The sequence below is a fragment of the Anabas testudineus genome, chromosome 4, assembly GCF_900324465.2.
Source record: "Anabas testudineus chromosome 4, fAnaTes1.2, whole genome shotgun sequence".
Taxonomy (NCBI): domain Eukaryota; kingdom Metazoa; phylum Chordata; class Actinopteri; order Anabantiformes; family Anabantidae; genus Anabas; species Anabas testudineus.
Window position 1 is genome coordinate 20,613,636 of NC_046613.1, and position 144,179 is coordinate 20,757,814.

General features: G+C 40.7%; 6 protein-coding genes across 9 annotated transcripts in view; 2 read left to right on the forward strand and 4 right to left on the reverse strand.

Annotated features, from left to right (window-relative positions):
- The first annotated feature begins 453 nt into the window (after nt 1–453).
- On the forward strand, nt 454–36,551 carry syde2 (synapse defective 1, Rho GTPase, homolog 2 (C. elegans)). The gene is made up of 8 exons (XM_026344950.1): nt 454–2,638; nt 9,245–9,549; nt 9,649–10,045; nt 17,937–19,075; nt 22,354–22,480; nt 29,314–29,495; nt 30,386–30,617; nt 33,216–36,551. The coding sequence occupies exons 1-8, from the start codon at nt 649–651 to the stop codon at nt 33,902–33,904; spliced, it is 5,061 nt and encodes a 1,686-aa protein (XP_026200735.1). The 5' UTR covers nt 454–648; the 3' UTR covers nt 33,905–36,551.
- Nucleotides 36,552–43,596: 7,045 nt separating this feature from the next.
- Nucleotides 43,597–60,910, reverse strand: wdr63 (WD repeat domain 63). 2 transcript variants are annotated; one of them, XM_026345993.1, is made up of 23 exons: nt 60,817–60,910; nt 59,870–59,940; nt 59,724–59,762; nt 57,174–57,358; nt 56,536–56,640; nt 56,074–56,208; nt 55,788–55,987; nt 55,457–55,573; nt 54,985–55,181; nt 54,287–54,405; nt 53,486–53,575; nt 53,139–53,219; nt 51,470–51,589; nt 50,330–50,403; nt 49,811–49,955; nt 49,211–49,307; nt 47,327–47,451; nt 46,844–46,904; nt 46,400–46,530; nt 45,990–46,197; nt 45,754–45,845; nt 44,687–44,803; nt 43,597–43,755 (listed from the first exon to the last, which is right to left on the reverse strand). In XM_026345993.1, the coding sequence occupies exons 2-23, from the start codon at nt 59,919–59,921 to the stop codon at nt 43,615–43,617; spliced, it is 2,631 nt and encodes an 876-aa protein (XP_026201778.1). In that variant the 5' UTR covers nt 59,922–59,940; nt 60,817–60,910; the 3' UTR covers nt 43,597–43,614. The 2 variants fall into 2 exon arrangements, with proteins under 2 accessions (XP_026201778.1, XP_026201777.1); XM_026345992.1 differs by having other exon boundaries at nt 56,074–56,232.
- A 110-nt stretch (nt 60,911–61,020) lies between these two features.
- mcoln3b (mucolipin 3b) lies at nt 61,021–67,525 on the forward strand. 3 transcript variants are annotated; one of them, XM_026345955.1, is made up of 14 exons: nt 61,021–61,180; nt 62,323–62,528; nt 62,658–62,825; nt 63,471–63,624; nt 63,715–63,790; nt 63,884–63,980; nt 64,305–64,404; nt 64,574–64,686; nt 65,824–65,973; nt 66,121–66,222; nt 66,422–66,544; nt 66,655–66,861; nt 66,990–67,120; nt 67,283–67,525. In XM_026345955.1, the coding sequence occupies exons 1-14, from the start codon at nt 61,156–61,158 to the stop codon at nt 67,320–67,322; spliced, it is 1,692 nt and encodes a 563-aa protein (XP_026201740.1). In that variant the 5' UTR covers nt 61,021–61,155; the 3' UTR covers nt 67,323–67,525. The 3 variants fall into 3 exon arrangements, with proteins under 3 accessions (XP_026201740.1, XP_026201739.1, XP_026201741.1); XM_026345954.1 differs by lacking the exon at nt 61,021–61,180 and adding an exon at nt 61,204–61,374; XM_026345956.1 differs by lacking the exons at nt 61,021–61,180; nt 65,824–65,973 and adding an exon at nt 61,204–61,374.
- Nucleotides 67,526–68,430: 905 nt separating this feature from the next.
- Nucleotides 68,431–83,321, reverse strand: LOC113152603 (G-protein-signaling modulator 2-like). The gene is made up of 15 exons (XM_026345953.1): nt 83,086–83,321; nt 77,328–77,549; nt 76,816–76,951; nt 76,274–76,413; nt 75,782–75,905; nt 75,433–75,548; nt 73,948–74,103; nt 72,681–72,789; nt 72,279–72,444; nt 71,939–72,039; nt 71,228–71,413; nt 70,240–70,402; nt 69,407–69,592; nt 69,201–69,316; nt 68,431–68,650 (listed from the first exon to the last, which is right to left on the reverse strand). The coding sequence occupies exons 2-15, from the start codon at nt 77,546–77,548 to the stop codon at nt 68,483–68,485; spliced, it is 2,088 nt and encodes a 695-aa protein (XP_026201738.1). The 5' UTR covers nt 77,549; nt 83,086–83,321; the 3' UTR covers nt 68,431–68,482.
- A 1,526-nt stretch (nt 83,322–84,847) lies between these two features.
- Nucleotides 84,848–89,945, reverse strand: si:ch211-262h13.5 (CY domain-containing protein). Its single transcript, XM_026343585.1, has 7 exons — nt 89,642–89,945; nt 88,589–88,699; nt 88,006–88,093; nt 87,632–87,798; nt 87,106–87,213; nt 86,342–86,428; nt 84,848–85,549 (listed from the first exon to the last, which is right to left on the reverse strand). Exons 1-7 carry the CDS (start codon nt 89,861–89,863, stop codon nt 85,055–85,057), a joined length of 1,278 nt encoding a protein of 425 aa, XP_026199370.1. The 5' UTR covers nt 89,864–89,945; the 3' UTR covers nt 84,848–85,054.
- A 33,197-nt stretch (nt 89,946–123,142) lies between these two features.
- LOC113152811 (ephrin type-B receptor 1-like) overlaps nt 123,143–144,179 on the reverse strand; it is a 73,879-nt gene continuing 52,842 nt past the window's right edge. Inside the window, exons 10-20 of the mRNA XM_026346266.1 lie at nt 142,662–142,827; nt 142,177–142,282; nt 141,263–141,324; nt 140,943–141,140; nt 136,462–136,709; nt 134,206–134,273; nt 133,470–133,617; nt 132,119–132,268; nt 127,432–127,628; nt 127,166–127,324; nt 123,143–125,841 (exon numbers count right to left, since the gene is read on the reverse strand). Of these exons, the coding sequence (XP_026202051.1) occupies nt 125,730–125,841; nt 127,166–127,324; nt 127,432–127,628; nt 132,119–132,268; nt 133,470–133,617; nt 134,206–134,273; nt 136,462–136,709; nt 140,943–141,140; nt 141,263–141,324; nt 142,177–142,282; nt 142,662–142,827 (1,614 nt within the window). The 3' untranslated portion in view covers nt 123,143–125,729. The remainder of the gene's footprint in view (nt 125,842–127,165; nt 127,325–127,431; nt 127,629–132,118; nt 132,269–133,469; nt 133,618–134,205; nt 134,274–136,461; nt 136,710–140,942; nt 141,141–141,262; nt 141,325–142,176; nt 142,283–142,661; nt 142,828–144,179) is intronic.

The window sequence follows — 144,179 nt, forward strand, 5'->3', positions numbered from 1 at the left end:
TAATACTTTAATGATTTAATGTGGGCAGAGTTTGATGTGAATAGTGAATATTTCTAACATTGTAAAGACCAAAGATGAACCAAGTAGTCCACAAAATATAATTAGCTGGTTCATTAAAGATGATAAATAGTAGTTTAAGTGTGATATTTGTGTCACTATAAAGTTAAAATGAAATCAATTTCTATTTAGTTTAGATGTTGACTTGTCAACAAATACACTGTCTGCAGCTTTGAACCACAAACAGTATCCTCCTACTTACACAGGTGTTGGACATTCTCTATAACTTAGTTTTAAAGAAGCTTTCCTGCAACTTTCCCTGAATAATCAGTCCCTGAACTTTGAGCCAGGAAAATATGCCAAACATCTGAGCTGCAAACAGGAGAAGAAGGTGAGGAGAAAGAAAGAGGGAGGAGGGCAAAGTGTGGAGTAGAGAGAGAGAGAGAGAGAGGGAGAGGTGGTGCATTTGAGCACAGTGCTCCAGGAGTGAGCGAAGCGACAGACCGGAGGTGACAGCGGAGAATGGAGAGGAGCCCGTCCGCCCGGCGAGCTTTGACCGCGGCGAGCGAGGAGATCCCACTCGGCCTCTTCCTTCTGGAGCCAGCGTGCTGAAAGAAACCGGGAGGAATTAACTGGGGGCAACGGAAAGGAATGGCTGATCCTCTGCGGAGGACTTTACTAGCGAAACTCCGGGGAAAGAAATCCAAGAAAGACGCGACTGTCGGCGGTGGATACGGCTCTGCTGCGGCGGAGGCGAATGGGGGCCGAGAAGGTAAAGAAAAAGTTTTGCAGACGCAGCCTCAGTCCGACGAGGCTCAGCCGGTAGTGTTGCTGTCAAGTCTGGATTGCACGGCAGAGAGAATGAGTACTTATGAGAATTGTGTTGACGGGGCGATGGTGCAGACAGGGGGGGTGATAATAGTCCGGCAGTCCGGGAGACGCGCAGCGCAGTCGGCCGGCGCGCGTTCCCAGGAGCGGAGCAGCGGGGGCAGGGTTCGGGTTAATGACGAACTCCTGGGGGTCTCACTTCACAGAGACGTGCAGTTCGAGGGACGTGCGTGTAGAGAGGCAGACAGGAGCCACCAGGGACCCGGATCCGCAGACAAAACCCGAGCAGCGCACGTCCAGAGGAAGCGCTTCGTGTCTGCGCCGCGGCAGCGCAGCGTCGGCGATTCAATCGGGTTTGGGGACAATTCAAATCACGTTTCACACCGAGCACGGGTAGAGGCCCATACCGGGGTCGATACAGCTTCAGAGTACCGGGTTATTACTGCTGATAGTGAGGGGACAGAGGCCAGAGACCGAGCACAGTCCCGGCACATGGCAGGGACTGTAGTGGCGGTACGTGAACACAACGCCAACTGGAGTTTTGACAACAACGCAACTTCGTGTGTGTCAAAAAACACAGAAGAAAACATCTTAATCAGAAATATCGAAAGCTATGGGCCTGAGTATGCAGGTGGTCTGCAGAGCCCGACGTTTTTCCCCACAGAGTTAGAAATATGCGATATAACCATGGCATCCCTGTGCGCTGCGGAGGGATCTCTCAGATACCCTTTAGACAGCGAAGATGAGGATTATTATGATAATGAAATTCTGCCTTTTTATGAAACTGTTAGAGAGAAAAGTGATGGTGATAGAGCAGAAGGTGCAGAGCTGAGCCAGCCTGCTCATGATAAAGGACAGCTCGATGACAGCAGCAGTGCCCAGGAAACAGACAGGCTTAGGAACCAGCTGAAAGAAGCTTATTACCTACTTATCAATGCTATGAATGATATCAGCCTGGATGTCCAGCAGATTGGTGGTGGTTTAACTGAGCAGCAGGCCACCTCCTCTTGTAGTAGCCACTCCAGGGATAGTCTGTGCTCCAGGCTGTCTGTCAAAAACATGGACAGTGACTCCTGGTCCTCAGGAGGAGACCACAGCCCTCAGCAGGTGTCTGACACCGACTCACTCCTGCTCTGCCTCAGTGGGAACGTTAACTCAGGACTGAAAAGCAGGCTGACTAGTAAGAGTATGTTAAACCTGTCCTTAACCAACATAAGACCCGCATTAACTCGCTCTGCTAGCGACGGAGCCATCAGGTATCTGGATGGGCTCTCGGGCTGTGTTCAGGCCCCTGGAGAACTGGAGAGTCCAGAAATCAGTGGCGATAAAGAGGCTCCAGAGTCTAAAGAGCCACAAGGAGCTGTAGTCAGAGGAGCCGGTGAGCTGTCAGACCACCGAGCCACCAGCAGTGACGAGCTGTTGCGAGATGCTGGAGGTAAAGAGGACTGTGGTGGGCAGCTCAACGGGAGCAGCGGCTCGGTCAACAGCCTCACCGGCTCCTCAGACAGCAATGCTGATGCTCCGGCAACTCAGGGTCACGACAACAAGCGGGAGCTGGTTGGAGTCCGAGTGCACAGGGCTAACAAGGGCCACGGCGTCACTGTAAACAAGATGCAAGAGTGGATGCACAAGGGCCGATTACTGTCGTCAGAGATGAAGCAGCGCATTGAAGGCTCGTCTTTGCCCAGAGGTGGAGGCCAAAGCACACAGGACCGGTCGTGCTCTCAGGCTAACCTCGGAGGAGGAGGGGGTAAATCTGTCAAGGCAAAGTCACCCACAATCAAGGCACCACGACAGCACCAGCAGCAGCCAGGTAGGAAGGCTACACAGAGTGGCCTCAGCTCCTGTGGATCCTCTAAAATCAGAGACCTCTCATCCTTCCTCCTCCCGTCTGATTGTTGTCATCCTCCTCCACTCATAGTAAACTCCGTCTGGTGGCGGTCCACCCTGCACTCCTCCTCTTCTGGATGCAAAGCAAGGGGAATGAGACACCTCAGACCTCCTTGCTTTCCTTTTACGACTCTCTAACCGGTGGCGGGTTCTCTCCTTCACACTAATTTAGGTGCATTTTTAACACTGAATTAATAGCACATCAGGTTGTTGGTTGGATCACTCACAGCGTAGTTCAGTAACAACTAACTCACTCTCCTCTGCTAGCTGCAGCAGTGTTCTTTATGGTGGTGGTGATGGTGGTGGTGGGGTTTGAGTGTGTGTGCGAATGATGTTTGGTTATGTTCAAAATACCAAATGTGTTTCTGATTTTTCCTCCTAAATGTTCAATTTATAACAAGGTGTACAAATATGAAAATATCTGTATCATGAAATCATCCACAGTGACTTTAAATGTGTGACAGACAGGTATAAAGTGGGACGCAAGAAGGTTTAGTAGCTGTTATGGAGCTTTCAGACACTCCTTTAATATGATTTATAGAAATTAATGTTTCATACGAGGCGTACAGTGACTGTAACTCACCGTGTACTCGATACCATCTGTATTCCTACAAAATAAAACACACTTTTTGTTCATATTGACCTGATTTGACTGCAGACCAGGCGGTTGGCCAGTTTAATCATAGGATTGGAAACTGCATGGAAAACTCTGTATCCCTTCCTGTGTTTAGATCAAAAACACTATCACCATCTTTTCTAGTTCTACCGCTCATTTTCCTTCCTTCTGTAGTTTTTTTATTGGCGTTCGGGTCTCGGCGTGTGTGTTTGTGTGTGCCATCATGTGTGCCCACGAGCATGTGTGCTGTTCTGACAGTGTTTTCCAAAGTAAATAGATGATCTGCCATGAGTACAGCCTGTTGTTGACTGTCAGAGTGTTGTGCTGCTAGAAATAGAGTGTGATCTCTGAGGCTGCTGAGCGGAAGGCCTCTGTGTTCGACTTCCAGCCGCTGTTGGCTCAGAATACGTTTTACATCCATTGCTCTTTTAGTAAATATATAGACAGGGCTTTCTTGATATTACTTTCCAAGGCCTGTGTCCCGTCTTGAGTCTCAATTTTTCCCCATTTTGCTTCGCTTTCCTCTCTCTGTCCCCACTGAACCTTTCCAAAGCTGTGGCCAGAGGAATCCAAATCTGTGGTAGTGTGTGTGTGTGTGTGTGTGTGTGTGTGTGTGTGTGTGTGTGTGTGTATTTTGTGTTTAAGCATCTGGGGGTTGGGCTGTCATGTTCCTGTCCTCCCCAGTCGTTTGCTCGGGACAGCTCCATGGTAACTTGCATTTTTAAAAGTCTTTGGTTTGAATGCTTAGGATGCCATTCCTGCCATTTAATTTGTTTGAGTTGTGTCACTTAATTCATCGCTGTGAATGCACAAAATAAACTGATGAAGTATTTATTAAGGTCATTCTCTGGGCCTCACGAAGAGACATTTAAAAAATAAACGCCACAGCTCTTAAAAGTAAACTGCTCATCTTTATCTGTAACTTTTAATTGAGTTTATGGGACTATTGTTGATTTATTCAGATATTTATGAATTCTCACTTTCTATAAATAAGCCTGTTCCTCCCCCTGAGTGCTACGTTAACATTAAAACTCCATGAAGTCATAGGATAAAGTGTTGGTTTAATTAGATAGGGACTAATTTATTTCTGTTCTGACTTGTCCTTTAATTACTGTGTAAAAGAATCATGTTGATTATCATCCAGCGCTTCCTTATGTGTCCGTGTGTGGGTGAGGGATATTGTGTACGAGAGCGTACATGTGCACATCTCCTTTGTGTACATGCATGTTTGTATTTGCAGTTTGAGGATTTATAGTTTTGTTGTGCTGCGGCACAGTGTTGGCGTGCCAGAGTCTTGGCATCATGTTTTGGCCAAACCTGAACTCAGGAGTGCTGTGTCAGTCAAACCTGATGTGGAGAGTGAGCCATGCTCACCACATTACAGGAGATCCGCTCCCTGGAGGCACATGTTCTCTCTTTTTCAGTCCTTTGGTTCAAATTAGGACAACGACCCTCATTCCACATGACAACAAACATGTTCTGACTGTTTTAGAGTTTTAATAGTTAATAGTGGTACATTTACTTAGTTTGTGGTGGAAAGTTAGATGAGATATTAAATATGATGCTAATTAGCTTAGCAGAAGGATTACAAATGCGCTTAAAGGTTGACACACACTTTGGATTATGTTTTAAATGTATAGAAAAACTGGTGTGTGACAGTGTCTGCTGGTCGTCTGGTCCTGGAAAAGAAGTGGTGTTCCCCAAAACCCCCAGAACAAGAAGCTCTTTCACACTTTTTAATCATAATAAAACAAGTAGTTACAGTATAATGTGTTAAACAGGGCAGTTATTTTATTATTATATTATTTTATTATTAGACATAGCCAGGCGAGCTGTTCCCCTGTTTCCAGTCTGTATTTAATGCTAAGCTAACCATGACATGCTCTGGATTTGGTTTACAGTGCATTGCTCAACAGTTTGATGTTATTAATTCCTTCTTTCTCGCTGAATTTAAAGTAGTTAGAAGTTGAGAGTGCAGGTGTAATAAAATCCCCCCCGACTGCTGTTGGGTCATGTCGGCGTTGCGGTGTTTGGTGTCTGCATTGTGCCAAAAACCTTGTTACTGAGCTTTTTTTATACACAAACACATGGCTGATGATGGGGGTTCAATAATTTGTCTTGTCTGGTCTGTCTGCACTTGGACAGATTTATGGAGGATGGCAGCTCTAAACACAGATCAGGTGATGGAGGAGAAACTTGAGTTCATACCAGAATGGTTTATGAGATCTGTGAGTCACATGATGGTGTCTGCACAGAGTGTGGAACCACCAGCAACTTGTTTAGCACTCTGAAATGATGGATTAGCAGGAAAACTAACTGGATTACGAGACGGCAGCATTTTATCACAAGCTGCAGAGCTTTGTTTAAAGGCCTTTCAGTGACGTGTGTTACTTTTTGGACCTAATTGGGTCACACTGTGAGCCCATGCATCCTCTTTTTTTTTTTTTTTTTATTTGTCAGAAACATTCAATCGGGACAGAAGAGTCAGTGAAGAGCTGTAAAAACACTGAAAAGAATTGAAGCCAGTGTACGGGAGGAAGTGGTCTTAGCATTATCAGGCTGCGCTGCCAGGATACCTCGCTGGGGTGCAAGTGTTGACATGTGATGCAACCCTGTACGATCTCAGCTCTGTCCTGGTGTAAAAAGAAAAATCTACATTGAGAATCCAAATTACCATATGAATGAGTGTCAACAGGAATGTATGGCACATAGCAAAAAGATTCCCTCTGAACAGGGGGGGAGGGGGGGTGAGCTGAACCTCTGTATACACAACAAAGTGTTGTCTGTGCAGGAGAAAAGTAGCTGGTGTGTGTTTTGCACTTATCCAAAGAGAAGCCTCTGTGAAGCAAAAGGAATTCAGGAAATAAAAAAAAGCCTATGGGAAAGTGCGTCTGGTGTTTTGTTTTAGGCGAGAGAAAGATTCAGCCACTTAGGAGATTTAGACAGGAATATAATTGGGGTTACTGTCAGGCTCTCAGCTCACAGGTTTGTACCAGCACATCCAGGAAACAAGCTTTTCACTTCATATGTTTGCATTCCTTCTCAGCACCTCAGACAAACCCAGGACACTCCTCCCCGTCCACCTCTCCCTCGTTCCCATGTTCTCTCTCACACACAGACGTGCACCCATGTGTTATGTGCTCTGGCCATCTGTTAGCGTCAGGTCAGTCAGGGGTGTGAGTTCTCCACGGTACTGAATGCATCATCATCCTCGTGCCACCACAGCGCTGTGTGAGAGGCCGGCTGGGGTAGATCTGGGTAGATCTCTTTTGCTCTGTATTGTGTTTACATGCTGGTGAAGGCTATTGCTGGGCTAGGCTGGAAAACTAGTTAGTTATAAGTAGTTATAAATGACAATGACTAGCTTCTGTCTCTTAAAGGTACCAATTTGAAGCTTCAGTATTCTTTGTGCCACAAAGTGCCTAAGAAATGTATTTATTTGACCATTTCAGTAAACCTGACCTATCCTAAAATAAACCCTTCCTAACTTTACGTTGTGCTTTTTAATCCTGCTCAATGTTCTGAACCTGTCAGACCTTCAGGAACCGTGTATGTGTGTGTGTGTGTGTGTGTGTTGGAATGACAGCACGATATCTGACAGCAGTGAAAAGAACTAAAACCTCCCTTGTGGCCTGCAGTTGCTCTGCGAAGGTGTAAGTTCTGCGTAGCAGTGTGACAGCGGCGAGGCTGTAAATCTTGAGCTTGTGGTCTGGAATGCCGCTCATGTCAGAACACGCTTCCTCTTCCAGTTATGAAAGACCCCTTAAACAAGGTGGCACGCTGACAACACCTCCACGCACAACCAACTCACTTTTGTCTCGCATTACCTGGACCCAGTGTTGGCAGCAGGTACTCTAGTTATAGTTTCACCTTTCCCCCAAAAAGGTTATATCAAGCTTGTTTCCACTTTCAGATAGCGTTTCCCTACCTAATTCCTACTGTTTATAGTTTCAAACACAGCGTGTAGGCAGAGCTTGAAGGGTTAGAAGGAACTGCTGGGCCAGGACAGCTGAAAACAAACCACAGCAGATTATTATAGCCTGCCAGCTAAGGGCCTACATATTAACTCATGGGATTGAGTGCAGCTCCAGAAACATACCTTTGTCCTTCTCTCTGCAGTCAGCACATGCTGAAGCTACAGCCCTCTCAGCCCTCAAACATAACATCAACCACTAATCCATGCTAATACAAACGCACTGCAGTGGATTCAGGTCATGCAAACACATTTCTGGCTGGAAACCATCTGTAAATTAAACATAGGAGTAAGAAAGTAATACTTAAAGAAGGATCCCTGGCAGTGGTGGTCTGTTTAAATTCAAATGAAACAGAAGACAGAGGCTGTGATTGATTGTGCTTTTGTCGGCTGCTTCTTATTTTTATCACTGTACAGATTAGGAATGCCTGAAAAAGTGGCCTCTGTTTTAGCCACTGAAAGCTGTTCTATATTCTCATGGGAGTCTTACACAACCAGCTGCAAAGCAGAGGAATGGCATCTCCCGCAGCAGAGTTGATTTCATCCCACTTTATACCATAGTTGTCATAATTCTCTAGTGGAAAAAAGTTAAAATCTTGGTTTGTTGCTGAGAGAGAAAGTGGATAAACTATTGTCAACAGAGTCAACAGTTGCTTTACAAAGCTGCCTTGTAGATCACAGGGAGGCTGAGAGAGGCTGGTCGACTTCCAGGGAACAGTAAATCCCACGGAGCGCTCTGCTCTCACTGTGCCACTTTGAGGCAGCAAGAAGTACCTCAGTTACACATGTGTGTTTTTTTTTTTAAAACACAATTCAGCTTTTCTTGGACTTCAGGAAATTAAACCTCGTTGTGGTTTATTCTAACTCATTCATACTTTTTAATGGCGCAGCCACACATGCTCATACTTGATGCCCTGTGTTAAATTTCGATTTCGTCAAGTGAAAATATTCCCAGCTCTGTAATTTGGTGGATGTAGCCCGGTGTGCATGACAATGCGCTTCCTTGAGGAAAGGAGAAGTTGTGATTATAGCATGTGGAGGGGCTCGTCTGGGAGCTGCTGAGGATCAAAACAGTCTTTTACGCGAAGCTGCTGTACATGTTGGAGCAGGACCCTGGCCTCAGCACCTCATTCTCCCTGACACACACACACACACACACACTGAGGTTGTTTTTCTCTGGCTGCATCTCCTCATCAGCTCTTAAACAAATAAAAGCATGTCAGATGATTTGCAAAATAAAAAAAAAACATTCACAAGCTGTACAGGCTGCTTTATTAAGGGACCACGTCACCATCTTTATTATTTGTTCTTCTTTACAGTGGACCTGACGCCGCCGGCTGTACTTATCTTCAGCTGCTACACATGCACCCTCCCCTCTCTGGTCTATTTTCACAGCTGTAATGCCAGTGGTTTCTCGCTCTTTCTTTCCAAGCTGCTGTGATGGAAGATATGAGCGCTCAATTCCTCCATCTCCCTGTGATCTCTTTTGAATTCAGAGCCCACATATTCCCCAAGCTGACACTCCCCAAATGGGATGTCACTGAGAAGAAAAGGGGTGGTGTGATTGAAAGTTTGACTGTGGTCATAAAAAATATTCGACAGTGGTTCATCCAAAAGTTATAAAACATATCAGAATGAGATGGGACAAAGCAGAGACGTGGCTATTTTTTGGATGAGAGAACTAGAGAGGAAAAACCATAAAAGCTCTACAAGCCTAATAACCTAATGCACTATTTCCACACCTGTGATTTCCTGATACAGATGTTTTCTTCAGCTTGACAGGACATGAATAGTCTGAGCTATAACACCAATTTATGTGGTTAAGTTTAATTATTACTTCGATGATGATGATGATTAGTTGCTTTTTTATGCCAGTCAAATTATTTATAGCATGAAGCTGTAACTCTCACATTGTTTCTTTCTCCACATCACTCCACCAGCTTTCACTGAGAATGTCCAAACTCCCTATGCTAACAGCCGGGAGGTGGGCAAGACCAACGAGTCTTCGTCGTGGAGGCCACCGCTCACCACCATCACTGTCTCCAAGAAGCGCAACTGGCTGCAGCAGAGCGCTCTTGGGAAGAACCAATGCGCCAAGGAGGACGTGCAGGGAATGCTTGGAGCCGAGGAGGAGAGCAACCAGGGCTCCCACCAGGTGCCTCCTCCTCCTCCTAGTCCATCCCCAGACCACCTGAGACCACCAGGTGGAGCGCCTCCACGGCCTGTTCGCCTGCAGCTCCCTCAGGTGGGCTTCAAATCAATTCATTTTCCAGTCTTTCACAGTCATTTGTGTTTCTATATATGGAGGTAACACAGTTTAACTTGAAACCTCTTCTTAATTTAGGTTAACGTTAGTCAGGCCAAGGTGTCTCCTCACTCCCGGAGCGTGGACCCAGCAGAGGAGAACGATGCAGACGATGAAGGAGAGATCTGGTACAACCCAATTCCTGAGGACGAAGAACCGGAGACGTCCCACCGACCCTCTGTTCGGCTGCTGGTTCCACCTCGAGCAGAGCCCCAGAGGAGGCCCAGCAGGGGAGGCGATGTCGTTCACGGTGGCAAATCCCTCGAAAGCAATGGTGGCGCCGGGTCGGAGGCAGTTACTGAAAGCGTTGGTGGTGGTTCAGGCGACGGGAGTCAGGGGAATGCTGTACATTCCACAGAGGCACCACATTTGCACAGACAGATGCTTGCGTGCAAACCTCAGGAGGAGGGGGGGCCTTCCACCAGCAGAGCCACAGGTAAGGCAAAAAAAAAAAAAAGAAATACACCCACACCTTCTGTCATTCTTCCTCTCCTTCCCTTCCTGCTTTTTGTCACCTTCTTCATTCAAGTCTTTCCCTCACATTTCTTTCAACAGATTTTTGGGTTTAACACTAATTATAGCTACTATTGTTGAAAATGTTCTCAATCAATAAATAGACAGACTTTATTATCTGTAAATCATTCCTGGCTTACATTAGCTCTTCTCACAAATATAATACATGCATTTAGCATTTAAAGATGGATGATGATGAATTGGTGATTTCATGGATTTAAAATTTCCTCCAAAACTCTGTAATAAACATAGTTAAAAGAGGTAAAAGCTTGTTTTGTTTCTGCTTTTGTTGGATTGGAGCTGAGAGGAGTTGTGGGTGTCTAATCATATCACTCCATATCAGTGTCCCCTATTAGTTAAGCTCAGACAGACATTAGCCAGGACGAATTCAGATCTGGCATTCCTGAGAAGAAAGAATATCCACTTTCGTACAGATGCACACACAAAAAAAAAACACAAAGCCATGACCTGCAGAGTTTGGGCAACTTTATTGTTAATGAACTGAAGTGCTCTCTCTTCACTTTTTTATTTACTTGTGTGCCAGGAAATTGTTGACAGCTTTGGTCTACAGCGACGACATAATGATGACAGCCAGCACACGGCTGCCTGTCTCTTAATAAGCTCAGTCTGCTTTTTCTAACTTCCGACTTTTTGTTCTCTCTGATGTGGCAACATGGTAGTTTGAACCAATTGGCACATCTCGAGCTGAGCCTATAATTATAACTTTTGACAACACTTTTCTGTGGCACGCAACAGCCATTTCTAGTTGTAGCAGCACAAAGCGAGGCTGAATAGTTTGGGTATGCTTTGGGAAATCTAATAGCTTTAGTGTTCAGAGCAGCAGGAAGAGAAAACTTGAACAAGCTTAGAAATAACTTTTTCTATTCAAGTTTAAACTGCACGTCAGTATCTCCCCAAAACAAATGTGCCCTTGAAAAGGCGACTGATAAACTCGTTGATCCTCATTGACTGACTTGTAACTCCTGGCTCTCTCTGACATCACGTGTGGCTCAGCAAAACTCTCCAACCTGAGAGACTTTCCCTGCAGGATTAGGATTAAACCGCTCCCAAACGAGTCTCAGTGTACTGGCCCGGGAAGGACACTAATCATGGCACTCACAGCTAATTAAATTTAGGCTATTTCTGTCTGCACTCTTTGATAACCTTCAGCTGCATTCTGTAGTCTAGAGGAAATTTGCCAGTGTACATTTTCCAGTGGAGCCAGTTGGAAGCTAGAATGACTTGTTCTGTAGTTTCTTTAAGTAGAAACACTTTTAAAATTTTCACTGAACTATGTTTGATTCATTTTCCACCATCCTGCTCCCACTCAAATATCTGTGCCTCATTTACATCCTGTAATAAGATTCTGCTGAACGGGAGCACTTGATGGCAGATCTGTGATGGTGTGGGTTTACTGGTGCTCCGACTGGCAGCTGAAAATGAGACAAGGGAGCAGCAGTGTTGTTTTTTTTTTTCCCCTCCCTCTCCGGAACTGCCTCCCTCTCAGCTGCCTGTTGACTTTGCAATTGATTCCTGTGGGTTTGGCGACGCCATCCCACACTTCACTGCAACAAAAAAGAGCAATGGGACCCGCTACGTGTCATCATGGAGGAGTCACTAATTACTGATGGTTTGTGTGTGTGTGTTATGGAAGCAGTGGGCACTTTGGCTTTAAATCAAAGGGGATGGCAGACAGGTAGAATTCTGCATCGCTATCTTTCTAGATCTTTAGTTAGAAACCTCCTCTACATCCAGAAATTGCTGTGTGTGTCTCTCTGGGTTTTGTGGTTTGTACTGGCTGCAGAATGACACTGCACTGCTCCACCTCCTCCTCCTCTCTAAACTGGTTGAGAGTGATGGGGGATGGTGGGCAGGAGTGAAAAGGACAACAGCCTGCTGAGGGCCTGGACTGCACTTTGATTTCAGTGCCCCTTCCCTCCACTGCACTGGGTCTGTTTGGGGACATGGATATCAGAGCAAAATTTCAGTGAAATATTGTGTTTATTTCCCAGAGATGTGTCAGATAAATTTGACCTTTTATGAAATGATTTCAGCTAAAATAGCAGATGATCAGTGAACTGTCACTTACTGGCACTCCCTGAGTGCTTTAAAAACAAATTAAGCACATTTTTCTGTCATATAAACACAATTATTACATTTTATATATAATGTATTTTATATACATTTTATAATATTATATATTATATTACGTATTTGCAGTGGTTGGTGGGTTTATTGATTAATATGTTGCTTACATTGCCAGATTGTGGATGCAGGCTCACTGAGTGAAGTATTTATTTGGTCCATAAAGTAAATCAGAGGGAATGACCTGTTACTAATTCTCAATTTTACAAATATACGATATGCTTGTCCACTCTCTTGCCAAGAATTAGAGGATCTGAGACATAAAAGATATATGAAGCAGGAGCTAAGAAGACTGAATAAGTACAGTTTGTTTATGAAGGGTTGACAGGAGAAAGCCTCTTCTGTCCAAAAAGCCACAGGACCTGGGCACCATGAGCTCCTCTACTCTAGACCAGAGTATTTTAGAAGTGAATGAGAGGTCATCTGTCCGACAGCAGAGGCTTGGTTGTAATTGGGTCATGCAACGGGACAATGATCCGAAAAACAAAAGGGATCTAAAAAGCTGCATCTGCCTGCTGGACACTTCCTGTGTGTTTAAAAAAGTCACTGATGAGTACAAATGATGCTTCAGCTTGCAAAAATGGTACCAACCAAATATTTCTAAGCACCCAAATGGCAGAATATGAAAACCTGTACACAACTAAACCTCACTAAATGCATGATTTTGTTGGCAGCAGCATCACTGTCACCACCACAGGATGCTGTATCTCTGCTGCATCTACTGTGTCTATGTAAATCTACCCTCACTCACTAATGAATAATGGCCTTTGATCTAAGCTGTGCCACTATTTTCGTCCCATCTTTTCTGTTTCCGATTCTGAAAATGAGTCTATACACACTCCACTTTGTCCTCAGGGCTAGACTCTGACAAGCTTTTCATTGATTGAGCACGAATAAGAGCATCTGCTGAATTAATGAAGCTGTGCAGATGTAGATGACTCTACGACTATAGTTTTTCTCTGTCCGGCTGGCTGGCTCTTTTTCCCTCACCGGATATGCTGCAGACTCCTCATGTGCTGCCTATTGACTGAGTTTTTGTCCATCTGAATGCTCTGTTTGTATGGAGAATAATGATTGATGGACTTTGGGGGTGGTGAGCTTGGTGTGTTCCCAATCTCTTGTTCCCTTTAGCGCCTGTTTGGAGAATCTGACTTGGCCAGCACTCACAATGTGATCAGAGCTATTTCTGGGGGGTTGTTTTGGTCGTCTCGCCGTTACGGTTACATGAGAGTTCAAGCCTCTGACTTCAAACCTGGAATTTAATCTAGGCTGACGATTACATGGTTGGATCTAGAGGAAGTCAAACCACTTAGAAGAGCAACAATGTGAGAGCAGCACTTCCAAACCAGAGTAGATTCCTTGGTGCTTGATGCAAAGTCCAGAACACATAGTTTTCTCATGGCTCTTTCTCTCTGCACCGTTTTTTTATTTCATTATAATATAGAATAAAGAAAGAAATGCTCTCAACAAAGCCCCACAGTCCTTAATATGTCTGATGAACAACATGATCAGCTGGCTGCATAGTTACTAGATTACAGTTGAATTAATCTCCTCGCTCATTAAATTTATGATCTCTGTTGTGTTAACATTTGACTATTTACTGGCACATGCCGACTAGGAACTGGGGATGCTCTAATTTTCCATTATTGTTGCCTCAGTGTTCATCCTATATGTTTATACACTATCTTGTGTCTTCCTGCATCTTAATGACATCATGAAATGCAATTGTCATTTAAACTGGAAAATGTCCACAGTAAAATCAGATTTGACCAAATCATTCAGTCATCATGCGCTGTAGCTGTCGGTGCTCTGTTGTTTGGGTCGTGGTGGTGCAGAGAGCTCGGTGCAGGCTGTGTAGAGCAGCCACTGTGTTGGTCGAGTTACAGCAGCAGTAGGTGAGTTAAGCTACATGAGGGCCGCTTTGGCAGGGGGCCATGTTGTGCTAGCGAGAAGGCCTGCATGCTTGGATATATTAGCAGGGGTTTTGTAACCATTGTAATGGAACGGCCAGGGCTCCCGCAGCCCCTGAAAGGCCTTCCAGCACTCAATGATTTAGAACCAAAGAAGAGGAAGCAGCACGGAGCTGAGCCTCAGTCACAGAGTGAAGAACCTACAAGTTTCCTATTCACTTTTTTATTTACGCTCCTCTTGTTTGTCAGCACACTCTGGACCTTCCTATTTTTAAATTTAACACACACATTTGGCAGACATGCTTTTACAGACACTCAAGTGAATACAAGTGGTTTTACAGGGGTAATCAGGGACAGCAGATTATTGTCTCCCTCTGAGGCTTATCAGAGTATGCTCACTGTCTGTCTCTTTCTTTCTCACACACAAACACACATTCATGCAGACCAGGCGCCTAACAGCGTTTCATTGGACAGTGTTTCACATTATCCAACTATTATTTACATCTTGGCATTGAAACGACAATTTGGCTCCTTCTAGAAGATCATAGGAACAAATATCAGGCACATTTGATAGTTCGTCCCTCGCACACACACATGCACACACACACACACACACACCCTCCTCCTGCACCTGTCTGGTGCCTGCATTGTGAAAAGACGTTGTCATAAATTCCTGAGCTTTGTTAGGAGGTGTCAGTGGCCAGGTGCCGGAGGAAGTCTTTAGGGTCAGGGAGGACATGTGTGTCTTTATGAATGCATATTTACATGCACTCTCTCTTGGTGTTACAGTAATAGGGTGAGTGCACGTCTGTGTTAAAGCGTTGGGGGTGGACACATTTAGTCAGATCAGGTGTCACCCAGATGAATGCAGACCTTTTGCCCTTTGACCCTGAAACATGGCCCTGGAGGGTTGGGTGTCAAACCATCGCCCCTGAACCTCAACTAGTGAGGTGTCACGTTACTCTGCTGGCTGCTGCCACAAGGCCAAAGGCTACAGAGGACACTGTTGCGCGCGCGTGTGTGTGTGTGTGTGTGTGTGTGTGTGTGTGTGTGTGTGTGTGTGTGTGTGTGTGTAAAGTAATGGTCATTAACAATGCAGCAGTCATTAACTTTGTCAGAGGCTAGAAGCTGTTGCCCCAGTTCATCCTGATGATCAAATAAATGGGATGACAGCAGGACACAGATGGAAGCTGTGTTGATTGTCACTGTTCTGCTCTTGAAGGCAAAATGAGATTATTTGAGGGTTTGAGATGAAGTCCTTTATGTTTTGAGCGTTTACAGTGATGTTGCTCAATAATAATGTGGTTTAAAACGTCATGTAGAGACTTTAATGATGAAGGAACTAAGCACGAGTTCTGCTGTGTTTCATATACTTAGAATTTCACTCCTGAAAACCTCGTTTCAGACGTGACCAGGGCTCCCTGTGTACCTGACCCCTCCCCAGATGTTTTTTGGTGTGTTTGCACCTCCAGGGCCCTCCGCCCATTTTTCTCTCCTCAGTGCGCCTCTGTGTCTATTATTGGCAGGAGGCCGTGACAAGGAAGGGTACTCAGCCAGAGGGGAGAGGAGGCTAAACGTGGTTTGGTGAGGAATGTGGAGAACAGCCGCGTTCATTTGTACATTCACCAACCGGCTTGCCAGCCTTCCACTCGACCATCCAGACCTCTCAGAGCCTGGACAAGGGGTGTCTTTGTCCCCTCTTCTGCTGGCTACACCCTTTCCTGCTCCTGCCCCCCATCTTACCCTTCTCTCCATCCTGTTGCACCTCCTCTGCCTCCCTGTTTTTGCTTGTGGGCCCTCACCCCAGAATAGCACAGCAGGTCCCCTCTGAAAATAGAGCTGGTGAAGTTGGCAGGGTCAAGCTCTTTCCCCCTCTTCTTTCTGCTCTGTGTCTCTCTCTCTGAGTTTTCCTCTCTTACTTACAGAATTGATCTTTTGTTTCAGAGGGTTATTCAGAGAGGATAATTAGCCAGTTTGAACAATAAGTGCATTTTTATTTGAAGAGAAAAATTCAGGTGGGATTAAGACGGTGACGGTGTCCTAGACTTTGTTTCTTGTTTGATATCTAGGCCATGACTAATTCATGCCATTGGATAATGTGGACCCATGCAGCTGGGTATTCCCTTTAAAGTATTAAAACGACAGGTTAGCCACGGAGGCAATCTTATTAAAAAGTGCTGAATGTGGAAAATAGATGTTTTTCTGTTGGAGAGGATCAAATTTCCCGTTGGGCAAATAGCAGGATGCCCATAATTTGACAAATTCCACTTTAATCGGGGCTGGCTCTGTGTCAATACTGTCTCTTCCCTTGCCAGATAGATTTTTTTGAACTTGGAAAATGACTGTAACGGTAGTATCTAGGTCAGTGATGGCGCTTTTAAAAAGTGAGTAGCTTGGACAGATGTTGGTATTGTTTAGAAAATGTGCAAAATGTAATTTATGTTTTCTCAAAATGAGACAACATGTGCAGTGACAGTGTGCAAAGTGCACCTGTGCATCGTTACCTTTTGTCATTATTACATTTAGCACATACTGTACAAACCAATAAAGTGCACAAAATAACATCCAGACAAAAAAAGTACACGGTCATAGTCTGTGCTTGTGAAAATAGGAACATTTAGCCAATAAAGACACAGCAAATTTCCTTATGCAATGATGGAGACAGAGCTAAACGGACATCATGAAGTGATAATACAGCTGTGTTGGAAAGTATAAGACCTGACGATGACGATTCATTAAAATTTAAAAGCTGTAAACATAAATATTCAGACCTTTAGCAGAAATTACAGCTCAGAATCTTCTTGGCACTGAGAAGCTTGTACTCCTTCCAGGTTTTCCTATCTCTGCAATGTTACCATTGGGCTCTTAGCCACCTCCCTGACCAGTGTTATCGGTGGTGTTGGTGGCTGCATGTGGCTGCATGGTCAACTCCAGGAAGAGTGCGAGTGGCCCAGATTGAGGCCACTGTGCTCCTGGGAACACTCTGAGCTTTAGAAATGGTTTTATACCTTTGTCCCACTTTGTGCCTCACCACAAAATGTTATTGTGGGGATCTACTGAGATTTCTTGGACTTCATTTTGTCCTGACTCGCATTGTGCTTTGTAAGACTTTATATACATAAAAATACTTTAAAAAATGTTTTCCATTCAAAAATACGTTACATAAAAATGAAGGGATTTTTATTTAATGCTTTCTGACGTGGGAGTATGTTTGCATCAATTAATGTTTAAATTCTATACAATTAACAGAAATTGGCACGTTGGCTAAACAACTTGTCAAAAACAACATGGTTAAAACTTAAAGCTACAGTTTGGTCCTGTAGACTAAATAATGGTTGTTGGTCCTGCATAGAAATCTAGACCCTGAAATTTCATTTTGTTGACATTTCGTTAGGTGGGAGCTGCCTACAGTGCTAGCTCAGCCTGAAGCAGCTGGTGTCTCTGTGTTTTTCCTGGAGCTGCAGCTACTGACAGTGCACAATGACAATGTTCCTGCTGTTTGCTTGGATGTTTATGTAAACCATGGCCTGCAGAATTTATCTTTGCTAGTGGATTACTGGGTTGCATGTAAATCTAATGAGGGCTTGATCATGTGCCATGGAGGTGTAGAGGTATGCCTCATACACACTTTTAGTCTTCTCTCTCCTGTCTGTCTTCACCAGCATGTTCCATCAAGTGTCAACCAAAGAAACAAAATTCAACATCCATCAGACTCTCTGTTTAATCAGTTTCTCTCTTGCCCTGTTATTTCTTCTGTAGATGGTGCTGACTTGCCCAATGTCGCTGGCTTCTCCCCTCCCTCCAGCCCAAACCCAGGCAAGAAAAGCAGCTCCATCAACTGGTCCTTCCCAGACAAGATCAAGTCCCCACGCACTGTCAGGAAGATCTCCATGAAGATGAAGAAGCTTCCGGAGCTTAGTCGAAAACTCAGTGTTAAGGGGACGCCGAGCGGCAGTAACAGCAACGGTAACGGAAACAGCCAACTGGAGCCAAGAGCACATTCTCCTCGGACCAATGGGAACGGGTCCGAGTCTGTCCTCCAAACTTCAGGACCTCCTAGATTAGCAGCATCTGGAGGCGGGCAGGCGAGTCGCAACGTGATTTCCCGCTACCACCTGGACAGCAGCGTGTCCACACAGCACAGCTTCAGCAAGAAGAAAAGTAACTGCAGCTCGAAATCTGCCAGTAAAGGTGGCTACCTCAGTGATGGTGACTCACCGGAGCTCGTGGCCAAATCTGGGAAGCATGGCGCTGCAGAGGGGAAGGGAGGGAAAGGCAAGGAGATGGAAGGAGGTGGCAGCTCTAAAGTCAATGGCTCAGAGCTGGACATTGATGCTTTCCGCCATTACAGCTTCACAGAGCAGCCCAAGTGCAGCCAGTACATCTCCGGACTGATGAACCTGCACTTCTATGGTGCTGAGGACCTTAAACCTCCACGCATTGACTCTCGAGACGTATACTGTGCCATCCAAGTGGACTCGGTTAATAAAGCACGAACCGCTCTCCTCACCTGTCGAACTACCTTCCTAGACATGGACCACACCTTCAACATTGAGCTGGAGAACGCCCAGCACCTGAAGCTGGTGGTGTTCAGCTGGGAGCCCACGCCAAGGCGCAACCGCGTGTGCTGCCACGGCACGGTGGTCCTGCCTGCGCTCTTCCGGGTGACGCGCTCCCACCAGCTGGCGGTGAAGCTGGAGCCGCGGGGCCTGATTTATGTCAAGCTGAGCCTGATGGAGCAGTGGCAGAACTCGCTGGACGGCGGGCCAGATGGAGACAGAGAGCCCCAGGTGTTTGGTGTGGAAGCTTGGAAGGTGGTAGAGAGGGAGAACACGGGGCTGATGGTGCCACTGCTTATAAGCAAGTGCATTAATGAGATTGAGAAGAGAGGCTGCCAGGTGAGTCTGGGAAAACATGTCCTGCAGATTAAGTCAAACTAGTGAAAATGTTTTGTTTCTGTCTTTCTGACTCTTTAATGTCAGAAATGGGGGCGAATGTCCATGACAATTCAAAAACACCATGATGTTCAGCTCACTTACTAATAGTAATAGTAATAGTTCTGATTACCTTCCTGTAGAATTTCTGATACTGTGTTATAATAATCATTTTAGATGGGAATTCAGTAAAAGAAGGCTGCTAGGATTTAATTATATAGTGAACTTTTGTATAAGACTGAAAGCATAAGAAGAGAAATAATCCCACATCCAGAGCATCCTTTTAGCCCCATATGCCCTGTGATGAGTGCCTGACCTGCAGCCAGTAATAACGCTGGATGAGTGGCATGCACAGAATGGATACAGGAGATGTTCCACATTCCTCCTGAGGCGACCAGCTCTTTTATTCCAAGCGGAGAAAGAGGCAGAGTTAAGGGACCGGTGCGGCGGTGATGATGAGGGAGTGGATCGTGTGACCGTCTCTTGTTTGTCCCCCCTCCACATCGCATGATCAGCTCTTTGAAGCCTTGAGAGAGGGAGAGGGAGGCAGCGGCGTTTCTCCTAATTAGATCTGAGACAGTGGCAGTAAAAGTGTCTGGCCACTGACTGATCACTCTTTGGCAGGGGGAGGCATGCCAGGGGCGGCGGGTGCCTGGGGCCAATAGGCAAACATTAAGCCTCTCTGAGGAGCTTTTGTCCGTCAAACCGTACCCCACCCTGGACCACTGTCAGGGAACCAGCTACATTGTTTTCACCTGTCAGTTAATTATTTAGTCAATTAGCTGAGTGTCATTCACCTGACTGACTTAACTTAAGAGTCTTTATTCGCTCCGGTGTCCTCTGTTTATGTGATTCACGCTGCTTTGTCGTAACATACAGTGATTCCTATCTGTTTCTGTCTCCTCGTCTGCCTCTTGTTTGCTCCTGTATCTCCACCTGTCTGTCTGTTGCACTCAGTCTGACGCTGTGTGTCTTGTGTCATTCTTCGAGTCGCCCGTTTTGCTGCCTTCTTTCATTACACAGATGTAGAGTAGACTTTGCTGAGGGTATCAGTCTGAGATCAAGTGTAAGTGCTCCCCCAGGTTGAAAGCAGACAGGGGTTAGGACGTGTTGACACCAGATCTCCGAGGAATTTGTGGGTTGTGTCACTAAAGCACGCATGGCGAGACGTGTAGCAGTGTGCCTTTACAAATCATTATGTGGATCTTTGATGGAGAATCTTTTTCAGAGTCTCTAAAAAGTGTCCTGAGGGCTTCGCTGAGCTTTTAAGACGCTTGATGATTGTGGGTGTTTTGAAAAGGCTGCAGATAACGTCTCTGTCAGAAATGGAGTTATGCATGTGAGCACTCTGTCCCCATTAAAAAGACGTCTCTTTTTAAAGCTGCATGTTATTCCTGTAACGTCCATTCTCCCACACATGACAGAAAAACATGAAGTCATGTTGTGAGCAGCTGAACGGGCGTCGCTCCTCTCAGGGGAGACTTGGTGGTGGTGTTTTTTTTTATTTCTGATTAATCTGATGATAATTTTCTCATTAAGTCATGTTTGGCACATTAAAAATAACAAATGATTAATTGATTATTAAAAACAACCGAAGGTGTTATTTTCCTGTTGATCAGGAAACGTATTCACCTGATCTAATTTTGTTAATATTCAGTCAGTTTCCTTCATCTGTCGGTTTATTTTTTTTCTGATACACAAGTGGTCAATCATTTACTGCCCTCTCACAGACTACATCAATAATAAACTAATAATAAATTACTTTTTTAACTGTTGGTTGGATAAAATGAGACATTTAGAAGAACTAAAGAAGAATTTTACAACATTTTCTGATATTTTTTTAGACCAAACATTTACCTGATTAATCAATAAACTAACCAGGATGTTTTGTTTTTAAATGGTATTGTTACATAGTTGTGTCATTATGTTTGGTTTTTCTTTGTATGTACACGTTTGGGTCCTTGAATTATGTCAGAAAGGTGAGTGACGCCTGGAGGAAGTAAATAACTTGGTAGACTGACTTTGGTTGAACACTTAAGAGCATTAGTGCAGTCAAATGCACATTTCTTTCTTCTCTTTATTCTTCTCTGATGTTTCTATAAAGTTGTTAAGCTGATCCCAGACAAAAAAAAAAAAAAAAAAAAAAGCCCTGATCCCGTCGTTGGTCACCCAGCATCCACATTCCTGTTGAGGGAACCCGTTTCGTTTTGTTTAGTGGTTACTGTGTCTTACTCTGCATATAGACCTTGGCTGGTGCTGCTTGTTGTGTTGCCCAGCAGCCACGGTGCATAAGTGCAAGCCCTCCTTTTGCTAACAGCTGTTCTCCGCCTGCACTCGAGTTCTCCTCAAAAGAGGGCGACTCTTTTTTTTTTTTTTTTTTTTTTTTCTGAATGGACTTGTTGTTCATTGTGCCCAGTGACTTCTGTTTACTCTCACACAAAGCCAAATCCCTGCCTAATCTGTCCTCCTCTCTCTCCCTCTCGTGAGGCTTTGAAAACACTGCTCGACTCGACGGGGAGAGCTCACAAATACTCGCTCTGGTGGGATGGGGAGATATTGTAGTGTTACTGCACTGGAGTCCGGAAAGACTAGAAGTGTGTGTGTGTGTGTGTGTGTGTGTGTGTGTGTGTGTGACTATACGTGTGTGTTTGTGAGGAACTGGACCCAACCCGCCATTCACAGCCCACTGACTTAACACGTTACCAGGGCAACCACACCAGTTGGTCTGCCATGCCACATACCAGACAGACATATGTAGGAGAAATTATGGTATGTCTGTAGCTGGGCCTAATCCCAACATAACAAGGAGAGCAGTGGTGCAGAGTTTCAGCTATCAGATGTCTCGAGGAAATTGTTAAGTTCCTTCAGGTCACACTCTGGAGGCTTAGGTAAAGAAACATAAATGGTTTATTGCTGAGTCCTTTCATTTTAATGCTGAGTTGTCTGCTGGGTTTGTGGAAAAGCTCAGCGTTGGTCCACTCAGTCATAACAACGGGACAGATTTATGTCACCTCTGACTGAACACAGAGCACGTTTTAAATGTTAAACAGGCCAAGTAATGCAACTGTTCACTTCAGGGACACACTTGTGAAGAAGAAAGAACAAAATCCTCTTCTTATCATGGTCTGACCACTATCTAATGCTGGTTATGTTTAACTATTGTTATCAAACTTTAGATATACTTTATATTAAGCTTCAGCTTTTTGATCTACATGTGTGTGTGTGTGTGTGTGTGTTTCCAGGTGGTGGGTCTCTACCGTCTTTGTGGATCTGCAGCCGTAAAGAAGGAGCTACGCGAGGCGTTTGAGAGAGACAGCCACGCCGTGGAGCTGTGTGAAAACACCTACCCTGACATCAACGTCATCACAGGTAAACTGAGAACATAGCTGAAACACAATAATATAGCACAAGCATCACTATGCAGTGTAGTTAGGAGCGATAACTAGACGACCTTTCCAAAGAGCCCTGGTGTGAGGATATGTGCCTGCAACTAGTACATAATATACTGTAGTACAATGAGCATATTAAACTTTAGGTTCACTCTTGATCATGGTTTGTAGCTTTTCTATGATTTATTATTTTAGATTATTTTCTTGCAAAATTGTTTCTTGAAAAATCCTGATTTTTAAAGTCTTAATTTGATCTGTAATAAATTATGTTGTAAAGCAGAAGAGGAATATAACGAGGAGATGTTTTGTTGAGGGGTTGAGACTCATGAGATGAGTAAATCTTACTATCATAGTATTTACATATTATAGTATAGTAGTTATAAAGCTATTTGTTTTGCTTTACTACGTTTAAAACTCAACTAAAATATAAAGAATACACTAGAAACTAGGTAAATATTTTAAACAAAGACTTGATAAAAGCAAGTAAAATAAGAGGAGGCACGCAGAATTAACTGGCATCAGGGACGGTTATACAATAAAAGTAGGATTTAAGAAGTGATTTAAACAAGTTGTGACTGTTGAGTGACAGAGTTTAAAAGGCAAAGACAGGATAGTACATTTACAGTCACAACAAAACAAATGTCACATCACGCGGACGTAGTCTGGGTTTAATATTGATCCCCGGGGAACATGTCTGAACTGGCGATAGTTGAGCACATGTGTGCGTGTGGGAGTCTGTTTGTAGTAAAAGCATTCCAGCAGTCAACCTACCTGTATAAGCCGGTGCCCGAGGGAAGCGCCCACACACACAAACACACACACTGATCAGACCATGCTGTACATTCAGGTCATTCCTTCTCCCTCAGGTTTGTGGTTGAGACATGCTCTCTACTGTCACTGTCGTGCTCTTTACACAACTCAGTGTTGTAACAGCAGTGTCACTGGAACCAGAAGCAGTATTTCGTCATTTAAATGTCATTCGGATTCTTTGGGAGTTTCTTTCTGCTCTGTTGCTGTGAAAGTAAAAGTGGAAACAGTGACGTCCTCACACGAGTTTCAGCTGTGTGGTTTTATTGAGTAATGATTTGTGCAGTGCCACAGATTCGGGGGGTGGGAGCAAAGATATAGAAAATGACTTGGTCATGATTTTTTTTTTTCTTTCCACAAAAAGAGGAAGACCGTGGAAACCCCTGGGCATTATAGGAGCTGCTGTTGGTTTTGGGAAGAGGCCCCGTATAGGCGTCGTCCTATCATGCCTGCTTTGATCCACATGCATTTTCATGGCAGGGCAAAGAACACAGTTAACAGTTGAGCGGGTTAGAAAAAAAGGGCCAGCACCACAGTGGATTGTTGGTTTTTGCTTGCTGCCTAAATTTGCTCTGCCAAGCGAGTTGCTGTTGCAGATGGGCCCGAGAGAGTGGAAGAGGAGGAGAGGGAGACCGATGAGGGCTTCATGGTCTGTGCATCCATCTGGGAGATAATCTGTAGTTTAGTCTTTAAACGTACTCTCCTGCAACTAACAACAAGTTAATTCACCTCATTTAAATTGTCTTTACAGCTTTTTTCCCCCAAGAAACGCTGTGCAATTAAATCTAATTATTGCCGTGTAAACATTATGCTAATTATTAGATTAACTGTGTGTGTGTGGTGTGAAGTCAGACTGCAGACTAATAAGTGGACAGCAAACGGATGAGCTAAGAGGGCTGACATGTCACACGGGTAATTTTAAAAATGGAGGTAGTGAAAGGGATTATCCAGAGGTCAGAGTTCAATCCAAAGCTTGCACAACATGCTTAGTCCATTGTTTCAAATCACAGTCCTATGTTTCTAATCACAGTCCGGTCAAATGAACCGGAACAGTGTCATCAACACGAACACCAGCTTCAGCCGTTTGCGTTCAGCCGTCACTCAAGCTGCTCATTAATTAACCTGCTGCTTGTACGAGAGGTTTTCATAACCACAGCTGACTCTGGTCGTCGTTTAAAACACATACTTTATTTTTTAATATGTGCTAACAGTTCTTATTTTCACCTACTTATTTATTAAGACAAGCAGAAGAAATATTGCAGAAATTCTAAACTTCCATCCTGTGGAAAAGCAAACTGGATTTTTGAAGGTTCGCAGGTTGAGCTTGTTCCCAAGCGTCAGCTCAAGACTAGCTTTCCCCCCGCTCCAGTCCTTAACCTACATCAGTAGTACAAGTCAGAGTGTTTTCAGTGGTTATAACAGGCTGCTCTATATGAGGAATGAATCACTGAAGCAGTCACGACGTCAGCCTGTTTTTCTGTTGTGTTTGTGTTTGTGGGCTCAGCGAGAGCAGCAGCCACAGCAGAATATAATGAAGTCTAAAACCAGTTGATTTTAGAATTCACACGTCCTGTTTGGACAAAACAAATGCAAATTAAAGCTCTGTGAAAAAGTTTGGTTTCAGAGGGCAGTTAAGTGACTTTGAATAATAATTAAGCCCACAGATTAACCTGTTTGGCCTTTGTGTGGAGACAAAGCTCCTGAAGTGATCCAGTGACGGGAACTACATCAGGAACCAGTGTGATCTGAGGGCCCAGTACAGTTATGGATGCTAGATTGTGGTCTTTACTTTGCCTTGACTGACACGTCTTTTCCATAGCCTACTTCCCTACTTTACCCCCCACCCTCAGCAATACTCCAGTGAAGACATGGAAAGTCATTAACAAGTGCCCCCTTTGTTGGCGGACAAACACAGATGGTATTTGGCTCACGCATGGGGGATTAGCTGAACCCTGGGCCGGTCAGGGAAGCAGGCAACCAATTTACAAAGAGCCCCAGGCATGTGTGGGTGTCCGAATATTTCTTAACAACTGTGTTTCTGGAGTCAGAGACGGGTGTCAGACATATTACTGCTGAGATCCCATGAGAGCATTGCTGTCTGCAGAGTTAGCACTCTGGTTTGCTCATTTAACTTTTTCTGACGCTACAGACTGTCAAAGCAGCCACGGTGCCATGGTTTACGTGCCACCAGCCGAGGCAGCGACACACACATCTCCTCTGGCCCCCCTGGTGCTGTGGGGGCGTGCGGGACAGCAGGGAGGGGGCAGGACGGAGAACAAACCCCTGTTTGTTCTCCAAGCAAGGCGTTGACTGCAGCACTGACAAGAGGAATGACCTTCCGTTTTGTTTGAACAAGAGGTCAAAGGTAGAGCTGTGCCCCAGTGCATTGTGTGTCTTGTAGTGGTTGGTGGCACATTTGAAACGTTTAAATAGTCTGAATTGATTAGTAAAAATATTTACATGTAAATACGTTAAGCTGCTGTCATCTGCAGGTTTTACTGCGCATGTTGAAGCTTTGTTTCAGGGGATTGTTTGTCGCTCTCTCGGTGTTTTTCAGTCGTGCAGGCGGAAATACACCGGATGTATCGTTCAGCCAAACACCAACAGTTTAAATGTGACAGGACAGACACTCGGCGTGTGCTCGTTGTCGACTTGGCTGTGAAAGAAAGTAAAGCAACTCCAGAGGAAGCACACCTGTTTACCCCAGAGCCTGTGACCTTGTGTTTATGTGTGTGTGTGTGTGTGTGTGTGTGTGTGTGTGTGTGTGTTCATATTTCACTGAACTTTTGTGTGTTTATGTGGATCATGCACCAACGGCAGCTGAGGCACAAAAGAAAACAGCAGCGCTGACTCATAGGAGGCTAATGATTTACCTGAATGGCTGTATTCTCCCCACATCAGACAAACACGGGCACATGTGCACATGCACGTACACAACGTGAAGCTGAGTGGTGTGCTTTTAAAATGATGGGGATAGAAAGAGCCCAAACATGCGTGTGTTTTCTTAAAGTGCATGAAGCTTGTTTTGTTTTATGGAGCGATACCGACGTGAAACAGGCGTGCTGTTGTTGTGTCTACATGATCTGCCTCATACGTAGCACAGGGAAGGTCACAGGGTCTACCGTGCCTGAGTTTCCATTTTAAAGGAAAGAAATAATAAACAAAGTGCTACCTCACTGAATTTCTCGCTCAACAAAAAAAGCTTTACTTTGCAGAGATAAGGACAAATACACATGGCTCATGTTTGCTCCCAGGCAGCCTGTTTTCCTTCGATGGAACAAACAGATTATTATTATCTCGCTACAGATTGACAACGAGAAGCCGTGCAATCTGTTTTGAAAATCAGCGTGTCTACGGAAGCGTCAAGGCAGAGTGAATGTGTCTTGTGTTTCTGTGCCCTTATCACATTTTGCTCATACCCGATTTCATATCAACCCAATGAAGATGAAAGATAACGGGAGCACTCAAGAATGTGAATCAGAACTAAAAACAAAATGGAAACAAGCTGCCACAGATCAGCTCTTCTGGCTCACGGGGCACATGTTTAATTGCATCAGCATTTTATGAGGTTTTAAGTACATGTGCGCCTGAAGCTGTGTTAAAGTCTGACTGGAGCTGTCACCGTGTTGGACTAGCTGTGATGGGAGAGCTGTCACAAGTGTGCATGTTTGGGTACGTGTGTTTGTGTGCACGTTCCTATGTTGGTGTCAGGATGTGTTGAATCTTAACTTCAGAGGAAAAAGTTGTGGAAAAGCTTCAAAGTCAAGAAAACAGTGCTGCTGGTTTTTGTTTTTAGGATGGTTCCTGTCACAAACTAAGCACGAATTATCATTTATCAAATTTACTTTTTGCTGTTTTTGTTATTTCAGCACAGAACAAACACCCAAATACAGTTAGAAATCTGCCCGGTAACTGAAGCGTTATTCATTTAAATAATTACAATTGATAATTGCAGACCGATTTGCCTGGTGGCATCTGTCAGTGTGTTGCTGCTCGTGCCTCTTGTAGAGTAACGCACCTTATCTACTGGATATTACCTCCCTGGTTTAATTCTATGTTACTGTTGTTGCTCAATATGCTGCTTGGATTTATTCTGATGCTTTTGGATGAGTTTTACTCTACTGCTGTGGCACCTGAATTTCACCCGTAGGGGATCAATAAGCTTACTATAAAATTACCTTCACTTATTGCATTAAAACATTTAATTATGACAGAACGCTTCAGTGCATTTTCACTGAGATTCATTTGGATCGATAACATCACTTTTGCTAGCGTCAGTCTCTTTACGTTAGCAGCTGATGGATCACAGTCCCAGTTAGGAAAGACTGAAGGCGTTAATCCTCAGGCCTCCGTAAAGAGCAGACTTGCTTGAGATTAAAAAGTGAGTGTGTTAAGTGGCGTCCGTTCTCATTAATGGGCCTAAGGGGATGTTGGTGGATTAACGGTGAATCTTATTGTAGTTTGCTGTAAATAGAAGGCGAGTGGAAAAAAGGGCGTGTGAGCAGGAATCCTGTGATGGAGAAGTGATAAAGTGGGAGTAACTATGTACGAGCTACACACACTGAAGGTATTTTGTCACTACTTTGAGAAAGTGATGCAAAGTGATTGTTCTGCTGAACAGTTCCCTAATACACTGTTCTTCCAAAAAAAAAAAAACCTGGATTAAGCAGATAGGTAAGAGCCTCCCACTGGATCATTTCTGCATGGGTGATTATGTTTCAGCTGCCAACAAGGTATTTAACCCAAACTGATGCAGTGAGTAGCTTCTTATCTCCACACTCAGAAGATAGCTCATGTTTAGTATGCAGCAATCTATGATATCTCACATTTTGGTGTGTCCACTCTGTAAAGTTGTCAACATCATGGACAGGAAATCTTAAATCCAGTGCACGTTTGAACCCTAACTACAGATAAGATGAATGACTGAAGTTGTCGAACATCAGCATCTGCAGCAGCAGCAGCATAATAACTCTTGTTGAAGATGTAATGTGTCTGCACTGTTCCCAGGCGAGCTTGCTTATAAGATGCTGTCCAAGTATCAGCAGCGGCATTGCAGAACAATGCTGGACACACAGAGTGGTGTAGATAAAGTAGATGAATTCAGTGTGGGTGTCTTTATATCTGTTTAGTAAAACATTTCACGTCTCTTTGCAGCAGCACGACCCAAGTTACTGGCTCACAGGTGTAAAGATATGCAGCTAATTCTCTGTTGTAGATTTGACGTCAAGTGTGTCGAACATTTTCTGCGTTCGTTCCAGTTTTTATTTCTAAATGACCAACAGCCTGTTGTATATGAGGGTCAAGATCTTTGTACTGTATTTCATGGGAAATATACAATTTATTATCATTGTTAATCTTCATAAACATGTAGTGTTTTCCTTGGATCATAACCAATATTGCTGATTACACAGCCCCCAGTTTTCTCTGAAAACTGATCCAGCTTCATGCAGAGAGAAAAGAGGGCAGACACCCACCACAAAGAGCTGTCACCCTGCCAAGAGCCTTTTTTATTCCCGTATTTATTCTTTTTTTCTCCCCTTTGCCTTTGATGAAAAGACACGCTAGTGATATTTCAGGGGCTTAGTGGAGACAGACAGTGTTGATTTCATGTTTTCCCGTAGCTTTTGTCTGAGCTGCAGGAGGCTGAAGTCACAGGTGTGAACGCGCCGTCACAGACACCAGGCCCTCCGAACACTTTTAGCTGCCTAGTCACGCCCAGCTCCAATCAGGCATCTCGGCAGACGCCACAGGATCACCCGCAGAAACAATGGGACTTCCATTTACTGCCAAGAGAGTGTGCCAGGTTGAGTCGTTTAAGAGAAAGGGCAAATAAAAGCTTTTTTATTTTGCAGTGACAATGCTTGATAAAGATATATTGTTAGTCATTTGTCAGCTATTTAAAAAAGCTGCTGGTTTGGAGAAGTGGTGCCTCAGTTCAAGTGTGGGAAAATACTGCAGAGTGACATCAGTAATGAGCTTCCTTTTGTCTTGTCTCCCTCTCCTCAGGAGTGCTGAAGGACTATCTGCGAGAGCTGCCTTACCCTCTGATCACCAAGCAGCTGTATGAAGCCGTGTTGGAGTCCATGGCCACAAGGCCGCTGCGGATGGGAGCATCGGGGTGTGAGAACGACCAGGCCGACTCGGAGCACACCGTCGGCCTGCTGGAGAACCTGCCAGAGGTGGAGAGGGTGAGGAAGTTCATCAGTGCATCACCTGCTGGAGCTCAGTGATCATCAAGTGGTTGTGAAAGGGATAATTGTGGCATAGATAATGATGGTCATGATGCCACTGTCTAACTACTGTTACGTTCGGTTCTTACAATAGGCGATATTAGTGGTAACATGAAGTCGCACTTTTCTCCTCACTGCTCTCAGATTAATAAGTAATGACACAAAGAGAAATCTAAAGGCTGATGGAACATGTTCCGCTCAGACTAACATTTGGGGCACTCTTTATTTAACAGCAGGAGGAGAGATGACAGGAAATTAGATGAGAGGGAGATGGGAAACAAATAAAGGTCCCAAGGACATTGAGAGGGATGTTTTAACCCTGTGGCGTCCCGCATGTTCTTATTATAGTTTCCATAAACAGACATTTTAAGGACACCATAACTAAACATATGCTTTTTCTTGTCCTGTATCAGGCAGAATAAATGCTGTTACCAACGTAGCTGCCATGAGCTATTTTTAGCTGATATCTGCTCCTTAAACTCTGGCATCTATGGCAATGAGCCAGACTCATGAGACTCACTCCCAACTAGAAATCAACACAGATACTTTGTGAGTTTTGATGCAATGCTTAAAATAACAGTTCACACAGTTTCAACCATACAAATGTACCTTAGCTTTACAAACATCATGCCCATATGACATCAGATAACTGGAGACATTTAGGTTTTTAGAAATCGTGCCTCTTGTACCAGAATATCCTGCTTTATAACATTTCTGCTAATGTTACTATCACGGCTGCGACAAAGAAAGTTTTACTGCAGTAGATTTAGTGTCTTCTTTAGCACTAGAACTACTCATCGTATTAACAACGTGTCTTATTTGTCTGCGTCTATGTGTGTGTGAACCAGATGACTCTGAAGAAGCTTCTTGACCACCTGAAGCTAGTTGCATCCTACCAGGAAGTCAACAAGATGACATGTCAGAACCTGGCCGTGTGTTTCGGCCCGGTGCTGCTCAGCCAGCGTCAGGAGGCGTCTTCTCACTCGAACCGAGTCTTCATTGACTCTGAGGAGCTGGCCAGCGCTCTGCACTTCAAAAAGCACATTGAAGTCCTGCACTACCTGCTGCAGCTGTGGCCAGGTGAATGATTTGAGTAACACTTGATATTTTTAGACTTTGCATCCAGTTCTTGAAGCCGTTCGGGCTTGAAACATCATCTTATTTGCACTCAGGCTCTATACTGTGTACGTGCTTGTCTACATATACCAGCTTTCGTGTACGGATCAGCACCAGCTCTGTATTTGAGCTCTACAAAGGACTGTCTCAGAGCTGGGCTGCTTTGATCGTTGAGGTTATTCACGACTGGCACAAATACAGCTGATAGGCATTGGCCACCATCTGTTGTCCCACCAGAGATGAAACTCTCTGCAGTGTGCTTCATCATGGCAGACTCAATCAGAGCCAAGCCACTGCTCCAGAGCAAACCAAACTTTCAAGGCGTGGCCTCAAGATAAATCACCAGCCAAGGACAGATACCCAGCACCAGCTTCACTCTGCACAGGTCATCTGTCTGCCCACACAGCTGCTCTCTACCAGTTGCAGCTGTCTGCTCTGTGTGAGATATGAAGGAATCCAAAGATAATTTAGAAGGAAGCCGCAGGCCTTGTAGAATCTGTATTGGTCACCGCAGCTAAGTAGAAATGCTTTTAGTAGGAGGGTGAAATATCCATCTCTTATTAATGTGCAAGTGGCTGCTGTAGTGCAGTAGGTTCACAGCTACTGTACAGACCTGTGTGTATCAATTCAAAACTCTTTTGTATCTGTAACCTGCAGCTTTAACCAGCTGATGGTTGAAGAACTGCCTCTAGCCTCTAAATTTAACTACATCCTCCGACTCTCACGTTGAACTAGTTCTGAAGTTGTGCGCCCTCCGCCCTGCTTCACAGTAACTGGGGAAGAAACACAGAAAGTGAGAAATGTAAACCAAGTGCTGCATTTGGGAATCTCATAACTGCTAAGAGCCAAGTGAAGCATGAGTGAATTCTGAAACAAGACAATGATATGAGTATTTTAGATATTTCAGCTTTAGAGTAGAGAGTCAAATGGGAAGAATGGGGAAGTTGTAGTCTGAAGAAATGCTTTGTAGTCTTTTTAGTGAAGAAGTGATTCTACACTCCTGTCTGCAGCTTATGTCACCCTGCTAGTGCCTTTAATGACCTGTAATGACTCTGACAAAGTTTCCAGTCCGGGTTCAAGCCTTTGTTTACATCCTCAGTGACACCTCCATTCTGTCTGCTTCCCTAGCTCAGAGCACAGGACGCCGGGGCTATAATTAAAGACATTCCAGGCTTAACCTTAGCACTCGGTCCCTGAAGCATCACCCTAACATTTCGCAGTCATTATGGGATATTTTCAACTCGCCTCTTCATGCCTCTCACACATATGCGCAGCCCTCTAAGGCATTGTTGCTCAGGCCTCAAGTGTGCATGTCTGTGAAGGCTATCGGTAAAACAACATCAACACTATTTATGGGAGGTGTGAGAGAGCATGAGCATATGTGTGTGCTGAGGAGGCGGGAGAGGTGTAGTGGCGACTGCAAGATTTTATCCTGATTACCTCCACACATTCAAGCCCCATGTCCAAACCTCTCTACATATGTTGTCATCAGTGAATCATGTCTGAACTGAAATAACACACTGACTCTTAAAGGATGATAATTTCTGTTTGTTTGATGTGATAATTGCTTGAGTCTTTAGCCGCAGCAGAGTTGCAAGGCATGCAGCTGCTGCACGTATGTCAATACTGCATCAGCAGCAGCCACTCCTGGTGAATGGACTGACATCACTCACATTTCACCATTATTATTGTTATGATGCTTGTAAGGACACACCGACTGATACCAATGGACAAACTTATATTCAGTTTTGTTTATTACGCCTAACTGTTGTTCTTCTGTTCCCTTCCAAACCAGTAAGAGAGAGCTAGCGGTCTCAACAAGTGTAGGTACACAGAGATAAAGGCAGACAGGTAACTGGACTGTGCGGGTTGTGTTGGCGTGCTCACTTGTTCCTGTTTGCAGCACAGTCAGGCGATCCTGTCCAAACGGGGTTTCACCCGAGTTCATTTTTAAGTCTGGTTTAGTTGGCAGTTGATAACAGATTGAAACAGAAGATGGTGGTGTGGTGGTGGTGTGTGTGTCAGCATGTGTTTGTCTGACTTTGAGCACAGCATGACATGTTCCTGGCATCGTACATCAAAACTTACACAACGCGATGAACATATTTCTATATATTCTGAGGACAGAAGAAGATAAACACACCCAGTTTCATAGACGTCCATAGACGATCATCAAACTGAGCTCTAAACCTCACTGCATCTCAAAACGTGGAACATGTGTCTGCATGTACCAATATTAAAATTAAAATAGTCTTTGTCACATAGAGAAGGTGGTTTGCTTTTTTTATTTTGTAATTTGGGTGGCCTAACTATTCAGATTTTATCATTTTGGGAAATATTCTTTCCAAAGATTGAGAAAGTCCACAGACGTCAGAAACTGTTTCACTCTAAGCTAAGCCTGATTGCCTGCTAGCTGTATTTATTATACAACACCTAAATGGATCAACCTTCTTATCTGACTCTGGGCAAATAAGCGTATTTCCCAAAATGTCAATTGAAACTTTAATTTATATTTGCTCTAACTCTGCTCGTCTTTTGTTTCTCCTCCTCTCTGCTCCCCAGTTGTGGACCCGTACTGCCAGTTCTCCTCCTCCCAGATGCCTGCATCCGCTTTGGTCCCAGCTTCATCAGACGTGCTGTCAGCTCCTCTACGCCGGAGAAAAGAGCGACCACAGGTCCTGAACCTCACTGAAGCAGAGATGGCAGGGGTTCTGAGACCCAAACCGGGCCGCCTGGACAGCCCCAGCAACCGCTATGCTGGCGACTGGAGCGGCTGCGGTGAGAGCTACTTCCCTTCTGAAATGCTGCTACCTCCCAGCAAAGAGGAGGCAGACTATGACGATGTGCCCTCTGAGGAGCCAGAAGAAGCTGAGGACGGGCAGGAGAAACCAGAGGACACAGAGGAGGACAGAGCTCAGAAGGTCATGAACCCTAATCCTGCTGAGCAGGAGCAACCTCCTAAAGAGGAGGTGGTGATGGAGGAGGACAAAGAGGAGGAGGAGCGAGGACACAGTGAAGGTTCAGGCAACTGGCAGTCGTTAAAGGACGAGAAGGAGGAGAGGTTGTGTGACCACATCCTGCCACCGCGGCTGCCCAAAGAGCACACGTACCAGGCCTACATGAAGATCCAGGACATCAGCCCCGTGCTGGGCAACAGGGTCAACCTGAGAGACCTGCAGGAGAGCATCGACACTCTGATAGGAAACCTGGAGCGAGAGCTGAACAAGAACAAGCTCAACGTCGGGTACTGACTCCTGAGCACAGTCGCACGCATACACTCACACACACACTCTCATAAAGCCTCATGAGGTTTGGGAAAGACCTTCACCTGTCAAGGTGTTTCAGGATACAGCCACAGCGTTTCCATGGTGATCCTGTGACGTCACCGTGGCAACGTTGCGCACAGTGCTGCTGTTAAAACCTAAAGGACGAGATGAGAAGAAATGTAAAGGGGCACTTCTGGCATTTGTATCCAACCCAAACACATTCCTAATGATTTTATTCTCCTTTAATTTGTCGATTGTCTTTATGTTGTTTGTTTCTGTTTGTTTCATGTTGTTATTGTTGCTTTTCTTCTTATTAGAAGAACCCATTGACCCCTCAGGGGTATTAAAAGGTGCCTTAATTGTGTGAAGGTGGTACGTCAAGATGGAAACCCACCCTGGAATAAAATGCATCCCCTGCTATGATTTGGAAACAGTGTTGGTCACCAGTGTTAAAACATTTGTAAAGAGGGACAGTGTTCATACCAAAACACTTCCAAGGTTCCTCCACATATTGGCAGGATGTGAAGCAGTATTTGGACACTGAACACATCTATTCAGTGGAAGCAAAAATCTGGGGTAGATTAGTCCATCAAAAAAGAATTGGCTTCCAACTAAAACATTTAATTAGTTAATGAAATTGTACTAAATGTGCAAAGAAAACAAAAAGCTTCTATCACTATTCTGGAACAGAGGAGTTTCAGGCTTCTAGTTTCATCCAGTCTCTTGTTTATAATCTCACTATTTATTAAATTAGGTGTACAATTCTCAGTACAATTTTGAGATTCACAAGCAACAGGAACAGAGCAAAATGAGCCAAAGTAGATTTTATAAAACTGTTTTTAAAGGTTCAGGGGAACTGTTTGATGACTAAACTGAAGTTCATGTGTAAAATCAACAGCGCGTTCTGTTTCAGGGTGGATTTTCCTTTTTAAGGCAGCAGAGAGCTTTTCTATTGAGGTATGAAACATTAAATGTTGTACAACAATAATGCACTTACGAGGCAGGCAGTAGTGTAGGTTGTCATTATAGTTGAATGGAGTAAAAAAACATTGTGACTGAACTGAGGGAGAAACAGCTGCCACTGAAACCTCCTCTTAAAGAACAGGAGCTGAACTGTATCTGCAGGTTTACACACACAAACCTGCCTGAGTTGAGATAATAAAACTCTTATCTAGGATTACAGATGTATAGTTGAGATAAAGTTGATCTTAAGCAGCCAACTAAAAAGAGACAACATGTGTTTCATGTGGCATCGAATTCAGTTTAGGCTTAAAGAAAACTTTGACATTTTGGGAAATACACTTGCTCTCTTCTTTGCCAAGAGTGAGATGAGAAGACTGATACCACTCTTACATCTTCACAAGAGTTATCGCAGTGTAAAGACTGAAAGCAGGGGGAAACCTCCAGCCTGGATCAGTTTGAATGTAAAAAAATCCCCCTAATAAATTACTAGCACTTCTAAAGTTCGCTAATTCACACTTGAATCTACGCAAAAGTGGAAAATGTCAATTTATGGTTGATCTGGCTCAGTTTGTGGAGTGTTATTAATCCTCTCATGGCAAGAAAGCAAACACTTTTCAAAGCGTCAGGTTATTTCTTTAAAGAACACACCATCCAGTCACCTTTCTGCTCCTCCCTGCTTTTGGCAAAACCGTGAAATAAACACAACCCGAATGTGAAGCACAATTTTAAGAGCAGCAGCGGCTTCAGTTAGTTTGACTTAGCTACAGTAGCTGCCTCAATAGACAAAGGACGTTTTCAGCAATGCAGGGATTCAGAATGATCAGTATTTAACCTATATGTATGTGTATATAATTATATAAATGTATTCGGAGTATATTATTTTTACAGCTTCTATTTCAATGGTGTATTTAAATACTTCTGATGACCTCGTAGTGTTGAGTTGTAGCAATAGTCGCTTTTTCCTCCCTTCAATCTACCTGTACACATCTTAATGTGCTGGACTAATGACACAACTTTAAAATATATGATAAAAAGTGATATTGTTATTTTTGTTATATTGTGTATATATTTGAGAATGTTTCGTGTCTCTGGTGGACTAAGCTGTGTTCATGTTTCTGGTGTTTTTTTATTAAGGTACTGAACGTCGCATGGTCAAAAGCTTTACTGACATAAACAAGGCTCTTTCTCATCTGCCCTTGTGTATGATATTTATGTGTAAAAAAACAGACTGTTTTGTAATGTGCTGGTTTGCTTGTCAACCTGTCGCTTCAGTAGACGATCAGGCTGCTCTTCAGAGGACTTCGAGGCAGACGGTGGTTTTATTTGGTGCTTGATTAACTGTTAAGTCCAAGAAATGTGAAATATTATGGGTTTTCACAGCTGAATACTAATATCAGTGTTTGCTGTGAAGAAAAACAATCTTGGCTCTTTCACCCATTTGAAAAATGTGTACAATAATAACAGAGGTCTAAATTAAGCATGAGGCCTGTTACAAATCCGATGGCTGCGTCCTGCATTAATCCAAGATATGCTGCGTTGCTGACTGTTAATCTGTCTCATCCTCTTTGTTCTTCGGAGACAAAAGCTCACATTAAAAGCATCACTAAGCAAAACTGCTTTGTATTGGTCCTGAGAAATGTATGGTCATAATAAAGTATATTATTTTACATTTCACGCTCCGCCTCTGTACAAAATTCACAGATTCTTGGTTTCATCTCAACATTTATAGTTGAATTTCCAGAACTGTATTTTTGATGAACTTTCCTTAACATAAATACATGTTCATTAAGACTCGGCTCAGTTGAAGCTTCACTAACGCTACAGTGGAGTTGATTGTGCATCTGTCTAAAGAGAGCAGCTTAAACGCGCACAGTTAACATTTCACCATTTCTACGCACATAGACAAGCCTGGAATTCATTCATTCAAAAAAGTATGTTCTCGCATTTCGTTACGCAATCTTCTCTGCATGTGGCTCAGCAGTTGGACCACTCTTGTTAAAATGACTCAACACTGCAGCCGCATTTTCCCAAACAATTCTGAAGAACGTCTTTGTTTTCTTGATTGAAAACCAGAGGGAAAACATGACCTTAACGGCTAGGAAACTGGACCTTTTTTTTTTTCGTCGATTCATCTCTTTGCTGTGGGATCTTTGTAACCCAGCCTCAGCACTGTGCAGATAAATAAGTCAGGGAATTGCCCTTGTTGGCTTGTGGGACTCTCCTGGACTGACTTTCGGCTTCAGGGACATTCCCAGGATGCAGCTGCATTTAGTCTTCCAGTAAAATCCACTGCTAGAAGGCTGCACTTTCACCGTGGCCCCAATAAACTAACATTCACGAGATATATAAGATGAACCTAAACTTAGAACAGTGTGTACTAAACGTAGAGCAGACAGCAGAAATAGTTAAATGATATTTACATTTTTTTCTAAATTCAAATAAGATCGTAAAAAAAGCTCATGTGGCTCCAGCTGAGGTGATACACATCTCTGGCAGCGAGCATGAGAAGTCAGAGTAGCTGCAGGGCTTTCAGCACTAAATGGTTTTCAGCCTGGTTTGATGGGACTGCTGTAGGTTTCTATCATGTTTTTATGGCTGCCTTGAAGGATAAAGACATTTAAGGGTACAAAAAGCAGACATATACCTGCCCGCACCGTGTGGCCTCGTTTCACATCCCCACCTAAATCTAAAATCTTGTCAGTGTCGAGTTATTTTAAGAGACTACAGAGATTCAGCCTGTTTAAAACATACTTCAACCAGGTCTGATTTACATATTTTTAATATGAAGACAGAGGTAGACATAATAACGCAGAGCGTGTTTGGATAGTCGGGTTCACCACCTGATATACGGCCGTCTGTCGGAGTGAACTCAACTTGACTTTCGTTTATTTCTCATTTGGGACAGAGAGGAGACCTACAGTAAGTCCCTTCAGATAAACATCCTTGACAGCCACCTGCATGTGAAACCACAATTTTTCTCGCCCCCCCCCTTCTTCTTCTTCTCTGTTCCCTTCATTTCTGCTGGCCTCCGAATCAGTGTCATGGCTGCAAGTCAAGCAGCCAACCACACAAACACACAGTCTTTGTTTCAGTATCATTTTAACCACAGCAATAAAGACTAAAGGGTTGGTCAGGTTAACTGATGACTGAGAAGAAATCATACACCCTTAAAGTAAATCTGTTGGTGAGATTAAACTGAAAGGTTTATTTTGTATTTCAGGGAAACAACAGTGTTCTGCAGCAGTCAGATCTTAGAGAATCAGTCTGTCCCATCAGTTACATGAAGATGTTCAATAAGGCGAGTGGAAATGTTTGTTCTCTCAGCCACAACACTTTTAATTTAATTCAAATTGAGATGAGGTGTAAAAGAAATCCGAAATACCCCTCATACAAAGCACTGCACTGCCGTGCAGGCTTCCAATTAGTTGACGAGTTTATTGAAAACACCTCTGACCCCCTTCCTCCTGGTTGGTCATTGTTGGTGCCTGACAACATATTTAAGGAGTGAGAAGGCGTGGTAGATGTGCTCATGATAATTATGGGGATTTTCTTGTGTGTTCTTAACTTTCCAAGGAATTTCTATCATGAAAGATTTGCCACCAACGTTTCCATGTATAAATCTACATACTAAACACAACAAATGGCTTTTTACTAACTTTAACTGTCATTATTTTTTTATTTAGTGGTGAATATTTCATGCTGCAGAGCAATGTTTGATATTTACTTTGACGTTTTAGGGGATTTTCTGTTGTGAAATGATGAAATAATCCCATATATAAAATAACCATGACACCAGACATGTTGTGACTCAAACTGAACACATGACAAAAACATGCTAGACACTTTGGCTGGGAACGTTTCTGCAGTGACCCTGAGCACACATTCCATACATGCAGTGCTCTGGTAGGTCTAATAACCGAAGGCCAACCTTTCTGATGTGTTTTTCGGGGTCTTTTGTTTCCCCACAGTCCAGCTCCCTGTACTTGGCAGTTCATCTGAGAGTCTCTGAGAAGATCTCTTGATGCGCTGCTGACAGATCTGCCTCTTCTGGGCTGCGACTGGATTGTGATGATGAGAAAGCAGAAGGGAGGGAAGGGGGGAGAAGTTGAGGAGAGGTGAAAGTGAAGAATGGAGGGAAGGAGAACACAGAGGAGCGGCGCTTTAGATCCTCAGGGGTCGGGCCTCACACAACGTGGCCCCTTTCCTCTGTCCTCCAGGCCTCGTCCCTCCTCCACCTCCATTGGTCTGTCACTCAGGACTAGACTATTTCGTTTTAATAAGGCTAATCCTTTCTAGAGGTAAGGTGCTCATCACCTCTCCCTCCCACTCCTCCACAAGACAGCAATCTCCTTTCAGTGTGAGGACAGGATGAGGGTGAGGGTTTGCTCCGCTTGATAGGAGAGAGAAATGTGAAAGGTGAGACTGAAAAGAAGCCCCAGCAGCAGCTGTGGTCAGGCTCAATGAGAACGTCTGGGCCTCACCGGTTTGATAAACCTGCAGGTGGTACACCTTTAGTTCTAATTCAGCCTTTAACATCGTGCTGATATGAAATGCAGAGATAACTTTGTTCTCCTCAGAGGAAGTGGAGTGATACAGTTGGTATTTTAGTCTATACTATCGTCTGCCTTCTGTCAGCAGAGCACTCTCCAGCTGTCAGCAGTAAAACCCGTTGCTTCAGGTGATGCCTCTGGGATGCCAACGACCAGCTATGCCCTTTTTACTAAAGGAATTTGACATTTTGGGAAATGCACTAATTCTCTTTCTGAAGGGAATTAGAGGAGATGATTGATAACACTCACATGTGTGTAGAATACAAATGAAGCTACTGTTAGCGGGTGGCTGTCTCAGGTTAGCAGAAAGACCAGAAACAAGGAGAAACAGCTAACCCAACTCTGTCCAAAGCTAACAAAACGGCCTACAAGTACCTCTAAAATTAATATTTTGTATTATGTTTAATGCAAACAAAAACATTATGAAAGCAGAATTTGCACAATGCAATTATTTTTGTAGTCTTTGAACTGGATCCTGGCTCCAGGATCACCTGCGGTGTAAAATTTCTATGCCTCCCCTCACTCTCAGTTGTCGTCACTGACACAGTACGTCAAACAGGATGACTCTGTGATTTTAGGAAAAAGCTTGAAGCGTTTTCCATATGCTCGTTCTGACAGACTGATAGTTTAGATGACAGATGCCACTCTGACAGGACTGCATCCTGGCCTGGGTTTATGCCAAGATACCCTATAAAGATTTCTCAGTATTCAGTGATGATGGACTGAAGCTGCATTCCTCTGGTAAAAATACTGTGTTTTCCAAATGAGGAGCTTCCTTTTGATGTGGTTCAGAAGACTGTGCAGCTTGAATGGCTCGTGTACAGCGAGTGAGGATCTCCTGTCTGAGTGGAAGTCCTTAGAAAAATAACAAACTGCATCTTTCTAGAAGAGCTTAAGAAGTACTTTAAAAAAGGACATAAAGTCTGATCCAGGTAGAAATATTTCAACACATATTTGTTAGACTACCATGAAATTTTGACTTTCACGATCCCCAGAAGTTAAACTTTCATCCATCCCATTCTTTTGAACACGATATCACAGGAACGACTTGTTTCTTCAAATCTGGCATCAAAGGTCAAGCTCACTGTAAGCTCATATTGTATTTCAACTTGAGTAAAGAAGTTCAAGTGGTACTTCTAATCGTGTTGTGAGTACTTGTTTATGCATGTACTTGCACTTTTGTGTATTTCTACACCTCTGCTGACATCACATACGACCTGCCCCTATGCACGTATCCACACAGATGCTGTGTGCTGCTGTAGAAGCTTAGAGAGCAGTAAAAGGACAAGAATTCAAAATGCTGGAAGCTTTGAAATCAGAAAATGAAAAGGAGTCAGGAGGAAACATTCCACTGCACTGCCGTGGTCACCTGATCTCTTAAGAGGTCAAGGGTCAAATAATGAAACCTACCACCGGCTTCTTAGAGGTTTTAAAGAGGAACAGCTTTGCAGTTTACAGAAATGGTGGCTTTGTGGTTAAAGGAAGATGTTGGTTATAATAAATGGTTATAATTATCTTTTACTCTTGTTGTTGTTTTGCAGAAACGTGTGAACATTAATTTTTAGAGGAATCCATATTTTTCTCATGTTTTTATCTTTGCTGTGCATCAGTCAGTCTCTCCTGCAGGATCTGTGACGTGTTTGTGACTAGGACATCTCCATATGCAGCTGGGGTCCAACTCATTTGACTGTTGAAAGGTGCCCCATGTTGGGAGATTTAGACAGCAGACCCTGGTTCCACCCCACCCCACCTAACACCCTCCCCAGCAGGAGAAGCTAAGAGGCCAGCCAGAACAATACCAAGGCAATGGCTTAATTCGCCAGGCCAGATTTATAGCCCCTCCTGCCCAGCACCTGCTCACATTGTTTCCCAGGATTTGGCTTGAAAACTTTAAAGAATTGGTGATAAAAACTGGACTGCAGGCAATCCATCCTGTTTGGACACCCCCCTTAGTTAAAGATCTCTTTGTATTTGGGAAATCTTTTGAACTTAGATGAAGAAATCAATGGCAGATAATCTGACATGATGAATACTGTTCATACCAGTGGAGAAACTGGATTTATAGCCATGCTGTTGTCCATTGTCTACAACATTAAAGACCTATGAAAGCTGAGCAGTAGAGCTTCATCACTACATATGTCTGTGGAATCTCAAATGCCAGGAGTGTGTACTCAATTATAACATTCGGTGTGTCAGCCATTACAATAATAACTACACAGTGAGGGTGAAGGATCCCAGTATGTGCTGGTTTGCAGAAGCCACATTCCCAAGGCAGTCTGGGAGAAAGTGAGAGGCTTTGCAGAGAGAAGGGCTGCAAAACAGAATTCCCATAGAGGTTTGAAGAGGGGATGACTAGAGAGTGGAGGCCCCTTTTGTCACACAAGCCCTGTTGATGCCTCAGGGGCCATATGGACGCCTGCCTCTATGCACCCACATCAGCCCATTCTTCACCCTCCTCCACCCGCTCCACTCCTTGACAGGACCGTCCATGTGAATGAGTCATGGCCAGAGTGAAGTCGACCCCAGTTCGCCTCTGTTGAGAGGAATCAGCTCTGTTTTCCATCTAATGCCATCTTCTTTTTCTTGCCTCTCACACTCTTCTTTCCCCTCTCACATAACAACCAACTATGTGTGTTTCTCCTGGTCGTTTGTTCTCTCAAATCTCTCGTTTCATTTGAGGCATCTTGGACACAGTACGAAAACCTGGCAATAGACAGCTGCCCCCTATATTATGCAGCAATCCCCCACCCCCCACCCCCTCTGTCCCCCAGGCTCTTTTTTAGCAGGATACTGGCTGTCAGTTGTGACTATAGGTTTGCTGAGCTGCTCTTGACCTGAGGTGGACCCAGCACTGTGAGGCGTCCTTATTTTATTCCCCATGAAGGAGTGAAACTAATGGAGTCCAGAGGGCTGGAGAGGGACTCATTACCACACAGTGCAATGGAAAAGTGCACTCTCATAGTTGTAGAAATGTTGTTGAACATGTGGCAGAAGTAGTTTGATTCAGGAAAACCCTTCAAGGTCAGTCATTTACGTATAGTCCATTGTAATCTCCCAACAGAAGAGCAGCTGGCCAGCAAATAACAATATGGTCACAGGCAGATGGTGTTAAATACAAAGTGAAAATGATAAGATAGGAATCTTCTCTTTACAATGACTGTTATTGTGCCTTTACAGAAATAAACGTCATTACAGCCCATTAGGGTGGTCAAAATCTAGTTCTAACCCATAGCACTATTTACTGTAGATCACAAAGTTAAAACAGCATTAACAGATTTTTTTCTGGACATTTGCAGGAAGCTGTTTACTCGTTTTTAGAATTGACCTTAAACAACTCTTGAGAGTATATAATATAAAATATCTGTGTAATTAGCTGGTAAATGCTCAAGTACTTTCTGTTCCCCAGTCTATTTGGTATTAGACAGGTACAGTAGGTTTTTAGATATTACTTGGTGAAATTAGCTGTCTGCTGTAGCTACAATCACAGCAGACATCGTTAAGACACCAAAACAGTGGGGCGGCAGTAGTTTAGTCAGTAGAGCAGTCGCCTATGAAACCCAAGGTCAGTGGTTTGACTCACAGTAACTCCTGGATACATGTCAGAGTGTCTTTGAACAAGACACTGAAACCCCTTAGTAGCACTGTCATCTAGTGTTTGGCAGCTGTCCAACAAAAGGGGGATCAATAAAGTCTGTTGTTATTAAAGGCATGACAATGAACTGAAAGAGGCCAGACAAAACAAATACATTTAAATATCACAGAATGAATCCTAAAATAACTTCCTGCCAAGGTCAAACCTATAATGCGTTTCAAACTGTGTCTTCAGGGAGCGACGGTGAACAGAGCGCTAATGGATGGCATTATCTTGTAACTAGATCACAGATGGGTGGATACAAATCCACGGATGACCCTGAAGCCCCAACCCAAGGACTGTCTGAATGTTGTTGGCAGAATCAAATCACTAAAATGTTTCCACATTTTACCCAAAGGTCATATTTCAATAACACTAGTTAATTATTCATATTGACATTGTGAAAAAATCGAAACCATGACTTTGTGTTTTATTCAATACGTAAAAATGAGAAGTTTTTGTTTTGTATAAAATGCTGTTTGTGTGTGTGTGTGTGTGTGTGTGTGTGTGTGTGTGTGTGTGTGTGTGTGTGTGTGTGTGTGTGTGTGTTATCAAGTATCCTGTGTGAAGGCAGTTGCTGGCGTTCTGCCCATGCCTTTCAGGATGCTTTCCTCTAGTGTCAGGTAATCACTGTACTCCTTCATGTTCAGCTCTTCAGTCTCCAGCAGGGATTGGACTGGCTTCTCCACCTCCTGGGGACAGAGACGATTCATAAACATGTGGAAAACAACACAGAACTTTGAAACTCATCCTTTTCCTCAGTCCTCATGTTTTCCCATCTTGAAGAAAAAAGATCATATATTAATTAGTCATACTGTGTCATACTGTCCGTAAATAAAGGTAGGGGTAAGCATTAAAATGGGATATTAGACTCTATAGTTAGATGACTGCCAGGCACTGGCTGTCAATAACCAAACCCCACAGCACGGGATCAAATAACGATCTGAATGAATTAAACATGAGGAGAGAGAGAATAAAAGAGACTGATACAAAGACTGAGACAGGAAGGGCCCAATCGAGCTTTTCCATTATCAACTTTGATCTGGTGAACACATGTCTACCTGGGTCAATAAAACACCTGTGAGTCTTAATGTACATTCAAAGGACTGCTCACCAACACCAGAGGGGACGAGGTCTTATTCAAGACCACTTTAACAACGGTGGTTAGAATAGTGATGCTCTTTGCTGCAGTGAGCTTGTCTGTTGCTTCTTTCTTGTTTTTTTTTCTCACTCCACTTCAAATCCAGGAGGATTTGTTGTGTTTTTGAGATTTTTGTTATGATTTGGCACTATATAAATAAACAGAACTGATCTACATTATCCCGGTCAGCATGAAGAGTCAATCATCAAGCCTCCATTACCAATTTCCAAAGTGTCCATTAACGTTAACAAAGGTAGAAGTATTTACAGATCTTAAGAGTGAACACCCTAATGTTACACAGCGAGGCAAGATGAGATAATTGTTCAAATATAGCGATATCGGCTAAGAGACTTTTAGACAATGTTTCCAAACACATCTGGCTAAGTTCTGTGTCAAGTGGGTGTGATTGTGGGGTTTCCGAAAGCATACTGGCACCTTTTACCTACTGTATATTGTGTCTGAAATTAGAATTCATAGCTCACCACTTTCTTCTTGAGTTCATCAGCCTCCTTTTTCTGTTTTTCCCACTGTTCCTTTTTCCTCAAAAAATCCTTCAAGCCGTCTTCCCCAAGTTCAAAGCATTTCTTCACACTTATACTCTGCACACAGAAAGTCATGGGTTAGCTGTTCTAGGCAGCCACTGAACACACTCACAACACAATTACACACCAACAAAACAAAAACCTATAATCACAATTTCACTTTTCTCTGTTTGAGGTTTGGGGACTTCCACCAAAATCATTTAGTAGGTGGATGTAGATAAGCCACCACTACAGCAATGGCACCTTGTCTATAACATTGTAATATATGAAAAGGAGTTAACAGAAAATCTGTGCAGGAGATCCTGAAGCTTATTACATGTTCAAAATATGGTGTAGAGGTCTTTCTGGGCTGGGCTGTTATCAGCTGATCATTTTAACTAGCAGCTTCCTATTTTGAAAAAGATGAAAAATAAAAGAAGTAGAAGCCACATCCTCTGCTCAGTTAAATCAATGTGATTAAATCTCCTTTAAATTCTGGTCTATATTTTTAGAGCATTGTTTGCTTCTGAGACTCATTATAGGATGAATTTATTTGTATGTAGGAATCATAATTTAGCAAGTAATTCCAGCTGGTTGTAGCTCTTCCACATGTGGAGGTCCGATAAAATCTGTAATGTGAAATTTTCCCAAAGCTTGTGTCATAACCAGTTTCATTCTAGTTCTTTCAGGCTGTTCTACACATTTCCTGTGTCAGAGAGGGCAGCTGTCAACTGTGAGAAACCCAAACATCGAAGCTTTCAATGTCAGTTTAAATGCTTATGTTCCAACACAGTTATGGTGTTGTTGCTTGCAACAAATCAGTCATATACAGAATTCCTCATATGTGGCAAACAACCTTGACATTACAATACCTGTCACTAAACTACTGTTGGCATGCTGCAGTACTGGGGTGGTTAGCTCTTGATCAAAAGCACATTACTAGTTATTCTGCAAATAAGAAATGGAAAAACAAACAATTCATAGTCTCCTGTTAAGTGAGTGCATAGAATTTGTTGGGACTGTCTTGCCTCAGTCCTGGAGGGAATGTAGAGTTTCTTTGGGATTTCAAAAACACGGACCATTCCAACGTAATCTGTAACGGCCAGGAAGTGCTGCTTGGCTGTAGGGACAAAACTGAAAATATATCACCAAGGATGTGGAAATATAAGACACAGGGGCATTCCATATCTAGTAGCAGCAGCAAAACAGAGAATACAGAGCTATATATATATATATATATATATATGGCAATATGATAACTCACGGGAGGCAATCCAGGGAGTGATGCTGGTAATCCTGGCGTTGGTAGCATGTGCATGGACCTGAACAGGCTCATTGGACTTTTCTAGGAGGTTCCATACCTCAATACTTCCATCCTCTTTCCCTATGAAGAAAACAGCTGGTCGGGACGGGGACCAGCATCCCACAGTGCATGCCTGCTCATAGCTTTGTGACACAATGATGGGGCCATCCTAGAGGTTGTTAAATAGAGTCAGTGGATTTAGAATGAAATGAATGTGGCAGGATATAAGCTAAATATACATTTTATGTTTGTTAATGAACTGAAACACTATTCTTACTAATTAAATAAAGTACATGCATGCACCAAGACTCCTACTTGCTGCAGTCATTGTTTTTTGTTGACAGAAAGTGTTGTTGAAACTACAGTGTTACCATGACTCCCTCCTTCCAGATGGCAAAGTTCCAGCCTCCCGTTGTCAAAATAATGTCTTTGAAGAAGGGCGATCGCTGTACTGTATTCACCAACCAGTGATGAATGTTAGAACAGTGGAGGGGCTTGGAACCTGAGAGAAAGGAGAGACGGGAGGTAAGGGCGAACTTGACAGTCATTATTTTTGCTTCTACAAAGCACTGGGAAATGCAGTACAACAAGCAATTAACCCTCTGAGTCCTCTTAAATTTACTAGCTGATTTATTCGTGTTCAGCATGGCTTCCAAGCCAAAGAGTTTGGTGATACAGTGGTAGAAGACTGAAGAAAGTACGTGGATGAGCAGTGAAATGTTTCGACTTAACAAGTAAGAAGTCCAGCTGCCGTGACTCAATTCCAGATAACTCACTATTAACTCATGATGATACTGAGGAGCCATGATACTCACTCTGCATCCGGCCAGAGTCGTCCTTCACCATTTTCCAATCGGTGTAAACAATCTCCCCATCCTAATAGTACAAAATATATATGAAATAGATTTCAAAGAGACATGGAATAAGCCTGCACATATTGTATTTTTTACCTTGTATTGTATTAACTGTCCAGCTAATGGAATTCTTACACATGTAGTGGTCAATTATAACTTCATAGTACATCATCTCTTGATTGGTAATAATTAAATTTAATGCTGTTAATTTCATAGATACCTATTTGACCACAACAATAGTGGATGTCTATTGTCTTTAGATACATTTTTGCATGGGAGATTTTGTCATAACTTACTTAGTGTATTAGAAGGGTGTGATTTAATATCCAGTAAGTAAGTTTCAATGTTCATATGACAATTGTCAATAATATAAGTATATCCTTTTAAACAGGTGAGTGTTGTAATATGTTGCTCGATTTTGACTTTATTAGTAGGAATGTTTACCTCTGTTCCTATATACAGCTTTGTATTGACATCTACCAGAGCTGTGAGTGTTCTCGCTGAGTGCACACTAAGCTGACTGTAGTCTGGGATCACCTCTGAGCTCTCCTCATTTTCATCAGTCTTTTCTGTAAGGAAAAGGAAAAGTTTAGTCCAGGGCAAGTCATAAACGTATATATATTTTAGCCTTTAGAAACACTTCAATGAGGAGATTCATGGTCCTCATTGAAGATAGGTTACCTGCAGTGCTTTGTCAATACTTCTTTTACTAAATAAATAAATCACCAGTGGGGGTAATGTAATTACGCACAATGGTTACACAAAACCACAAAGCATCTGTTTATTTACAATAGTTAAATATCTGGAATTCATACAGCTATTTTATTTGTTTACTAATTTCCAAAACATGCTTTTAATTCAAAACATCTACAATTAATTTAAAGAGTAAGGAAATAACAGAGAATTGAAAAGTGGCATTGTTGCAGTCTGCTCTGTAATCTGACCATGACCAAGACCACAGAAGGACTAAAGAAGGAGGTACTGCTGGGGTGAGTGGGTTGGTAAAAGGCAATATGAGGGGATTGGGAAACAAAAGGAGAAAAGGTGGAGGTGGGAGTGAGGGATGTGCTGAGGAGGGAGATAGTAAGGGAGAAGGGTGGGAGGGGTGAGATAGGCAAGGCTGGTAGCAATGGAAGAGGCTTTTCCATCACAAAAGCCCAACTGTCTGTCAGGGACAGTACAGGACTATCCGTTCACACCCCCTTATCAGCAGGTCACTCCCAATCAAATCTCAGACTCACTCTGCTAGATTAGCTCTTGAAGGTCAGATCAGGTTACTCCATCACACATCTTCTAAATCCACTTTCCCCTAGTTAGATGTGTGTTTAGATATGAGGTGGATAATACAACACAGTTATAAATGTAGACATTATTTCACTTTGACCACACTGCACCACTTTTCAACTGATGCCTACACTCAATGAGGGTTTGCCTGCAAGATTCTAGCTTTAAAAAATGATGTGGTACTGTTGCAAGGAGCTTTTCTTCAGTGGTTACTAGTGCACTGCAAGAGCAAGTGACTCTAGCATTAGAAGTTGCAAAAGACACAGAGTTAAATCCTCAATTTAGAGATCCTAGACAGACTGCATAGTCTCAATCATTATGAGTCAAACATTTTAGTAGCACCAAAGTATTAATCACATCAGGATTCATTAAAACCTTAATAACAGACTGCCCCAGGGCTGCTAAAAAAAGCAGCAGATTTATTGCCTAACTTAATGAGTATAAATTCTATAAACACCAGCCACCAAAGCTGTTTTTATAGAGGGAGACCTTCAGCCAGACAAAGACAGGTCTTTTCTTGACCAGCCAGGACACACACGATCATCTTCTGGCCCCAAAGGAACTTGGGCAGCATATTGCAAAGAGCTGACAGTGAGTAGGACTAATGCACTGTGAGTGAGTCAGAGTCAGCAGAATTTACGCTCATCTAGATATTTGCCAACTATTAGATAGGAGATTTACATGTTTGTTTATAATTTTGTCTTCTTACCTGTTGTTTTGAAGTGAAAAAAAAAGATCATTACAATTGAAGTTTTTATGTTGTAACTTTTACTGTGGCTCTGTGTGTTTTTGAACTTTTTAGTTCATACGCAGAGTGCCATGTAAGAAAATTGCATGAAAGTGACCAAATCTTGCAAAACGAAATGTCTTTTTATCATTCTGTCGCTTTCTGAAAGTGTAAGTGAATGTACTGTATGAATCCTGTAAAACTAGTTTTTTTTATCCAACATAAAAAACAGCTGTATTTACTGTTCTTGTATAACAGAGAAATGCAACAGACATAAACAAATAAACGCAGACAGCCTCAAGGGTAAAATCTCTCACCTGTGCTTCTATCTGCTTTACCATCACAGGTGTAGTAATCAATGTTGAACTTCAAAGGAGCGTATTCTCCACTGGTATTGATCTTTGGTAGGGAAACCTGACATATGACAGGAAGCGATGACACACCAAACATCCAAAAATTAAAGTAAATCATATTCATAATCTTTTGAGATATAAAAAATACACGCAGTAGAGTATATACCCTTAACTTTTAAAGTAAAGTTACAAATAATGTTACATTAAATGTGGTTTAACTTTTTTGCCAAACTAAACTATCTTTTAAAATTCTACAGCACATGTAAATGTGTTTAATAACAGACAATACATTTGTGTACAGTTTGTACTTTCTGTAAATTAACTTTGTTGTAGTTTTGCTAGTATTGGGCAATTGTGCTGCAATTTGTGCATCAAACACAATGGTCATTCAGTTTGCTGTTTACTACTGCAGGCTTAATTTTGGAAATGAACAGATTAATCTAAATTAATTTTCATTTGAGGATATCATCCTAAACACTTGTAAATTCATCAGTCAAAAAAGCTGCACATTAATGTTATCTACAGATAAAAATGAGTTTCATTTCACCCCAATCCCTGCATTACCCTGAACAGTGGTTTCCATGTGCGGTCCAGGTGTTTGAATTTGTCTGGGATAGTGTAGGGTGTCATCTGAGCCACATTCTGTTTCCCGTCTGGTGCTGACTGGATCGATAATTTCGGCACTCGCACATCCCAGAACAGCATAGAGCTTTACAGAAATAGTGAGACAAAGACCCACAAATTAACAGTGGAATGAATGTTAATATTAACTCTAAAACTTGTGGGCTTTGTCATGTTGTAATGACTACCAGATATTATATTTATTTGGAAAATGAATCCTGACAATTATAAACACGTATACATAGCACATCACCAAATGTATAAAATATATGTATTTTTGTAGGACATAAGAGTCATATGCACTGTACTTTATATTGTCTGTAGCCACCAACCATATTGTTTTCACCAGTGGAGACATGTAAACACATAACCTGTCATCCCTAGCACTTGGTTATATTAGTTATGAGCTGAGAGCATTTTATACATTTTACACTTAAATCGAGCACACTGTACACAGCCTACCAGTCAGGGGAGCAGGTGACAACCTGAACAGAAATGTTATTCTTGTTCTCCACTGGTAAGCCTGTCCTGGTGACCTAATCAGAGAGAGTGAGAGAAAGTTGCTAAATCAGCAGATATCCATGTCAGACTTAGTACTACAAACAGCTGATAGAAGTGCATAAGGTTCCTGGAAGATATAAGGAAGGTTAATGTTCCCCCAGAGGGCACTTTCATGATTGCCTGTTTTCTTATTCAGATAAGTGCCAGTGGTTGTCACAATTTATAACTGTTGGCTAAATAGAGATGAGGGATAGGCACCAACCGGAAACCACACGTTTGCTGTGTTTATCGTTTTACAAATGAATGTCTATGGCTGTTAGTTTTACTGTATACACTTCTTATTACAGTTTGTGTGTGGTAATAGCATCCGAAGCAACAATTATGACTTTAGGTAAATTCTTCTGTGCTGAGACAATATCAGGGGACAAAACAAAGCAACTACAGAAATTACTGTCTGCAGCTGTTGGGAACAGAAAAGTACAAAAAAACATCTTGAGGCTATGATATGGCAGTAGAGTTGTGGGGTTAATTTCTGGCCTGCTGTGTTTCTGACCATATACTCTATGCCAATGTGTCCTCCTGTTAAATCTTGTTATGTCTATTGCTACAGCCCCAATAGCCTGATTTGTTGTACCTACTACTGCCTTCCCTCCTGGCAGACCTGTTTACATTTAGGTGGCTTTTAACTGGAGTTGGATAAAAACCATATTCCAAAACTAGAAATCCTTAGGTCAACAACAGCCCTGGCCCTTTAGCATGGATGTTTGATATCACTTTGGGACTCAGAATAGGTGTAAAGATAAAAACCTACTTTAGTTCTCTCTGCATTGCTGGAATCTATGTCACAGTGTTTACATGAGATATGATAAAGAGGCTTGAATTTGAGAAAACATTATTAGCATGTTATGCTGAAAGCATTGCTGTGTAGTTACATACTGATCTTTTTTAAACAAGATAGGCCAAATTAAATAATGATTAACCTTGAAGAATTCCTGTACCGACCCAGTATACTTATGGAAACACCTTTGGATTCTGCCTATTTGGTGTCAGACATGTGATCATTAATTCTCTCCAACCCCTTTGCCCTTCAGTCCTGCATACCTCAAACATTGGTGGCAGCCATTTGACATCAGTAATGTGTGCTTTGTGGCTGCTCTCTAAGGCAGATACTGCACAGTAGCGCACGATAGGAGTCTTTTTCTCCTTGTTGTCAGCAATGTCCTGGTGGAAGGTCAGACACAAAAAGTGCAACATGTATTGTACAATAAGTTTTGACAATTCAATCTAATGCAGTCAAATACAGAACAGTATTTGTACTGTACCATATTGGACTGTACAGTATTTGTAATACACAATCATTGATTTATATTTTCAAAAGTCTCTACCTTAAATCCTGACAAATAAACAGATTGCAAAACACTTTAGCACTGATTCCATGTGGTAGGAAAAATCAAATAACCCACTAGTGACCATACTGTAGTTACATATATTATGACAAAGAACACAATATAAGCAGGCACATAAAAAATAATTCAATTTTTTTTGTGCTTTTTTTTTTTAACCAATACTTATATATGCTGCATGCTAACTCAAAAGGCACAAACATCAGCTAGTTTGGCTGTGTCAGTCACCTGCTGGATTTATCATATACCAGTACAATGGTGCGAAGAGAAGACAAATCTATACAGCAACATGTTAATTCTTTGTTTATCTGATAATCTCCTCTACAGGTGCTGGTGTAGCACGGCTTTCACAGCACTCAACGTTGAAGTAAAGCCTTTTGGCTGATACAACTTTCATTGTTTACACTGCAAACACTGGGGAGGGCAATGATCTGATTTGCTTGTGTGTTATCTCCTATGGGGACAAACTATGGTGGTAGATGGAAGGCTTGTGTAACAGCTGGAGTATGTGAGCTGATGCTGTTGACTCGGGAACAAAGAGAATCGAGGGAGGTATGGAGGATGGGAGAGCGGAAAGCAAAAGAGAAGGAAGCAGAGAGGAGAAGGTTAGAGACAGCTGTTCTACTACAGAGGCAACAAAGCAAATGGTGGCTGTATGATATATCATATCATACAGCCACATGTGGCATATGTGTCTATTTAAATATAGAAACAGAGTGGAAGACATTAGTAGAGGCTTTAAGGGACAAAACTAGCTTAAGCCTTGATGACACCGACTACAGTGGATTTAATGTAGCTTGATATGTTATGGGTTTAAATCTGATTGAACTCGAACTTGAACTGATTTTTGTCATGTATAATTACCTCCCTCTTCCTCATAAAAACTAGGCAGATGTGTCATGAAAATATTAGTTTACTATGATGTTAAGCTAAAACAAAAACATTACTGTCCTCAGTTAGGCTTTTTTTGCTTGGATCACTTTAGCCTGACTTAGATCTACTCCTGGCATTAGTACGTTTGTTAAACTAGTTTTGATAGCTGTGGCTGGCTTGAAAAGGACCATTAGGCCACTGCATTCCCATCTAATGAAAGGGTGAGGATGAGGACAGAACACAGGCGTCAACGTATCATAATTTCACGCTATCATACAGCAACACTGTAGAGTACAGCCTGTCTTTATAGCACATATGCTGCATGTTATGATAAACTGAGGACCCATAGTTGAATAAACCAAACTGAAATCAACACCGGCCATAGAATTTCAGCCCAGACCAACAGACCAACACAGATACAGAACACAGATACAGAACACTATCTATTATTGTACTAACATTGTGCACATTAGAGAAAGCATATGAATACTTACAAAAGTGTCGGGGTCTTTTTTACCACTAGACTGTATTCCTTGCAAGTGAGTGATGTGAGCAGAAACATCCCATAACACAACCTGAGAAAACAACGACATAAATCAGTCACTAGAGATAAAGTTTGAGGCTGGTGTCTGTAAATAACAGTTCTATGTGTAGAAAAATACTCAAATGTTGTAAAAAAAGAATCAGAACAGAAACAGTAAAGGGGAAACGTACAGGATATGATACATGACGAACATGACAAAAAGTCATATTAGTCAAAGATCTATGTTTATTTCATCTTAAAGCAGTGTGTTAAGAATGTGTAAAGCAGAGACAGATATGCAGAGATAAAAATGAGCACCTGGCCGTTCATGCAGCCGCCAACGATAATATTTGGATCTGAGGGGCAGAACTCAAAGGTAAAAATATCATCTGGACACTCCAGCAGCAACTGCAAAACACACAGAAAACCCACATACACAGGACATAAATATTATATTTCAAAGTAGAATCTTCCACGTATTGGATGCTTGCCATCCTCAGTATTTATTTATTCTACTCTCGCCTTACAAAGTTCAGCTTTTAATCCACAAAGCCAAGTGCATACAGGAGATTCCATTTCACACATGAAGGGAAAAAAGACCCAGGAGGGCTAGGATGGCATTACAGAGCAATCATTTTTCAGCCTCGTGTTTAAATCTGCTCAGGTTTATAATTAGCTGTATGACTGGAATACAGCACTTCAGTCTGTGCAACAGTAAATATATTTAATTCAATTAAATCTCCTCTACAAAGTGTCCTCGGCTACTTTGGTTTCATTGTTTGCTGGAGCAGTGATCAAAGTATGACACATGTAGCAGTAAAGACATACGTCATGCAGAACTCATATTACTTTTGAGTGATTTAGCTCGGTTTTATTGATTGAGTGCCTAGATCAGATCAATAGAGTCTCTCAAATTTCTCCTAAAGGAAATAATGCAGTTGAATGACAGGGCAAACCAAATTTATCCAGGATAATGGACACTGTTAGAGAACAGATATCATACAAACTGTTATAAGTTTCCTTTTAAGCTTTCAATGTAAGCATGAAATCTTTTAAAAATGTATTTTCCTACTAGTGCACCAGTTACATTCTTAATAGTTTTTCAGATAGTTTCCATACCTGGGGATTAGAAGGGTCAGAGAAGCTATAGAAGACAATGAATGAAGTTTTCACATCAAATGTAGTGGACTCATTCAACTGCTCCACCTTCTTCTCTGTCAAAGCCACAGCTATCACACCTACCACATCAAAAACACACATCATGCAATGTATCAACGGCATGGCAGCAAATAGAAGATAGATATATTTATAAAGTCTTTTTAACTCTGCTAGTTGAGACATCAATGGATCAAGTCTGATCCCTACTTTGAAAAAACACATTCCCATAGATCATATGCTTTGGCACTGATTTTGTTTTTCTGGATCTTGCTGAAATCCTGACTTGTGGGTAATGACAGCTGGGCAACATTACAAAGTGGTACTAATTAACAATAATGCTTTTTCAATGGCTGACAGTGAGATTAATGTCATTTATTTTAGTTACACTTATTTCCAGCACATTCCACCAACACCGCCTTTTAGGCAATTCCAAACCGAATGGTATTATACACTTAAAACCACAATCTTCTACTGTTTAACAATGCACTCGCCTGAAGTCTCAAAATAATCTGCACAAGGTATCAGTGTCTCGTTTGCGCTGACAAAATGGAGAAAAGGTTACAACTACAGCAATCTTATGCAAATAATTTTTTTTTTCATTCAATCACTGAGAACTGTTAGAAAATAATTAACAATGCCGATTTAAGTGTTAGGTTTACCGTAGATGGTAGGGTGCCAGTTAATGCTGCTGATGTTCTTGTCCTTTGCATATTTCTGGTCGGTGAAGGCCTGAAAAAGCATTAAACCTTCAGAAACCTTCCCAGACCAGTCACCGGCTTCGGCCCCTGTTCCTAGAGCCTTCCAGTCATCAAAGAATACATTCATGATCTCTTCTTGTTGAAGAGCTTTCAACACTCTGTAAAACAATTAACGTTTCCTGAGTTGTGTCTTCACAGTGTCTCCATTAATGCTGGAGTCTTGGGGATAATGACATTAGTAAAGCAACACCAAATATAATGCACTGGCAAGTTAAGCAATGTTCTATTCTTCTTACCTAGTGATAACAATGGATGAGTTTGAATATCCTGTGGCAGAAAAGTTTTGTTTGACTTTCAGTCATCCTATATATAATATATACACCTTCGGAAGGGGACATGGGGGACACTAGCTTACTAGGATATTTAATTTTACCTGGAGGTCACTGTGTTGCAAAAATTCTTCAGAGACTCAGCCTGGAGGATGCTTTCTATTTCTTCCTTATTTAACTCTCTTGACTTGTACTGTGTAAAGTTATTCCTTTGAAATTTCCTGTAAAAGGGTCAGAAGAAATATGTGAATATATGGATTTATAATCTATTCCACCCAAGAATGAAGCATACAGACATAACATGCTGACACGTGACTTTGTGTATGTTTTATACATAAAGTATTAGCTACTAGTATTAGACTCTGATTAATTACACTCTGTTACATCTTGTTTTCATTTTAATTCCATTTTAAGTGTACTCCTTTGCTAGCATACCACTGTGTCTGAGCACTGCTGCTCTGCAGTCTGGGAACAGCCTGCATCCCGCAGTCCCTCTGCATCTGTTTGATGCTGAATCTGCTGTCTTGATAGGAAGCACACTCCAGGTAGCTATCCTTAGCATCTGCAGTGTTGCGGTCAGAAAGACAAACTGGTTCCCCAAACTTCCTCCGCACTCTGGAGAACTTGTACAGCAGCTGATGACAAAAAAGAGACATAACAGAGTAGTGAAAATATCAGATTTAAAGTGTATGTTTAGTGTGTCTATTTCATACTGCAGTACCTTATCTCTTGTTTCTCTGACACATTCTTCATCTATTTCCTGCTCGCTGCCAAGAGATATCCATTGCTTTGGTTGTGGGGTTTTACTGACTTCGTTCTCTAACACTTCGAGTTTCTCGCTCTCAGGCTCTGGGGGCTGCACAACACAGAAGGAATTATACTAAAATAGAACAGTGAACAGAAAAGACAATAAAGTAGAAGATGACTTTGCAAGATTTTCTTTCTCATTAACCCTTAAATCCTCCCACACTTTCACAATTGTCATTAAAGGTCAAAAATATGCCAGCTAAATGTCCTTACCAGCCATTACTTTTATGATAAGTGAAGAATATTCATTGTAAAAGGAAAAAAAGGATTGATCCCAGAATGTTGCTACCCAAATTACATTTATCCTCACTGCTCTAAATGTATGTCATATTGACATACTTTTTTGTTTCTATAACTAAAATTACTCTCTGCTTACACTGAGGATTCTGCCCTTGGCCTCTGGTGTCAGAACCAGGTAGAAGTTCTGTCCATATGTGAAATCTCTGTCAAAAACAAGCAAGATGTCATCCTCTGGGTAGTCCTGTCAATAGCAGAGAGAGAGCAGTGTCAACACTCATAAAAAAAAAAAAAACATTTGTAATTGATGTAATTTAACTGGTTTCATTACAGTTTTTTGACGGAATAAAAGTCGTATATTTGTATTTATTCTGCCAACCACAAGCAAATGTTGTACAAAAGTACTTTGACTGGGATGTTGGATGATGGAGAAACGTGTGGACAGGCACGTCAATAAAGCTGAGGCCAGGTCTTGGCTGTATCCCAAATTAAACAGCTGACATTACTCAGGGCATAGAATTGATCGGTATATATGGGTTCTCTAGGGTGCTATCAGATATCATTAGAGTAATGTACTGTAATAGAAGGGAAATTAATGCATAGTAAGTAAGTTAGTGTGGTGGTTACCCTGTTTTTTAACTAGTTCACACAGCGAAGGGAGGTGAGGTTAAACTGGTTACTCTGTCTGTTCCCACAGAACTTAACATGCAATGTGTGAATCATCAGTGTCTTGGGGGTATTGTCTGAGTGATCTCTGCGACAGAATACCAGCCTCACCAGCACAATCTGCTTCACAGGGCTGAAATCTGACACTGCGGCTCTTGTCTTAATGTCCTGTATGATGCTGTCTTTTTTCAGCAGCTTGTAAGGGCTCTCCCCTGTGACATCCTCATCAGCGCGGCAATCAAAGAGATCCTGGGTGGCTGATGTCAGGACCATGGGGCAGATATCCTCTGGGTGATCTTGGTGAGAAAGTTAACAATCAATAAGTACGGTAGATGCTAGACAGTAGACACATTTTGTATACTACTCTTGTAATTAATACAAAATGAAAGTTTTGCCTATCATGTAAATAATTAAAGATACTGGATCAAAACAACATTTGAAAAATAAATCTGTAGGATTTTAACATGTATATCGAAAGAAGAATTTTATATTGAACATTTTTGGAAGCCAATAGAGGAAAGACAACACTGGTGAAATGTGCACCCTGCAGATAAGCTACAGCTCCTTGGCTTAATATTACATATTCTCTGTTGTCTAGTTGGGAGAAACATAAAATATGTCTGATCCTAGATGTTTTTAGAGCTCAGGTTTATATTATAGGATAAAGGTCCGAGACCGCTGCAATTCGTGCAGTATCAGGGTCAGTAATTAGTACCTTAGTTTTATACTGATTCAAGAGGAGGAAGATTTGAGGCCACCATAGAGACCTGGCAGTGACTGTCACATCCATGTAATATGAACAGACCCAAACTGTGTAATTACTGTATTTAAAATCTGTGTTATTACTGCCATATCCAGCACAAAAAGAGATAGATAGGATATATATTACATTACAGTGTGGGATCACTGACAAGAAATTGAGAGAAAACACATTGGAAAGACGATTTATTTGTAGAAATGGATAAAACAGTGCTGAAAACATAAACAGAATTATAATGAGTATGAACATAGATTAAAAGCCTAAACTAATTTATCAAGCGTCTTTCATGCAGTCCTTTGAAGGCTAAACAAGCTTTAAACTTACACCGATTCTTGTCTCAGGTCTTCTCAAAAGCACAACAACTCCTCTGATCCTTTAACTGCTCATCCCTGCAGGATGGACCACCTCGCAATATCACAAAATGAAGTGCAATCCTTGTGAAGCCTACACACAATGTTTAAATGCTTGCAGAGAGAGTGCATTTGTTTTTCTGTTCTACTTCTCTGACAGGCAGATCAATAATGCTTGACCTGAAATGTGCGCTTACGGACATCTAAATCTTCTGTAAACTATGTAGAACCCTACCACGGCAGCATCACCACAACAAAGTTTTTCTTAATAAACAATCCACACAGACGCCTCCATATCTAAGGCCAGGCTCAGTCCAGGGCACCCTACGGTAAACAGGACTGTGCATAATAACAGTATTCATCCTGCTTGCGGTCTCTCTCTTCAAAGTCTTTCCACAAGGTTGCTGAGGGGACGCTGGGAATGCTCAAGTACAGCTTAAGTAACCACTTCCCAGCTGGGTGTGTCAACCTTTTCATCTCACACCACTTAGGCTTCACGCCAAATCATTGTAGTGGAAACTCACACCCCTCATTTCACAGAGTTCTGTGTCAACTATGGCATTTGTATTCATGGAAAATATTTACTTCAGAGACAAAGAGAGTGTGATGTGAAATGTTCCCTCACCCTCAAAAATGCAATTATACTTCATTTGTAGGCTGCTCTGAAGAGATAATTTCATTTTGTTTCCTCTCACCTAAGCTAAAAGTGTGTAAAGTATTTACAGTACACAATACTAAAATGTGTTAAAAGTTTGATACTAGTTATTAATACACTCCTATATCATCAATATACTTGAGAAAGCTGATAATTGATAAACTTTTATATCTAAAAATGTTGTTGTAGTGTTTCTACTTTAGGAATCGGGACTTTTACATTTAAGATATCAGATGCATTTGGCAAGAAGCAAAAATGTTTCTGATAGCAATTCATATTTTTTTACTGTTTAACGTTCTAACTGGTTCTGCCATTGTCAGTGTGCAAGCAGGTGGACAAATAGGTGAAGAAGTAGGCAACTATGCTGCCACTTTTACACGGTGAGGATCAGTCTTTAATTTGGAGACAATAATTTGGTCCCCACAAGGCTGGAAATAGTAAATTTGTTAAATTATGTTTAATGTTAAATGATGCAAATTACCTTATCTCTGGTAAAATATACACTGCAGTTAAGCTTACATTTGACTATAAGAATGTTTTAGGACTGGTGCGTTGAACATAAACCAAGCATTGACAATGGGAGCCTACAGCTAAGCATGACTAAAGGCTATGCAACAGTACACTCAAGATCATATAATGCAGTTAATAGTTTTTCAGACTCCTTGTTCAACTATATGTGTTACATGCACTACTTCAGTAAGTAAGACTCTTCAGGTAAATGAATTCATTTTCATGACAAACCTGATTAAACAGTAAATTACACAGATTTCTTTAAAAGCTACCCAATAAAAGGTAATCCATCCTGTTTGATAACTATTAATAAATTTAGTTTTGAAATGTAGTCAACTACATTTAAGTCCAGTTAAGTATGTAAGAAGAAACACGTTTTCACCTACCAGGCTTTTCCTCAGGTGTAGGGGAACGAATCTTCTTGCCTGAACAGGAAGTAACAGTAAGTTGACCATTATATTTATTGTGTTTCTCTGGTGGAGACCTTCCAAAGACAAATGTTCTTGCATTTGCATAGTATTCAGACATTCACCTTTCCCTTTACTGCCTGCAGTGCCTGTAGATTTCTCTCTCTTGGGTGGCATCGTTGCTCTTGGAGCTTCACTATGAGGGGGTGGGGGGTTTAAAGGCATAAATAGATTTTTTGACAACAACATATGATGTTACATTGTTCCAAGTAAAACATCAAAATACATTTTTGTTATAATTACACAATTGTGTTAAATTGACCAACTGTGAACAACAGTGCCCTGTGTTATTATCAGTGCACAGGGTGACATCTTGTGGAGGATCAAGACATTGTACCACTGTTTATACACTGCCTTATTAACAGGACGTTATAGGTATGACTTTAATTTATCTGTGAAAACATGTTATATCTTCAGCTCCTAAACCTTTTCAATTACAACCAAGGTTCAGAATTAAAAATGTAAACAATTACAGTTTCTGAAAATATATGATCAGACAAGTCCATTGTAAGTGTTAAAGTACTTTAGCAAAATAACCCCTTTCCAAGTGATATACTTGATGTAACTTAATACATTAACAATTCAACATAAAGTATTAAAACTAGAGGCAGGCTATTTGTTAGGGGTTAATTACCTAAAATTGTGCTAAAGTACATTAAATTACAGTAGCTACAATAGTTATCCTAGTTATTGAAGTAGACTGTTAAAGTAGAATGGAACCTACCGCTACATTATGGTTCTGTAGATGCAACATAACTAATAATAATAACGTAATAACAAGTAATAACTACACTAATACAAAAATAGAAGAGTCATCCAGCAATATGTTAGCTGTTAGCAATGTGTGCTTGAGTGAAAGGTTCTAGCTTAACTAGCTTAACTAACTAAGGTTAGCTGTCTGTTTTGCTATTTAACATCATAACGAGAAGACTTTGCAGGAGCATTAATGGTAATTTAGCAGGCTCAACTAGCTAAATAGTAACTTAACACTAGCTACAAACAGAATAAATACCTTCTTCCAGTATCTTAAACCATATTAGCTCCTCGGTTCACGCTTTTTAATCAGCGTTCGTCGGTGGGACTGTTTGGTTGCTAGGGGTTACAAGACTTCCACAACTATTGATTGACAGATGCAGCAGCCAATCAGAGCCCTACTGTAAAATGACGTCAAAGCACGTTAGCTGACGACATTCACACACATTCACTGACAGGACAACACTTCGGACATTTAACCGAGTTTATTTGTATAAACTTGAAATATATTTTATGTCATGATTTATTAGTTTTAGTCAGACCAAGAAATTTGGACACTCGTGACCCGGAAGCGGCAGGTGGATGCAATTAGGAGTTGATGAATCTGCTGCAGGAGGAGATTGGTCAGTAACCTGTCAGAGTATTTTCTGCTTGTGTTTCTCTTTCATTGTTGTCCTGGATCGACTGGATATTGTTATTGTTATTATTATTAGTATTTTCAACTCTTGCACGACGCTGAATAATGAATAGTTTGCCACAATGGTGGAAGCGAATCTGGTTTCAGCATGTGAGCTGGTGTGTGTTCAGCAATGTTCAGGTACACCTGCTTCACTTCCGTGCACCTCACAGGAGCAAGCTGCTGGTCAGTCGACCATTTTTTAATGTTAGTGAAGATCAGAGACTTTTTTAAATGTGCAGTCTCTGCTTAAGGCTATGTAAATAGAACTGTAGCCTATAAATTCCTGATTGAGTAGTAATATAAGGTTTTATTAGATACACCTGAGCAGTGCTGCCCTGCAATAAATCCTATATAGTTAAGGTCAGGTTTGGGTTTTAAGCTTTTAATGTTTAGCTTTTTTTTGTCATTGTCTGATTGTTAGAATTATAGGTTAGAAGGCATGGAGACTGGATCAGAAAGTCTTTCTATTTAGTCTCTTTTTAATTCCTTCATTGGTGTAAATTGCTGAATAATTTCTCTATGCTTTTCTTGTGTTTTTATAGTAAAGTATTAACCTCAAAGCATTTGTGCAAACAGCTGTGCTGCTGTAAGGTGTACAGCTGCCAAATAAACTAAAGCCCAAGTCAAGGCAGACTTCCAAACATTTTCTACAACTGTGGTCAGCAAAGACAAATGGTTAAAGTTAACTCTTTATTTCTAAGCCACTTAAAGTTTGTGCTTTATTTCTTTACTCAGCTAAACTGTTAAAATTTGCTGATGACACCAGTGTTTGGGTTTACAGCAGTTACCATATTATTGGGCATAAAAGCTGATAGTTGATTTGACGCTGCCGTTTTACTGGCTTGTTATTGCACCTGGATGCTGGAAATTATCATACACCACTTCTCACTTCTCTGATTTACTCTTATATTATTGCTGATGATGATATTCTGATGCTGTGAGTTTGTGTGTATGTCAACAACCTAATTTTAACTCCAAAATTACATAAGTAAAAAAATAGTGATATAGAATTTTTGTCACGTTTTAGTGATTTGAAATATGTTGCAAAGGTTTGCATGTAGATAACTCAGACTTGCCTGACTTTAGATATGGAGGAATCCAGTGACTTGTATGATGTGTATGGGACTAGTGGCCCCCTTCCCCGGTCAGAGGAGGATCTGGACAATGTGGAGTGTCTCAGAAGGAAGATCAAGTATTTCTTTATGAACCCATGTGAGAAGTATCACGCTCGTGGACGAAAACCGTGGAAACTCATACTACAGATCATCAAAATTGCCATTATCACCATCCAGGTAGTAATCCGTCATGATCTGAACAGTTACATGTTTTATTTCCACCAGCACAACAACAAATGTTTATTATTATTATTATTATTATTATTATTATTATTATTATTATTTATTTTTTTTAACATATCTCAGTTGGTGTCTTTTGGGCTGAGCAACCAGATGGTTGTCACATTCAAGGAGGAAAATCTGATGACATTCAAGCACCTCTTCCTGAAAAACTATGTTGATGGAGTCAAGGATACATACGCTGTTTACAGACAGGACGACGTTTATGATCACATTGATTATATCATTGAACAGGTAACTGAACCTTTTCATTTTGTCCTTCTTGCAAGAAACACCAAAAAAAGGTAAAGATATTTTCCCCTGAATTTAATTGGTGTTTTTTATTTTTGGTCATGTGATGTGTTTTTTTGTTTTGCTTTTATGTTACTGTAGATCATTGTTGGAAATTCATGACTTTACATGCTTATATGGCCAACAAGTCATGCCTTGTGATGGGACTGGACTTTGTGTTTGTGTCATTTCGCTGTGTTATGACTGTCTATATTCACTGGCCACTCTATAGTACTGGTACACCTGTACAGTCTAATGCAATCTAAAACACTAGTTCTATCATGAATATGACTTTTACAAGGGTATAATTTGACAGTTTTTGGTGAAACTGTCAGAAAGGTCATAATTCTACTATGTTTATTATTGAGGTCATACTGTAGTGCATCATATTACAAGGTGGTTCTAATGTTTTGGCCTCATTAAGTCTAAGTGAATTAATAAAATGTATTTCATACGACTCCTTGGATTGCATTAGACTTTACCTAATAAAGTGGCCAGTGATTATATCAGTCATAAAACCATTCATTCCAAACAACGTAATCTGCTGCAACTATTGCAACTATTTCATTATAGACAATGTTTTGATGATTTTCCATTGTTCGTTTCTAGTATGGACGTCTGCACAATATCACAGTTGGAAATCATGAATATCAGAAAGATGGTGCTTTCTACACACCCCTGTCACTTTGTCAGGAGTTCTACAGAAATGGAAACATCTATCCTGGAAATGAGACGCTGGACATTGATGCCCAAGTGAAAACTGGTACACATGTATATAATTAATTCATTTTCAAAAACATATGATGTTGCTGGTTTTACTATTGTTCTTTCGGTTGTGGTTTGTATTCTACAGAGTGCCTCAAAGTTTATCCAATGTATCATCCATCATTGCAGCAAGCGCTTTCACATTTTGAATTGCATTTCAAAAGGTTTGTTTATACAGTAACATTTAAACGTCTTTCCTGGTTTTGGTTTTGGATATCATATAAGAACCAGTTAGCTCATGTATCTCTGTCTTCCAGGATGCTCTCTGTGAAGATCACGTTTGTTCTCAAGGCCATAAATTTACAGACAGTGAGACATCGGGAGCTGCCAGACTGCTATGACTTCACAGTTACTGTATGTCACTTGAGTTTCTTTGTGGGTTAGTTTAAATAAAAAAAAAAAAAAAAAGTAGATCTCTTCAGAATTTATTTATTAGTGGTGATATCACACATCTGACCACCTAGAGATTACATTTGACAGCATCTGTCAGGAGTTTAAATTAAAATGGAAAGAGTGAGCTGTGTGAAGCCTGTGTTTATTTAATGAAGGTACATAAAGGACATGGAGCAGTCAGGATGTTTGCACACAGCACCTGCTATTTATATAATTAAATATTCCAGCCTAGCAATATGAATGTTATGAAAATTGGTCCCTCACATGTGCCTGTCTGGTTAACAGATCATTTTCAACAACCAAGTTCACAGCGGCAGGATAAAGGTCGACCTGGAAAATGATGTTGACATTAATGAATGCAGAGAATTGAAAGTAACTGGAGCATGTAAGTTTGCTGTCTTGTTTCACTGAGTACAAATGAATCATGTCTATTGCTTTAAGTCTGGAAATAAATTGCTGGTTTCATTATAGCTGTTCTCAAAGCTTGAAGCTTTTATCTGATCTGACAATGTGCTTTTTCAGTAGCGGTAATTTTATTTTCTCTGCTCCCTCAGCTGCTAGAAACATATACCTGACTGTGCTGTTTGACTGCCTCATCATTATAACGTGCATCGCCTCCTTCACGCTCTGCACACGCTCAGTGATCAGTGGCATCCAGCTGCAGTTTGTAAGTAATACTGAAATACAGCAGGCATTTTTGTCACCCCACAGCATTTAGTTTCTCATACACTGGCAAGAAGTAGTAAGAGAATCATTTGTAAATTCTCATTTTTCATGTTTGTCATGTTTGTTAAAATGTGAGCTGATCTTTACCAAACTCACAAATATAAACAAACACTATATTTATATAAGTTGATAACACAAACTGATTGTCTTTGTCTGAACACACAAATTAAACACAAAGTAAATGTAAATATCTTGATGAGCTTGGGAATTTATTTTTTCCTCCATGCTGGCTGCAAAGCAGTCCCCAGTCATCATGCTCCCTTCACAATGGTTAACTGCTGCCAACAATTCAGCCTGTATAGTTTATTTCCCACTAGCACTGTGAAGTATCAGTGTCATCTTTTCTTTCACTATATATGTTGTTTTTCTTGCCATTGTATTGTGTAATAGTGTAGTAGTCAGATATATACAGGAATGTGTTCATTACGTTTTGACAAAGTGGTGGTAGTCCACTTTAGGAATTTTCCATTAATGAAAAATATTATTTATGAGAGCAATAGCAACTCACAGGATTCTTGTCATTGTTGCTATCGGTTATTATTAAGGGTCATTATAGTCGCGACCTTTACTGGAAATAATGTATGAAGCTGCCAGTTACTTTTTCAGCTATAATTGGGATTGTCCTTATTGCTGGACCTGTACTGATTTCTAGTTGTTGCTGGGTGCCTTGTTCTTATTGTTTCATTTAATTTCATATCTTAAACTTAAAGCTGCAACATTTAACTTTTTTTTTTTATTAGATTTTTAGTATAGATATTTGCTCCATATGTTATCTTAATATGGAGAGGTGCTTTCAAAGTCTCCTATGAGGCAGACTTAGAAAACTGCACGGTTCAGAGATATTTGCTTGTAAATGTTTTGGAACAAGGTGCCCCCTTCTAACCAGTCAGAAGGTCAAACCCTGGCTGTGGTAGTGTGATGCGACCACGGATGTAAAATAAATATGTTTGATGCCCTGGTTAGAATAATTGATGTTAAGTCTAATGCTACAGCTCTCGAGTCCCAAAATTGACATGTTGCAGCTTTATTTAATCTAAAGATTTATAGTACAACTTGTATCGTCTTCTGTTTTGAACAGGAGTACACACTCTACTGCAGGGTCTATTGCAGTAAAATGGTCTCTATGTCAGACAAGCTGGAGTTTGTAAACGGTTGGTATATCCTGATCATTATCAGTGACACGTTAACCATCATTGGCTCTATTCTGAAGATAACGATCCAGACTAAGGTAAAGTCCTTGTTACTCGCTGTAAATTACTATGCTTTTCATTGATTTTACCTTCATTACAATAGTAGCTGATCTCTGAAATGTGCATGTTGAGCTATTTCTTCAGTCCAGTTATAACATTTGTAAATTATCCCCGATTTAATTTAGGTCTCCACAAACTATGATGTCTGCAGCATCTTCCTCGGGACAGGCACCATGTTTGTTTGGATTGGGGTCCTCCGCTACATGGGCTTCTTTAGGAAGTATAATGTAAGATAATCTAAAATGCATGAATGGTTCTAAAAAGCTGAAAGAGCAAAATGTGCTGCTGTTACATTGTATGATAATTTACTAAAGAAATAATGAATATTAAAATATTAACTTCCAAACTGGAATTCTCAAAGAGCAAATGTATTGTTTTGTGTGGTTTTCTCAGATGTATTACCAAGTGTTCTTTGGCCATTTTCAGATTCTCATCCTGACACTCAGGGCAGCTTTCCCAAATGTTATCCGTTTCATCTGCTGTGCTGGAATCATCTACCTCAGTTACTGCTTTTGTGGCTGGATAGTCCTTGGCCCATATCATGAGAAGGTAAGTTGGGTCATAAATCAAAGAAAAGTGTGCTGCATTTAAAAGACGAAACAATTATAGTCCAATTTCAGGAATCAATATTCATCCTACTCTTTGGCTGTTTATTTTAGTTCCGCACCTTAAACACAGTGTCGGAGTGTTTGTTCTCCCTGGTCAATGGAGACGACATGTTTCCCACCTTTGAAAACATGAAGCAGAAAAGCAGCCTGGTGTGGATTTTCAGCAGAGTTTACCTTTATACCTTTGTCTCGCTCTTCATCTACATGATCCTCAGCCTTTTCATCACAATCATCACTGACACCTACGACACCATCAAGGTAAACAACATTCACCCTCTATTTTTGGTCATATTTTCTGTATGCGGTGTTCATTAACCTGACACCTGTAAAGCTATTCCAGCAAAATGTGCCTAAAACACACTGTATTCCTGACTGGGTTCATTTAGCAACAACAGGAGAGTGGATTGCCAACATCAGAGCTGCAAAAATTCCTGTCTGTGTGTAAAGACCTGCCAAACTCTGGGGTGTACCGACTCCACAAGAACAACAGATGCTTCTTCAACTGCTGCATCAGCAGGTAGGATCAATCTACTTCAGGTTACCCCAGAGAAAATGTCAACAATTTTGGTGTCACTAATTAGCACACTAAACTGGGAATACAAGGCCTGTGCATTAGAAGTTTAAAATGCTACACAGTTGCTTGACATAACAGCTGAGTCGAGCCAATTTCTCCTTTCAGGTGCAGGAGTCGTCGAGAGAGGCTGACTTCAGAGGCATAACAGGTCTTTGTTGTGGAGATACTGAAAGACTATAGAGTAAACTAAAACCTGACAATGCACTTTATGTTCTACTCAGTGAGAGGGTCTTGTAAGTCTCTGTTTAACCAGTAAGACCCAAGTTTGCTCAGGCGTTTAATAAGACCAAATGTGAAAATTTAAAATGAACTGAGACAGTTAAGTCTGGTCTCTGTGGTGCACTGATGCAGAGACTGCTTTTTAAATATTTTAATAGGCATTTAGATGAAATTTGAAACAGTTTTTCCAAAGCATCTGACTTAAAGCTCCAGATTCATGCAGTGAAGACAATGAATCAATAAATGAACACAAAATTAAAAGGAATTTATTTCTCCATTACCAGAAGAATGTATTGATATAAAGTCACACAAATTAAAATCTTGTTACAAAAGAGAAATCTGATTCTATTTAATAGCAGTGATGGTCCATTCATAAAAACTTAACAATGCAAAAATTTGTCTCCGTCTTCAAAGGAAATATCCAGAAGCAGATGGCTCCGCCCGTCATCTGTGTAGTAGCAACTAATTATCTTTATTTCCCTAAAAAGGTTTTGTCATTTGAGCCACCGGGATGAGTTATTCTTTGAGAGGTCTGAAATCCATCAGACCAAGATGTTGCACTCAAGTGCTTTGATGTTGTAAATGGCCAAACGGGTCCATGCTGTTCCAGTTTGCTTAATTTGGAACCTGTAAGAAGGGTCCATGGACTGTTTGTCTATCACGAAGTAGCTGAAATCCCTTTGGCTTATGTGGATTGGATATTAGTCCAAGCAAGAAACCACAACCCACAGTTTGGATGAGCAACAGCATTCCAGAGTACGTGAATGTCCTTGGTATTGAGGTTTCTAAAGCAGTCAGCAGAGGGCACCACAAAACATGGTGCTTACTGTGAGAAACAGTCAGATAACAAGTCTTCTAAATCAAAATTTCCCAAAATCGTACAATGACAATGATGAGCTTCGTATTTTTTGAGACCGTAATTCCAACAATACCTTCCTTTGTATTCTTGGCTATTTCACTAATAATCCAAAAGGCAGGAATCAAGGGTCAATGTGTCCATAAAAAAGGGCTTTTGTTTTTTTCAAGGGGAAATAAAGGGAACTTTACTTCATCTGGCATCCTGAGATAATAATTTACTCCATGAGGTCAACCTGGTTTGGTTTGCGTAGCTCCAGAGGGCAGCAGGACTCGCTGTTCCTCCATCCTATTGGACTGGGAACGCATGATGAGACTGAAAAAATCCTCATCTGGGACAGTTAGTCCCTTTGTTGTAGAGGATGGAGCAGCACACCTCTGGTCGTTAAGTCTGGAGCCCTAAAACATTGTGGAAAGCACAATTTTTTAATTTTAATTTACTCAATTGACAACTATTTTAATAACTAATTTATTGGGTAACGGATATTGTAAGGAAAAATGATGTTAACCAGGGCTTTCTAAAACTGAAAAGTTCAAACTATTCTGGCATTTTTTAGTCAAAACAACTAGGCTGGTTAAGAAAATCAACAGATTAATCTTATTTTATACCGATGTAAGATTCTTTTAAATTAATAAAAAAGGCAAACACTCAGATGATGTCAGCCGTTTGTAAAGTTTGACATTACCAGAGAAATGTTTTCTGTAGGTTGAGTAACTCTTCTACAGAATACATCTTTCAACTAATGTAAATAAAAAACAATTTCTAAAAAGGTGGATTGATCACAGAAAAATCTAATTATCAAAGCTGTGGGTGAAGTGTGATTTGACTAAATTTCTCTAAATGCCAGTAAAATACGTTTCTAAAATCTGTGTCTGTAATGTGGAAAATCCTGTGGACATTAAAATTTATATTATTTAGAACCTGGGGCAGGAAGAAAAACTTTGTTACCTGGCACTTAACAAGCATGTCGAAAAACACCTCCTCCCCCTCAGGCTGCTCAGCGCTGGCTTCGAGGCGACTGTACAGGGAGGGTGTGTGACGCGTATCTGTACTGGAGATGGGAGCTGGAAGGGAAAAAAAGCATTAGTCAACATGTGAGCGGTCATACTGAGGAAGATGACAAAACTGGGAATAACCTTGTATTATTTTATCACCTTGTGTGAGGATTTGATCGGTGCTGGAGGTGGAGGGTGTATGAGGCGGGTTGGAGGTGCTGAGATGTAAGCCAGGCAAATGGTGCAAGCTGACTCGTTGGTCGTCCAGACGTCGGGCCTGGGAGCTGGCCAGCAGCTCCAGGAAATGACCATGATCCTGGAATGGTACTTCGCGCTCCAAAATAGCTAGAAACAGACATAATGATCATCTATGGGTGACTAGTATCTAAGGGAAGACTGTTCATCATGTTAGCAACAGCAAGTTGTACCAAGAATTATACTTCTACTTGGTAAAAGATAAACAGGAAAAGAACAAAAGCACATTTAATATAGATGAGATGTTCTCAGTTGAGTCATTCTATGAAAATTGAAGACGCACCAAAGCTAAAGTCTATGAAGAATCAAACACTCCTTTTAGACTTAAATTATTTCACTCTTCATAGAGCACAAAAGCTGTGGTAAGCTTGGATTTGTAGCTTCTACCAAGCAGTGAAGTGATGAACACAGCAACATCAGTGGCAGCTGCTGTGCTCAGTGAAAAACTCAACCACACAGACTTTACAATAAACGTTCAAGGTTACAAAGGAACTCGTGTTAAAGTTCTGATACCATTCAGAGCATCAACTGCACAATATTTAATGGGCAAAGGACAAATCTGTAGACATTGTGCATTCACGCCATAGAAAGTACACTATTGGTCTTTCCCACTAGAAACGGAGTTGTTTCTTCCATATTCTCAATAGTGATGTGTATCTGCCTTATCATGAAGTTATTTTGAATATTTGCAATTGTACTAAATGGTGTGAATGCACATGCAAACGAGGAGGACTCACATTTCCTTTCAGCTACAGGTGGGGTGGAGGAGGGAGAGGAATGAGCAGGGAGATGGCTCTGGCCATGCTGTAGTGAGCACCTTTGATCGTCAATCCTGTTGCTCTGGAAACGGGAGAGGAGGTCAAAAAAGTTGTCCTCTCCAACAGTGTCCTGGGATTCTGGCTTTAGTGTTTATTAAAAAGAAATAAACAGACTTAACATTACAAAAACATTAGTAACTGAAAACAAAAAGAAAAACACACCAACGCTTCTTATTGCAAATAATACTAAGGGAAAACCTAATGTAGGTATTAAAAAAAATAATCGTTCTGTTGCATTTTTTACTACAGCAAAAATTCAGCAAAACATTGTAAAACAGTACAGTCAGTTTTTAATCAGTTTATTTAAATCACTAAAAACAAAGCTGAACTTTTGCTCTAATTTCTAAAAGGTATGTTTTTTTTAATGCAAAAACCAGATTCATATTTTTATTCTTGGGCTGTACTGAAATGGCTTTGGATAATATACTCAATATAATATACGCAATATACTCTATATTCTATCCTACATCTGAAACTTTAACTGCTGCTGAAACAAACAGAGGCTATATAAATAAACTGCAGTTACACAGTTTTACTCATTTATGATTCAAAATGTTTGAAAACCAGCCATGCATGTTCAATCTGGGATCAGAGCTGAAATATGACAGTAGACAAGAGACACAACCTCATCGACAAAGATTTCCCAAGGTAACGTTACTGTTGATAAATGTAAGCGACTTATCTTCTCTGTAGCTCATCTGTATGCAACAAATAAGTGTAGCATCACTACCACTATATCTACTGTGCTGCTGAAGTAGCCACAGTAACACTTGTGTAGGGAAAACACAGGGCTGCGTATCTCTGAGGCTGTGTCACCTTTGACTGAATTACATCATTGCCTCATGTGAGTTCTGAAAATATTAATGTAGCGTGTTGAGTGTGAATCACAATCTGTGTTGGGAAATACCTTAGAGGAAGCTGGTTTATCCAACCCACGAGGAGAGTTCCCTGTGCGGTTCTCATGCTGGTCTTTGGGAGTTGACTTGTCGTTCTTTTGTTTTTTGCTTTTTAGTCGATGGAAGAGGAAAAGCTTAGTCGAAGCCTTGATTGTGTTGTTTTTTGAAGATTCGGGGAATACATCCTCTTCCCCTTCCTGTAAATACAGGATAAATACCAACAGATTCCTGTTAAGTTTATTTTATCCATGTTGACACTATACTGTCTGTTATAAGTATGTCTGTGTAATTTATATAATTCATTTTACATTATTAGAATAAAGACAACTGCATGCACCTACAGGACCACAAACTGCACCACAGTTGAATATGAACAGATCTGAACGAGCTTACGACACCTTCACTTTCATGAAAAACTAACAGTTGCCTCGATCTAAAAATATGATTTTCTTTAGCCAATGAAGAAAAAAAAAAGGGGGGGGGGGGGGGGGGGGGAAATTAGAGGTATGTGTAGGAATACTTAGACAAGGAAGATGAATATTAGTTTCTAAAGTAATCTCATCACGCTCTAATTACTACTGGACACTGTAGACCCTCCCATACTAAGGAAGGGAGCTGTTTGGCGTTCTGAGATGATATGGTTGCATATCTGCAATCTGCAATCTTACTGCTAGATGTCACTAAATCTTACATACTGCACCTTTATGTAATTTCATACGTACTGGATGTGTTGCCGGTTCTTTGGTTTGATTTTTCTCAGGACTTGTATTCAGTTCCAGTTTCTCTGCACTGTCTCTCCCTCCTAATGAATGAGTCTTGACCTCTGAAACAAAAACACAACATTTAATAGTGTGGCCAACCAAGCACTTTCAAAATGACTGGACAACAACGATTTAACAAATCAGCATGACAAAAGGATTTACCATCAAATGCAATTTAAAATCACCAATGGGTGTATAAATATGCAATAATAGCGTTTTACAAGTGTAACTGAATTGCTACATGTTAAAACCGATTTGTAAAAATATCCTGAAACAGACAACGAAGCAGAGTCACATGTACCTGGGAAGTTGGAATAACCCTGGTAGCTCAATGGTGAAGGCGAGTTGTTGGTGTTTGTGTTGCGGAAGATGTTGGGATAGATATTGGAGTTGGATTTCAGGCCTACGACCAGTCGTAAGTCCGACAAGTTCATCCTCGCTGTGACCTCACCACTTTTGTCTCCAGTCTGTACCAGTGCCAACAACAAAATAGATGTAAAAATGTACAAAGATGAAATAGTATTCATTTTTATACTGGCTTTGTAAATTGTATGTTTATAAAAATCAGTCATGCACACATACAAATTCTGCACATAAACTGCTTTCTACATTGTTGTTCCCTTTGGTACCAATAGATGGTGGTGTGGTCCAATGACAGCTACTGATTGGGCCTCTGAGGGAGGAGGTAAACACTAAACAGTACCTCTTTGGCAATCTCCAAATGTTTCTCAGCAAAGTACATGGCTTGTTCGTGATTCCCCAGGGCAGTATGGGCATTTCCTAGACTCCAGTATGCTCTTCCTTCACCAACTCTGCAGTGATACATAGAGGGGAAACAGGCTGAGCAACTTCAGTTGAGATTGTGCAAGACTGGGTAGGGCATTCACCAAACTATCACAAATCTCATGACCTGTCTGTATACTTATTTCACAATTATAAGTGACATTTAACAATATTTATCTAAATCTACGATACGGGGTATTTATCGTAGCCAAAAATAATTAGTCAGTAAACATATACTGTGTATAAAAATCCCATGTTTTACTTTGGACGGACATTTGTAAGATCAAGTAGACATTTTCAAAGCCAATAAATAGAAGATGTGAAGAATTCTCAAGGTCCTTCCTATTACACCACATTTTATACACTATATACAATATTAAAATAAAACAATGTTGTCACCATGGTCATTGTGTGATAATTTTGCAGTATCTGCTACTATACTAACTAATCATATCACCTTTTGTGAGCAGCCTGTTAATGCTGTAGTTCAACAAGGTGGAGCTATTCTTTTTAATAATACCAATAATAATAATAATTATTATTATTATTGTTAATATTCTCCAATTATCTCCTCTGGGATATTCCTGTGAATAGGCAGCTGCATTAAAAGTGCCAAATGTTTGGGGTTCAGTGCCTTGTCCAGGGACACTGCCACCATCCCTGGGGTTTGCAGATGACTACAGTACCAACTGGGCCACAATCGCCCCTACATCTCACTTATGTGTGAATTGACTCATGGCAACTGGACTTCCTTCTACTTAGATTGAAACATTTTACTACACATCCAAGTAGCTTCATCATTTTGAGGAATGTTGACCTGAAACATTTCAACCTTATAAAACAAAGTCCAGTAGTACAGTAAGTACATCTTAACTTTCATCTATAAATGTGTATGTTTTATATACTCATCTTACATTTTAGATGAAAAATTAAATCTATAAATAGAAAATCCCGTTTTCTGTGCAAAGAATATGTATGTGAATGTAAATTTCTAAAAGTCAAATTAGTTTGCACAGGAATTTGTTTCCCTGGGTCTTTACTGTAGCTTAATGGGTGTTGTTAGTAACACCATAACATTTTAGCAAATCATTTGTTCAGTGACCACCCACGTTCACAGTGCCTATGCTCACTATACTTCAAAGATTGTTTGTCAGGAAAGCTGACAACAAATGGCTTTTTCAGCTGACCGGTCGTTGAGGTCCTGAGCGATGACCAGATGTTTGAGGTGATAATCAATGGCTCTGTCATAGTCCTGCAGCAGTGTGTAGGTGTTACCCAGGCTGTAACAGGCTTGGGCCTCTACTGCTCTGTCCTTCAAAAGCCTAGCCAGCTGCAGAGTCCTCCTGAGGGTGAAACACAAGAGGAGGAAGAAAGTTAAAGAATGTTTAGGGTGGGTGTGGAAGAGTGATGGTTATCTGCTATTTTCTTTTCCGTCTTTGTTAACAAATTCGTGGCTTCTGTATGAAAAAGAAAATGCAAGGGATATATACAGGTGCAACTCAATAAATTAGAATATCATCAAAAAGTTCCAAAAGTGATACTAATATTATATAGATTCATTACACACATAGTCATACTAAAAATGTTTATTTCTTTTAATGTTGATTATTATGACTTATAACTAATGAAAACCCAAAATTCACTATCTCAGAACAGTAGAATTTTACATAAGATCAATAAAAAAAAAAGGATTTTTTTATATAGAAATATTGGGTAAAAAGCATGCCCATCTTGCCCATCTACAGTATAGACACTCGGTACTTGGTCAGGGCTCCTTTTGCATGAATTACTGCATCTATGCGGTGTGGTTTGGAGGAGCTCAGCCTGTGGCACTGCTGAGGTGTTATGAAAGCACAGGTTGCTTTGATAGTCTAAAACCTTTAGATTCTTTATTGGTATTGGTACTCGTCAGTGTGGGCAGGTGCCCACAGTCTTGCTGGAAAATGAAATCAGCATCTCTAGAAAGCTTCACTATCCAATGACTACAGTACAAACCGGACCACAGTCGCCCCTACATCTCACATATATCTGGCACCTGAGTCATGGCAACTAACGTCTTGTTAGACTGAAACATTTCACTACACATCCAAGTAGCTTTATGATATCCAAATTAAATGCTAAATTTACTTTCATCTGAAAAGAGGACTTTGGACAACTGAGGAACAGTCCTATCCTTTTTCTCCTTAGCCCAGGTAAGACATTTCTGATGTCTCTGGTTCAGGAGTGGCTTGACACAAGGAATGCGACAGTTGTAGCCCGTTTCCTGGATATGCCTGTGTGTGATGGCTCTTGAAGCACTGACTCTAGCTGCAGTCCAGTTCTGGTGAATCTCCCCCAAATTATTGAATGGCCTTCACTTCACAATCCTCTAAAGGCTGCTGTCAGCCCTGTTGCTTGTGCACTTTTTTCTGCCACACCTTTTCCTTCCACTCAACTTTCCATTAACATGCTTGCATACAGCACTCTGAACAGCCAGCTTCTTTAGCAGTGACCTTTTGTGGCTAACCCTGAGTCAATGACTGCCTTCTGGACAAGTAAAGTTGGTAAAGTTCACTACTGTGCCTTTTCCTTCTTTTTATAACCACAGTAATAATTGGAATCCCATTATTAAACATTTATAAGTAAATATCAATGTTAAAACTGTGATGAAATTACATCAAGCCATTACTCACTTGTAATTACCAGCTGCTTTTTCAAACTGGCCAAGGAAAATGTGAGCATTGCCAAGATTACAGTGTGCCCTCCTCTCTGCTGACTTATCCCCAAACTCTTTAGCGATGAGAAGACGCTGCCAAACAGAGTGCACAGTACTGTCAGATCAGGATTAACAGGAAACAATTTGAGGTAACCAACACAGGAAATACAACCTTCACACTCATGAGAAAGGACAAAAATTAAGTTTCAAGCAAATGGAAAACTTCAACCTTCATTGTTCCTTGTTCCTCGTGCTTGTCAAAAGTACGGTGTGGAAGTAAATTTGATGCTAGTGAAGCATAGTAAACCACTTTCATTTCCCCCTACCTTTTCATGTGCAGCTACTGCGGTTTCAAACTCTCCCAGCAGATAATAAGTGTTACCAAGGTTCCCATAAGTTCGACCCTGGGCTGCCCAATCTCCTAAGTCCTTCACCAGGCACAGGTTTGCTCTATTTAAAAAAAAAAAAAAAAGGAAAAACAAACAAAGAGATGTTTGTGTACATGTGGAACACCATATCTACAATTTTTACAGAAATACGTAGATGTACCGTTTTTTTTTATAGAATTATTTTTTCATTATCATTTCATCATTAATTGCAGTAGGTCGCATAATGCCAGCTTTACTACTTGCTAATAAAGACTGGAAGATGTGATTAAAAACACTTACAACCTGGTGGCAGTTCAAGTACATTTCTATGATTGGGATCAAACGTGTGACCCAGTTGAGGGTTAGGCATTTTAACCATCAGTTCACTTGTGCCATTTCCTGGGGCTTCAAATACAACATCAGTACAGGTAACCGGTGATCCCAACTCACTCATAGTACTGTGCAGCTTTCCTCAGGGCTATCCTGGCCTCCTCTGGGAACTCTCCTGGCTCTGCTCCAGTCCAGCAGATGCTCTTTCCCTTGGCATGGTAAACATTCCCGAAATTATACAGCGCCCGAGCCTGCCCAACCTACAGCACGCACACCAGATTTTCAGAGACGGAAACCACAGTCACCACTTTTGTAATTATATACTTAAAATACCCTGACACCAGACTTGCTTGCTTGCTTGCATGTAGGCTGGCTAACTATTTTAGATTACGGTACACCAACTCTCTGCAGTCAGCGTGAATACCCAGACTGCTCTGTGGTTACAAAGCATGTCATGTGGAACGACTGAAAACTAATGTGGATTTATTTATTCTGATCGGAGTAAATGAGCCTTTTAGTTAATGACTGAACCTTTTTATTCATAGAAAAATGAAAAGGCATCGATTTTCATCTTGCTAGAATAAAGGGCTAATGTTTCACTTACACCCAAAAAAACCCTACTGTTCTGGTTTTAAAATACTAAAAATGTAACTATGACCCACCTTATCATATATGGCTCTTGTGATATCCAAATGTCTTTGACAACAAACCACTGCTTCATCGTAGCGTCCTAAAAGCTTTAAGGTGTTCCCAAGGTTGCCACTGGCTTTGGCCTCACCAGATTCATCTCCAATTGTTCTGAATTTGCAAAGCAGCAAAAAACCCATTAGAAAATAATTAGACTACATTATTAGGAGATTACTAAAATGTGTTGGTATGAAAGAAAGTAATTTACAGCTGCTAGAAAGAGTACAGTTGAGTCTAGTGATTTAATCACAGAGGAGGAAATGGTGCTTAAAAAGGTTTTATTATCTGGTCAAAATATATTGCTACAGAGATTAGTCTTAAATAATCAGTTTCCCACATAAAACATCTGTACATGATTGCTAACTGAGGCAAAAATGAACAACTGCAGGAAGCTTTAGTAATTTTCAGTTGAATTAAAAGGCTTGAAAAGAAAAAGAGAAGAACCGGTTTTAGAACTAATTACTACAAATACTGTGAAACTTGTTACCTGGTAAGTGTGAGGTCATGCCGATGGTACTCCAGGGCTTTGTCATACTGCTGTAAATGAAAGTATGCATTTCCTAGTTGGCTGTAGATGGCACTGAGGATTTGTAGGTCCTCTGTTCCAACCTGGATGGCAGACTCAAAAGAGGACACACCACTTCGATAGTCACCAGCCTTACAGAGACGCTCACCTTCCAGAGCAAATTCCAGACATGATGCCTCCATCCTGCAGGGAAAGAGAGCTCAAAATGAGAAGTGATCCATGTGGAAATGTCATGAAATCCTTTAAAATTTTAATTACAGCCTGATAAATTACAGTGTGATCAACACATTAACAAAACTTTGTGAAATCTTGAAGGAATAAAATAAATCGGCAAATGAAACAAAACACAAAATCCAAAAATTTAATTCAGATTCCACCAGCTTCACACAGATACAATATCTGAGCCAAAATAGCTTCACTACCATAACAGGCTTTAATTGGTGTCTTCTGTGTTTTACAGTAAGCCAATAACAGAAAGATCCCTTGACTGAATGACTACATAAGCTTCTCTCCAGAGCCTTTCTTACAACAGTAACATTCACATACAACAGATAGAGAAACCACAAATGTCAAGCAGAGAGTAGTCCAGAGCCTGTTCAACCAGAGACTACTATAAAAACTATAAACCTAAAACAGGATGGAGCATTTCCGCTCCAAGGCCAAAAACTCTAAAACTGGACTGAAAATACAGTATGTACCTTACACTTAACCATGAACACAAAGTAAATTCAGATGTGTCTGTGGTAAGGACTACCATTTTATGACCTCCACACCCTTTCTACAAAATCTTCAGTCAGCATAAACCAACCAGAAGGGGAGGGGGGTTCACACCAATGAGTGTTTAAGATTACATAATAACACCAATAATATATCTAAAAAGAAGATAAGAAATGGAAAAAGTGCTGGAGTCCATTCAACTTCTCATGCTGTGGATCCTAAGCTGAACAGCCAATGACAGTGATGTATTTTACAAACTCTGCTAATTCAACATGCTAAAATGGCTAAAAAGGCTCAGACGAGGTCCAACTAGTGCAAAAACTAGCCAACTAATCTCTCTCCTGATCCCCCAAAAACCTGTATCAATGCTGGTTATTGGTTGGGATAATCTCAGTTCACTAATACTACTTAAATACAAAGAATAGCAAGGTGGCAAAGATAAAAGTACTTAATCTCCAGACAGCAGAACTTTCCTTTAAAGCCAAAGATTTATGCAGGGACATGAAATCTAATTAAAGATCTGCATTAGTCAAAATAGTTATGCAGAGCTTTTAGTGCCTCAGTCTTTTTCTCGACTGAACCCAGTCATGTTGTAAAGCAAAGGAATTTGTTTGAAGTCATTTAAAAATATTAAACTACACTTTTTTACTGGTCTACATTAACATTCTTTCTGATATCTAACTGGACAAGTCAATATCTTCAGTCATTTAGAAGTGACACACCAAAGGCTGGCCTCACATACCTGTTGCCTCTCCCCATTCTGATGCACTTAAGGCAGTTTGACACGACGGACATTTCAAGCTTCTCAATCACTCTCTGGAGCAAACACAGCTCTTTCAGCCCAACACTCACATTTTCCTTCACGTGCAAACACATAACGTGTGCAGCCACTGCGTTCCAGTTACATAGAAGTAAAGAAAATATAGCTCCCTTGGATCTGCTTCTGCCTCAGAGCCCTCCGACAACTTGTGGTAACAGCAAAACAAAGGACTTAATCCGCTCGGTGTTAACATCGACCTTAGCGGGCAGATTCCAGGGTGAGGGACCTTTTATTTAGGTGAATACAGATTAGCAGCAGGCTATCAAGCAGAAAATACTGAAGTAAGCAGCCAGCTACACTGTCATCTTTAGCTCACTGTTGTATTTCTCTGTGACTTGGCCATTTGTAACCTGCATCTCTAAGCCACCTGATGGTGTGTGTCACATCCAATTAGGCCAGATCTCAGTGGTAATTATAGCCACTTTAAGTGGTTCTAGTAAACCCTAAGGCTATTTGCGCAACACTCCATGAAATAAAGATTTAGCGGCAGAAAGTTGGGATGGATAGAAATTTCTTCTATTGACACTTATATTTAACCTGCTTGATAAACACATAAGATTTTTTTTATTTTATTCTTGAACCATAATTCCCAACACTTCCTTGGGACAAATCCCACAGGGGCGGCATAATAATGACAACTCAAACCTGAAATAAACTTGAACTACACTACAATAACTTCTCCTTGTTTACTGTAGTTCAGCTGTAAGTGTACCAGGGAAATCCACTCGAATGAAATGAGTCTGTACCAATATGCCCCATGATGCCTCAGGACTGATACAGGCAATGTGACATTATAGGTGCCACTTCACTGGATCAAACAGGGCAAATGTTAGGAATAAGCCGGTCTCAGCTCATACGGAAGGGTTTTCAGCTGCTTAAAACCAGATTATCATTCACAAAGTTATTCTTCATGCGTCTGTAAACACATCAGCCCCAACAAATATGTGAATTCATCCAGAAGCTGTATCCAGAATTGTCTGTTACCAGTTAATGGGAGGAATTTACACAAAGGGAACTACCCCTGGTACATGGACATGTCTGGGCTTGTATGCTATACTTAAAAGTGCTACGGGGTGATGCAATATAGGTCAACTTTACTCCTGTACCCCACAAGGCATACTCTAAATATACAGGTATCATATAAATATAAATGTTCCCAATTTTACACGTAACGTACAAAACAACCAGTTTAGAAAAATTAGAACTTTAAATATCCTTATCAGAAAAGGAAACGATCACATAGGTTGAAGAAGAAGCTGTTTCAGTTATGTCATGAAATATTTACACAGTGGTTTAGTAAGAAGCCCCTGAAGCTCATTAATGAGTTACCGTAAGGTGTTGTGTTAATGCCTCGGCACACCGTTACTTATCACTGACACCTAAAGTAAATGGACAAGCATATCTCCTACTATAACTATGAAACAAATACAGAAATAGTGTTAAGAAAACACTCTGGTATAATACTGAATCATATTTGAATACTGTGCCTGATGCCGCCTTTGGAGATAAGAAACACATTCAATATACAGGAAAAAATAAAATCCAAATTAGACTAACAGCTATTTTCATTCTTGACTTATTTGCTGGTTCACTAGTGAATACAAACATAACAAATATAACTATCACAGGAAACCAGCAGATGTTTTTTATGTTTAAGCAGCTAGTATAATACAAAATGTTGAACTTCAGTTTAGTAGTGGAATAGCTACCAGTTATCGTTCTCTCAAATACTCCAATCCAAAGTGAAAAGATTATATTCTGTTTTGGTTAGGGTTAGGGTTAAAATAAATAACTGTAACCTTGAAATTACTGTAAAAGTACAAAAAGTTACTTTTACATGGTTAAAAGTAAACAAAAACCCTACCTGTGGCATACATGTAGTAAATGCTCCCTGTCCTGTGCACAGGGGAGATAAATGCTGTCTTACATCACAGCTCATCAGCTCTAACACGCTCAGAGAATTAACATGATAGATCCTTGTCAACTAAGCTCAATGCAAAACAAACATTTTAGAAGACAGTGGACGAACAAGAAATCTAAACACCACCTTAAAAAACTCTTGTGGAGAGACTAAACACTACCAGGCATGGATTCCCTCGAACAATGCAAGCACGCAGGCATCAGGAGATCTCTCTGTTCCGCAATTTTATTCAGATTAATAATGTCAGTAAGATATCAACTTGACATATAGCCATTTTGACAGCAAGCAAAATGTAATGCACTCACATGTAAAAGATGATTAAAGGCTGCGTGCCCAGAAACCAGTTTCACCAGTTTGTAGCTTAAAACAACGCGGGGAAGGTCAATGTTGTCTGTTCAAGATTCTCACGACTGCATTAAGACACAAACCTGAAATGCAACAGCTCGTGCACCTTTATAATCCACTACTCATTTTGGTGGGAACATGCCCGTTGTGAGCTTGCTGTTGTGATGCCTTTTGTATATTTCCCTTATGTAAGCTGTATTAAACAGGCTTACCTCATTGCAGGCTTGGGTCTCTTCTCCAGTAAACTCACTCAGTGACTAAGTACTTTTAGACAAACAACTACAGCTGACTGAATTATTTTCTGTTGATTGCATCATTGTCTGTAAACTCTGTAAACAATGTAGGGCACAAAAATGCCAAGGGTGTAGCACTTTATGGTGCAGGGACCACAATGTCTGGAAACAATCACAACATGTTCAAAGTGAAAGTCTCACTTTTTGACCCGTCTGCACATTTTACATAATTCTTTCCCAGTGGCGTTTAAAACTTGGGTTTAAAAGCGTGCCACTGAATGATACTGGTATGTTCCTTTAACAATTAAATGTAATAAGTTGCAGACTGTATTGTCTAGTTCTCACCTCACACTGTGACAAACATGTTAACTATGCAGGTACATTTGCACAGTAACTCTAATCATGTAGCACTGTGTAACTGCTTATTAAGACAGCGAAGGACACGTTCAACAGGAACTGACACGAAAATACAACTATGACGTGCCATTTCACTTTTGGTTGCAGTTGTATTTATCACAACTTAATTTAAATACCATCTGTTTGTTTTAAAAATTCTGAGTGGAGACCTCTGAATTGCTGAGATGAATAATGTTTGGACCTTTTGTAGAGTACGTAGGAGTAATTATGTGTGTCATTCACCATTTTTTGTAGGCCCTGAATTAACACAGTAATTAACGTAGCAATGACAGAGCCATGACCCACACACGGGAGTGCGTTTCAGCTTAAAGGTCTGAAATACAGATGCAGAAGCAGCAATGCAGTTTTATCACAACACAAACATGGCACAGCACATGCGTAGTTTCTTGTACTGTAGATGAAAATACACTTTAATGGAAACGCCACATAACAGGGCACCGAGATGAGAAGTAATAAACAGCTCTTTGCACTGACTTACATATGTGGCTGCAAAACCATAAACATTTCAATATGAATACGCCCAACCGATCCCTCGCCAATTAAGTGATGCACTCTAAAGTGATAACCATCTTGTCTTTTGAAGAAAGCTCATGAGAAACCATCATTAGAGACTTAGTCCTAACCCTGCATGGGAAGAAAATATAAAAAAAGAGCCTCACAAGCAAATTTAAACACAAACTTGTGCTGCAACACCATCTCTGTAGTACCCTATAATTAGTGCCCTACTGGTAGGGTGAGCTTCATCAAGAGAAATAAGTATTACCAATGTGAAATCACATGAATTGTAAACGTTTTGAAAAGCTACTCGTTCATTATGATGGGATTTTAAGCCTTTAATTAACAGGCCAGGTGGTTAATGAGCTAAGATTTCAACTAAACTAAGGAAAACAACATATAAGTTCCCCATTAGTTTTTGTAGTTAGTTAAATTAGGAAATTGCAAGTTTTGTTTTTAGTTTGTGTCACTTCACTGGAGTCTCATGGTGTCACAATCTTCCTGATGATGATGATGATGATGATGATGATGATGATGAATGTTTGGGAAATTACTTCGCTAGAAATGACTCACTTTAGCAAAAGCATGCCGTCATGTCTGTACGAACTGAAAGATGTTTCAATAAAAAGAGACGCTTTTGTGTGTTAGTGTAGTTAGAAGCGATGTCAAAACAAAGCTTGAAGGGTTTACGGTTAGCAAAATAAGCTAGCTAAGTCGAGTTTCCAGGTAGTTCACACAGAGACACGGCTAATCCCGAAACTTTTCACCTACCTCAACGACGCGTACGCGAACACATCACAAACGTGTCCTCCTCTTCAGAAAGTATTTTCACCAGCTCAGACTCTTGTTTAAGTTAAATCGTGTTCACCCAGTCGTCTAAATAGTCTAAAGCTGACTAGTTAACGTGAAGGAGCCACTCCTCGTCCTCGTCCCCGTCCTCACTCCGAGAATCTGACTCCAATTAGGATTCAACAGCTGCTGCCTTCAAGTGTCATCGGAAATATGGGCGATTCACAAAATCAAATGTTGGCTTTAAAGGAGACGTTTAGGGGGCGGAGGAAAGTTGACGGCTCCCACGTTTGCATCGTACTGTTGCTGCACACAGCAACAAGTTGAGACAGTTAGAATACATTGAAATATACGCTTTATAGTTACATTTGAATGCCTCTCACGCCCCCTGCTGTACAAAGCTGCTCAGGGTTGAATCAAATCTTATTCAACAGCAAAGCTGTGAAACTTTAATTAGCACCTGGATTAACCTCCCCTGCTCTATTTCATTATCATCACAATATTGATGGATGATTAACTGGCAACAATCTTAACAATTATTTAATTTGAGATTTCCAAATGCAACCTTGGTAAATAAAATCAGACTTTTCCATTCGCTCTGTTCCCAAAGTTCTATGTGATGGGAAATACAGCATCTGTTGAGCAAAATGATGCGGTGAGTGAGCCTACACATGGAGATCTGTGGTCGCATGGCAGCTGCCTGCTGGACTTGGTTGGGACCTTGTGCACAAGTGCTCAGCCCACAGCGATTATCATGTCTCAACTCAGCACTATAGCAAAAATTACAGTGTAGAAAGAGCTGTTACAAGTAAAAGTACTGCAATCTGTGTTATTTAAGTTAAAGGACAGAAATATTAGCATGTGCAGTACTTTTGTGACTGTCCACCGTCTGTCAATGGATGCGTCAAACAGCCACTTCTGTTTTGTTTGATGATTATTTGTGTTTTTTCCATCACTCATTTTTCAAAAACACCTGTCCTCTCTGTCCTCGAAGGAATCTCACTGTCTTTTAAATGAAGACAGACTGCTGCATCTCGACCTGTGGGGTTTGCTCTGTGCTGGACGTGTTTCATCTCTGGACATATTGATCTGTGTATTAGCCACTGAACTGCTCATATCTGCTTATATTTGGTCTGTATTTTTTTTTCTCAGAGGACAAAACACTGACACTAAAACCATGTAAATGATGATTTATCACATCTCCACTGCTTTTCTCTTCTGTGTCTGTCTAGTGTTTCATAGCTGTGTTTGTTTAGGTACAAAACTTTCCCGACTTTCACCTCAGTGCTACTGTGCACATTGTTTGCTCTGGTGAAGAGTTGTAATAAACCACATCTTTGCCTCTGCGTGACTGAACATCTGTGTAAAGCCGTCGTGAGCTAATGGTTATGTTCTCTGGCTCTAAAATGATGATGATTAGTGGAGTGGCCCAAACTGTTGCTTTAAAGCAGAAACATTACAAAAAAAACATTTAAAAATCGACCGCTTTTCTCCTCATGTGAAGTTGATTTAATTGTTTATTTGTTTAAAATGTCCTGGTTTGTGTGAGCAACAATTCAAAGTCCAAAAACATAGCATTTAAGATATAAAGAGATAAAGATCTATTGCATTTGGGAAGCTGAAATTGTAGCAAATGCATGACTTGAACAATTCATCAAAAATCACAGCTGCTGCTCTAAAATCAATTTTACTTCTTTATGAAACTCAGGCTCTCGGCTTAAGTATTCAAGTAGTTGAAAAGAGATTAAAACCAAGATTTATTGAAATTGCTCAAATATTTGAAGCCATTTGCTTTGGGAGCACGATAACAGGTTATTTCAGGGTCAGAGAAAAAGAGATATCATCCTCTCATTAGCTCAGATTATTACTGGCCTCCAGTAACATGGAGCAGAGCAGTTTATTGGCCCAGCCCCTCACGGCCACGAGTAAATGCAGTCCTGGACAGCACCAGTTAAGCTGTGGTGTATCGAGCAGGACCAGGACAGGAGCGGAAAGGAGAGGACCCACTGGGGAAATCAGACAGGAAGACAGGGTTGTGAGAGGGCGAGGCCTCCGGTAAGGCCTGGCGTCTTTTGCGGTCACGTCTCTGGTAGCGGAAGTTAAATGGCGGGCGCAGAGCCACAGGGCCACCGATTTCTTCAGAGGATGAATCAAAGGGACCTGCCGTTGATTGTTGTTGCTGGTTTATTAGACCTTCAGCAGACTCGCTGGAAGATGAGCTGAGGGGGCTGGAGGGGTTAACCACAACTGTGGGGTCAAAGGGCACAGGATGAAAGGGTGTGGGGTCAAATGGGGCTGGGGGAACATCAGGGCTCAGGGTAGGGTCAGAGGGAACAGGCTGCAGATCTTTGCCTGGGTCATCGATCAGATGAGGGTAGGTTGGTATCACGGGGTCCAGGGGGAGGTTGTGACCCTGTGGCTGCACAGGTCGGAGGATGTCGACGTTCTGGAGACAATTAGAGACAGAGTCGCACCAAACTGATATTTTATGTACTCACTCCACCAGCCGAAAAAAAAAGAATCAGTCATGCAATATAACATTACATGCAAAGGACTGAGACAACATAATTACAGCACAGAACCATACAATTTTAGATCTCACACACGTCGTCCATTTAAACACACACAAGCACAACACACATTACAAAGATGCAAGCACAAGATCTAAGATATGACAAAATAATTATATGGCCAGTGGCACACATTCAGAAAGTTAAATCATTTGAAATGTTGCTTTAGTAAATTGTGAAACAAAACAAAGCAAAAAAAAAAAAAAAAGCATCCATCAAATCTGGGTCACACTGTGGGCTATTACACTGCCAACTTGCAGTCTCACAGTGGAAGCGATTGGCACTTTGGTCAAGTTTGTGCTCTTTACTCTTTCTGTGACTTTCTGCTTTTAATTCACTTCAATATTCTGTTCTTTCGTGGCCTAAAGTTCTCTGCCGTTGTTTTCTTGTATTTAATGCACGGTCATGGTTCACAAATTCTGACGGATTAGGAAAGTTGTAAGTTAAATTGAATATGCAGGAGATGTAGCTGCAAAAATCTATTTTTCATGTTTGGCAAGAAAGAAAAAGAAAGCTCCGAAAACACTGACATATATCTGCAGCATGAATAAGCTGCAGTTTTACAGTTTGACATTCATTTCCCTAAACGTCTGTTTGGATCTCTGCTTGCAATGATTGAGAAATGACTGCAATGATGTATTTGTTTACAAATAATATGGTTTCTGTACCTGCACTTTGAACATTTCACAGGACACCTGAACCTCAGGATGTTCGTTCTTGTCTCCATGCACAGATCCAGTACAGAAACCTGCCGTCTGACAGAAGAGAAGATGAGATATTTTAGTATTTTCTTTTAGGACATTAGGTTGTCAGAAGAAAACAAATCAAATAAATAAATAGTGCTCTGATCTAATTAAAAAGGAGGAGGTCGCACTCAATTACTGCAGCCTTTTGGTGGTGATCATTTTTAAAAGTAAAAATTAATCTATCATGGCATCAAATGATACCTTCAGACACTGCTGCAGTGACGGTAAACAAGGTGGTGGTCGGTCAATGTTTATTGAAATTTTTGAAACATTAATTTGTGTCGTAGTTTCACAGAGTTGTCACAGTGTCAACATAGTTATTGATTTCTTTAATTAATGGAGCTGTTTTGGACATTGATGTCTAATAACATCCTCCTTTTTCTCTAGATTGGAATGAACACAACTCCTGTTTTTGTGTTAATGTTTTAGTAAATATCAAATGAATTTAGTATTATTATGTTCTTATGTGCTGCAGTTTAATACAGCAGCTCTGCCATAAAGAACAACAAAAGATAATATCATAAAATGCAGTTTTCTTCACATGAACATTAACTTTGTTTCTAACTGGTGTCTTACTGGAGCTGGTGTTATGTTAAAGAACACATTACACTTTATAGTTGCGCCTGCTGGCAGTATATCTAATACAATATGCGTGTGGACAACTTCTAATACTGAATATGCAATACCTCTGTGTCAGAGTCGACTGTCAGTCGCTGGCAAGAGCCTCTTTCTGTCACCCCCTCTGGACACTGTTGAACTGTGTACTCCACAAAGGTGGCTTTCACCGGCACAGCCTGGAAAAATAAGGTATAGTTTTGTGCTGTAATGTTTAATTTAGAGTAATTTCGAGCATAAAAATGTTACGTAAGCTGGACTATTGTATACAAAGAGGAGCAATATACTGAGCTTGAGTCCCCAAGAGATCTATTCAGTTTTTCCTTCGTTCCACGAACAAAAGCCTGGCCAGACAGTGAGGTCTAAAGTGCCTTCAGTAATCCTTTGGAACCCAGCTACACTCTTGTATCATTAAAGTTATTATGGAGCAGCAGTGGTTCTCATCTGGTACACACAAAGGTGCAGTGTACTGTCTGCTCATGCACACCTACAGTAATTTACCAACAAACATGACATTCAACAACATGTGTGTAGAATAAAATTAGCCTCTGAGCTTTGCTTCTCCAATCAAATTAATAACTGTGTATTTAGTTGTACCTGCGTAGCAGCTCTGGTGACCCTCTTTACTCCGAGTCCTGCACCCAGTGTGGATTTTCTTTTATAGGATGCCAGAGTGATCTGAGCAGCGTTCGTAGCCTCTGGGCTGTCTACAGACAGCAGGAGAGGGCATGTTGGACAGGTCTGCTGAAGCTTCTCTGGGGCATCTGCAGGGACCAGAGTGTGAAAGTCTAGATGTTTCAATCAATATTCATACTGAAATAACAGGAATTTTACATGATGAGTCAATATACAGTGGAGCAGAATTGTTTTTCTTCTTAAACAAACTAATGTCTCTCTGTGCAATACTGCAGAAATAATATGTCACTAACCTCCAACATTGAACCTCTAACTTGACATTATGTTAAAGTTACCTGGCACTAGAGTGCAGTCATAGCTGTACAGGTAGGAGTACCCCTCTGGTGTGTGGAGAATGGTGGTGTTGCAGTTGCCAGAAATTTGCTGAAATATACAATAATAAGAATAATGGAATAGTGGTTGTTGCAGCCACAGCCACCATTGGTTAACATATAGCAACAATAAAAACATCCAACATACAATGTGTGTGTGCTCTTATACTTTTTCTCCTAATGAATTTTAGACTGACAACGTTTTTAGAAAGAAAACACGTTCGCCAAGGGTTGTTGTGAGGCTGCTCCTTGATTTAAAGTTTAAATTAGGTTTAGACTGGGGGCTATACTGCAAAAATCCTCCTCTGTAAACTGTAAATTATTGTATAATCTAAGAGAATTGGCCAATACCAAACAAAGAAGTCTTGGTAAACAAGCAAATTTCCTCATGTGGATCAATAAAATATAAAATATAATGTATTACCCAACAATATAATTTAAAAAGGCTATCAGGTGAAAAAAGGAGTGTGTGATGTCAGTCAGTGTCTTCACAGCTATCAAAAGATATGTGTGTGTGTGTGTGTGTGTGTGTGTGCATATGTCCTACTGTTTCCATGAAGGGTCTGACGTCACAGCGTTTCCATGGTTTTGGGCTGCCTATGTGACACTTGGTCTCCAGGACATCCAGGTCCAGGTAATACACATTGCCTGCTGGGCCCTGACATGCACAGTGCAAACAGAAGTTAAACAAACAGTGCTGTGTGTTGGGATATTTCTACACTAACGACACGTGCACTTGTATTTTGCAAATAAAGCAGCATTCGTGTGTAGCACAGAGGCAGAAATTCGAATTCTGTGAAGTACCTTCATTTGTGCAGTTAAATCTTCACAGAGCCATTTAGTTCCCTACCACAGGTTTGTACGATATTGATTTGAGCTGTAGCACTGAAAACAAATCTCAACACTTAGAGCAGGTGTAATGGCAGCATTTTCAGGTCATGAAGTTGAACCCAGCCTCTTAAAAACCTGATCTATCCCACAGTCAGGCTACAATAGCCTTCAGCAGCTGGCAGCATGACGTTCGTAAAGCCTGTTGTGTAAGGTTTGTCCTAGTGGTCCTGGACTAAAATGACCTGGACTTTATAAACAGTCAGTTCAGTCCTAAAGGCCTTTTTCCATGAGGCGTGAAAGACGGTGGCTTCTCATTTCATAACATAAAACAAAGCACTACAGTTTTATTGTTACATTTATCATGAGCGACATGCACTGATCATTTTTATCGTTGATGTGTTTCACTGGTTCCTAAACTGCTGTCTGGGAACCACAATGAAGTCCTGGAGAAACAGAGTTTAATTGTTTCTGTTATTTCTCATGAGTAAAAAGAGGAGGGAAGGGGACGATTTCTGATTAGAAGTTTAATTTCTAACTACATAACACAAGCCTTATCAAACAAAGAGTCTCACTGACATGAAGAAGAATCCCGAATCTGTCGGTGTGCGACTCTTTAGCCGAGCTGTTTGGTTATTTCAGTAACAACACAGAAGGAAAATAACCTCTCCACCCAAGTTCTTTTGTAAAACATGAAGCACTCTCCCACTGACAGGATATTGCAACAACCTCAGGCGCCATTTCCTGCTGAGCATTTTATCTCTGTACTGACCTGAGCGTGGAGGTGGACATTGGCAATGCGGTTCAGGGCAAACTTGTAGCCATCTGTGCGATCTTCATTGATGTAAGTCGCAGCCAGACGAGATAGCTTCTCCACTGCTTTGTCGTTACAGGGGATAGGAGCAAGTTCAATTGGCCCCAGTGAAAAATCCTCACTGTGCACACAGGGTAGCAAAGATAATAGCAATAACAATGCACAGATGGTTTTGTCCATGGTGCAGCAGAGGTTCAGACACAAGCTGAAAGACAGAACTGGTCTAAAGTGACGCTTGTCCTCTTGTGTTTGTGTTCAGTGACTTTTGGAATCAAAACAGGACGGAGATGTTGACACGAAGCCAAGGACAAAGTTTATTTGATGGCAGAGAGCTGATATTTGTGAATGAATGTCCCAGTGATTGATTTGAAATGGGGAGTGGAGATTCACAGAACACAAACAGGGTCAGTGTCAATCACTTCCGTTCAGTACAGCAGCCTGGCACGTGTCTACATACCTGCAAGACTGAGGCCTGTTTGGTGAGTGTACTGTACATGTGTAAACCCCTCCAGTGCAAGTCCTCGTCCCTCTCTAAGACCAACGTGTGTTGTGTGGCTTTTTTGTAGCTGCAATATCAAAATCTCACCATGAGGGGTCACTGTGAGCCTGGTGTGCTGGACTGACGGAGCTGTTTGTCCACCAGGCAGAACTGTGGGTTACTGATTCACTGATATATAGTTAATTATTTTCAGCATTAGACTTGCTGTTGGGCCTTGTAACTCTTGATATTTGAACTTTCTATCTTAATTCTACCAAAAAAAGCAGTAGCCCACAGAGGAATTTACTTCATAATGGTACATGAACAATAGTGATTGTTTCAGCTGTTCAACATCAGGATTTTACTTACACTGCAATGAATTTGTTATAAATAAGATGTCTGTGTATTTTTCATTACTTCAAAGCAGTGTGAAACGGTGTAACCGACATTGACTGGTTCACAATTTTGATTGCTCATACCAAGATTGATTACAGTAATACCAGACGACTGCTGTTGTGTGGAGACTAGGACGCAAACGAGCACATAGACCCTCTCTGGCTCTGTCCATGAGAAACAAAAGTTTGATTTATAAGAGTTTTTACAGCTGACAGTGGGAAACAATATGCATGAATGATTTAAAAATGATTTCTTATTACTCTGATGATATAAGAAAAAAAAAAAAAGGATTTTTAAGGCACAAGGTCGACCTTCTAGTGTGGAGCTAATGAGAAGATCACTACCTCTACCATCTCCTTGTTAAATCTGGAGCTGGGAGACAATTATAATAAAGAGTGGAAACGGGGGAGAACTTCAAGGATAATGCCAAGCCCTCAGAAGCTAATTTATTAACACGCTCTATCCCATTTGTACAAACACAGATGTGTAAAAATGAGAATTCTTCACTTTACATTGCTATGTGCTGGATTACTTGTTGATGTAGAGTCCGAACATCAGAGTCTCCGAGTGGAAACTGCTCAAAGCTAAGAAACAGCCCAAAAGTATGTGCAATATACTTGTCATGTGTAAATTAGTGAGGTTAAACCATTTAATGTGATGGTAAAAAGTCATCACAGGCACTATTGTGTGTGGCTATGCTCTGCAGAAAGATGTGATGCAGTGGGTGTTCAGACACCTGTTGATCCCAACCAGCATTTCACTTTTCCAACACTGACCCCCGTCCACCACAATATTAAAACCACCAGGTGGGGTTAATGTTGTGGCTGATCGATGAGTGTTTTTGGCATCTTCTGTCATATTCAACATCAAATTCAAGCATACTGGGTTCCTTGTGCGAGCATCTGTCCAGGGATAATCATTTAATCCATTTTATTCACTGAACCAGGTTCAGACTCTTAACAGAAGCTGGAGGAGGAAGAGAGAGACTCACTCAGCAGAACAAATTCTGCTAATATGAGAAGAAGAAAAAAAAGAGCTGCCTCAGTGTCGTGTGTGTTATTGTGTGACTGTGTGAGCATGTGTGTGTGTGTGTGTGTGTTTTCATACAGGAGAATGTGTGGGGATGTTTGTCTGTTTGCACATTTGACCGTGCAAAGCCATGCATGCGTGCGTCAGTGTTACCGGCAGCCAGTTGTGTTGCAGCAGAAAGCAGAAAGAGTCTGTGGGGGAGAGATAAGAACGGCGAGGCTGCTCCAAGGACTCGCTCTACCAGCACAACACCAGACCCAAGTTAGACAAACCTCCTTTGATGTGAGCACAGAGTAATCTCCCCTTCTGCTCTCTGCAGAGAGATGCCACGCGGTAGTGATGCCCAGGCCCAGATAGGATGGGGCTGCTGCCACTGGGGTTTCTGCTGTTCACTTTGTGCAGTGATGCTGATAGAGTAGGAGAAGAGAGGAGAGCAGAGCAGAGCAGAGCAGAGCAGAGCAGAGCAGAGCAGAGCAGAGGAGAGGAGAGGAGAGGAGAGGAGAGGAGAGGTGAGGAGAGGAGAGGAGAGGAGGAATTTCTTATAGAGGAGTTACTTATAGAGGAAAGTTTCACTTTGACATGGTCCAAATCTTTCAGAGAAGTTCATTAGCGTTGTCTTTGGAGGAGAATTTCAGTCTAGCGTAGATAAATGCTGTTTCACAGAAACTTCCACCTCCTGTGTCACATGGCCTGCAAGTAGAAGAGGAAAGGAAGTGGCTTTTCAACTCACGTCCTAACTAGTGTGTGTGTGTGTGTGTTTACATTTTGTCTTTTATCATAACTTTGTCCATCACTCATGGATTTGTGTGAATGAATAAAACAGAACAAAATGACAGGATGGCCTTTATCTTTAATGCATTATTCTCTTTATCTCCACCTAACATGTTTTCAGTCACATATACACTATCTTTGTCTTTTGCTTTTTATCTCTCACTTTCAGTTCCACTGTTTCTTTCCCTTCATAAGAAGCTGTTGGGATTTTTTTCTTATCTCATTGGTCACAGTCTGCACAGAGGAGTGAAGACATTAGGATGGAGAGAGAGCAGAAAGGGGGAGAATTCCCTCATTTAATTGGTTTCAAACTTTTTTCTCCCCTGGAAGACCTGCTTTCTACACTGGCCAAAACACGGACATTGATGCTAAACCCATTAAATTTCACTGTAATTGGTCAAGCCAGGAGCTCATGTCAGCAAAGCTTTCACAGTTGATTGGCGTTTTCTGCCGTACTTGTCACAAATCCCTGTCATTTTACTTGGATAAAATAGTCAGCTTTAGTTTCCTGTTATGTATTCAGTTCACTTTCTGCAGCTGCAGGAAGTAAATGAGAGCAGGACACCCACAATGAAACATTAGTTGTGATGTAAGAATTTACATGTTTTTATTGCCGCAGATGGGAGGCAAATGTGCGTTCTGTTAACAACAGACAAAGACGAATATTGTAGTATTTTTTTACACACAGTACTTATGTCAAATGTTGTGGGTTGTGCAGATATTTACATACTCATCATGAACTTTAAGGTACACTTGAAAAAAGGTGCAATTTAAAGTTTTGTTTCATACAGTAACTGTATGAAACTGTATATTTTCATGCTTCTTATATGCCATATACTTTCCAGGATTTCATTATATAGACATACTTTTAAATTATCAGAAATTTTAAATGGACTGCACACAGATAACACTTTGAAACACAAATTAACTTGCAATTGGTCCCTCCTCCCCCTTGCGGATATGTCAGCAGCTTCTGCATCCAATCTCCACTACGTTTGATTACTTTCTTTCAAAAAGGAGAAACCAAAGAAAAATCCCACCTCAGATGAAGACGAGTACCTTCCCCAGAAGAGCATCAGAACTCAGTGGAAGTGCCAAAGTCAAACTGTTTGCAAGGTACAATCGAAATCGTAATCAGGAAGACTAAAAGAGTAAAATTGACGACACCATGGGAAAAATATTTTAGCATTGTGTTCCAGACTCCAATCAGTATACAGTAAGTATTACCAAAAGTTGGTGTACTATCTCTAGAATCCCACCCCAAACTTTTAGCCTTGCTTTCTGTCCTGAGAACAACAGCAGCAAGGTTTAGAAGTACATCATTTATTCTACTCATCTATTCTGATGAGGTAAAGGGTGTCATGTGAATGTGTGCTTCAATGGAGGAGAAAAGACTCAAGGGGCTCTGACCTCTTGAAAAGGAGTTTACATCATCAATGCCACTTTCCTTATTTTCATTTCATACTAGAAACAGTTGTATTCTAAATATTTCTCCTTCATTTTATATGTCAGAACTTCTTATGTCACTATATAATATAAATATTATTTAATTATTATCTGATATGATCTGATGATATTGTGTAATATATTCATTTAAATCTGTACCCTAACGGAAGCATTTTTTTTTACTTTTAACTTAAAGGAAGACAGAAAAGACAAAATCATTTCGCTTGTCTGGCTTGTCTGAGTCTAGACTGAGGTCTTACAGGATATTGTAATTGCACATGTTTTTGCAAACTGTTATTGTAAACTTGCAGACTCTTTTAATGATCTGGCAAATGTTAATCCAATATTTACTCTCATTTAAACACTAGTGACTAATGCCCAAGAGAATTAGCTCTGAGTCTGTAGAATTTGGGGCTCAGTGTGTTCAACCATTTTATCATCTATACATACTGTATGCTGTAAAACCAAAATACTGACACCAGAAAGCTCCATATAGTAGAACAAAGCAGGGTAGTAATACGCAGCATCACATTTTTACACCGTGCATGTTGATTCACAAACTCACACAGTCACACATAATCAGTGTGTAAATAAAAAAGGATATTTCTGTGACACTTGGAACAAATCAGAGTGACATTATAGTGCATGGCAGCTCTATAGAAGCACAATACATCAAAGAGAAAATACAGAGGAACATAGTCATGTCAGGATGTATTATAGAAACCCAGAGCTGGGATGATGATGCACAGTATGAGAGACTGGTTCAATCACTGAATGTGATTGAAGTGTGTGGCACTCCACACTCTGGCTATCACGATGCATTGCCCACTCCTCATTTTACCTCCTTGGCCATCTTTAAGATGTATCATGACCAGTCACCTGCCGCCTTCTACCCACTTGGACATCACTGTTGTTACTTGATGCTGCGGTCATGCTAACAAAAAATCATTATTTGGGAGTCATATTTAAATTGGCCACTGTCATCAGCTCATCTTAATATTTCTACACCAGCCTTGTGTGTGCAGATATGGTCAAATGGTTATGTGCACACTCTACTGTGCTGTGTTTGAATGTGTGCAGGTTGTTGTCGTCTTCTAAATATCCACATCCTTTTCTCTCTGTGTGTTTATATGTTTGTATGTATGCGTGTGAGAGAGAGAGGGGTTACTGAGAAGTCACTGAGTCAATGCATGACCTTGTCTAACCAACTGGGTATCAAACTCATGACAAGGAAAACTTTCTCAACCCCAAAGCCTATTTATACAACCATACAGGCCTCTTTGATGTCAGCACTTAAAAGCACCACAAACTCACCCTGGAGGAAGAGCCTGGCACACAGAGAATGCTCTGGGTGTCTCAGTGTAGGTGCGTATGCGTGTGCACGTCTGGGTATTTGTAAGAATCTGTGCACGTATGTGTATATATACAGTATGTGTGTGTGCTCACCATCTGAGTGTAGCTTCATGATGACTAACCATTTTTTTCCATTTGATATTTCAAGACTTAACACCTCTATTTCTTTTATGTCCATCTGCTCCAGCGTCTGAGGTGCAGGGTTTTTTTTGGGCTTCTTTTAATCACAGTTTCTTTTTTAACAAATTCCTCTGCTGTCTAAGACTAAACATGTACAGTCGTACAAGGTTTCAGATTGTAAAGATATTGTACCTGTGTTATTTGTCTTTCAACAAGCCACCGATCCGTTACCCTACATTATTCTTCTCTCTCTGCCTTATATACCACAGACTTGAGATGTTCTTGGCAGCTCGCCATTTTAATTATCTTTTTCACTTTCAGAGTAATCTTTTAATCTTCCTGCTATCCACCTTAGTCTCAGCCCAGTCTTTGAAAATCACTTAGCCATTTTTTCGCTCTTTAATGTCCATCAAATATTTAATCTTTTCTCTGTTTTCATTCTGAACGTGTGTCTTGTAATGTAGCAGCCTACTGCTGCGCAGGAGCCTGTTGCGTGCTTCATAGTCACATTCTGTGACATTTTCTTTTCAAAGAATGCCAATTTTGCAGGTATTTATCTCTGATTGATATGACACCACAGCGATTCAGCTTATACCCGGTTCATGAAAGTTTTAACATCTTTTTTTGTGCTTTATTGTGAGAGTGATTTTCTTCAAATAAAATCTCTTACTACTGTAACTAGATTTATTTTACTTTCCATCTTAATAATCAGAAGAAGGCAGTTCAGCAATGAGCTGTGACTGCTCTGATGAGTGTGAACAACCATCAGTAAACCATCTGTTAGAGTAGCATGTGTAATGCATAGAGTCTTATACGTAGCCTGCACAAAACCTGAGTTCCTATCTGCAGCAGGTGCATGTTCACTACTGCCTTTTATTAAATCAGAGGAAGACATTGCGCACATCACTTCACACTTAAGGGCAGATCATGTGACAAGTGTCAAGGGGCTGGGTGTGAAGTGGGACGATGATTGTTGAGAAAGGCAGAAAACACAACAATTTATTCTGTGTTATGCAGCACAGCGAGTGTTTTCATAGTAATAAAAGACAATACACACAACATATATATATACATAGTATAGTACAGCTGGTGTAACCTAAGGTAGAACATAAATATTTTACAGAGTATTTCTCTGTTTTGGGGTTAATTCCAGTACAGTATATGTGCATAGAGGTAAGAAATCTAAATGTAAATATATGCAGCTCTGCATGGGCATAATTATTAAAAAGAATTTGTTGATCATAATTTGGACGAGCATCATGCTGATCTGTCTTTTTTCTCTGTGTGTTTGAGTTGAATTCATTATAGATCGAGGGTAATTGTCTTTAGGTCTGTTCCGTTTGTGTGTTTCTCTTAAAAATACAAAACCAAAGCACATGCATGCATTATTCAGGTAGGTTTTCAGGTTCAGTATTGGATGAGAGGCAAGATTTTGGACCATGCCATGTTTCCCTCACTTCAACTGGATTGATTCTGGTTTGATGTTTGAATGAAGATGGCTGGTTAGGGTGAAATAAAAATTCAGGTCCTGGCACCACTCCCACACAGTCTGTCTCTTTGTCTGACTACCACTCTTTGCTTGGCTGCCTCTGACCAACTATCTGCCTGATTGCACACTCTCTGCCCATCAGATCAGTGCTGCTCACAGTCAGGGAGAGAGGAGGTGTGAAAAGCTCATGCAGAGAGAGCAACCCCAGGAAATGCCAGCCAAAGAATGACTGAAACAAGGAAAGTGTGCATGACTGATTGTGTGTGTGTGTGTGTGTGTGTGTGTGTGTGTGTGTGTGTGTGCAGATGTTTGTGTGGAGTTATGTTTATGTGTGTTACATGTCAGTCCCTTCTCTCTAGTTTAATACCTGTCTGATTCTCTTCACTTGAATGGATAAGACCCTCAGCCTGACAGTATTACAATGCATGGCACAGAAATGAAAACCCTGTTGTTTTAGTCAAAGTGGAGCTGCTATAAATATTCTTCCACATTCACACATACCCCAATTACATTGCCCGTCCAAAACAAGACACTCTAATATTTCATTGGACCGCCTTTTGCTTTGATTACTGCAAACGTTGGCTGTGGTATTGTTTCGATAAACTTCTGCAATGTCACAACATTTATTCCGTCCAGAGTTGAATTCATTCTTTGCCAAGATCTTGTATTGATGATGGGAGAATTGAACCACAGCACAATGTCTCCATGCGGTTAAGGTCTGGACTCTGCGGTGGCCAATCCGTGTGTAAAAACAATGCGTCATGTGATGTGATGGAATAACCTGATCATTCAGTATTAACATAATCATCTACGCAGTAATTACCCAACGGGAGGGTCTAACCTTACCTATTTGCCTTGTTAAATCAAGGTGCTGACTTTTTTTAGGATGGACTGTCTATATAACACATGTACACATCAGTGTAAAAGCTTGTCAGAGCTGAACATGAAATACATGTTAAGATGTGTGTGCACGCCTCCTATGATATCACTGAAATTATTGGATGCCCACTGATGGCATGAGGAACATGATAACGTTGTCGTTTCAACACTTGTTCATATGCTGCAGGGGAGGAAATGCAGAGCTGTGCCCTTTAACCATAATATTAAGCATAAAGGGATAAGAAAAACACTCCACCTGCTACACACACACACACACACTTCAGTGGCTCCTGAGAGGAACAGTTCTGCAGCTTTATCAACCCTGAAATGGGAAGAGGTTTGTGGTATTAAAAAGGAATACGTGACTGTGGCAGCCAAGCAGAGATGAGTAGGGCGTCGGTCATGAGGAAGAGGGAAGAGAAGATGGTCCACTGGGCAAACAAGGTCGCTGTAATCCTAATTAACACTCCCACACAGCATGATTCTGATCCAGAGATGAACTTACTGCTGGACCTATCATTGAAAGAGTGAACATAAATAATAACCAGCAACATTAACTGTTTCAGTGGACAGACAGTAGCTTTGCAAGCTATCAATTACTTCCCACTGGAGGAAGCTGAACTACAGCAAGGCGAGGGTTAGTCGAGTCCACGAAAGCCACTCAGAAAAAGTAGTTCAAGCTACAAGTACAAATGCATAATAATAAATATAAGACAAAAAAGGTCACTTACAGGGAAGAAATGCCTCTGAGCAAAAAGTAACTGCTTCTTCACAGGTCAAATATATATGTATACGTACATATATACTGTATATATATAGTGTGGTTAGGATGAGAGTGCAGCTGGTCAAAAACAATAGAGAAGCAAGTAAAATGACAATAAAGAATAATTTCTTATAAAAAATATCTTATAGAATATAATAGTTTGTATTATTTACATTAAAAACTATAGAAAAAATGTTTAGATACATTAATAAATGTAGTTAACTGAAATACCTGCAAGCTACTGTACTCAAACTACTCCCCAACAGTGATGATGGGTGCCTCCAAAAGGATAAAAGAACACTAAAGAGATTGATGAGTGTGAGTTTCTAAAAAATTAGTGAGTTTCTAAAACATTACCTAAAATCCTAAAGTTTTTAATTCTACCAGTTGTAGTTGCTGATGCTTCTCTTGATATATCGGAATAGTGGAACTACTGTATATGTAGCCCCGTCCTTTAGAAATGACGCTCATAGACTAATCAACTGTTTTTCCAATTACACTGTGATGGCAACATAATCACAGGCTGGAATATTTTCAGAGGCAATGTTTTTATTTATTTATTTTATTGAATGAATGAAGCGCTACTTTTATTAGCAGCAACGGAATCGCCAGGAGGTGGCTGGGGGTGGATGGCGGGCGTGCAAAGCCCCGGACTGACACACTTTAGAGACTGGGTAAATGAGCCTGGAGCCTTGGATGCATTAAACGCAGCTCTCTACAGATTAGTGCAAATAAAAATAAGAAAATATGTAAAAAATACAGAACTCTGATGCAGATACAAGACTTTGTAGAGGACGTTTTACAGCAGATACTGAATTAGAGGCAAAGAAAAGGAGACATAGCATCTTGTAAGTGCCAGTTCAAACTGTCTGTGTAGAATACTGTAAGTACTCGAACACACAGATTTGCTAATAAATCAAGAGTAAAGCCTTGTTGTGACACTTGAGTGTCCCAAACATTTTAAAATGAATGCTTACTTGAAGTGCGGTGTAAAGTGGCTGCAGCAGGTTGGACCATCAAAGTGTGACCACAGGTGAAGACACAGGACTGGTGCATGATTTCCAGCATTGTAATGAGCTCCAGCCATTATGTTTCTGCATGTATAATCACAATATGTGTGAATAATGCTGCTGAACTGTGTTTGTACTTCTCACTGTGGGTCCCTGTGTAGCCAGTCCCTGTGCTTTCACATCTGGGTAGAGCTTTGAAGTAGCAGGTGTGCCATCTACATGCCACACACGCACACACACACATACATGCCACACACACACACACACACACACACATGCACACACTGCCACTGGGTTGGTGAATGAGTGAGCAATAGACCTTTGTTGGCAAGTACAAAGCTTATACACACTGTTGTTTTGGTGTTCAGGGACTGTTTTTGATACAGCGTAATCAGATTCACACCTCTTATGTTGCAGAGGCTTTAATGAACAAAAGAAAACAGGCTTAAAATCCACACTGTTGTCTGGCGTAAATCATCCGGGATGAGTGATGACTTGATTCGAGTCTTCCTATTCATGTGTGAAAGGCCTGATCTAATACGATTTCGCCTCCCAGTGGCAAGTCAGGATTGTATTTCATATAAAAATACGAGGTTTACACATGTGCACGCACGCACACGCAACAGTGTCTTGGCATATTGTGTAAGTGAACCAAAGCCACAGTGGAATAAGTCAAAGAATTACAGAAAAGTCATCGTCAGTTGTCTTGGTGTCACTATTCCACACAGGCCCAAAACCTCAGCATGCACGTCTAGTTTGAGGGGGTTGTAACGAAGGTTTGACAAATCTACTGGGCTGGACAGGACTATTTTATCCATCTCTAGGGATGAATAAATGTGATGCCCCAAAACATTCTTTCACCATCATATGCCATATATAAATATGCAGTTTATCTTGCATTGCAAAGACACACGAATGCAAGAATAAACTCAGTAAATAACTTTAATTGTCATATTATCAGATACTGTGAGTAATAACTCACGGTAGTTTGATCTTTTATGAAGGAGATTTATGCTCAATTTAAAAATGACATAAGTCACATGTGAGATTTAAACGCTTTGGTTGCTTCATGTTATTAATCGCCTACAGGTTGTTTACAGCTGTGCTATAAAACATTCACAAAACAGATTATATTAAAGATGAACAGTCACATCAAACCTGAAACAAATGTCTATACAATACATAAATAATTACACACAGTGTTTCTTTATCAAGTTATGTACTAAAACTAATTGGAAAGCAAACACACAAATGAAACAACCGAGCAGTAGACATCAACAATCGTAGTGCATCACACACACACACACACACACACACACACACACACACACACACACACACACACACACTGATACTGAATGTACGTTACTGAATGAGTGTCTGTGTGAACAGTCCTCAGTGGCCCTGACTGTAGCACAACACAAGCAGCCACGTCGGGGCAGCTAACTACGGACATTTAATTAATTACAAGCTGTGCTTGACTTGCTCACTGCATATAGTGGCAAAGTGTTCAATAATCGTTTCCCACCACAGAAAACTCCATTAATATTTTGGCTAAGTGTCTCATTCTCTCCTGTCCACAGGTGTTCTGACTGTGTCCTTGTTTTCTACTTGGGCTCAGGTCCAGTTTCGGAGTAGCTCGGGCACCCATCACATTCAGTCCTCAGGTGTTTTGCTCAGTTGTTCATCACCAAAATGTTAGAAATCCAAATCCTCCTCCAAGTCCGCTGCATAAATAACCTGAGAAACATATACAGCTGATAGAATTTAGCAACACTGGAAAAAGATTTTATTTCTTGTGGCTTTATCGATGTGACACCACACAGCCTGTCTTTAAGGGTTTAATTTTCATCAGTGAAAAATAAACAAACAAAGACACATCGTGCCATCTCTCACCACACAAGGGATTTTGTTTAATAGGTTAATTGAAAGAAATTCAACAAACCTGTGTTACAGTTCAGTCCACCCCCCTGTGAGCAGCAATAACTTAGAAATAACATGTAGGCTAGTGATATAAATGTATTTCTACTAAGATCTCCTTTGCACCTGCTCATTAATGCACATATCTAATAAGCCAAACATGTGTCTGTCACTAAAGGCATAAAGGATGCAAGTACGTCCTTCCTTTCTATTTTCCTTCCCAGTAAAGTGACCACTGAGTGTAGGATTACAGGGGAGACCTGATCTTAAAACACAGAGAAAACCCTTTCAGAAAAAAGCAATCCTGGTATAGAAATAACTGGTCTAATTAGTTTTCTGCTTTGTGTGTGTGTGAGAGTGTGTTAGAGAGCAGGATGGTGCTGCAGCGACAGAGTAATTAAGAGAAACAAGTCTTTGATCTTAATGAGGTTTTTCTACTCTAGTCAGGGAGTGAGGGGATGTGTGTATGCGTGAGAGGGTATACGCATGTGTCTGTGTGTTCATACTTCTTGAGAGAAGTCTCCCAAAATAACTCTCTCTGAAATGAAAGCAAACTCCAATTCTACTTGAAACAGCAGGGAACTTTTATTAGTCTGCTCTTGTGACTTTTTGCTTTTCGGGCGCAGGCTACGGTACATGTCACGTCTTTGATAAAACATTTAGGTCATTTAATAAAAAAAACAAAAAAAAACAAAAATCCTTTCTCCATCACTTTTCCTCTCAGCTTCATGACTAATTGACTGGAAGATAATTTGGATGCTGAACAGTGGCAGCAGGAGTCCACTCCATTCAGCGGTGAGATTGATGCATCTAAACAACACCAACAAACATGGCCTGCAATCACTCTGGAGGGGGTGCTCCACTGAGAACATCATTACTGACTCTGTGTTGTTTGCTAAATCAAAGTAGCTTCCCCAGCTTTGATAAAAAGAGCCTGGTGCCGACCACGGTGGGAGTTTGCCTCTGGGTTACCCCGAAGGGAACCATTCCATGAAAAACCAAGTTGTGTCTTTTTTCTTCTGGTCTGATTGAACTGAAACCGAAAGTGAACAAAAAATATAACTAAACCGTGGGACAAGTTTTATGTGATCATCATGGAAATCACAGATAATGAGCTGCTTGTTGAAGGCAGAGCACAAGCAAGTGATGCTATCAAACAGAATAGAATAAGACTGGATATAAGTAAATCAACAGAGCATAATTAGTTCAATTTCAATCATTCACAGTATAAAGTCAAGGTGGTTCTAGAGTACTAATAATCCAATCAAACCTTAAAATACTACTACTACTACTACTACTACTACTACTACTACTACTACTACTACTGCAACTACTACTAGCTGGTGCTTGTACAAAGAGCACAGTCCCATTTATTGTTAGGTTTAGGTAAAAAAAAGAAGAAAGTTTTGATTGAGATTAGGCAGAAATCAATACTCTGGTTGAGTATAAAGAAGCAACATAACCATAAAAATAATAATGCAAATAAAGAGGATCGATCATAGAGAGTGAGACAGTTGGAGAGAGGTGTTCATAGCATTAGTTATCTGTAATTGTCTTATCAAACGCATACATTGCATCTTCACGATAATATGCAACACGTTCATTTCGGAGTATCTGGAACGCTTCCTCCTCAGACTATTCATATTTTTAAGAAAGAGCCGTGGTGTGTAAGTGCCTAGATAATATAGAAAAATGGACAGTAATACAGACAAGGACACGGAGATAAAAATGCATAATAGAAACATGATGTGGTGGAGGGAGATACGGGACTTTGGCCAGTTCAACACTCCACATGTGTGAGGGCAGCAGCCACATCCACTGCTGTGTAGCAACAGTGCCATTGTGTGTGTGTGTGTGTGTGACAGAAGATAAACAGGCAGCCATACACAGTGCCACGCTGTGCATGACTCACACACTGTTTGGTCATGTACAGATTCCCATAGAGAGCCAACAACCAGGAGGTAGTCCTTCACCTGCATCCAGCAGCAGGTTTCTGTGTTAATGATTTTTAAACTAAGACATGAGAACACACTGCACTGCTGATGAGAGAGGCGCTGTGAGTGTTACCTGACTCTGCAGTCGCTCGTGGAGAGTTTCAGCTCATTTTGGAGCTGCCGCGTTCTTGCTGATTCTCGTGACTGTGAAACTGCTGCTGTGTTAACAGAAACTCAGGTCTAGTTGGAGTTGGAAGTGAGTCAGAGCTGGTGTCATGTGTTCAAACTGTCTGGTTTTATGTACGAGTCCAAGCACAAGAGAAGCTGGAACATCTGGTAGAGCTGCTGAATGTTGTGACGTTTGCTTTATATCGTAGATCTTCATTTTCAAGAACTATGACTTTGATTATGGTATAGTAGTTATATCATAATCATAGTAGTTATATCATAACTATATCAACTACTATAGTAGTAGTAGTTATATCACACTGAAAACAACTAAGTTACACAGACAACTGTCTCTTTACAGTGGTCACAGTCTGGGAAAAAGAAATTGGTTCTAGATGAGTTTGATAAACTTAATAAACACTCGTCTGCTTGTCTCAGAACTTCAATATAAGGAAACACGTCCTGATAGTCCTCTGCATAATTAGGCTGATTCAAGTACTCAACACACGTAAACTTCTACAAACTGGCTAAATACGTTAAAATACTCTGCAAAATGCAGAGGTGTCACTGTGTAAACGAACAAATGTTTCTCACGTCCAGAAAACTTGACCTTTTTCAGCCGCAGTCTGTTTTCTGTTTGCGGGAAAGAGATGACAGGTGTCTTAATCAAACTGGAGCATTTGGTCCGGATACGCCTCTGACAGCTTCAGACAGTTTCTCATTACTGAGCTGGCATTTAGCATTTAGTCATTTTAACATTCAGTTCCACTCTTGTCTGCTGACTCAGAGCACAGTCTGTACCCTGCTACTCCAAAACACACCCAAACACGCACAACAGCGGGACATTAACAAGGTCTAGAAGCACTGAATGGAGCAGTTTAAGTTGACTAAAAGACTGAGTAGGAGTGATAAAGACAATAAAGCACATATATAAAGACAAGAGTTACAAAATACAGGCACGGCTTGGTGATATACTTGCTTCCTCTTACTGTTGTGAGAAATGTCATTATATTCATCCCGTAGTCGTGAATTCAAACTGCAGGTAAACTGAGCGACAAGTTGCTGGAAAGCACTTTATTTCCTGTGGAGCTGAGTAACCAAACTTGGCCGCACGTGGATGATAAACAAACTTGTTGTAAGCCAAACAAAAAGTTGGCCACAACTGAACTTTTCTGAATCAATGGGCTGTTGACAGCCAATCAAATTCTTGCACTTCTTTGTAACCCCATCACTGAGATTTTGTTTCACAGACAATGGTTTGCAGAGAATGGACGAGAAGCTGATTACAACCATTCAAATCTATCCAGTTCTCTACTTCTTTGATTTAAAAGACTACAAGAATAAAATGATTCCTGGAGAACAGCTGCATCAATCACTCAGGTCAATGCTAAAGGACATGGTTGAACATTTTGCTCATTTGCTACTTTGTGCTCCAGTTTTCCATCATGTTGTTCCCAATTTGAAATATTTTCCCATGTTTGTAGTTGTATCTCATATTAATATTTTGACTTAAACGCAGCTACAAGTTTCCAGTCAGCTTCTTGATACTAAAAGGTCAGTGTATTTGTCATGAGATAAGCATGGGGTGTCCCACGCACCCTCTGGAAACAGCTAAAATATCCTGTGTGGTTCTGGATTGGTGTTGCATATTCACAAAATAAACAACTGAGAAACTAAATACATGCAAAAAGCTACACTGGACCAGAAACATTAACAAAGCCATGAATTTTTAATCAGATACCAAAAACAAATGACCGTGGTTTATAGGACTCACAGACAAGTTACTGAAAGTGATAATTATTATTATCTGTCATTGTGATGACCGTAAGGTTCACATACAGTAGTACCTGAGTGATGCAATTACATGTAAACATACATGGTCTGCTGTATATAAGTGGTTTAGCTGAGTTCCAAAGGATAAGCGGAAAGTTTTTGACTGTTTTTATTAAATTGAGGGAATCAGTCTAAACCAAGTTATACTTAGCTGTAGGTACATAGGTCGTTTATTAATTTTAATTTATTTTAAGCATCAGTATCTTATAAAGAACAAACAGAAAAGTATTATGTTCTGCACGAATGAAATGTAAAATAAGTTGGAGTTGCAATGGCAACCGAAGCCCCTGGATGACATAGGATAAAGAAAACATTAAGACTCTGCAAACCGGTGCTGCAGCAGTCCTGTACTTGAGCTTGGAATCTACATATGTATTGCATTAATATTTGAGGTGTGAATGGCTAAAAGATTGAAGTATGCACTGGGGGATTTGCAGGTAGAGCCTGATGAAAGTATCTGTGGCAGAAATTAGTAAAACATAAAGCAGAAGTAAAATCTTCCTTATCTCTTGCCAGCTCGTCTTTTGCTCGAGCATTAATACAAATCTTATTTCTGAAACTTTTTAACGTCACGATATAATGACATTGTCACATCACCTGAGAGAGCAATCTCCCCACAATGCCCATTTAGTAGCAGTTCTCAGATGGAGTTGTCATGTAATTGTAGGTGATCATATTTTCAGCTTTTCCTGAGCACTTTGAGGACTTCTCATGTGTGTTGCCTCAGACAAAAACTGTGCTGCCATGCATGAAGCGCTAAAAAACAAGAAATTTAAACATTTACAATTGTGTGACAATTAGGCAAACTGCAGCTGCGAGATCATTGAAATGACTGAAAGCCTCAGTACAAAGGACGACTCGGCAATGAAGAAACCTTGTTGTAAAACTGCTCCACAGCCTGAATCGCTGTTTCCACAGTCATGAACTCTGATCCTCAGTCTGACCTTTCTCTTCTTAACCCATTGGAATGAAAACTTGAATAATTATAACCCACCAATCCACTGGTAAGAGTAACCCCTGCATCTCTAAGGTGCAATCATTTGGTAGCTAACATTACTAATTCTGTCTGCTTGTCAGGTAATAGGACTTTTAAATGACTACCACATGCTACCTGTACTGAACAACCTGCTGCTACAACACAGCATCAGGAGAATATGACACGTCATACTGCGAATTCTTATCTGTACTCTGCAGTCGGGATTATCTTCTTGGTGTTTTGAAGGCACCAGTAGGAGAGAAGGCTGACTCGGAGACGCAATGACAACCCATTAAATTAAAAAAAAATATATATACTATATTATATCATCACAATTTTCACCTGTGCACACAAGTTGACTGATATAAAATTCTGAAAATATTTTCATGAATGTCAGATTTATTTCTTTTGTAGACACAGCACATGACTCAGAGAGTGGCTACGACTCATCCAGCACTGAATTCCTGAGCCAAAGAAACACTTCTTCCACATGGCACCACATCAGGTACCACAGGTGACACAGAGACGTCCTGTTAATTTCCACTGCAGCAACAGTTATTAGCCAACCAAACACACAGAAAAGCAACTTGAACTGAAAAGACCGGCAGAGCTGTTTCAATTCAATGTGTGTAATCTGCACAGGGGAATTAGTGTATTTATCAACTTCTGTGTGCATGTGTGCATTCTTGTGTGTGCTGTATATCTGTGTGTGTTTCACAGAGGGATGCTTGACTCCCAATAGATGTCATTATTTTCCACTTGCAAGCTCTCATCTCAGCATGAGTGCAGAGGTATTTTTATTATTCTGTCTGTGTCATTTCGTGTGTGAGTGCATGCACACATTGATGAGAGTGTGGTACGGGGAAACATGGAGGCATGCATGTGTTTGTGTGTGGGTGTGTGCTTCACAAAATTTCTGTCTCTTAAAAAGTTCCAGTGCTTTCTGGTTAGCAGAGGAGTACGTAAAATCTCATTTCCTGCTAAAATTCCTGCAACAAAGCCACTGTGGCACATCAAGTCTCACAGCATCGAGGGAATCGGTTCAAGTCACTGGCACAAATGCAATCTTTCATCTTTTTCAGGAGCAAGCTTTTGAATTAACTGCGTATGTGGCATGACTGTCTGTCAGGCTGGCAGGCGCAGGGCTCATGTGTTGGAGAGTGGGATGGGATTCGCCCTGAGAGGAAAGAGATGACACGATCAATTACATCAGCAAAAAGCTTGCAGAAGGTGTTAAAATGTGCCTTTGTGAGTGTTGCACCTGGTTAAAGGCAGCCGAGCGTAGGTGTGCTTAGGACAGCCGCGTCTGGCGAACACCATGGACAGCACGCTGCTCGCTGCACCGAGACTTTCACAGGGACAACCATGGCACAAAGAAGACACAAAGTTAATAACAAGCAAATGAAAACTTAAATAATGACAACAGAAACTCTATTTCTATAAATGTTGGGACAGAAAAATGAAATAAACACTTAACTAGACGTACTAGAATCTTTTCTATTTATCAGATAAAAGTACAGAGAAAAGATTTTCAGGGTTTCCACTGAACTGAATTTAATTCTATTTTGTAAATATAAACGTTAAAAGAGTTTGACGCTCAAAAGTCGGAACAGATGCAGAAAATGACTAAAACTTTTTAACACTGTTCTGGCAAAATTAGCAGGTTAACTGATAAAAGGTGATGGTGTAAAGGGGCCAAAGGCTGTAATAATGGAATAATATGAGAAAATGATATAATAAGTAGTTAAATTAATTTGATCTGGAACCAGATAAGTGGCAGAAAGTGATTTATGTTGCTACTGAAACTGAAAGATAACCATTTACAGTAATCTTTTGTAATTATCCAAAATCTACTTCCTAAATCAACATATGCACAATGCTCTGTCCTTTATATTCACTTTTATCTGAGTCAGGCAAGACCCTGTGCTTCTACATCTCTTTCCATTTAAGTCAAATTAAAAGGATGCATTTCTTTTATGAATTTGCTCTATTAAAAACCTCCAGATGAGTTTTTCCTATTTTATATAGCATGTCACATTAACTTTTATGCTAAGTGCACAGTTTAAGTTGCGGTTGTTGAAAACTCATTTAAATAACTACCAAAAACATCTGCAAATGCCTACAAGACGATGTGCAGTAACCAACTACTAAAAGATTTAAAATGACAACAATGAGATGGAAAATGATGACAAAGTCTCTCAACACATCTACAAATAAAAACAGCTCCAAACAAGAGAAACAAATTGACTACAAAGAGATGCAAATGACTGCAAAGAGACTCGCAGCAACTGCAAAAAGACAAAACAATCAGAAAAGGATGCAAAACAGCCAGAGACACCCAATGAGCACAAAGAAGTGGAAAACATGTGCACAAAATATTCAAGCAGCCACAAAAAGACTTAAAATGACAACAATGAGAAACAAAATGACCCCAACTCTCAGTCTGGAGGGCCTTGCTGGAGATGTGGGAGGTCTTTTATATTCAGGGGCCCATTGTGTGTCAATCTGTTAGTTCTCTACTCTCTACTCGGTCTCTGCGACACCTGTGACCAGGTTGATCTCACAGTCACACAGAGACAAAGAGAAACTGAGAGGGCAGAGAGCAGAGCCGGCGGAGAGAGAGGTAGAAAGTGAGACAAAAGACAGAGGCAGATGGAGAGCGATGGATAATGAGGAGAGACAGAGCAGAATATTTCACCACTGGAATATTTCACACTTCACATAATATTTCATTCTTGCTGTCAGATTCCTGGTTTTGAGATTCTACCCAGGGCAGACAGATTGACAGACTATTTTTCATCAGCCATGCTTTTCTTCCCCAGCTCCTGCAACTGTAAACCTCTCCCTAAATGAGTGCTATAAATCCTGCACAAATCCACATATATTTCTGCCATATTTCTGGTGACAGCTGATTATTTCTGCAGCCGATAATGTGTGTGTTCACAACAACAGTGTATTAATCTAAGTAACATAATCATATCAATGAGTCCATCATTGCTTCGTGGGCGTGTGTGTGTGTGTGTTGACTCAACTAGGATGGACAGGTCATTTACAAAACAAAATAAACGTGAATCAATATTTTTGGATATAGTTAACTTAATAATTACTTCACAATATCTTCCATTCATAAAACATTCAGGGGGGCACTGATAAACAAATGAAATAGTTCTGGTTTTAAGTGTGAAGAAAATCTAAGATTATACATATAATATACATTATATTTGTATGGTTTCAGTATAATTGGACCAAAGATTTGCTTTAAACTTGCAATAAATCTTTTTTCATGGTTTGCAGGAAACATTTAAGATGATAGGGCCGTCTTAATAGTCTTGTAAACTGCTTATTTATATTTATCATTTCTATCAACTCTTAGGAATTGGTTCTTTGCCAATGTTGATGTGTGTATGTTCAGGTGAGCAGGTACAGTTTGTCAGTAATAATTCTTTCTGCTGCAAAAAAACAAAAAACAAACATGTGAGCAGTGAGAGTGTTTGGTTGTTTTGGAAAATGTGAGCAACAAGTAGCAGCACATTGTAAAAAGTACCAATTATGCAGCATGACTCATTTTGCATTAATTAATATTTGTGTTATATTTATTGATGCATTAATGTGTTTGTCATTTGAATTGTGCAGTTGTACTGCTGAGCCATCTTATGATCTTTTTTTATCTGTGTGACGATGATATGTTTTGAATTTAACATCATTAGAAAACATATTGTGATTCTAAAGTCCTGATGAGTGATTTTACTGTATCATTACAATGCTTAAGTAAAAGCTGTACATAGATGTAAGTGATTCTTTACTTGTGAGCCTCCAACAACTTCCTCTTCTGAGTCACAGAAATCCATCCAGAAATCATAAATACCAAGTTGTGATGATTAACATGATGAGCGGCCTGTCTTGTGTGACCTCTGAACCTTACTTCAACCCTTAAGACCACTCATCCCTGGAGTCTTAATTATAATGAACTGTAAGAATAACTGTCCATATTATATGTGGTGCAATTTTCTAAATGGATTCATGTGTTCCCCTCAGGACTGTACGCAGACCTCATGATGCCTGATACACTTAAAAATCTAGCAGCTGGTTAAACATCAATCATTTCCAAACTATTTGACTCATATAATGACAGTAAAAAATTTGACATCATGGTGGAAATGATTGGTAACGTGCGGCTCGCACCAGTGATGCTGTCACTGCTGATGTTTCTATGAATTAAGGCCGCATTTCCCATAAACCAATAAACTCTAAATCTAACAGGAAGCAACACGCACTCTCAGTAAAGAACATGTTGCCTCTTCACACAAATATTTTCTCTTCTCCTTAACTGAAGAGGATAAACAGTTAGAAAGTGATTTTCCATCTGTCTTTCACTTCTACCATCTGCCTTTGTGAGCAACTCAGTTCTGTGTGTGGTGGAACATCAATCTCTTCCTGATTTGTGTCATAAAACAATTCAGCAAATCTCTGGTCAAATTTGAACCTGTGGCACGTTTTGTGCAGCATCCAGCAGAGGCTGCCAGTGGTCCTGAACATGTTCGCTTCGTTTACGGTAAACATCCTGGGTAGGTAGCCAAAATCCAACCAGTAGTAGCTGAATGTTGGTGCACTCATCTGTGTTCTGGCATCAGAGGACCTAATGTTAGCCAGCTTTGGGCCATATATGGCTGCCAGATTTGGCTTCGATGTAATAGGGTATAGAGTGGTGCTGGGCTGAGGAATAGCTCCAATTAGCAGCTCTTACACTGGTGTCACACTTGGAACAAGACCAATAAACCTGGGGCGATTCAGGCATGTAATTCGTCTAGAGTCTGGCAACCTGGGGTGCAGGATTTAGGCTGCTGTTTGGGGCTGGACATTTTGGCTACGTGACTCTACACCTGGAGTAAAAAGCCACATTTGTTACTTTAAAGTCCAACTGAAATGAAATTGCGTGTGTTCTGTCTGCGCCATCACTCAAAGAGTGATGACATTTCAAAGCTGTTTATTCCAGAGCAGACAGCGAAAACAACCAATAGAAGTTTGAATTGATGTTATAACAAAAATCTACAAATCTATTTTTATCTTTTAATCAGAGAACATCTATTAAAATTAGTTTTTATAAAACTAATTAAATAATTGAATTTCATCTTGGCAGACTTACTAATACTAATACTAAGACAGCTGCTGACTTTAAACACAAGCGCCACAGACTTTGAACCACAACCTGCATTAGCTTTTCTGCTAATGGAGCTTTTTAAAAGTACTTTGATATTATTTTTGACTTCTAAAAGAGGTGACTACACTAATTGTGATATCAGTCGGACTTTAACACAGTGCTGTTTTAAAGGTCAGCCCATCCTGTCTTACATCTTCGTTTCATGACTTCAACTATAATTGGACTAAAAATCACATTTCCTGTCACTGCAGCATTTGTTTCTGGGTATTTAGTGATTAAGCTGTAGGCACACTCACATCTCTTTTCCTACTTAGAAAAATCTGTTTTGTTTTAATGTGATTTTTCAGAACAAGTGCAGCATGACCCAGTGTAATCCGGGTCAAAATCACAGCTTAGGCCTCAGATTTTGTGGTGATGCAGTGACAGATGTGTCTTTTATCACAGTCGTGTTCTATCTTGCTGCTGCTTGGGAAAAAACATGATTCTGTGGCAGCTAATTTGCAATGCATTTCTCGTGTAGACAAGAAACTGAGCATCAGGCAAGTCACACTGCAACCATCACTAGCGATTGGGCTGGTTAGTATGGAGATTGGGTGCCGGGGGTTAAATGAGGAGAGGACTTTCCTTCTGGGGGAGAAAACCAGGCTTCTGCTGTGGCTTCTAACCATGTGAAATATTAACAAGGCCGGGGACTGTAAAGCAGCTGCACAGGCCTGGCCTTTGCATAACGTCAAGACACTGAGTTTTAAAGAAGTTAAAAAGAGCAGAAGGCAGATGGTAGCACAGCTTTTTCGAGACACTATGCTGATGTCAGTGTGAAAAGAGCAAAAATGTTATAAATTCAGAGAAAGGAAATCTACGAATACATGATTGTTGACTCATGAATGTGTCCGGACATAGTTATCCCCTGGGTTTCCTATGATGACTGAAGTGTTAAGCATGTAATCAATCAACAATTTACAACAGATTATAATCTGATGTAACCTTCTGGGCTCAGCTGCATGTGAGTCAGTGTGAGCTCAGCAGTTAAATTAACTCCTACATGATGCAACAGTCCTGCAACTGAGACACACCGAGTAAAAATATGCAGAGCACCCGTCCAAAATATGCTGCTCTTCTATTTTTAATCATTTTCCCAAATCATATGTTGGTTGTATTATTCTTTAGAAAACCAGAGGCAGACACTGACTCATTCCTCATGTATCACAAAGACTGCCCCTGAGAAGTTACAATGATGCTCATATCAGCAAAATTGTAGGCTTTATCAATCGCTGCAAGCACAAAGCGGAATTCAGATTTGTACTACAAAAAGATTACTTGACATCTGTTTACTGGAGAATAGAAAACACAGAGAGAGAGAGAGAGAGAGAGAGAGAGAGATGGAGATAAGAGAGAGTAGAAGAGAAAAGGATATGAAATGCACCAAAGGATGCAAATTGGATTTCATTCTTCCATATTTCAAGTTCAACTTGTATGTCAGTGATTTTTTTTTCCATTTTTAATCTTGACTTTTCACCAGTGAAGTTGCATCAAAGCATCTAACCACTTAAATATCTAATTTAGCCTGTGAAGGAAACCCAGACGTCTTCGGGGAGTAGGCTTTGACTTGAGAGCAGAAGTATTCTCTGCTACGCGAAGAGACAGGGGCCAAACGAGGCAGACTGATTGCTATTCTGAAACGTGGCATTGTGTAGAGAGGAAGACAAGGCCAGTGCCGAGAGAAAATCTATACACTGAGAAAAGAGGAAGATGTGAAGGGTGTGTGTGTGATGGGGAGAAGGTACAGAGAGAGACCCAGGCCACAATTATTAGAGATTCATTCTCATACTCTGAATATTTCTCTCTCTCTCTCTCTCCCTCACTGTCACACATGCACAGATATTGTCACAGAGCCATCCCATCTCTTCAAAGATGATTTAAAAAGAGATTAAAAGAGAGATCCAGATTTCTCTACAGTCCCCCGTTGCTATGGCAATACAAAATTGAGAGTCTCTCTCTCTCTCTCTCTCTCTCTCTTTGTCTCTCTCTCTTTGTCTCTCTCTCTTTGTCTCTCTCTCTGTCTCCTTCTTATGGTCAAATAAACATGTAGGTGCAGTCCTGCACACAGAGGCAGGCTAACTGCAGGGTGTGTGTACTTGTAGGACATGATGTTCAACTTTAAAAGGGCTTTTAAAGGGTGAAGAATTAGTTTTGGGTTAAGCTTAAAGGTTAAGGGTAGTGCATTCTGTCAATGTACAAGTGTGTTTGTATGTGAGAGAGAAAGCGAGTTGCTCCTGTTATCTTGGCTCACTATGCTGCCTCCCCATCGCTATTGTTGTTGCTTTCATGAGGTGACAGAGAGAGCGTGAATGAATCAGAGTGGTGTGATCTCATGTAAGGGGCTTCCTCGTCCCACTCACTGTTGCTGCAGTCTGCAAACCTCCAGACTGTCTGATCTTTAGCTGACAATTAATTTCTGAACGGATAAAAATATGAAGCAAATTTAAATGGGACACTGTTTATTTATTTAAAAAGTCTCAATGTGCTGATCTTAAGCCCTGCTTAATATTATAAGTAAGTGTGGGCAAAACAGCTCCTTAGGTCTGGCACCAAGATGTGCCAGATAAGCTGTGAGGTGGGGCCTCCACAGATCAGATTCCTATAGCACATCCTGATGCCATCTCTCCCCGAAAAATAAATAATGCCCCTGCACCCATCTGTCCACATGATGTAAAAGATGATGAATGTGATTCGTCAGACCTGGCCACCTTCTTTCAATGCTCCATGGTCCAGTAAGCCTTGGGTGCCCATGAACCTGCCGCCTGTTTACCACTTTTTCTTCCTTGAACCACTTTCGTTAGGTACTGGACAGTGCATACTGTGAATACTCCTCAGCACCTGTTGTGTTGGAGATGCAGTACACACAGTACTGTACAGAGGTCAGACACAGAGTTCACAAAAAGATGATAGATGCCTGCCTGACATCATCAGTGGAACATGGAGGTGGAATTGTGATGATCTGGGGATGCTTTGGCAAGAGGAGATTGGACAATCTGCATCAAGTGCGAGGCATCCTCAATCACCATAGATGATCCTCACATTGAAGAGGCATGCTATTTCTTTCCCTGGGCAATGACTGATTGGGGCTGAATTCATTCTGCAGCACAACAATGACCCCTCTAGATGATTCTTACACCGGAATTACCCGGAGAAGAAAGAAGCTGCTGATGATTAAATCTGAACCCCACTAGGTTCGTGTGGGAAGAAGCTGGATCAAAGAGTCTGTCCAACCAGAACAGCAGATCTTTGGAAAGTGCTGCAGATAACCTGGGAGGAACTCACACCTGGATATCTGCAAGAACCAATCAGTGGGATGCTACAGATCTGCCAAGCAGTTATTGATGAAAGTGAAGTTTAACATACAATTTTGATTAGATTGTGTGTTTCCAACTTTGTCTTGTAATTGAAAAACATTTAATATTGGGGGGATTTGAGTGAACTGACCTTTTGGGTTTCATATTGATTATAGGTCTGTTTGTACCTTCGAAACCAAAACGCATAAGAAGCTTTTTGTACGTTTACGTGATAGTGGATTTGGGATTTGTGGTTTATTTGATACAGGCTTGTTGACATTTAAACCTTCTGTGAGTCAGGCATTTCTCTGTATCTGAACCTTGTTGGTGCTCAGATTTGGTTTGGGGCAGTCTTGTCTTTCTTCTTGTATGTACTTTAAAGACAGTCTCAGACCATAAAAAAATATGAATAGAATGAACAACTTCCTCCAAACACTGAGGGTGTCCTCGGAAAGCAACACAACCACTGATCCCTCCAGAAGAATCACTGGCTAAATTTAGACTTCAGAGGCTTCAGGGCAGAAGAGAACAATGGGCTGCAGGAAACACAGTGGGGAGAGGAAGGTAAGGGGGGATAAATTGGGAGGAAGAAGAGAAAGGAAAAGGACTGAAGAGTACAGAGGAAGTGGAAGGTGTGACTTTGCAGAGAGAGCATGGAGAGATTCTGACCTTTTAAACTTTGGGTTCCTTTGGATGAAAATGCAAAAATGTGGGTGAAAAGTCTGTGTTTTCGTATAATATCAAAATAATGACGACATTTAAATATTAAATACATAGATTTGAGATACATTTCTCAACAAAAGACACGGAAAGCTTGCAGGTAATTTGCACAGCAATGAAGACAGAGCTGTTTATCTTACCTCTAAATCTTCTTCAAGGATGACTTCTGGGGGAATATTAAGTTCAGATGAAGTTTAAAGAGTTGAGCGTCAAAGTTACATTTGACCTAATTTTCAAATGAAGATGCTCAGAGCAAAGCCAGGAAAATGTAATAAAATGCATTAACTCTAGTCAAAATGCAAGACAATACTTCCTGAACTCATTAAAGGAGCTGGTCTTGAACATTCCTTGCCGTATTCCCTTGTAAAGGAACTGTTGCGCACTTTGAATGTTATTGCTTTATTTCAACACCAATGTTGCATCACTATGAACAGGCACAGGCACCCTGCAGAGCTTCCACAAACAAATAACTTCTCCGGGCTTTCACTGGAACACTTCGTATCCCAATAAGAGCCTCAAGTTATAACTGATGTTTTTTTTTTTTTTAGCACACAGATTGTTTTAAGTACACCCTCATCAGTCGGCCCTGTTTGGAATGAGTGGACTGAACCTCTTAAAATGCAGCTGTGACATTGTGAGGTCAGAAGTGACGTTTCATGTGGAAGTTCACAGTTCAAAAAGTCAGGAATGCCACAAACATGAGTTTTTACAAACAAGGTGTTTACTCCCTGCTCCCTGGGGTCAAGTGTCACAAACTTATAGCTCTGCTATTTCTGGAATTTCCTGTTTAACAGTTCTCGTTGACCTTATTCATAAGAGGTTCTTACTGCGGCTTGGAAAATTACTTCTGTCTGTTGCTTTAAACACCCCCCTCTGGTTTCAGTCATGATAAAATTTGAAGTGATGATGCAGGTTTACAGAACGTAGAAAGCTTCCAAGGTCTACAGTAAATGCAACCGCTGTTGACATTAAACATGCTGCACACATCCTGTATTCATTACAAATTAAAATGATTAACCTAATGGGGCGCCGTAATTAAAGGTCAAAATCTTTACCTCAGATGTGATAACTCACAGACTGCAGGGCTGAGTTTGACAAAGCTCACAGGAACTATTCATTTTAGTGCAGTTGTCAGGAATTTAAAAAGTTAGTGTGCAATTAAAGGTCAACATTTTAAACTTTGAAAAGGAGTAAGAGCTACAGTATTAACCCGACTATGAGGAGTCTGCTTGAACTCAACTGCAGTGAGATCACCTTATCTGGATTACTGAGTGGACTAGTACTCAAAGTGCTCATCCCTTGGACTTGTGGATTTAGCCCTCACAGATTTAGCTTCTATTGTGACATACTGATCATCATGTCAGTGACTCCGTCTCTTCACTTTGAAGGTTGTGACTCCATAAGGTAATGATCCTGCTTTGCTTTTCACCTTATAGCAGCAATCTGCAGACTTTCTGGCCTTGATGTTCCTGCTTTGGTCTTACATTCAATATTATTCTTATCTGATCTCTGTCAATATGACACTGACCTTTATAGAGAAGCTCCGGGAAGTTCAAGCCAAACCGGAAGGAGCTAATCGTAAACCTAACTTTGCATTGTTGCACTTATGTGGCTCAGATTTCAGTAGCTCACAGTCTGCACATGTGGCAGCATAGTACTTCAGAGCTGAATTAAGTTCACTTAAAAAAATGAACGTGAACTGTCAACACAAAAGCATCCCACAAACAATTAAGGTCTTTAATTTTAACATTAACCATGAAAGTTCAGTGCCATAAAATGTCTAATGTTGTAACACTTCTAAACAAAATCAACCAAACTCATAACGTGATATAGCAGGAAACCGTCTGGACTGAGGTGATGAGACAGAAGTGGACAAACATGGTCAAAAGGGGGAAAGGTACAAAGCAACTAGTTAAAACAGCTTAAATAGAGAAGACAAGAAACTAAAAGCCATGACAGAGTGGGGGCGTGTACAGCTCCTGACTGATAAAGGACAGGTGTGCATGATTAAGACTGATCAGGTGAGTGAAGGCAGGAAACTCTTTCAAGGCAACTGCAAATTGGTTTAAGCTGAAATGTGAGCAAAGTGAAAGCATCTTTACAAAGATTATAGTGGAAACACTGACATTTTGTCTGCCTTTCAGTCATTTAGTGATAGAGGCACAGAGTGCCTTCATTTCTCCATTTGTGATGTTGCTGTACATCAACAAAAATAACATTTCACTTACTACTTGCTTTGAGAAAGCTCGCTTTTGCTGGTGTACGTGTAACTTTGAATGCTCAGAGCACGATCTGTGCAAATCTCTCCAGAGCTGCGTTGTATTTATTTTAGCAGCTTAGTAGATGGAGATCACTGCTGCTGACTGCTCAATAATAGAAAACCATTCATTCTTTAAAATAAAATGAAAAAAACTATTCATAGTTTCCTGCGGAGAGCTCCGCCAGAGAACGACAGGGGCGAATGAAAGAGAGAGAAACAGATGGAGGGAAAAAGAAAGAGTCATGCCGTCTCATCTCCAGGAACAAAGTCCAGACAGCAAAATGCCTCACACCAGTGGACCAGTGTCAGAAAGGAGAGAGTCAATTATTTATCTGGAGGGTTGTTGTGGGAGGAGAGGAAAGACAGATTTGTGTTGGTAAGGTTGTGTGAAGATGAGTCACTGTGTAACGCACACGCCAAACAAACACACAAGTTCTCTAATACAGAATCCGTTAGCTCGGATCCTCTCTCTCTTTTAACCTCCTTCTGTCACTCACTCTTTCGGCTGGTGATGAAGTCATGCCACCACACCCAGTGTCGTGCTCCTCACTAACATGCCCGACCAGGGTCTGCTCTATTACTACCGAAAGCCATTAACCCTCGAAGCAGAGGGTGCAAGAGACACACACGGTATCATCCATAAGATATGAGCTCCATTTACCTCATGTGCCCCGTTTCTCAAAACTCTAAATGCAGTGAGACACAGACCGAGGTTTAAACTCAGAGATGGTTAAGTACAAATGTCAGTAAAAATGAGGATTCACAACTGGGATCTAAACCTGCACAGGTGTGTTTTGAATTAAATGGCATCAGTGATTTGCTGCTTTTGTGCGTGCAGTGTGTACTTAAGGGCTGAACTAATTAGTTGATGGACAGAAAACATAATCAACCACCATTTTGATAACTGATTTTAGTCATTTTTCAAAACAATTCTAGCCTCAGTTACTCAAATGAATGATTTCTCTATGAATGATAAGTTTGGACTTTAAACTAACGAAACAGGACATTTCAAGATGCCACTCAAATTGGGAGGGACATTATAAATGTGAGCACTGGTGAAAATGAAAACAGGCGTTGGTGCAGACATGTGCTCACCACTTGGTTAAAGTGGTGGGTTTTAATTCTCGTGCAATATTGTGTAGAGCAAAGCCATTATCTCCATTGTGTGCTTATTTTATAATAGACAGATGTTTGAGGAACACACACTTCTGAGGACAAAGTCTAAATACACTCAGATGGAGGGAGAAGTATATTGAACTCTGACCTCCACTAATGTGCATTGACATTAGCGATTAATGGTTATGTGTGTGTCTGAAGTTGTCACTTCATGGTTGAGGTGGTGGTGATGTCAAAGCTGAAGACATTTCATATGCATCTTAAAGTTTTAAAGGGACATAGTAGGTTATTTACGTTACTCTAAACACATTTTATACCACTAGTAGGCCACAGTTCATCGCGATCACTTTTCATTTTCTGTCACTTAGCTACAGTTAACAAGTTTATGTCAATTACACTCAACGTATATTAATGGCTCTCATTAGCAATTTGCAATAGTTTCTGTCCTGCTAATCTGCTCATATGAAATGATGGGGTTCTTACTGCTCTGAATAATACACTGCAGCAGACTCCACAGGCTGTCAGGTAATGGATTTCTTTTATTAGTGAATGTAGCTTTGTGAATAAGATTCAATTTACCCCCACTCATGTTTTTTTTTTCAGCTTTTGTAAATTCTTTGTTAGTTCTACTGTGTTAAATTCCTCCAATGCTTTGAGAAGAACTGCACTGTATCATTCGAAGTCGGCCTCGCAGGTTGTAAACTGTATCAACAGATTTACAGTCAAAAGCACATTTTTTTTTTATAGAGTCACTCACATTTTAAAAAAAACGAACGCTCGCTACCATGAATGATTCATTTAGTCTGCTTGCATAAAAGGAAGAGAAACTCATTATGAAGTTTTATTACCTTTTTATGACTTTTCAGAATGCAGTTGTCTTCAGTAATGCACTGAAGAATTTATTGTACAATCTATCAGGTAGAATTTAGGTTTCATGTTGTCTCCAGGGAACACCAAGGTACTGAGCATTCCTATTTTGAATTACCCTCTATGTTATCTGACCTGAGTAGACCTAAATGGTTTTAATTCTCTTTTTATCATCTTTGTCCTTGTTTTCTATTCTATGTACACTACTGTTTGAAGGTTTGAGGAGAAACCACAGACACACTGGAAGACTCTGGCAGAGAGCTGGTAGAGGTTGACAAGTCCAGGCTGCCAGGCAAGTTTAAAGCGTGGATGTACCAGCACAGAATACTACCTCAACAAACGAAGACTTTCCTTTTGCAACCTGTCAGAAGAGTTCAGGATTTTTCCAGGCAAGAGAGGTGCTGTTGCCTAAAGACTCAGCAGACACCAAAGCAAGCAATGGTCCAAAACCTCTTGTGGTCGGAGCAATGGAAGAGTGAGCCGCAGTGAGTTTGATGTCCTCTCTGAAAACCTGTGCGGCGTCTGTTTCTAAGTAAACACTAATGTATATGTCCTCTTGCTCTTGTTCACTGGGGCTTTCTACTCCGCTTTCTGTTCTGGTTAAAGCAAATTTATGCTGCTGAAAAACAGCTGTTTCCAGCTACAACATAATGTTTACACTATATTTTTAATTTATTTGATATTTTAGTAGGTTTCTGCTTTTTTGTCAAATGTTTGAGAAGTACTCTATCTTAGAATGCAGAACACACACCCTTTACTTTAAAGATGAATCTTAATAGCCTGTTAATTGATAACCAAAACTGATCAGTTTCATTGATTTGTCTTCTTTATTGACAAACATTGTGCATTGTAAATGTAAGAGTCAGAAAGTTAACAGATACAAACTCACACATGTACAAACATTTTACTGTACACTGAACAGCACACACACACACACACACACACACACACATTATATTACACACACGCACACAAAAATGCACAGGTGTGCGCATACTCCCATTATATTACAGTACTATAATACATTACAGTGGGATGCTCTGACTATACGAGCAGTTAACACCTATAACAGTATTGTAGTAAAACAGAGAAAGCAGACTACAACTGATTATTGAGCTGTTTTTCTTTTTTCAAGAGAATTTGTACATTACATACATACCCAAAGTATGGCAAGCAATAGGAAAGCAAATAAATTAACATGAAAATTTTAACTAAGGAGGAGATTTTTTTCAGATCAAGAGGAACCCTTCTCGTTTAGATTAGTTTGACAAGACACCGAAAGACTGAAGACATGGAGCATTGAACACTGGCTACCAGCTTCAATGAAATATCAGACCCTTTATTCTTGGGGTTTAAAGCAAACATTTTTACATGTGGGAAAAAAAAAAACAAAAACAAAGTTTGTGTTCACAGTTTGGGGTTGAAATCTCAAAACCTGCAGCAAAACTCACAGGATTTTTTAATATATATATTCTTAACAGATGCAAGTTGTAGAAGGCGTCAGCAGCCATGCCATCAGCACTGTGGAAACAGCTGTGCTCTCAGTTAAATGCCAATGACAGCATGCTAACATGCTCATGACAAATATGACAGAGCTAACATGCTGATATGTAGCAGCATGTACATTAATATTGACCATGTTCACGTTTTTAATTTAGCATGGTAGAATGCTAACAATTAGCTTAGGCCCATGGGAATGAGTTTTGCAGGTATTCGGTCATAAACCAAACTATTACAGACTAAACCTTTGACCATATGGTGCACATGAAAAGTTAAAAGTTAAGTACAAAAGTTCACATTCTGATGGGTACATGAATGTCTGCACCAAATTTCATTCAATTTATCCAGTATTGCACCCAAATGTCATAAAAAACAAAACAACAAAAAAAAGTCAGGCCTTCACTAAAGTCAATAGAAAATGGGATATCTTGACACTGGCAAACAGTTGGAGAGAAAATAAATTAATAAACACCCAAAAATAAATAAATAAAATAAATAAAAATGAGAAAACCATTTGAGAATGTGTGCAGTCTGACTGTTTAGATTGATAAAACAGTCAGTGACTGGATGCTTGGAGCATAGGTTAGCAGCTAAAAAGGAGATGCGGTAACATTTTAAGTACAAAAGATCGTTGCTTTTAGTTATTGGATATGGTTCTCTAAAACCCACAACACTGCAGGGTTTCTTTTTTTGTGTGAAGTTAGACTTTACAGTATATCCGCAAGAGATGCAAGTTAAAAATGTTTCTAAAATAGAAAGATTGCACAACTTGTTTGCCTCCTCAGTCAAAGGAGACAGAAGATATGCAGAGTGGAAGCAGAGCGAGTTGTACAGAGAGGTTGTGAGCATTAGCTGGAGAAAGAGGACAGTCGGGTTCAGCAGGGAGAGAGACAAAAAAAAGAGAAAGAGTAATCTCTCCACACCCAGCCTCATTTTTATTCAAACATGAGAGTCAAGCTTTGCCTCTCGCACCCTCCTCTATCCTTCTCATCTCCTCTTGCCCTTCTATTACCTACTGCCTTTCACTTTTTCCTCTCTTCAGAGCTTGTCTCCTCTCATCTCCAGCTTCCTCTACAGTATCAATTACACCAGAACAACAGGAGCTCTGGTGTCGAGCAGCTTCCAGAAAAGAACTGCAATTAAAAAATAAATTCACCTTAAAGCTCGGCTGTAGCTTCTAGTGACATACTTGCATTTCTGGGTCTATTTTGTTGTTGAGCTTCAACCATTTTTCCTCTTCATGTATTTCTGCATGTTGACATATTCCTGGTGCAGTTACAGTGGAGCCTTAATGGAGGTTTCTGTCTCTAGTTGTGACACCTGGTCAGGAGTGTCCTGGTAAATCTCCAGTAAATGTCAGGTTTCGGCATCAGTCCTTCTAAATCAAAATGTAGAGCTTTTCTTATGATGTTGCTATTTCAACATTACAGTCAAATATTCACAATCTTTATATCATAACCTTTAATAACAAAAAGGTAAAATAACTTAAGTTATCCTCCAACTAGAAGTCAAAATAAGACTTTTAGCAAAAGTCAGACAGTGGGATAACATTGTCCACTTTTTATCACCTAGAAATATCTTTGTTGGGTAATAGTTGTGTGCACATACACAAATATAGAACAAAGGTTTTGGCAGTATGTTTCTGTCTTTGAAGACTTGGATTTGGGGTAGATTTAACCTTTAACAAGCACTTTCTAAAACTAACATCAAAAGCCGTTTTCTCCATGAACTCTTAAAGCACTTCATCTTGGATTAATGGTTTTATAGAATGCATAATTTACCAATAAAATATCTTATTTTATGCATTAATGTGGAGAAAGCCCCCCTCCACAGGGAGATACCCTCCATTTGTGCTCAAATCACGCCATAGTTTAAAACACAGGACGTGCTGTAGATTATTTATGCCTTCATGCCTTTCACAAACACTATTATAGTAACATGTGAAATGTCTAGAAGCTTAAATACCAGCAGAAAAACAATGTGCAGCAAACAGTAGACACATCACACTCAGCTACAGATGTTACATAACATATTAGGATGCCTGCCTGTGTTGATGGCTTTCATTTCTTCTGCATAACATTTTTTAGGTGGCATTCAATAAGAGCTTTTAGGCACACTAGTCGTCTCACTCTTTATTAAACCCCCGAGCCAGCGCTGAAACTGTTTTTCCAGAAGAATCTATTTACAACAAATTATGCCTCTGAACCACTGACAAGTTCCCAGTTGATCTCAATACTTCCTGATAAAATGTTCAATAAGCTATTGTTGCCAGGCAACAAATGCAATTCCGGCCGTGCCGGCTGAGCCGAGTTTTGTTGAAAAGTGGAAACTGAAATGTTTGGTGGTTTAAAATAGTCGCGGACCTCTCAATGTCACAACGTTCATAAATAAAAGACTTTGGGGCGTCCCAGCAGAGCAGAGCAGTGGTGCAAGACGAACACAAACATGTCGTTCTGCAGGACGCGTCAGAGTCATGCAGCAGTAAAACGTGTTGAAAGCAAACAACTAAACAATGCCGCTTCTGTCACTATAAGCACGGCTTGCAGCAGATGACAAATAAAATCACAACATCCAATCAATGGTGCTGACTGGTAATCCTTTGGATGTGAGTGCACACGCATGACCAGAGGTTTGGGCTGAGGGGAGCCTGCTGTTTCACAGCTGGTAATCTGCTCAGTGCTGGGATAAAAAAAATCTCCCAGTGCTTCTACACCAGTGTGCCCTGGAGTGAGATCAGGCCTTCTTGATATTTTACGTATTTTGTAAAGACTAGCGAGTCAAAAACACATCTGAATACTCAAATCCCAAAAATGTTTGTACCATTTATCTTTCCCTGTTTCATCTTTCCTCTGCCATGTCAAAGAAATCAATCTTTGTTGTGCATAACTGTGTGTTGCATGAAATCCAACATGGAAAAGGTTGCAGTACACAGATGAGACTGCAGATAGGTCACTTCATGTCATTTCATCTGCAAACTGACACAACAGCATTAATCAGTGATGTCAATCGAGAAATGCGACTGTCAAAACACACTGACACGACACATTGGGCAGCCAATGAATTTATAGAAAGGACAGTGCCTGCCGGCCTTCTGTATGGTGATGATTACCATCTGGACAGCAGCCATACAGTTCTGACAAACAAATGAAATTTGTTTCATGTGTGACAGAACATGAGCACTAGATTTCTGGTTTGCTCAGGCGTTGTGTTGAAGCTCCACTGGCAGTCAGCTTTAAGGTTTGCAGCCAAATCACAAGAACATTGGATGAGAATACCTTTCCTTTCTTTTGAGACTCTCTGGCCACTGCAGTGCGTTCACAACAGGTGCGTCTCAGCAGCTGGTAATGACTCAATACCCACAGTCTCTTAAGCCGTTTTTTCTCTTCCACACTTCCCAGCATACAGTATTTGTTACCTTGCTTTCTAGATTTGAAAGAGATGTTACACTGCTATGTTATAATACTTCTTTATTTGACTTTGTTGCAGTTTTCTGATCTATAATAGTCTGTACTCAGAGGGCATTGGTGCTGATTGTAAAACATCCATTATGTGTTCCCTCTGAATGAAATATTGTAAGTAGGCCAGGTGTTGTTAGTTCTCTGCATGGACTTAATCTTTTCATGGTTGCATGGAAAGTACAAAAAAAATTATGAAACCTATTTTTCTGTTTTTGTCCACAGTCCACAGAACTTTAAAGTTGGTTCCAGTGATGAGTCAGGCAGAGGAAGATAATCAACTCACAAAACACTCGGGTGACAATTGTCTGATGCTGCTGGCAAATGTGAAAACAAATGAACAAACAGGAAACAAACCTCCCATATCGTAATATGTACAGACTCTTCAATATGAAGATAGATTCAAAAACGTCCCATTTAACTGTTGTCTGGAATCAAATGGTAGCAATTTTTCCCAACACGCTGAGGTGGTCTCAACAAAACATACAGGAGATAACAAGACCTGGCGTGGGTCTTACTTCAAGTAGCACTGTTCTGCAGACTGTGTCAGTGTTTGGTCCAGTTTGTATCATGAATGTGTGACACTCTCCTCCTCACAGTAGTGCGTTTGTATTTATCCTTTCATAAAAACCCGGCGATGTTGTTCTTGAATCAAAACAAAAATCAAGCTGGTAAGAATCAGTCTGTAGATTTCAACAGGGGGAGAGAAGGTTATGTTGAAGACAGTTTTCAGGAGGGGGGATTCATATTTGTCAACGTTACCCCTCAGGATCAGACACTAGCTTTGCATCAGTCACATCTTCCTTGTTTTCTTCTTGCACTAACTGTTCATTGAATTCTCTGCAGGGGTTATTTAGTCGACATTGATTTGAGGAGTGAAATGGCATGAGAGGGGGGGGTCTGGCCATGCAACTGGATGGCCACAGAGATTTTAGTTTAAAAACATGTAAAGTGGTTACAGTCTCCCAGACGGGAGGGTGTAAGGGTAAAACATGAGTAAATATGATAGCCTGCTCATACTCAGACTGTACACTGGGCAAAATACTTCATACTGTTTCTCTCCACGTGCGCGGCTACACAGATTCAGTGGGAGACTGGTCATCGATGTGGTGCCTCATTGACTGAACACTGGTGAGGATTTTCTTCTGGTGTCCGGCTAGAGACACACCGATCTTCTGAAGATCTCTAGTAAAGCACAAAAAAAGATGCATACGTGTTGTAAGATACAGTATGCATATAGATGCATAACAACATGTATACTGTTAAAAGTTGCATATGGTTTATTTATGTTTTACAGAAACAAAACAAACAATTCTCTTAGATTTTTAACTAAAAACAAAACAAACAACATGGTTTGTCATAGTTCATATATAGCGTCATCTAATGGATGACCAAATAGTTTTATTTGTCTGACGTAAAAAAAAAAAAAACTGTTTTACTGCAGGTGCATTCAAATATTATAGGGGCATATAGTGTACATTGATACAGTTTGATGCACATCAAGTCCTAGAATGGGGCCTAAATATCAGAATATAATTAGACACATACGTCATGATAAATCTGTGTTGCAGGGCCCTCACTTGTCTTGTAAAACTCAAGTCCATAGGTTTTCCCATCCATTTTACCCATTCTGTACAAAAAGTTCACTGGCTCGTTCAGCTCCAATCTGCTGTCTCCATGTTGGTACTGTGCTAAAGTATACTTAATTAATCCCTGTGGGGAAATCCATCCTCTGCATTTGACCCATCATAACCATTTAGAAGCAGTGGGCAGCGAACAGGGACAAACCTTAAGTCTGAGGCGGGTGCTTTGGTCAAAGGTAATGGCAGGAAGCGTCTGGTGGACTGTTTACCGACTGAAGAGTTTGAAGGTCACAGATAAAGGCTGATCCAGCAGCAGCTGGCCAGAACTGAACCACATATCTCAGCCCTCAGACAGGAGGAGTATTCGCCTCCTTTATAGGCTTGATTAGGCAGAAGAAAGAACCAATCAAGCTGTCTCTAAGATAGCTGGCTATTGACAAAATGCCTGCCTATGGTAAATTGATAACTGCTAATTTCTTCATTTCTCACAATGACAGATGGTGCTTTTAACAGTAAAACAGCAAACTGTCACTGACCACGAGCAGAAACACCAGTTATGGCAGGTGGAGAAGTACAACAATGAATTATGGGAAATATGATCCCAGCTTTAAGACACATTGGCACTGCTGATACCACCCAGAGAATAGTGTCTCAATTTGAGGACAGTTACTATTTATTTGACAGTATTATACTAATGCTCAGGGATGACACTGGCATTTTATATTATGATATAAATAGGGAGAGAGAATGGATGTAAGGAGGCCAGAGAAATTATTCAGAGAGACAGACAGGCGCTCACATGGAGCAGCAGCCAACAAACCAGCTGTCATGCCAGTTGTCCAACTAACAAGATGCAGAGCAGTGTGAGACGCAGACAGGAAAAGACAGACACAAAAAGAGAAAGGCTGTTAATTGGGAAAACTTACTCAGCTGTGATTTGTGTGACAAGCGGCAAAGAGGTGAAACCTGAGCCCAGGAAGGAGTCACGATACTGGGTCATCTTCAACGCTGCTAGCCAGTCTTCCACTGAGCTCACCCTGCTCAGGTCTGGAGCTCCGCGGTCTAACAGGGGATGCTGGGTAGGACTGCATGGTCACAGTGAATACAGGTGCATATAGAGAGGTTAGAAACAAAAAGGAACAGAGGGACACGAGTGTGCTTGCTATGTAAATGAGTTTGTATCTCTCCTCACCCCGGGGCCACGTTGTTGATGCCGGCTTTAAGAGATGCAGGGTTGCGTATCATTTTGTCCAACATGCTGACAATATCAGAGAACTTTGGCCGTGCGTTCCTGTCTTTCTGCCAACAGTCCAGCATCAGCTGGTGCAGTACTACTGGACAGTCCATGGGAGCTGGCAGCCTGAAGTCCTGTTCTATTGCATTTATCACCTGGGACATGTGGGAGAGGGAGATAGAAATGCCAATGACAAAGAAAAACGCACGTGGACACAAATTGTTACAAGAAATAATTGATCTGTATTTCAGTCTACATATGTAAAGTGGATAAGATAATGTCTTTATATGTGAAACAGCTCTGTTTTACCCACATGGATCCAGTTGTAAAAAAAAACAAGCTTGCACTGACATGAAGCTTGAACCTCGCAGAAACAAGTTTAGAAGCAAATATCTCTAACTATCTAACTTCACACAATGGGGTGGGTTTTGGAACATCATTTTACTATAACAATATTGAACTAAGTTATATGTATATGTCTGAGTACAGGATGAGAGACATAAAAAATAAATTAATTTAAAAAATATAAATAAGAAATAAGATTGGGGTTTTGGTAAAATGCTTTTTTTTTTACATATACCAAGAAGGAGCAGTGTAAATTTGTCTGGGTGTTTAAACCAAGCCCACTTTCTAGTAGGGGAAATGGGAGATATAAATAAATTTAATCTTGTGATGTGGCATCAGTAAATGGAACACAGCATGGGGCTCGTCTGTGAGGCTCACAATATCATAGGGATAAAATAGGGGAAAAAAGATCCAAAGTTGGGTCCAGATCTGTTCACTGTTTAGAAGATACTTTATATTTAGTCCTCAAATTTTGATTTGTCACTTCCTGCAGGCAGATGATACTACAGCAGGGATGGGTTTGTCTTCTCTGTTACAGCTCCTTTGTGATTTTGGCTGATAAGAATAGTGTATTTTTGCAGAAATCTTGCCTCGTTCAGCTTTATTTAAACCCACAGAATAAAAAAAAAAAAAAAACTATGAAAACTTGGATTAGTTAAGAGGATTCGATTTCCATTTAAGAGCTTCATCCCACCACAGTGTGCAGTCACTCAGTAGGTGCAGATATTCATCGCTGACGCCTTCTGCTGTCTCTGATGTTGCGGTAGGTAGTTTTACACAGTGAACTTTTTGATTTCATTATGGCGGTGCAAGTATTGAGAATGATAAAGACCTTTCAGGTTTTTCTGTGAAAACTTTTAGGCAGGCATTTTGTTTTGCAGAGAGGTTGTACTAAATACACCAGCATACCTTTGGGTGCCGAATGCAATTATCCTGAACATCACAGAATTCAGAACTCCTTTGACTGAAAGAGTAACTAGCTACCTCGCCACTCTAAAAAGAATCAAAGAATGGAAATATCAAGTTCAGAGATCATTATCTCAAATTATTCTCCCCCATGTGCCAGGAATGTGAAAATAAAAATTTAAATGTCTCCCCAACTCTAATTACCATAGCTGCATGCTAAATTCTCACATTGTGGTGTACCCCACTGGCTCAAAAAGCTGTGCAACATGTTTTTCCACACATCCCAAATCCAGTTACTATTATCTTTCTCATCACCTTTCACATTTTATTGTTTAGAGGACCAATCTGTATTTGTTTTTAATAAAGGCTGTTGTGTGAGTAGCACACTTTCCTCATGCAAGGAAATCCATTAAAACATCAGAAAACAATCATTTAGATAGAGTGGCTGGCTATTTGTCATGACCTCAGCCTGTGCAGCCAGTTTCATAGTAATTCAAGAATCTGCAACTTTAGTGGAGAGGAAAAACTCCCTTTAGAGGAAGAAACCTCCAGCAGAACCAGGCTTATAGTGGTCGGCCATCTGCCTCGACTGGTTGGGGTGAGAGGAAAGAGAAGACAGAAAAGAACAGTTGTAGATGGACTTGGATGTTGATTACCTCCAAACTCAAGTCAACAATCTCCCAGTTTCTATGCGCTAAGCTAACTATGGATAAGAGAGTGGTGTCAATTCTCAACTATCGGCAAGAAAAAGAGCAAACATACTTCCCGAGATCTTGAACAATTTAGTAGTAAGTCTGTGAAGGTTCAGTAGTATGTTATGTTTTTGGTCTTGACATGCTTTATTGATATTATACAGTTTGTCAAAACCAAGTAGTTGTTTGGACAGGAAGTCGAAACACATTTTGTTTGGAGTTTTGGTGCTGCTGCTGTGTTTTTATTCACACTCTATTGATGGATTGTGCTTTTAAGAACGGCAAAGTGCAATAAATTTCCTTCCAATAAACCCTCAACATGTTTTTTTCTGACCACTTCTATTACATTTAAAGTTACAAGCCCGTGTCAGTGTACTTGTAAGCCTACCTTACAGTAAGCTGAAGAAATGCGGCTCTTCGACTACTGTAAATGCAGCGCTGGGGATTTGTCTGTTCGCTGAGTGAACTCTACTTGACCCCGACACACTTCTCAGGCTTTGTGCAGCATAAATTCTTTCTAAGCACCGCTGTCAATCAAAACAGCAGCGTGTGTAGTGAAACATCACAGGTCTCTTTCATGATTAATTCATGTCGAACACAGCACCTGTGGTGCCTCCGCTGACAATTTCACCATTTCATGTTTTTTGAAATTGTGTGTGTGTGTGTGTGTGTGCGCATTTACGCATGTTGTATGAGTGTGTGTGTAGTGTGTTTGAGTTTAGGGTGTGAGGTTCATGCATAGTTAATGCCCCAACAGACCCTCGTTAGCTGTAGTGGTAACACACACTTTCACCATCATTATATGCTGTCTGTGCCATTATAATACTGTCTCTGTTATGCTGAATCTCTGTCATTACTGCTGCATAAGCTGCTTCTATTGCTTGCGAGCAACCACGAGGGAATGAGGGGTGAGATTGTGAGGGAGGAGGTCAAGAGAGACAGCAAGGGGGGAGGTGAGGTACAGGGGGAAATGTGAAATAAGGGGGAAGAGACGGCAAAAGTGATGCAAATGCTAGGATGGGGAGATGGTTCTTAGCTGGCAAAAGAACCATCAACCAAAATGAGGAAATATTTTACTTTTATTAGTTTATAATGTGTGATTTTCTTACAGTTGGAAGTGGATCTCACCACTGATTACCTCCTCATTAGCTGAACAACTAACCAGATGGAGAAAGCCTAACATATTTCCCCAACTTAACGAGATCTGAAACAGGTTAAATGCTGCTGGAAATGAACTGTGGTCAAAAGAAATGTGGTCCTACTGAGAGAACACAGCTGAAACAATCAGCAGATTTTTGTCACTTTTTGCTGCAACAAAATGTATTTTCATGCTCAAACTCAAAACAAACTGAAGACACAATTCTCAGGCTGCTCTGTGTCAAAGCCATTACATATATTATTTCAGAAAGCCTGAACTGGGATTTAAAGCCTTGGTGCTTTGAAGTAGGTTTTAGTGCCAAAACTAACTATAATCTGTGCATCACATTTCTTCTGCGAATAGAAACCTAAAAATAAAAATGTCAGAAATCCGATCTTCTGGAACCTCCTTTTTCATGTACTGTGCATGATCCCCTTTAGATTTAAACACTAAAATTGAATACCCAGCCTGAAGAAAGGATGAGAGAGTGGGATGCCCACTAACGCAAAAACAGCAGAGAAAAGTGCAGTTCCTGTTTGAAATTACAAGGATAAATGTAACCTTAAATCACCTTGTAACATAAATGTGACGCTGGGACAATAAATAAAAAATAAAGTGTAGAAATGCTGCAGCAAGTTTGATAATATTGTGAAGGTAAATGAAATAAACTTGTCAAGACAATAGAACATTCCCCCGAGAAAAGACCGGGTGGAAAACAGAATGCTGGTGCTCTTTGTTCTGCTGTTCCAGGGAACAAACACTTCAGTGACACTTAAAGTGATGTCCTCATTTTCTGTGTTTTCCCCCAACATGCATGCACCCTGCTGTGAGAGACGGCACGGGAAACAAACATCCTCCCACACACCATGACACTAAAAGTAACTGTAAATGTATACAATCTTTTACACTTGATGTTTTGCACACTTTTTGCTAATTTATTACGAAAACCTGAAATATGTCTTACTAAAGTATTCAGAACCATTAACTAAGTGCTTTGGATGAGCCCCTTCAGCAGCTAATACAAATTTAAGCTTCATTCTGGGCTTTGCTTGGATCATTTTAGGACAATCAGACTTGCTCTGTAGAGATTCCAGTGTTGAAACATTGGTGTTGTCACCCCAGTCACGTGCTTTCTGGAGTAGATTTTTTCTTCTAGGATGTCTCTGTAATTGGCTGCATTCATTATTCCTCCTATGCTGACTCCTGTTTCCCCGCTAATGTGAAGCTTCACCATAGCATGATGCTGCCACCACCATGCTTCATAATAAGGTTGGTATTGGTGATAATTGGTAATTTTGTCTCAGTTAGTCGCTTGGTTTCTTCTGTGTTGTTAAAGACTTATCCTAAAGAACTAAGAAACAGATACAGTGGTGATTACAAATGTCTCCCATATTGAAGGCACTGTGTTCCTGGGAATGCTCAAACCTTAAAATACCCAATTTACTTTGGGTCTAAATTGTTTCTGATGCCACTGTGCATTTCTCTTTGCATGTATTGCACTCTCTCCCTCTCTCTCTCTGTGTCACCCACCCACACACAGACACACAGGCAGGTGCTGACTTACATCTTGATTGCTCATGTCCCAGTAAGGCCTCTCTCCATATGACATCACCTCCCAGGTGACAATCCCGTAACTCCAGACATCTGAAGCTGATGTGAACTTCCTGTAGGCGATTGCCTCAGGAGCTGTCCACCGCACTGGGATTTTACCACCCTGAGAGAAAGAAAAAGAACAGGAGAAGAAAGGGAAAGATAAATGATGGAAACAAAGTAAGGGAGCATATTCTTGTGTGCATGCTTACACATTTGTCACATAGTATTAAACTTAGGCCACAGGCAGCCTATGCTGTACTGTATAGTTGTCACTGTACAGCATAGCAAATATTAAGATGACACAATGACGACAACTTCATTTCATACAATATTCACACAGCTGCCTATGTCAATAAATCACCTGCGGCATTCATCCCGTAGTTTGATATACTGATTTTAGTGTTAGAAAGATGCTTCCCTAATGATGAAATAATAAAAAAACTAAAATCTCTAGTATACAGTAGAAGTGAAGACAAGACAGATGTTCGACAGTCTAGGAAGATGAGAACATACAGTACATCTGCTCTACATACATGCTTTTCACCCACATCTGTTTATTCTCATCTAGTCTAATGAAGGCAGAACAATGAGTAAACAAAACTTCGTTCTTCTCACTGCTGATTTTCTTAACAGACTGGTTTTTAGACAACATACTGTGGCAGTTTCCACATGAGCTGAGCAAACGTGCACGGTTCCCAGAGGATGAATCCTATCACCTAGATGGCCCTTTTACTCACGCAGCATCATCATATATTCAAGTCCCGCCTCATCAGCTACCAGCATCATGTTGTTGGCTCAGCAAATGTATCTGCCTCTGACACTTATTTAATTGTAGTAAGGACCACTGGTAAACTGGCTGACTGAATCTTCATTACTGGCAGATGGAGCTTTTTTTCCAGCATGTATTCAAACACATCACACAACTCCATTGTAATATTAAGATCCTTATGACAAATGTTTATTGTGGTGAGGATTTATCTCGACATACGATATGATGACGATTGATGAACTATATGGAAATGTAGCCATGCACCTGTAGGGAAATGTGAGAAGCAGCTAAAGCTTTTATTGCAAGATTAATTTCTTGCAATACCAGCTGCACCATCAGCTGTATGTTAGGTACATTTGGTTACCAAATTAACTTTGTGTTAACACACAAGTGTTGGCATCAAAATTCCGCATCAATAATTTTTAAATTACCACAGTAAAAAACAGGCAGTTCGCCATCTTTTGGCCACACTAGGACTCCAGCATTCCTGTGTCCTCTTGAATGTGTATTTATTTATTAGTGCCTCCATGTTGTGTGTATTGTGTGTCCTTACCAGTGAGCTGGTGTAAGTGGGGTCAGAGGTGTCCTCCTCCAGATACCTTGATAAACCAAAGTCAGACACTTTGCACACCAGGTTACTGTTAACCAAGATGTTCCGAGCTGCCAGGTCCCGGTGAACATAACTCATCTCTGCCAGGTACCTGTAACATCAACAGGATTTATTGTGTGAATCTATACGTTATCTGTTGCCAGCTACAGTATCTGGTCTACTATAAAAGGTAATGGGATTCAGTGTGTACGCATGTCAGCGTATGTGTGTGTTGTATAACTGCTAGCTACCTTTGATTAAAAAAAATAAATTGGTTTAATGTTTGTGTCTATGAACATGTTTGTGTGAGTTATCACAGCCAAATACCTGCAATAAAACACAGATAGGATCAAGTGTGTGCGGGGGGGGTACACTTCCGTTCAAATTACGAGGACATTAGTCCTCACAAATTGAAAAAGGCTGTCTGGGGTTAAGGTTAGGATCACAGTTTGAGTTAGTAGGTTAGTTGGGATGGTCGTCATTAAGGGAACAGGAACAGACAGTGTTTAAAACTATTAAAAACCACATCCTGTGTGAAAACATTTAATGTTACCAGGCATTATTACGTATCACTAAAATAATTAATGAACAAAAAAATTGCGTTTTAACTTCTCAGTACAATCACCAACAGGTCAGAAATAGGTTTCTGTCATTCTTGTGATAAAACTGTATTTCTGTAGCAGTGTGTGTGTGTCTGTACCTCATTCCAGATGCGATGCCCCTCAGCATACCAACCAGCTGGATCACTGGGAACTGCCCGTCATTCTGCTGCAAAACCATAAACGGTGACAGGATTATTTTAAGACTACTAGCGGTTAAGGAGAAACATTAACAGTTCACATAGAGAAGAACGTCTTCCCATTGGGTGATCATTAAAATGTGATATTCATTAATTGAATTCTAATGTTTGGATTAAAAATGACTCTCCTGCTTTTACTAACATCTGTAAAAATATCGAAGAGTCCTTAGCCCTTAACTGCAAACCCTGATTTAGATACAGCATGAGATACAGCAAAGCACAGACTAAAGGTGCCTTTAGGTGAATGGGTAGGGTTAAAGGGCCAGTATGCTTCAAACAAAGTTCTTGTAAAATCACTGAACACTGTCTAAAACCCCATCACCTCATTCCTTTCCAGTGTCACAACTGAAGGTTTGTGACGGCATGCGAGTTACACTGTGTCTTTTAGAGGGGGTTCCTTTGGGGAACAGAGGGAACCTGTCACCGTGGTTGTGTCTTACAATTTAGGAGAGGTTCAGGTCAACTATATGCAGCGAATGGCAAAGAGTACAGGGGCGAGAAAGTACGAGTTCTGAACCCCTGTCAAGCTTTCCTTTGTTATTCTTTACTTTTTATACTTGTATTATCTATTGTACAATTAAATACAGCCCCATGAAGACCATAAGAGGCAATATAGCCAGAAAGTAAGAGAACTTAGGTTCTCAGAGAACCACCAAGAGGTCAAAACCTTAAAAAAAACAAGAAGCACGGTCATGTTCAAAGTTGCTCCAACAGTAATCTATTAATTAATTCCCTTTTCAGAATGGTACAGTTAGCCAAATATATTTTACATTGGAGTATCTGATTTAGTCATTGTCTAAGGTGGGGTTTGGTCTAAGATACACTCTACATGATGTAAAAAGGTTTCTTGTTTAAATTGCCATTGTTCAGGTGTAAGTCAGGCTATTAGGAGAGCTGTTTATAGAAAAATTGTTGTCTGTTTTATTATAGCATAGCTTCTCCTTAATGTCTAAAAGCAAACATTAAATTAAAAACCATATATTTTGAGGCGCTGGAGGCCTGCTGCTATTATGAAGCCATGTTAATTAAACACAACACATTTGCCTTTTTGTGATTTCAGTCTCTGGGCCAGACAGACTCTGCCTCTTATAAACACCACTGACATCCCTGCTGACATAGTTGCAGTCGAAGGTGCGTGTGTGTCTTTTAATTCACTTTGTGCATCAAACCGTGTCTTTGATGCTCCTCTAGCCTAATCCTCTGCAGGCAAAACCTTCTACTAGGTACACAGATACACACTTGCATTGATCCTCTGGGTCTGCCTGCAAGATGGTCACGCTAGGACACCAACACCAGTGAGATCGATGATTGTATGTGTGTGTGTGTGTGTGTGTGTGTGTGCATGAGTCATTGGATGATTTGAGTCAAAAGGGGTCACGCTGTGAGAACCGTACATCAAAGAGTTTTTCCTTCTGTTTTTAGAGGCGTCTTGAAAGGAGGGAAGGATCAAAGTGCTGGACAGACTGACAGACTTCCAAGATGAGGAGGAAAGAGAACAGGAAGAAAAGAAGAGGAAAGAAGCTCAAGTTTGTTTCCATCTTTGTGTCTTTTGAAAAACAAAAAGTTCCTTCGTATGGACATTGGTCTGTGTGTGACAAATAGACTCACTAAGCATTTTATTAGATAACCCTGTAGAATCTAATGTAATCCACTACAGCGGTTCTGTCCAGTAATTCTATTTTTACAAGGTTACAGTTGTACAGTTGTTGTTTAAACTGTGATAAAGGTAATGAATCTACTACAGGTTTGTTACTGCAGTGGGTGTACTGTGGAGCGCGTGTTTTAGCTACCCTATTGGACATAAATAAGACATAAGTGTCATGTTGTGCCTCCCGTACACTGTAAACAGGAGCCGTCCCTATGTGAGAACAAGCGCTACATGTGTGACAGCACAACTTCACAGACCTGATTCTCCCAACATTGTCTATGATTCAGGTCATACAAATGTCTAACATTGCTTCTAGAGGATGTTTGTACTTCGTTGTGATAAAGAGATGTTAGTAACGACAGCAGCTAAACCAACTCAAGGCAGCTGAGCCTAGTCTGCTCTACGCTCTCTCTGGCGTGTGGCTGCAGCAGGGTTCCCCTCACGCTTCTCCCGTATGTTTGAAATGAGAGCTTGACTTTCTGAGTGCACAGCCTGCAGGTTTTATTTACCCTGAGAAATGAATCAAGTGCTCCATTCTCCATGAACTCCGTGATGATCATCGTCGGCCTGCTCTTGGTGACCACACCCTCCAGCCTGATGATATTTGGTTGGTCAAACTGGCCCATGATTGACGCCTCAGACAGGAAGTCCCTCCTTTGTCTCTCAGAGTAGCCCACCTTCAGTGTCTTGATGGCCACAGGAATTTCTTTTTTCCCAACAGGCTTCAGTCGGCCTTTGTACACCTCCCCAAACTCACCTGGAGGAGGAAAAAACTGGAATTTAGAAATTACCATGGAGAACCCAGTTCTATAAAACTATAAAACTGATACAAACTGCTTTGTGACACTTCAGTGTGTACCAAAATGTGAGTGACTCAGCAGTGGAAAAGTGTTGAGGATGTTTATTTTTATGCTGCTTTGACAGAGCCCTTAAATTATCACATAATTAAAGAGGAGAATATATAACCTCATTTCATCGTGGACCAGGTGTGAAATCGGACGGGCTGAAGGTCGTACCATTCAGTTATCTTTCATTATTAACATCTTGCTGATCTTTGCAGCAGGTGAGTTGAGGAATACTGTGAGTGCCAGAGAGTGTTAAATACATAAACACACTCAGTCCTGGGAGCTGCCCTCTGCACATTAGTCACATACTGATGGTTTGTGAGCAGCTCTGATTGACACTAAGGCTGAAGGTTTTGCTCAAGGGCATACTGATGGTGTTTTAAGAGACTGAACGACAAAAAAAAAAAAAAAGAAGAATGTCCTCAATAACTCCTCTCAGTGGAGAGAGGTGGTTGCTTACCAGTAGTTGCAAACATGATAAAAGGGAGAGTGCATGTTTATTTGCCTTGCAGCATCCATGTCTCTGTTGGACCTTAGGTTGCTAGCTTAGTTGTTAGCCAGGTAAGATGCATTTAGCCATAACTACCTGGCCAGAAGTAAGAATCAGTAAGATTGAACTATTTAGTATTTTACATTTAATACTAAAATTGAAGGGTTTTCTTTTATAATAGTATAATTAAAGGTAGTGGATCCTTGTGTCCCCTCTAATGTAACGTGTCCATGCCCTCTGTTAAAAATGTTCAGGATTAAAGCTCAAATCAAGATCATTCTGGAAACACGCTCATCACAATCCTTTTTCCACAGAGTAGTACTTTTATCTAGGATTTGGTAATTAGGGTTTATCCACCAACAGTGTATGCTGCAGTTATCACAACTACACCACAAGTCACCCGTCTGCCAAGCTCCTAAAGTTAATGGACAGCACCATCCTCCAACCTCCAAGGGTGAGGAGTCTGCGACATGTGGACGACTGATCACCTGGTGACCAGCTGTTATCAAAACAACGTACGCTCTCGAACAGTGGAGATGTTGATGAATATTAGGAAGACTCCATCACTGTATGCGTCGCGTCTCCCTAACAAACCTCCCTCTTCGTGGGCACCACCTGGACCTCCAATGGGAATATCAACTTCCTAACAAATAAAGGCCAGAAGAAGAAGAAAAAAAAAGGGTGCACTACTGAACTGCCCTAATTGAGCCCATCCCGGGCGCCTCCATCACTGTTTGGTGTTGGTGCCTCCACTGCCAAGGTCAACATCAGACTGCAGCTTTTTTTTTTTTTTTTCGATCAGCTGAGAGGGTGATTGGCTGCAATCTGCCATAGCTGCAGGACCTGGATGTCTCCAGGATCCTGAAAAGATTGGGGGAGATTATGGCCAACCACCCCCCACCCTGGAGAGAAAAACGGTTTGAAGAACTCCCCCCTGGCAAGAGCGAGCCAGCAGGACTAAGAAGCAATGACACAAAACGAGTTTCTTCTTGACTTCCACATTAATGCTACTCTTTACTACATAGGAGGTGTCAGGGCATACATCCATACTATTTATATTTCAGACTATAGTCTAGAAATAGGAATTCCTGTGTGATTTTTCTATTACTTTTTGCCCCAACTTACCAAGACAAATTCCCTAGTATGTGAAACCTACTTGGCAATCATTGGTCAAATAAATGCAGTCAAGTAGCAGTAGAATAAGAGTACAATATTTCTCTCTCAAAGGTAGGAGGAAATGGAGAAAACATCTCAAAGTACTAAATTACTTTTCTTTTTTATTTACCTGGTTTGTGTGTCCAGGGATGTGAAACACAAAGTGGTCAATCATGGCTGCTTACGAGGTACAGAAATATGACCTGGTTTTAACCTCAAACCTGTTCAACGCATACAAAAAAAAAAAAAAAAAGAACACTCCCTTTCCTCTGAAGACATAGATGTCTTTTGTCGAAATAAATGCAGCTACTGTATACGCTGCTCCAGGACATGAAAATTGAATTTCACTTCAAAATAAAAGTCCTCATCCCAGAGCAAAAAATCGGTTTGTGAATAATGGATGAGTGATGGGAATTGGATGACAGACTATGGCGTCCTGTCTGACTGTGATCTCTGCTCCACATCTCAGTGCTCATTAAAAACTATCTACTGTCAGTGTCGTGAACCAGCAGGAGGAGGGAACGACGGAGGGAGAATGAAAGGAGGAAGAGTGACGAAAGGAAACATGGGTGTGTAGAAATGAAAGAGGGAAGAATAGAAATGGTGTTGATAATAATGGAGAAGAGGAAAAGAAGCACGGATGAATGGACACACACAGAGGGACGAAAACTCATTTTTTTCTCCTCAAAGAAAGGCGAGATAAATGACATCTCACTTCTTTTTCTAAAATCGAGGTGGTTAAAGAGAGGATGGAGTTTTATAGGTAATGTTTGGTTCAATCATGTTTTAAATCTACAGTGTATCTAAATATAATATAAGTAAACCAACTGGCCTGTCACATAAAAATATTATCACTCATTTATTTTGTAAAGTTAAGTGTTTCCAGACTTATTTTCAGTCATATAAAACACTCTTTATGAAGGACGTTTCTTACAGCGAGTGATAGTAAGAAGGAAAGAAGAAAAGAGAAGAGTGTTATCACAGAGGGAGAGAAGGAGAGTAAGGTGAGATATTTTTATGATCTCCTTAGGGTGCTTTCTTCTTTTATCTTCCTTCCTCAATCTGTTGTTCTGCCTTTTCCCCCTTTGGTTCTTTGTTTTAGCATTTCTCTACAGTATATGCAAACAAACTCTGAAACTCCATAGGGGCTGAATCACAAAGAAAGGTGAAGATAGTGGAATCAAAGAAAGACAAAAAGAAAAGCAGTGAAGTCAGAAGGAGGGGAAAAACAAAGAAAAGGCTGTAGATATATTTTTCCTTTCTGTGGCAGCAGAATGAGAGGAATTCGATCATTTAAGGGATGAAAATCCGTCCACATCTCATATCACCCAGGCTCATATTTTCCCCTCCTTCTTCGCCGTTTTCATCCCTCCTCTGTCACCTCTGGCTGAGGTGAGAAACCTTCCGCTGAGAGAAATAAAGCAAGAAACGGAGGGATTACGGAAAGCCGCTCAAAGTGGCTCAACAGACCAAAGCCGAAAGCACATACTCACAGCGGTGAGTGTCTCAATCTGGCTCATGACCTTTATCACCCAGAGCTCCACGGCCATTTGGGTTTGATTGGTTTTGTTCCAAAGAAAACAAGTTCTGGGTTGTCAGGGCGATAAAATCTAAAGTAAAATACATTAAGCTCTCTAATACAAGATAAGGTAGAAAACAAATTTTACTGATGTTTAGAATATTAACACTTCCACTATAATGGATTATTGCTTATAAAATAACAAATTATTGGTTATTGCTGTGCATATTTATTTTTAACTGCATGTTTTATAAATTGTACTATTATTTGATAAAAGTAAATAAGTGAATGCAGTGGTTCAAATACCCAGGGATTAACAGTAAAATTCAATACATGATCGTGACCTATAATGCTTTACCTTGTTTCTTGTTTCTATCTTTTTTTTCCATCCAGTCGCTGAAATGAAGAAACGCCCTCCAAAACATTTGAGAGGAAGCTCTGGGACTCTGTTTCACATCCAACTGTCTCCATTTGCCAAACATCACACAGCATTTTTACAGTGCAGAGCTCAGATAGCCAAAGAGAATGCATGAAGACAGTTTTAATTTATTCCTGTGAAAGTTTTGAGCATGAATAAAACATCTCTCCTGACTTCAAAGGGAAAAAATAAAGCAAAATAATAAATTGGCAGTGCGTGTTTCCAGATCGTTCTCATTGACACAAAAGTCTGGCTTAGTTGAAGAAATTGATGAATTTACTGTGGAGTGTCTGCTGTTTCAAGTGACAGTTGGTCTCATTAAAGAAACCAAGGTTTACGTTTGCACAGTTCTCGTTTGAAGCAGCGCAGCAGATACGAGCTGCGACCGTGAGTGAATACTATTTTCTTACACAAACAGAGGGAATGTACAGTAATGTTTGACACACTAAAATAATCATGGATTTTTGGCTTTTGCTGAGTTTTTCATCCAGTAAAAACAACATGACAGAGAGGAAGAGCAAATCACTGGGTCACTATGACACCGTGTTTCTGAAAACCCCTACCTGATCCAATCACTTCCTCTATTTTCACACAGGAGGGGTCGATTTCCTTGGCAAACTCTCGCACAGCCTCATTTGGGTCCTCGTAGGTGAATGGGTCAATGTAGATTTTGACCCCTGGTGAGCTGTGACCCTCGGACAGGGTGGGAAAGGTCACAGTCGGGGTCGGGCCACTGAACATGTCAGGCCTCAGAGTGACCTCTGAAGAGAAAATGAGAAGTGCTAATTTAAACACTTGTTTTAGATACTGTGCAGCATATAAGCATAAAGCATAGATAGGTTTTATTTAATCATAGAGGCAGACATGATATTATTGGCTGTACCTCCTCCTGTGTTGTACTGCTGCAGCTTGTCACCGTACACACTCTCCTTCAACTGCCGTCTCCTACAGAAGTAAACACAGAGAGGTTTTGGGGGGAAAAGTGGCAACTAGACAGAAACTTTGCACAAAAGTTTGAAATGTTGAGAGAATAAAACGCTAATTGGTTGTCTCCTCTTCAGCTTTGTTGAGATAAAATAAATAGTCTTCCCGTAAGTCAAAAAATAAATAAATAAAAATAATAATAACAGACAGCCTGAGAATGGGAATTTATTAGTATTGGGTGACTTGTTAATGTTCTGTGTTGTCAGCTCTCGTTTCTAACTTTCATCTCAGACTGGAACCAAAGGAATGTGCGCTGTAATATTTTACCGTGTCACTGATCTGAACAACAGCGTGCTCATAATGTACTGCAGAAGAAACAGCCTGCATGGGGTCACTGAAATGTCAGGCATTTCACATCCACTTCCTGAGGAATTGGTTTGCAGCACTTGTGCAAAAGCTATATTATTATTGTTCAACAACTGCGTTTTTATTTCTAGCAATTACAGATGACTTTATCCTGTCTTATCAAGTCTTTGATGCACGTGATGCATCGCATTTTGAGCAGCTTATTAGTATGTTCTTAAAGTCCACTATGTGGATTTTTTCCTGACACATAATGTTAGTTTGAAAACATGTCACAGTCCAGCTTCTAAATGCATGCCGTGGTGTGCCTCAGCAGGGGTTTGTCATCACAGGAATTTTAATCATGTGAGTACAGGTGATTGTGTGAAGCTAAGTTCACTTCACAGTGGAAGCAAAGCAGCCTATGAGGTGAAATCTAGTTTGGTTGACTATAAACTATTTAGAAAAATTAGTTGTATTACTTGAATCAATATACAAATATGAATCTGTATGTGTAGGTCTGTGTCTCACCTGGTACAGATGATGGCGATAGCTACCAATGAGACGATGCACACTCCACCTACTAAAGAGCCTGCAATCAGAGAGAGCTGCTGTCCCAGCTCTGACTTATACTCATCTGCAGAAACACAAACGTGGTCCAACACAAACGGAAAAGAGGTGTTATCTTCATATTTCTCGAATCTCTTCACATACACACAACTGAGCTTTTCCAATAGACACATAAAATATAATTTACAGGGCTCATTTCACATAACTGCAAGCGTGTGAGCGTGCACACACACACACACACACATACACATATAAACTAGGGCAGAATTTAATTACTTCACAGCCAGATTTTTCACTCTTGCTCAACCTCTCACAGTCCATCTCTCAGTCCTGCACTCTCTTTCCTCTCAACTACAAAACCGACCCACCTACACACACACACACACCTACACCTCTCCAAACACACACCTACACCTCTACAGCCAACTACCCACTCACTCACTTACCGTCGGTAAGGGTTTGAAAGAGCATCTCCTTGCTGTAGGCTCCGTAGCCAGCCACAGTGCGCGCCCTAACCTGAACCACATAGCTGGTTCCAGGCCTCAATCCTTCGAGAACCACATTGGGCATCTCACTCTGGACCACTGAACTGTTCAGGACTGATGACTGGGACTGAGGGGATAGTACAAAGAGAGATGGATATGTTTCACAGCAGACTATAAGACTTCTTCGGTCACAGACAGAGAGAGAATAAATTTAGTTCACAGTTTTGGCCTTCAGCTGAGACAAGATTAATTCTGCCAAAGTTCCAGTCCAAACTGAGACATTTACCATTTCCAGACTGTCACACCACAGACACGCTGACTGGACTGAGTAACTGTAACATCTTAAGTTTGAATTCAGTTTGAGGCCTTTGTCATACGGTGCCAGTCTCAGTGCAGCAGTACAAAATAAACAACTGAAATATCCTCAGCATTTGGTTTCTGTGGCACTTTAATGAGTTGTGTTTAATGAGTGTTTTTGGTGGCCGTTTACATCCCCCCGCGAGTCAACTCTACGGCAGTGCTTGGCAAGCGTCATGATGTCATCAGCGGCCTGGATAAAAAGTCAGGTACACCACATGGTGCGTGCTCGAACTCAAGAGAGTACAAAGCTGCAAAGCACCTGAGACAGCCTGTCGGATGACCTCAACACCTTCTACTACTGCCTTGAGACCCCCAGCATCACCAAAGACAGGAAGGACACCCAGACTGGTCAACAGACCAACTGTTTACACCTGGTCTACACTCCACACTCTGTGACTGTCTCCTAGACTTCCTGATAAAAAAAGGCTCCCCTTTTTTCCCCATTACTGATGCCTTAAATCTCTTGGTATTTAAAGATTTTAACTATTTCTCACAACACACACCTATGAAAATATTTAACATTTTCACACACTTGTGCAAGGGTAAGATTACATTATGTGCATGAGATACCTTTCTGCACAAATAAAATGCTAAATAGTCCCTTCCAAAACAGCTAATAAAACAGGAACACATCATATGAGGGCTTTATAATCTGAAAACTGTGTTGATAGGATACTCACTATTTGCGTGACCACCAAAGTTATTTGTCAGGAAAACCACTGGTGTGTGAAGACACTTTAACAGATAACCTGTGCGTTTCCTGTGAGAAGCATCAGTTAATCCGAACTACAGTGAGTGTCGCACAGCTGCAAACGTTTCTTTGAACAACTGATTAAATGCTTTAAGGTGCGACATTCCCTTTATGGCATAAATGCACTTTGCTAATGGGGAGGGAATCACGCTCAATGAGCTCTGGAAGAGCTCTTTGAACCATATTTCATGACAGGAGAACAGTAATGAGGATAGTTACGAGGGAGTGTCTATTATATCGGACATTAGACCCTGGATGTGCATGTGTTGATCATTTTAGTTCAATACATTTCTACTGTAATGGCAATCCTAAACCTAAAATACTGCCCCTTGTTCTCAGCATGAACAGTTTCGATTTTAACCATGTCC

What these genes read in the sequence shown, in the direction of transcription:
- syde2 (XM_026344950.1), top strand. Translation starts at nt 649, where the DNA reads ATGGCTGATCCTCTGCGGAGGACTTTACTAGCGAAACTCCGGGGAAAG. An exon ending in ACAGCACCAGCAGCAGCCAG is followed by an intron (nt 2,639 to 9,244) that starts GTAGGAAGGCTA and finishes TCACTCCACCAG; the next exon opens with CTTTCACTGAGAATGTCCAA. An exon ending in ACCTGCCAGAGGTGGAGAGG is followed by an intron (nt 29,496 to 30,385) that starts GTGAGGAAGTTC and finishes TGTGTGAACCAG; the next exon opens with ATGACTCTGAAGAAGCTTCT.
- wdr63 (XM_026345992.1), bottom strand. Translation starts at nt 59,921, where the DNA reads ATGCCACCCAAGAGAGAGAAATCTACAGGCACTGCAGGCAGTAAAGGG. An exon ending in CTGACCCTTCTAATCCCCAG is followed by an intron (nt 53,576 to 54,286) that starts GTATGGAAACTA and finishes TGTGTTTTGCAG; the next exon opens with TTGCTGCTGGAGTGTCCAGA. An exon ending in ATGAACTCAAGAAGAAAGTG is followed by an intron (nt 43,756 to 44,686) that starts GTGAGCTATGAA and finishes CTCTGTCCCCAG; the next exon opens with GAGGTGGAGAAGCCAGTCCA.
- mcoln3b (XM_026345954.1), top strand. Translation starts at nt 61,317, where the DNA reads ATGGTGGAAGCGAATCTGGTTTCAGCATGTGAGCTGGTGTGTGTTCAG. An exon ending in TGATGCCCAAGTGAAAACTG is followed by an intron (nt 63,625 to 63,714) that starts GTACACATGTAT and finishes TGTATTCTACAG; the next exon opens with AGTGCCTCAAAGTTTATCCA. An exon ending in GTGGCATCCAGCTGCAGTTT is followed by an intron (nt 64,687 to 65,823) that starts GTAAGTAATACT and finishes TGTTTTGAACAG; the next exon opens with GAGTACACACTCTACTGCAG.
- LOC113152603 (XM_026345953.1), bottom strand. Translation starts at nt 77,548, where the DNA reads ATGGAGGCATCATGTCTGGAATTTGCTCTGGAAGGTGAGCGTCTCTGT. An exon ending in CATGACCTCACACTTACCAG is followed by an intron (nt 76,952 to 77,327) that starts GTAACAAGTTTC and finishes TTGCAAATTCAG; the next exon opens with AACAATTGGAGATGAATCTG. An exon ending in ATAAACCAGCTTCCTCTAAG is followed by an intron (nt 70,403 to 71,227) that starts GTATTTCCCAAC and finishes TAAACACTAAAG; the next exon opens with CCAGAATCCCAGGACACTGT.
- si:ch211-262h13.5 (XM_026343585.1), bottom strand. Translation starts at nt 89,863, where the DNA reads ATGGACAAAACCATCTGTGCATTGTTATTGCTATTATCTTTGCTACCC. An exon ending in TCACCAGAGCTGCTACGCAG is followed by an intron (nt 87,214 to 87,631) that starts GTACAACTAAAT and finishes TTATTTTTCCAG; the next exon opens with GCTGTGCCGGTGAAAGCCAC. An exon ending in CAGTCGACTCTGACACAGAG is followed by an intron (nt 86,429 to 87,105) that starts GTATTGCATATT and finishes CTCTTCTGTCAG; the next exon opens with ACGGCAGGTTTCTGTACTGG.